Raw genomic sequence first — 144,179 nt, forward strand, 5'->3', positions numbered from 1 at the left:
TAACAAGATGTAGCAAACTAAGGCAGGGGAGCTACCACAAGCCCCAGGCATACTTCTTCAAAAAGAGGTCAGGTCAGGGATGCCTTGAAGCATCTTAGTGGTCCAAAGGGAGCATATTACTCACTAAAGGGATGCAGATGCTTAAAGAGGAAAACAACTCTTTTAATTGTGTCAGCACGGAATTGCATATGCACAAAGCCTTTCTTCTTTATAACCTGTAAAGATCCCAGAAGATTACTGGTTGGGTGTCACCTGAGAAGGGATTAGAGGAAGATTACAGTTACACAAAAGATCTTCACTGAGTAAAGAAATGGAAATTATTCAGCACCTCAGGCAAAAAACCTGTATATGATCAGATCTTTATAAATGCTAGAATTAGGATCGGAAAGAGAATAGCTGTTGGGAGGGGGAAAACGAAATAAAAAGTATTTCATTTTCGTTCTATATGAAATATGTGTACCTAAGACAATTCAGAGAGGTACGTCTCATATTCTCCTGTGGCAGCAACAGAAAAAGCAATTGTATTATATTCCAGCAATGACCACCAGAAAACACACAAAAAAGAATTTTGCTCTCTGCAAAACTTCAGTTCATAGTGCAATGCTTTCCTGGCACCTGTAAAAGCGACCCCCCCCCTTCTGAGATGGCATTGCCCCAATGAATCCCTGATCTTATGTAAGAAGCTGACATAAGATTATGTCAGCTTGCTTATGTGGTAGGATTAGAAATTTATCGCAGAGCTCCTCTGCATTGTCTCTAAAGTAGGTTACCCATTCCTGCTCTAAAGGTTTTGGCTAGCAAGAGGAAGACAAAACTCTGGTTACTCCAGAGGCAGTCTTAGAATTGTAGAGTTGGAAGGGACCCCAAGTCATGAAGAGAAGACAAATTTAGGGGGTGAATGTCTGTTATGTATAATGGAGAAGTTAGCCTTGCATTAGAACAATACTGGCAGTAAATCATCAATGGGTACTCTGCTCTGGGTGCCCCACCTTCAGAGATTAATTGTGGCACTTTGACTAAGGATTGCCTTCCCAGACATATTTACAGCTCATTCCTTGTTACTTACTGTCTTTTACACAACCTCAAGTTGCTGTTGGACTACAATTCCTTAGGCCATTTCAGCCCATTTAAGTGAAACTTATTACGTTGCTGTTTTGAATTCTGATTTTTATTAATTCTCAGCTGCAGTCCTATACTCACTTACCTAGAGTAGATATGTATAGGATTGCACTGTTAATTGTTTTTATTCTGATTTCATATGGCTAAATTTTGTAAGCTGCCTAAGGGGTCTTCTGTGGAAAGGCAGGATAGAATTCTTATAAACAAACCAATAAGGTTGCAATAGGGCTACATTTATTTATGAGTCTCCTCTCTCTCTATGTGCCATTTTAAGTTTAATTCCTTCAATGGAGATTTGATTAGAGTCTCTATAGGTCACTGTAATATGATGTATGTGTCAACATGCACAGCTTAAATAGCAGCTGTTGTGTTACCACCTGCAGGAATGATGAAAACCCGCAGCAATTCTGAATGAAAAATAAAGCGTGATCTTAAAACAATACTTGTCTCTTCCTCTGACAAACTCTTTCTCCCCTCAAGACGGGAGCATTCCTCTTCACTGGAGATTCAGACTTTCAATTAATAACAGACAAAGCCTGCTAACAATAGACAGGCATCCTCTATTCCTGCAGGTGTTTGAATGTTCTGCTGCACACATTTTTGAGGTCAGGAGGATGTGACTTCTTGTTGAAATCTGCAAACACAAAGGGATAAAGACAGAGCACTACTTCAGGTAAGAATAATAGTTCCCTTGGCTGAAGGCCATGCTACATTTTTGCTAACACAATGCATCTGTTTTCTGTAAGTGAAGTATTACATAATTATTTTAGGCAGGAAGAATTAACAAAACCTACTATGGCTGTATGTAATTCAATGCCAATTTGACTCTTCCTGTATTTTTTGTTGAACATCAGGAGGTGGAAGGGATTCAGAAATTAAACAATAACTGCCTAAATTCTGCTTTACACTATGAATGAATTCTTAATGCCCACCTGAAGGAGCATTTACTGATTTATTGTCTATTTTACTGGAGACTGTCTCAGCCCTGGAGATGCTAGTTACAACTATCTTAAATACATTAATGTGAAGATTGCATCCCAGCTCTAGACCCAGAAGCATGCATCCATGGACTTTATATGGACTTCATGCTGCTCTGGGAACTAGATGCAGCTGCAGTGTATGTTAAGTGATAGCTGTCAAGGGTACAGTATGAATTAACTTGTATGTACATTGGAAGCTGCCATAGGGAGTCAGAACATTGGCCCAACACAAGTGGTTTGATGGATGAGACAGAGCCACTACGCTAGTTTCCTGGCAGGTGGGTTGCTGTTGCTTATTGAGAGGGAGAGGGACAAGGTGGCAGAGAAGCTGTCATAATGCAGACACACAATAAGGGAGCCAATAAGGGTGTATGTGTGGCATAGGCCCAAGAGTGTTGGATAAATGCATGGAATTCAACAAAAAAATTAACAAGAATCAAAGGTGGAGATAAAAGGAAAGGACTCATCCTTTCAACAATTGAAAGAACATATTTGTACGGATGCATTTGTAGCACAGCACAGGGCCTGTAAGGTTTTAGAAATCAAATGCCATCATGGAAATAACCCGTTTTAGACTGTGTAATTCATTCCTGTAGGCAAACTATCAGTAGCCTCTGATGGCAGTTGAGTCTGGAAAATCCTAGTACACAAAGAGGGGGAACAGTTTTTTACAGGAGCTCCACATGCACATTGAAAACTAACTCAAATTATTTTGCTGTTTAGGGCAAAAAGAACTCTCCCCTGGCCCTTTCTGGCAATGGTGGTGGATGATTATGTTTCTTTCCAGAGTGTTACACTCGCTTGTGTTGCTCTTGCTTGTTGCATACAACTGCATGGAGCAAATATCTCAGCAGAGATGGATGCGTACCTCCTTGAAGATTTTTTCGACCCACTGGAATTCTGAGTCATCTCTACTGCCTATTGGGTCAATCTGACATTGTGTGCACTAGAACATACACAAAGCTTTGTAATGGAGAGCTATAGCTTGCAACTCACACCAACTTGGAAATAAATAGGCTCGATTACCAGTTAGGATTATCTATGAAGTGGTCCCCCACTCTAGATAGCAGCTCTGACTTAGACAAGCAGGGGCCATCAGAAGAACTTGCAGCAAAAGCTGTGGAAGAGATAGATTCAAGTACAGTGGTATCTCAGGTTATAGACGCTGACTCTGCTAAGCCAGAAATAGTACCTCGGGTTAAGAACTTTGCTTCAGGATGAGAACAGAAATTGTGCTCCGGCAGCGCGGTGGCAGCAGGAGGCCCCATTAGCTAAAGTGGTGCTTCAGGTTAAGAACAGACCCCCAGAACAAATTAAATTCTTAACCTGAGGTACCACTCTACTAGGCCTGAGAGACCTTTGCATAGGACTTTTCCAAGATTGCTTCTCAAAGTTGAGTCCACTGCCAGACAACCAGCATAAGCCATGAGCTAGGAGAGAACTAATAGGGAGATGATGGAGTGCTTGGCTCTAGCCCCGGAGACTACCCTTTTTAAGCCTAATACCAGTTGCTGGAAACCACAGAAGGGCAGTGTGCTCTTGTGCTCAGGTTCTGCTTGTGGAGAACAAGATGCTGGACTAGCTGGACCATTCGCTTGGTTCAGCAGACTCTTACATTCTTATGTTAAATTGATCACTCCCAGGAAAAGAGGTGGGGTAAGCTGGCCTGAGCAACAAGATAAGACCTCATTTGGATGTCAGAACAATGTACTACTTTGAGCTCTTCTGAGGCTTTGTAATTCTTCCTAGCAATCTAGGCTTCCGCTCAAAGTCAATACATTAAAGCAGCCACGGGGTAAGCTGTGAGATGTTGTCTTTTGGCATCAGTGCTGGGGTAGGGAGTGTTAATCCTGCTTCCTGAACCATGCTTGGAGGGAAAAGGCAGGCGTAATATGAGATTTGATGGAGAGAAATGTTGGAGAAGCATATTATTTGCAAGCACCATTGTTTCAACTGACCCTTGTACCTAGAAGGCGCTTTTATGTGTCCAAAAAGATGTTTGAAGATTGTGTCCTGGGTTCCCCACATTCTGTGTAATTTGGCCGAACTCATTTGACTTAGTAACAGAGTGGGCTGAAGGGGGCACACTATTTTATCGTGTTAATATGCTATTTTATAGGGTGTTTTTTTAAGTGTCTGGATATTTGTTTCTCCTTTTAGCTTTGGTGACTGAACTAGCTATTGTAGGCTAGATGTACATACTTTATTTTTTCAGCAAGGGACTTAAATGTAAAGATTTTATTTACAATGCTTTTTACAAGCCAGCAGCTAAACTTGATTATCTTCTATAGGGAAAATGCCTGTCAAATTTTGTGGGAGTGTCGTCAGTGTGAGAGATAAGGATCAAATATTTTAAGTTACACATCTAATGTTGTGAGTGTGGATCTGCTTTTTTTATATACAGGGCAGCGAAGCCAGCATACAGACACAGAAATAGCTATGGGGAGGATGAGAATGTTTGACCTAGGAGGCTGGGGAAAAGAGTGTCATGCCGAGATGACAAGTTCATCATTTCTAAGGCGTCATCAGAGAGATTTGCACTCCTTGAACTCCTGAGTTATCCAATTTATCTGCTATTGAAAGATAAAAGGCAGAGCCAACCCTGTGAAGGTTCAGCCTTGCATCTCATGAAACCTATGTCACATCTGATTCCCCAGGCATCACCTTTTGTCTGAACTTGTCTCATTTTCTGAAGCATTCTTCCACTTGACATGGAAGGAGTCATAACTTAAATGGCTCGGCCAAAGAATTTTAAAACAAGCAATCATACAAATCAGCCGCTTTTTCCTGAAATGTATGCTTTCCTTCCTTAGTCTGAAGCACTATTTGAAGTATTCTGAATCAATAGTATTATTGCATTGTGTCATTTAGCTATTGCATTCCTGGTCTGCAGAAATGAATCACTCTCATCTTCCTTTGCTGCGATTTTCCTTGCAAAGAAGGCTCAGAACAGCTTACGTGTTCAAGCGAACATTCATATTTCACTAGGCCATTTTGTAAGTCACGTTGATTGCAATGACGAAACACAGGATGGGACTAAAGAAAGAAAGAAAATGGGTAATGATAATCAGGGATGCCTATATTAATTAGGGGCAAGTTCCATGAGGGTCATTTCCGCAGCTGATAATGCTTGGCATGGGAGAGGAAGGCTCCTATTTCCTGGATAAATTCAACCACCAAATTAAAAGGAAAGCAAATGCAAATGGTGTGAGTTTAGCAAAGCCTACAGCCAAGTCACTGCTGTTGCATCTGCCAAGGCAAATTTGAAGGAGCTCAGGTTTCTCCGCAAAACAAGTCTTGCAATGAAATCCGAAGCCTTCGCTTAAAAGCTTTATTATATTAACAAGGAATTGTATTTGTTTGCTATTTTATACATTTATTTCCCTATAAAAAGCAAATGTCATGTAACAAGCCTGTAGTTATGAGGAAAAGCATAAATATCTGCAACATACTCATATAGTCTGTGCTGAATGTGCACATCTGGTGTGTTAGGGCAAGTCAGTGGATCAGGGCCTGCTGAAATTGTGGGGTAGCGCCGTTGACTCTTCATGGGGTAAAACAGGAGTGGGGAATCTGTGGCCTTCCAGATGTTGTTAGTCTACAAATCCCATCACCCCTGACCATTGGCTATGCTGGCTGAGGCTGGTAGTAGCTGAGATCCAACAACATCTAGAGGAGCACAGGGTCTCTCTGGGTTAAAGAGAGAAAAGGGAATACTTTTAAAAATTTATCTGTCCTCAGTTTACCTTCACTGCATAAAAAAACAACAACTATCCCACTGGGACACCATGTAGTGTCTACGAACAAAAGATTAGTGGCCACATTGAAGGAGAAACTAAGTGCTTATCTCAGAGGTGATAGTCCCTCCTTTGCTGAACTTTACTCTCCTTCTTATACTCCCTTTAACCCACAAAGAAACTTTATGGTAGGGATCCCTTACCAACCTAGCGTCACGTTTGGAAATAAAGAATCTGCCATGGGCACCAGAAAATACCAATTTCACAGAAAACTGACAATGCATAGAGTCTTCTGCTGAACAACAGACAAAAAACCTTTGCACATTACAAAAGGTTTGGTCGGTCGGTTGTAAGCCACTTTGGGTAGCCACTTCCCCTACATTTGGAGGAAATAGGTAATCGGGCCTATTGTTCTCCCTCAGTCCATCTGCGAAGCTCAGCATATGAAGAGGTTTGAGCTGGTAGCTGCAACTCGACTGCATGGCTCTTATCAGCTGGATGGGATTTTGGAACATACATACAGACCTTCCAATCTTTGGTATTCCCTTGGGTGCTGCTGATGCATCAGAGAGGGTGGCACAAGGAGAGGAACAGTGCTCTCTTGAGTCCTGCAAAGATCCCTCTATGACTGGCAAAGTACTGTATTCTTAGTATTTTTTTTTTTTAAAATCCTTTCAAAATCTCAATAGGATTTTTTTCATAGAGTGATTATCACTTTCCAGAAAGAAGGAAAGATGTGCAGATATTTTGACCATGCAGGTATTATTGTTCATTGATGCAAATTAAGAAGCAGAACAACAACAACAACCCACTCTTATTGTTTAGAATTTAATGGCTGAGCTAAAGTGACCCTGTTTAGGCCATGCTAACATTCGGTGTAAGTAACAGCTGAGTAGCTGTCACCAACTTGGACTGCTTTAAAGGTGAATAAGACAATAGTCATGGAGGTTCAGGCTATTGACTGGTACTACTCATGATGGCTGTATTTTACCTCCAGTAACAGGGCCAGTCATTTCCTGCTTTGTAGTATATTGGGAAACCTGAGTAGGAGAGTTGGCAAACTCCATGCTGTTTGTCCTGAACAATGTACATTTTAAGTGTGAACATTTAAATTATGTTATGGAGATATATATATATATATATATATATATATATATATATATATGAAAGTCTTCCATACATCAGCTGCATTCTTCTTAGTTTGCCAGAGTCCTTTTCCAAAATGGTATCTTTCTAATCACTGGCATCCTTCTTCCATGGCAATCTCAAGAGAGACTTGCTCCCTTGTCTCTCAAGTGCTTCCCACTTGAGGGTGATGCTATGCTCTACACATTTCAGTCCTTGTTGGACCATGGGAAGGTTCCGCTCCCATCTTTTATATTCTCAAGGCTATTTTCACTTATGATAAGCTCTATCCATCAACACTTTAAAGCTCTGCTGCGATGGGAAATCCACTTAAGAAGGCTCCATTGCTTTCTTTGTCTATGGACAGAAGTACTTTCTGATGTTATACTTCTTGTTCTGAAATATTCCCATGGACTTCAGTGAGGCTATTCCAGGAAGTAGGTTAAGGCTGACAGCTTAGGCTGAGCAGAGCTATGATGGCGTTTAAGATGTATGTCTTCATCTGCTTTGTGACATATTTAACCTTTTACATAACAGGTGAAAACTGGTTTTAAGGTTATCTATTGCTTGTAGACTTTTCTATAGCCACTGATAAATAATACCAAGAATCTCAAATTATAGTAGTGGAGCACTGCAGCTAGAGGAATCTGTCTTGCTCTGTGCTGTAAACAATTCTTCTAGAGGATGAAATAGGTATCAAAAAACTATTTAACAGAGCCTTCAGAGAACCATAGTCAGGGCACCACTATGACTTGGTCTAGATATATTCTTGGTCTGCCTAAGAGGTATGGCGTGGTCTGCTTAGATATTTTTTTAAATATGAAATGGTATATAAATGCATCTAAATAAATAATTATAAATAATAAAAGAAACGTAGAAATATATATAAAAATAAAAAATTGTCCGGTAGCACCTTAGAGACCAACTAAGTTTGTTTTTGGTATGAGCTTGGTATGCACATGAAAGCTCATACCAAGAACAAACTTAGTTGGTCTCTAAGGTGCTACTGGACATATATATATATATTTCTACTGCATCAGACCAACACAGCCACCTACCTGAAAATAAACGTAATAGTCCTGAAGTAATAAACGAGGCTGAGAATGAGTGAATGCTCTCTTTCCTCATGTGTTGGGATAAAATATTTCTGGGGTTTATCAAACTGTATGAAAGGCCAGGAATTAAGTAAGTACCGGTAAATAAACATTTTCCCTAACATCTGAACTGGGAAACTATGCTTTAAATTTGGACTACAAACCAGGATATGGAACTGGTTTGTAGCATCAAGACTGAACCACAGTTTCCATTTTGGATATGCACAGACAAATATGATGCAATAAACCCCATAATTCCTTTATTCCAACACATGATTAAAGAGAGGAGAGCATAGGTGGGCAGAACACTTGTTCTCTGTCTAATCGGCTATGATTTATTAGACCAATATAGAGTTACGTCTGATAACTCGTAACTCCCCTATAATTCTTGATAATTGCATATTAAGTGGCATTACGGTGCAGTTAAGTGGGAGACAGATCTATTTAGTGCATTTCAGAGCATTTCAGACATGAATAGATCCTTGAAATTAGCCACCCCATAGATACACGCAACCTCATATCTACGAAGCCTGCTTCATTTCTGTAGTCTGAATGCTGCTAACTAAAGAGGCCTCATTCTGCTTTGACTGTAAACACTCCATCGGTTGACCACCCAAAGTTTAGATCTGCAATTATTTGCTGAATTTATGCTGCAGGCTACAAAGAACTATCTTGTCTCAACGTCGGAAATGAGTGGAAAAAGAACTGAGCTCTTTGTGACATGTGTTAGCTGTTATATAGATTATGGCTCTCATCCAACAAATGTTGTCATGCGTGAGCCCCATTCCAATCAATGGGACAAGTTTGTTGTGACTAATGTAAGCTCTGCTGGTTTCAATAGAACTTAAACTCTGGTAACTTCAGTTGGGTTGGATTTTAGCAGCTGTCATTTTCTCCAGATCCCTTTCTTCTATCAAATGTGTGTTTATTTACTCAGATCATCCAGCCAACGAGTAAGAAGAGGGTTTGTGTAAACTGTGGTGGGGTTAAGGGATCATATATCTATAGATCATTTTTATTGCAATTTCCTGCTGCCTTCTAGGATGATGCTATTCAAACCTGCAGAGCACTGGCGCAGCGAGAGCGTCTGTAAAAAGAAAAAGAGACTCACATTTAAGATGAAAAAGATGATCCACTAAGGAGCAATTTACTCTGTTATATGTTTATAATGAATCTCTTGTTAGAGGCTATTTACAGTAGCTTGTTGACAAGACACACATGCTTTACTGGGGGCAAAAATGATAGCAAGCAGCACAGCAGTATCTCTATAGCTTATTGCTGCAGACACTTCAGGGAATCAGTAGAGGGCATCGCCTGCCTTTGTTTCTAATTGATACTGTGAAGCTGGGAGGTTTACTAGCACGTTTTACAAAGCATGGAAGGAGATTGTGATAGCTGGAGCTTTCAGCCAGGGCTTGGAGTCACCAAGGCTGTATACACACTGCCCATTTAAAGCACATGACCTCTCCCAAAGAATCCTGAGAACTGTAGTTTGTTAAGGGTGCTGGGAATAAAAGCTCTGTGAGGGTAAACTGCAGTTCCTGAAATTCTTCAGGAGAAGTCGTGTGCTTTGAATGTATGGCATGTACAGTGGTACCTCAGGTTACATACGCTTCAGGTTACAGACTCCGCTAACCCAGAAATATTGCTTCAGGTTAAGAACTTTGCTTCAGGATGAGAACAGAAATCGTGCTCCGGCGGCACGGCAGCAGCGGGAGGCCCCATTAGCTAAAGTGGTGCTTCAGGTTAAGAGCAGTTTCAGGTTAAGAACAGACCTCCGGAACGAATTAAGTACTTAACCTGAGGTACCACTGTAACATAATACCATAATACCATCATAATATATAATAACATAAAATGTATCATAATATCATAGACTCATAATGGTGACAACTCTGAAGTAACTTGGATTTACACCCCACAACACGGACACTTAAGCAACTCCCCCCTGCTCACAAGTGACACGGACTCACAGGAGCGTATTTGTTGTGACAGGTATGCTCAACCACACTGTGACATGTAATCATACATCTGGGATGAAATAAAGTTTCACACAAATGTTGGCAAGCACTCTCACACGGAAGTGTTGTGATACAGAATCGGAGCTCATGACGTTGGGGTGAAGTGCCCGCCTCAGCTTTCACCATGGAGAGGGAGGCATTCCAGGGTGCAGTCGGCAACGCTTTGAGGAGCACTGCGGTTCCCACTGAGTTCAGCGAGAGCTGGGTGTGGCAGTGGCAGAAGTGGGCCATGGTGTGAGGAAGTCAGGAAGTGACAATTCCTGTTTTGCCTCAGGTGGCGAAATAGGATGGGCTGCCCCTGTACAGAATAGCACACATGTATCATGACATAGATTCATACAGCATACTGTGACATGGTTGCACACTGGCAGACAGGCACATAGTGTAATAAACTCGCTTTTTCACACACACCCATGCCTCAGTATGAGCTCTCCAACACAGAAACATGCATGTCAAAAAACACAGTGCACATGTACACACTATCACACCCACCTCTCTCTCTCTCTCTCTCTCTCTCTCTCTCTCTCTCTCTCTCTCCCCTTCCTTGCCCCCTCCACCCCCAGTCCAGCGGTGCCCAGTCTGGCTTCTGAGTACATTGCTTGGTCTACTGTGACACAGCCAGGGCTCAGGGGGGATTTGAACCCTGGTCTCCCAGGCTCTAGTCCAGAACTGTAACCACTCTACAAATCCTTGTGTTCACGTATACAAAGATGCACAGCTGCACTGGACAAATACACAAGCAATATTTTTTCTGATGCTGGCTCATATCCTGTATCAACGACAAAAGAATACCATTGTCTTTTTTTATTTAATCCCAAGAATTTGGAATATATTAACTGGGGCCTTGGAGGAAAACATTAAGGTGGTTCCTTGAATAACACAGTTCAATATATTTTCTTTTGGAGTTGCCTTTTATGTTAAAATAATGAATAAATGTTTTTGAAGTGGGAGGATGGCTATCTTTTCTTAAGAGGAGTGCAAGTTTGCTGCTGAGGTAAACCGAAGTGACATAAGAAAAGCAAGTGCCTGCCAACAACATGATGATATTGGCTGGTTGTCCTCTTCCCTCAGCTATTGCTGTGCTGAAAAGAGAACTCTTGTTTTGAAAGTCTCCTCCTATTCTTTATACTAAAATGGGTTGTAATTGGAAGCGATGGTCTGAATTAGAGATAGGGATTATTTAGACTGAGCAGCAAGATAAATTTACAGACAAGAACATGAGAGCAATGATCTTCCAAATAGGAATGTGCAAACCTCTTCATTTGGCATACTTGAAAATGGGATTGGCATGACACTAGTCATTCCGATGGACTACTTGCTCATGAGAAAAAGTGAGAGAGAAAATAATGGAGCCTGCCAAGAACCAGGCCCAGGCCCCATCCAACTGGGAAAAAGATAATACCAGCTCACATGTGAGAAAACCTCAGGTCTGATTCACATACTCTGAGAGAACAGAGGACTGTGCATTGAAGGAAAGTTGTACAGGGTCAATCTTATTATTAGGTAAAGTGAGGTGGCCACCTAAGTTGGTAGATGATAGAAGGTGAGGAACAGCATTAAGATTGTGGAAAACAGAGCTGTATGTGCCACACAGCCTGCCCTGTGGCCTCTGAGGTAGCCATCTGCCCTCAGGTGTGGGGTAGGATGCTGTCCCACCACCAGTGCTGAAGTAAGTTTCAGTCTGGTCAGCTTTGGTACATAGAACAGGAGGGCTGCCATCATGTCTTTTGCCTCAGGCAGCAAAATATCTAGCTCAGAAGGTGGTTATGATCTATTCATGTGTCTAACTTAATTTTTTTGTTTTTAGTGTACAGACATTTTCACAGAGCGTTTTACTGAGCTATTTCACTCCTATAGAGGAAAAACATCTCCTCACTCTACACTCTGATAGTGCCCAGTAGCTCTGCAGCTACATATAGGACTGCGTGTCTATTTTGTCCAGGTGAGAACATCAGACCAGGTTCAGATTCAGCTTCTGCTGGATACCTTCAAAGCAGATTTCCTTAGGCTTTATTTCATGGGAAAGGATGGGATATGGGCCTATGGTGCCTCTACAGTGAGTTCACCACTAAAATGTTGTAGATCTGTATCCACTCTACAGGATGAATGAAAAAAAAGGTTACTCTAAAAAGCGCCCCGATAATACAAACAAGAAGAGCCCTGATGGATCAGACCAAATGCCTATCTAGTCCAGCATCCTGTTCTCACAGTGGCCATGAGATGCTTGTGGGAAACTTGCAAGTAGAAAATGAATGCAAGAGCATTCTCCTGAGTTGTGATTTCCAGCCACTACTATTCAGATACATACTGCTTCTGTCACTAGAGGTAGTACGTAGACAATCATGGTTAGAAGCTGCTAATTTTCAATTTTTTAAAGAAGAAGAAGGGAAGGTCCAGCATCAATATCTGAAAGCAATGTTGTGCATTGACATGTCCTCATTGCAGTTACCAGATTGCACTCTGATTTAAGGTACAGTGGTACCTCGGGTTACATACACTTCAGGTTACAGATACTTCAGGTTACAGATACTTCAGGTTACAGACTCTGCTAACCCAGAAATAGTGCTTCAGGTTAAGAACTTTGCTTCAGGATGAGAACAGAAATTGCGGCGCGGCGGCAGCGGGAGGCCCCCATTAGCTAAAGTGGTGCTTCAGGTTAAGAACAGTTTCAGGTAAAGTACGGACCTCCGGAACGAATTAAGTACTTAACCCGCGGTACCACTGTATTATGGTGAGATGACAAAAAATGTGGCGACAGTCATGAGGGGGAGGCTTTAGGACCCTACTGGAAAGCAGCTTGTCACACACAAAAGGCACAAGCAAAAATAAGAATTTAATGGATTCTTTTAACATGCTGAGAGACTAAACACACAACTGAGAGAGGCACCCAGGTCTAACCACTGTCCATACAAAAAACCCACAGCTCTTCTTCTGATGTGGGAAGAGCGCATCTGAATCTGCCTTAAGTGTTGTGTGAATCAGATGAGGTTCAAGCTTAACTTTTGTTTCTTCTTCAAGAAGAGGGTTTGAGGAATGGATAATCATAGAGCATCAAAGGGGAATGCAGTGATCTGTAATTCATACAGGATTCAAACAGCTGACAAATTTTAGATCTAGTCTTACAGTATGGAAGCCTCTCCTTCTTGCTGTATCAACTGTGTGCAGTTTTGTGTGTCAGAAACTAGAGCTGCTTTCAAGGCTATTCTTGGATTCAGGGCGTATTATGCTAGGCAGAGACTGGACTTAAAACATTTCACAAAGTTAAATATTGTGGAAATTTGTTGAAATCAGAAATGTGGTGTCAGAGGGAAGAGAGGGGGAAGAATCACACAAGTTTCGTTCCAAGTTCCTTTCCAGATAATTTTCTGCTCCAGATTCCATGGGAAAATTCTATTGGAATGGCTTTTTCTCTATTTTGAGGTTGGAGCAAAGCATTTCTTTTCTGTATGCTGTTTTTGTAGCTGCAGATTGTTAGAATCATAAAGATGGCAAATGGGGAGGCAGCAAAGTATAACCACGAACGATCCATACCTTGTGTTCTCATTAGGCTTCTGCTGTGATGTACAAAAATGGTATAGCTTATATGAAAAGAGGGCTAGGAATCAAGCCTCTTTAGAAAGGTCTTTGTATGCATGTCTGCTCAGAAGTCCTGAGAGCAACAGTGCTTTCCCTACTTGTGATTACAAAAGAGCATGAACTGTGGCATAGTGCCTATACAAATAAGCCTATTAGTGAAAACAACATAAAAATGCATGGTATTAGGAGATATTGTCTGGTAAAAATGTGTATATTAAGGCAAAACTACATACAAAAATATTAGCAGTAACACACTGCTTAAAAAAAATTGCAACCTGATTTAGAAATGTGTAGATCAGATCTTAAGATTGGAAAGATGAGAAATTGTGAGAAATGAAAATGGAGAGATTCACCCAATGGAACATGCTTCTGAGTAGAGAATTGGACTGCCCATGAAGATGACAGGGCTCACTCTGCCTCTTGTTAGACTATTCTTCTATGGAAAAAACCCATCTGATTGTTAATGGGCTCTGAGTTCTAATCTTTACAGGAAAAAGCAGCTGATCACACCACACCTTGTAGAAATAGGTCTACTAAGGAGAACCAACTAGGACTTCCTTCTTCTTTAAAAAAGTATTTTATAGGCTTCATTCCTTACACCCTCAACAGTAGCCTTTTCAGTCAAAAGTGCCATTAGTAAGACATTTGTCCTCACATAAAATAGGTCAAAGGCATCTGGGATGACAGCTGTAGAAACCAGCACTGGTTTCTGGAGTGTAGATGCAGCTGAAAACCTAAAGCAAAATGTTTGCCATAAAAATGTTTGCGACTTTTATAGTCTGCTCCTCAAATCATTCGGCACAATTTCCACTTCCCCGAAATTTGTGAGTTGGGTGCTGATGAAATAAACATGAAGAATTACTGGGAACAGAACAGCTTTGAAATGCAGTGTTCTCAGAGAAATTACCATATTATCTGAAGGTATGCAGACCAATAAAACAGAAAGGATGCTCTCTGCTCGCATTCTACTCATAATTACACATATTTCCTCCATACATAAAATGGCACAGCCAGGTTTGGAGGCAGACAAAGTTATCATATCGGAACAGCTGCAGGCCTCAAACATTTGAGTGACAAGCTTTATGTATATTCATCGGAACACCCTAAAATGACACAGCGCCTATATCTAGATGTGGGGTTTTTGTTGTTGTTGGCAGCTGACTGGGCTGTCAAAGAACCTATAACTGGAGAAAAGGAATGAGGCTTGCATCTTAATGTGGGTGAAGCTTAATCTGGCTATTTTATAGGAGGGCAGATCTATTAACTCTTATCAAACCATGATAGCTAGATGGAGCCTCCATGTTCAGGGAATTGATACATCTTTACACCAGATGCTGTTGCCTCCAGGCTGTGCTTGTTGGCTTTCCAGTTGAAAATGGGATGCTAGACTGGTTGGCGCTTCATTTAACCCAGCTGGACTCTTCTTCTGTTCTTGGCTATATAAACTAGAAGGTGTTTGTAGGAGAGCAAAAACAAAAACAAAACCACAACCAGCCACTCTTGTTACTGTGACACCACTTACATTGTTTCATTGCTTACCAATGTGTATCAGTTGCTTTTTCACTAGAAATACACAGTGCAACAGACAGTCCACAAAAAACTGATAAAAGTCAATTTTGAAAAAAGAGAGAGGAAACAATGCAGACACAATACAAAAAACCAGCAGTCACAAGAGATCTCCTTTAAAATTCAAAGCTCTTTCTGCATTGCAATGCTTCAAAACGCAAGACTGTCAGCGTTTATGCCAGAATAAATGAGTACATTATCATTTCATTCTAGTGATTTTATTTCTTCATGGAGCTTCACACACACAAATATATAGGCTTTTTTATTTATCTCCTGGTATGCCCCACGGAAGACCTTAAGGTCCACAAATGACAACACTTTGGAGGCCCCAAGTCGCAAGGTGGTTAGATTGGTCTCAACTAGGGCCAGGGCCTTTTCAGTACTGGCCCCGACTTGGTGAAACGTTCTGTCACAAGAGACTAGGGCCCTGCGGGACTTGACATCTTTCTGCAGGGCCTGCAATACAGAGTTGTTCTGCCTGGCCTTTGGTTTGGACTCAGTCTGACCCTTATATTTCCCTCCCCTTATGGTTTTGATCTATGGCCTATTTTTAAAATGAGGCTGCATTTTAAATTGTATTTTAACCTGTATTTTAAATTGGTTCCCCCCCCCCCATTATGTTTTTATGGTAATTTTACTGGTGTTAGCTGCCCTGAGCCTGGCTCTGGCCAGGGAGGGCGGGGTATGAATTTATTTATTATTATTATTAATAATAATAATAATAATAATAATAATAATAATATATTGTGTAAAACCTACCTAAACGGTAAACTACTGGGGCTGAAATCTTGTCTAACTGAATTGTGTATGGTGGATTAATGCTGTCAGTGCTCGCTTCATGTTGAATGGATTTCAAAGAGGAGGACCTCACAATATGTTCATTACTTTCAGAGTATTGTTGTATTCTATCAACTTTGTTGGGAAGTTTCCAGATAAACTGTACAATCCTAGATGTGTCCACTCAGAAGTAAGTGCCACTGAGTTCAGTGACACTCCCATGTAAGTACCATATGTATAGAATTTCCACTTTCCAGGTCACTTTCCAATGAAAAGGAGATCATTGGGCTCTTCTAATATGTAGCTACCATGTGATATGTGGTTTGGTCCTGAGTGCCATAGAAATGAATGGAACAAGCTAGCCATTGTGATCAATAAAAATAAAACCTCATTATTTTTGATGGGATGGAGCAAATATGAACAGACTTCTTGAGGGACATGGGAAGGCCTTATTGGTCAGTGGCAGAGGATTCGCTTCACAGGTCCGAGATTCCCCAGTATCTCCTGTTCAAAGAGTCCTGGGCAGCTGGAAAAGTCCTGTGCTTCAGATCATGGAGAGTCTCTGGCAGTTTGAATAGACAATATCTGGCTAGATCGGGGTGGCGAAACTCCTGCCCACAAGGCCGTTATCCTCTAGTCATATGTGACATCAGATGTGGGGCAGACAGAGATGTGGCAGGATCCTGTGGGCAATTTGGTTGCACAGCTGATCCCTGCAGAATGCAGCCCTGTGTTCAGTGCTTTGCTGAGCGCAGGGCTGGCAACGTCCCTTGCGCTGCAGTTCCCAAGGGCCTGACAACCAGTTGGCTGTTGGGTGCTTGGGAAGGGCTTTGACAGATGGGAGGGACAATCCACTTGTCAATCTGCCATCATAATGATGTCAGGTGTTTGTCAAGCAGGTTGTCTGTCTATTTGTCACAGTTGGCCATGGGGGGTGGGGGACAGATAGCCAAAAAGGTTTGCCGCCCCTGGACTAGATGAACAAACAGCTTGACCTGATGCACCTCAGCAACCTATTAGGGATGGTGATGGGTTCCATTGCAATCAAGTTCTAAAGCAAACTTATCCTATCCGCACAGGCCAGACAATCCTCAAATCAAAAAATGAGCCTGGTATGAAATTCACAGTCTGGACGACTCCATTATGAAGCTTTTTCGGGTGCTCTTCAGAGCCTGTGTTGGATTTCACAACCCTCCATTACTTGATTTCAAACTGGCTCTGCAAACTGGATTCGATGATTCCACCACCTCCAGCTGTGTTCAGCATTGGCAGTCTTTATAAGGCATTTGCTCTGAGGGTTAATTACACAAAGTAGTTTCCATGCTTTGTGATTTTAATGTAAAGGTATTTCTCAAGATCTTTTCAACAACTTGAAATCCATTTGCTGAAATCCCCCTTGCTGAGTACATCCATCATTACCTCTTTCCTTCCCTCAAGGATGAAATCTACATTTGATGAGGAAAAGGTAGTCTTGGAAGAATTCCAGGTATGTGCATCTGGGTAATTACACCTCTTTTAATCCAAGTAATGTCTGCTCTGCCCCAGCTGTGAATGCCCTCCCCCTCCTGTGTGAGTGGCATGTTGTTGACAGAGGTAGTGACTGGTAACTGGACAGATGCTCACCTGTGCATTATAGAACAGTTCATTTGGCCTTGGCATGAGAAATTACATGAACTCCTTGTCTGGGCATCTCGCATTAATTGAGGTTTCAGTCAATCCTTTTATGACAAGCTTTTTCTTTTATTAGTGGCCCTCGGATATTAAGCTTGATTCATTTCTGCAGTGTTCCTCATTTTAAACATTTGTGCCCAATCCCATTTTTTTAAAAAATCAAAAAGTATTACTGTCATCATGTGCTCAGCCCCCTTAACAGCATGCACTGATTCGATAGTTACTTGATAAGGCTGATATGTTCTTACAACAATAGGGGTCCATAAACGGTGATGAAGGATATTCCAATATCCATTTGGTTCTCTGAACAACACCCTTTCTCCAAATATAACTTTAGCTCGCACCCCAGAAGCCAGGCAATTAAAAATGTTCCAAATCAATTAATCTAGCTGATTAATTTTTTTAAAGGCTGCTGCCCAAGTTATAGCTGCAATTGTTGGCCTAGTAAATACTGGGTCAGTAGAGGTGACAATTTATCAAGTGATAACTTACTATGGAGTGCATGGAATCACTTGGAAAGTTTGTATTTTGTCATGTCCTGTGAAGTGGTAAGGAGGTTTTTAACATTCTTCTCTTTCCCCAGATTTCTTATTGGATGCAGCTGGGTGCTTAAATGTTCCTTACCACTTGGCAAAATTTTAACCAACTGGCTTACCAAGTGGTTATATTCAGGCACTGCTGTAAGTTACCACTCACTAGAGGATTGTCTGTGTCCATCCATTGCTGTGGGAATCTCCTTTTCATTTGCATATTTTTATAATTATCTGTCTAGACCATCCTCTGGATCCCAGCTCTAGAATCCCTGTTAACTTGCCTGTCACTTTGCTACTTGGCTGTAAATTAGCTGAGCTACCTGCATTTCTTCTGCCAAGCACCTGACTGCATCATGAGAGACATTTTACGCTTTCTAATCTTCACATAGGTGTGAAGCATATGTGTTGTAGGTATGTATGTATTGGCTGCTATTTACTTGGCTGCTGAGAGTGTTGGCTTGCTTCTTAGCTAGTCTAGGTCCTGCATCCAGCAAAAACATATGTCTTCAATTTAACTCTATAGGAGTCTTACTGACCTCGAGAAGGATTACTTACAGTTGGAAGCACTGGTTCTTACTAAGTATTGGAGTGGATTCTTACAGCAGCATTCATCTTTGTTTGTTCTCGTTACACATGGACAGGCTTTGTGCTGTTCTTTATCACCTAAAGAGGCTCATTATATGTGGGAAATGTGGGAAGTCCCCTTCTGTGAATGGAAGTGGCATTCTGCTGGTACAAGGGGTTCCCTGTTTTTACCCACAGAGACCCTCTTCAGGTCAGGAAAAATGGCACAAAGCCTGCTCAGATGTAACCAGGAAAAACAAAGATGAATACCTTGGCAGATGGTTTCCACCTTTTGGCTGAGCAATAGGGAGATTTGACGTGAAAAGGAAGTAGTCTGCCTGCATAGGCTAATGTTATCTTCTACAGGCCCCTGGTGACCAACTTCAAGGAAAGTATACCAAGTCATCTCAGCTAGTGGAAATGAACAAAGCCAAGACAGATGGAGAAGCATACCATGGTGAGTAGATTAGCGTGTTGCCTCCTGATTTAGGTCAGATGTGGGTTGCATCCTAACAACCCATATTGAGCATTCATCCTGATATGTTTGAATACAGCTTGCAGGGAAGTTAGAAGGTTATTGGCTACTTACTGGGCATCCATTCTGATTTGTTTGTACAGGTGTTGCCCCACATTTCTACTGTATGTCTCCATCACTTTCCTTTCTGGAAAAAGTCAGATTTTGCAGGGAGGCGAGATTGTTACACAAAAGTGCCAAATCAATATTTATTGCGCAACCTGAATTTGAATAATTATTCTAGCAATAACCTGCCCCCTCCTGAGTTTGTTTGCCTCACACTTGGATTGCTCTGGATCAATTTTGAAAGAAGCCAGTGACTTGGTTTTACTACATAACCATTGTATCTATTCCAGTTGCTAGTCCCAGATATTTCTTCTCTCCTGGAGAAGGGAGTGGCTGTTTTTGGGGCTGCCTAGACATGACTTTGTTAGCGTTTGTCTGTTCACATGGGTGACTCACTCCAGGAATATTAATAGATGGGATAGAAGCCAAATCAAAGACAGTCCCATTAAAGTCTTTGAGTTTTCAGGGTGCTTACAAAATCAACATGCTGTGCAATGTTAATATTTGACCAGTGAAACTGCAGCGTCCCTTATCCCGACTCTGGCTCTGAGCCATCTAAAACACAGGACAGATGTTATGCTTTAGTAGGGTCAGGGTTATCAAGAGGGTGTGATTAATAGCCCATTGCTTTACTTTTTGACACTTCATGTTTTGTTTATTGCCAAGGAAACGCAGAAATCATTGATAATTTTGTCTCTGTGTAAAATACAACTGAATAGACAGTACAGAGAAGAACCTTGATCCTGCACTCTTTCTTGCAGTACCCCAGATTATTGGGCTGAAACTTTTTGGATCTGAGTGCTACTGATACAGACATGTCAAAGGTCAGAGGTTAATGCCTCTTCACAAAAATAACAACTGTGAATGGAAACAAGGTGTTCTCTACTGTATAATGATTTCCTATCATACGATCAAGGCAAAAATGTTAGAGTTCAGAAAACCACTGACTTTTAGGAAGGCATCAAAGTAATTTGTTAGTCTTTGATGTAGGAAGTTATTTATAACATTACAGTGCTTGCTGATTGTATGATATGGCTCCTAGCAGACATGGATTGTCAGAGTTAAAATAACAATGTATAGTGGGAAATCTGAAGCTTGGAAATGGATGATGTAATTAGTTATATTAAGGGATTTTTACTTGTTTGTTAAAAATACCTAAGTATTTTGGAAAGGTACTCTTTTTCTGTGAGGGCTATTTCCTCAATTATCATTTCCTTAATAGAAACCAATTATTTGCAAAGAAAGGGTATATGTGGTAATATTTGACGTGCCCTGCAAATGCAGTTTTAAAAAAATAGAAATGCCCCATTTTGGCAGATGCTAAACCATACATCTTGTTTGCAATATATTTTTGTTGGGTCCTCCAACAAAATGACTCTACTTACTTCTCCCCTCCCATTTTATATTCTTAACAACCCTGTGTCAGAAGTGGGAGACAGGAGCAGGTCGGCAATAAATCACACGGCGTCAGTGAAGTTAACTCTCTATTCAAGGAAACACAGTCAACTCAGAAGACCGGGCCTACTGAGCACAGCAGCTCATCCCAGTAGATCTTGCCCTTATGAAGCAGTTGTGGGGACTGGAGGTCCCCACCTTCCCGCCGTTGTCTTAAGTCTCTTCATCCTCTTGGTCCTTCCCAAGCAATATGAGACTGTGTTACCATATCTATCTCTGCTCCTCCCTCTTTATACCTCTTCTGGTTTGGGTAGACCAGGGGGAACTGGATGCAGTCAGGCTTCTTCACCAGCCTGACTCATCTCTGCCTCTTGGTCCCCCTCCTGTCCAGCCTTTACTTTTGCCTCTGATTCTGGATTGTTCTCTTTCTGCACTAAACCCTGTTACCCCTTCAGCTTCTGACACCTCCTCTTCCCAGTCTTCTCCCTCTTCTCCCTTTGATGGCTCATTGTCATCCCACCACCAATCCCTGGGCTCTGAGCCTTCTTCCCTTGGGGGTTCCCCAGCACGTGTCTCCCATCACTCTTCGGCATCCAACCAGTCCATGATATCCTTTCAGCTAGGCTAGACTGAGAGATAGTGACACTCAAGGTCACCCAGTGGGCTCCATGACTAACTGGGGATCTGAACCTGGCTGTCCCCTGTTCTAGTCTGACACTCTGAACACGTTGCCACCCTAACAAAGCCCATTAAAGCAAAACAACAAAGAAAAATCACTAGAAAATGGAAAAAAGGCTTTTCTTAATACAAAACATTTCTACCTGTTGCATAAAAGTATCCAGTGAACTGCCTAAGCAGTGGTAGCCCTACTATTAGGCAGAGTGAGGTGGGAACCTTAGGCGGCAGGTGCTGAGAGACAGAGAGCATCAACAAGGTGTTAGAGGACAGAGTTCTGTGACCCACCTACCCTGCCTTGCACTGCCTAAGGATGCCTGGTGCCCTTGGGTGTGGTAGAGGGCACTGTTTCAACACCAGCATTGAAGTAAAATTAAATTGCCTGTCTGTCCGGTTGCTGATTGTATGTGACACAGAGAAGGGGCATCATCATCTGGTCCTTCGCCTCAGGCAGCAAAATATATTGGGACGGCAAATAGATCTCTCTTGATAGGGAGTTCCACAGGGAGGACACTGCTGTTCCTTGTCTCCATCGGCCTTGCCTTGGACAACAGCAGCACCCAGAGAAGATGAAATGAGTGGGAATGGAACTGGGTTGTTCTTACATCAGTTTCAAAGAGTGCACATGCAGTTTTAACTGTAGCAGTTTAATCGGAGATGGGAAACCTGTGACCTTCCAGATGTTGTCCAGCCAACAACGTCCATTGTCTACATTGCTGAGAGTTGTAGTCCAACAACATTCATAATTGGTGCATGGATAGCTCAGTTGGTTAGAGCATTGTGCTGATAATGCCAAGGTTGAAGGTTTGATCCTTGTATGTGACAGCTGCATATTCCTGCATTGCAAGGGTTAGACTAGATGACCCTCAAGGTCCCTTCCAACTCTACAATTCTATGATTATAACCCATGAATTACGCATTGCAAATTCTCTGATAATTTCTATTGATTTTATTGTTCTTAGTAATCATTTCAAACCAAAGCAAAACGTCATATGTTACTTATTGACATGAATTATGTTCTTTGCTCCCGGATCAGCAGTTGTTCAGTCTATATATCTAAAATAAGAATCACAGCATCAAGGCTGCCGTCCACCTCATGAAAGATTCTTCCTCCATAATTAAGCACTGTCCTCCCCATGCTCTTTCTGTGGCTCAAGTAAGATAAAACGTCCAGCTCTTTATTGCAAGGGAAGTTGAGTAACAGGTTCACTGGGATGTCAGGAGGAGGTATTTTAAAAGGCTCATTGGCTCTAACCTTTGCCTAATCTAATCTGTTGATCTTCCTGCCTTTACCACTGTCATTCAAGAAAAATTAAACCCAGTAGGTGAGACTGGTGGAGTTAGACTGCTAGACTGGAAGAGCATCTAGACGATTAAAAAGTGAGAGAAAGTGAATGAATTGTTATTTTAAAAAAAGACTCATGAAATAATCTGATGAAAGAGACAAAGGAAATAAGATGGGGTTGAAAATAAATAGCAATGAAAGTTGAAAAGGAAGGAAAAAATCGTTGAACAGAAGAGAAAAAATGTTAAGTAAGTGCATATAAAAAGTAATGCTTAACAACAATAGTGTGTTGATGAAAAAAGATGGGTAAAAGGTTGAAAACCATGAAAGAAGTTCAAAATAGAGCCTGGCATCCCAAGATCTCATGCCAGGGTCTTGTTTTTTCTCTCCCCCCCCCGAAAACAGATCCATACAACATATAAAGGTCCAAAAGTAATACTGAAGAAGGACTTACTTTTTAGCAAAACAAAAAAAACTTTAGCTACTGTAAATGAAATCCCCCAAATTTCTTTTGTGGCAGAATGTTGAAATTAAACTAATTTTATTTGTTAATCTTCAAGCTGTGAGATGAGTAGATGTATGAGATTGCATGTTGGTCAAGAAAGGAAAAAGCTAGCAGCCCTGAATATATGCATTTGCTTTTCATTTCTGCAGGGGTTATTTGTTTGTAGGGCTGGTAGAACTCTGTTAAATCGCCAAAGTGCGCTAGTATAAAAATCTCCATTCACCATGATCCTGCTTAATAAACCTATGTTTCCATGCACAATCAAGCACTGGATCAGGAACAGCAGACACACATCTGGTAAATCCAGCTTGCTCCTGTGTGGGGATGTTGTCTAGTAGTGCTACATTGCTTTTAATGGAATACTTAACACATGCTCATCCACATTTTGGCACTACTACTAAGAACATTTCCAAAAAGTGTGACTAGACTGGAGTCGAGATGCCTGTCTTTGGGGTAGCTTTTTATTTGGGCTGCTAAGGGATCAAAGAATCACAAACCATGCCTATTATGGGATAGCAACCATTGCAATGTGAGACCATGCCTGTGTGAAGTGGCTTGCGCAGATACTGCCTTCTTATCAAGTAATTGTGAGGCCTGTCACTGGAGGCAGGTCTATCAAGTGATAACCTTAAGTACCACTTCAACTGCTGCTACTGCTTTGGAAGGAAGTTTAGATACTAGCAGCAACAACCCAGGCTTTGGAGAGAACATAGAATTTGTGCAGTCCCTGCTCAAAAAGCTTAACAAGTCAGAGACAGAAATGGAGGAGGGCAATGGGAATAGAGGAAAGTCATGGCGGTGAATGATGGTGGGAACCGCAGGTAAAAGAAGCAGAGGGAGGATTGGGAAGCAGGTCTGAACAGGAGAGGAAGGAAGAATCTTGGAGAAGAAAGAGAGAGGAAAGGAAAGGAAAGGCAGCAGTTCTACAATGGAGCACAGATGTTGCTTGCAGAAGGTCCAAGAGCCATAGCTGAGTGGTAGAGCATCTGCCTTGCATGAAGAAGGTCTCAGGTCTGAGGTTCAATCCTTGGCATCTTCAGGTAGGGCTGGGAGAGAGCTGCTGCCAATTAGTGTAGTACTGAGCTAGATGGCTCAGTGGTCTGATTCAACATCCTACTGTAAGTTCCAGATAGGGCTCTCAAAAGCCCTGGCCTGAAATTCCAAGGCTGAATTGCACAGACCTGAGTTTCCCCACTCCTACTTTAGAGAAAACCTAAGTAAAAATTCTTCATTTAAAAAGGAAAGCAGTACAGATTTCTCCTTTCTCACTTCAAAGCCTACTTTGTGTTGCTGAATTTTCAGTAGTGAAAATTAATTATGCTTGTTATTGTATGCACCAATTCATTTCCTCAACAGACAATAACATTTATCATAGCTTTCTTTTATCTGGAGTTTGTAATGGCAGCTCCCCCAGTGCTATCTGATTTGGTAAGGAGCCGTTCCTCTGATCCACATTCCATTGTCAAAACGATGGCTGATTAAGCCTCTTTCTTTTACCAGAATGGAACGTTGTTCGCCATGTTTTTTATTCCCATGAATCTCTCATCTTGTATAGTTCTAGGTTTACCATTCTTTCTTTCCATCTGGTTTTTCTCTGCTTTAAACACTTGTCTGCTACATAATTTCCCAGGTAAATTACGTTATTATATCTACCACAATCTTTCCCTGTTTTCTTGCTTAACTTTAAAATATCATGGTGTGAGTTACAGGATTCAGACTGTGATGCTGAAATCAAACAGGATTGTGACATCTTCTCTGCTGTGCAGTTCTTGCTGGATGAGTATTCAGCTGATAAAAATGTGTATTGGTTATCCACAAACTCAAGAGCTTACACTTTCCCCATCTAATAATAATAATAATAATAATAATAATAATAATAATAATTTATTTATACCCCACCCTCCCCGGCCAAAGCCGGGCTCAGGGCGGCTACCACCAGTAAAATTACAGTAAAAACATAATAGAAAAATAAAAAAGCAATTTAAAATACAGGTTAAAATGCAATTTAAATTCAGCCTCATTTTAAAAGTACCTATAAAATCCTGTTACTTTGATTAAACATGAGGCCATCCAGTTCATCTTCTGGAACAGGGATGAGGAACCTGTGGCTCACCAGATGTTGCTACAATCCAGCTCCCATCTCCTCTGATTATTGGCTATGCTGGCTGGGCTGGTGGGAGTTGAAGTTCAGCAACAACTGAAGGGCCAAAGAGTTTTCTATCCCTTCTCTATAACTTCTTCTCTGTGTTTACAGTGACTAACTTCAGAATAATTTTGTGATGGGTTAGCTTTCCTTGTAATTCTTCCCCCAAATTTTCCCTGAGAATTCTTGGGGGGAGAATCAGTTACTTAGAGCTATTCCTGAGAGATATTAAAAGACCCAAATCCTGCCCCCTCTAGCATTCTTCATCATGGCCCCCCTTCTCAATCCAAGTAACCTTTACAAGGTGATGGTTAAAAAAGGGCACAGTAGTAGTAGTAGTGGATAAGACTTGTTGGTGACAGGAGATGCCTCTAGATTCAATGCATTGGACTGAGAGATGTGGGGAACTACCCTGGTACCCAAGAAGGAAATGATGCTTGGAAGCATCCAGGCCATAGGGATGGGGCTTAGATCTCTACTGCCATCAGCAAGCCATCCAATTGTTAGTTCCCTCAGCCTCACATGGCTTGGCTAGTGGCAAACATAATACGTTCTGGCCTGAACTTCAGAGATAGTTTTGTGTGGGATTTCAGAACTGGGGCTATTTAGTTTTCCACGCCCTACTCCCCTAAGTCTATTCACTTCAATCACTGGTGCTCCCCAGAGAGAGCATGACAGATTCTGCCTTCTTATTTAAGTTTTTGTAAGATCCTGGTTGACCAATAAGACTACAACCCTTGCACTGAATATTGTCCTAAAGGACACTGGCCCTAGTTCACTCTAACTTCATGCAGCCAGTTGCTCCAGATGGAACTGCACAATGCCACTCATGTTAAAAGTTTAATTGAGTGAGTTCAGTGGTGTTGGTGTTGGGTGCAGTAATCAGGATACTTTAGTACACAAATTCCCTTTCTGGTGCAGGGTAGCTTTATTTAGAAGCTTTGCTTTTGTCTAATCCAGTGAACTCTTTGAACTCAGCTCCTGTTCTAAATTTACCCAGCCCTGCACTGAACCAACTGCTTGTTTGTTGCATCAATGGGTGGAGATTCACTTGTGCAGCTGCATGCATCCATTTCCTGCACTCTGTAATTTGTACAGCTGGGCAATAGATAGAAAGGGTGATATTATGCAGCATTAGTCATACTCTGAGTAGACCCATTGAAATCAATGGAGTTTAGTCCATGGCTTCCCATAGCTCTGCTCTGAGTACAACTAACCCTGGCTATCACCCAAAGATTTTAGCATGAATGCAACTATCCCCTTCCCTTCAACCCTTCTTCCTCTACTATCTCGCTTGGCAGCAGGACGCTCCCACTCTTGTCTGGCTGACAGGAACTGAGCAGATCCTCCTTCCAGCTGCTGATTACAGAGTCCCGCTCAAGGTCTCATTTATATGTGCATGTTTGTGGGAAGTGGAGATGACCTTCATCTGTTGAGTGTCCTTCTGCAGTGCTGGATCACCTCCAGAGTCCCATCTCTGACTCTTCTGCAGGTGTACCGTGGCTTCCCACAGGGTCGAGAACCTACAATTCATTTTATTAAAAGTCATTTTTAAAATAAATCATCTTTTTTGTTGTCAGAAATTTGTACCACTCAAAACAATTACTTTCCCTATAATGAGGGAGATATTTAAGAGCAACCTTCATCTTAATAATTATATTTATACATCTTTTCAGTATTTTGTTGTACATTAATAATATGCATTGGCTCTACTGAAAGGCTCCTTGTTCTTTTCCTTGGTTGAAATCCAATTTGCGCTAAGTCACTTGCTCACTGCCAAGGATAACAATCTGTAGGCTAGAGACAGGAAGCTAACGGGGTCTTACTCTTCAAATTGCCTTTCTTTTCTAACAAAGCTTTCTCTCATCCGTTTTGAATAAGATTGCCATTTCTCCCTCCTATTTCTGTTTCCCTATATTCCTGTCACAATGCCGGTTAGTTATACCCATTTTCAAATGTAATAATGGTTAAAGCTTTTCTTTTATATGCTTTTGGAACATCAGGGAGGGGTGGAGCAGTTAAGCAAAAAATGGCATACTTTGGGTTAAAAGTATGAAACTTGGCATACTTATACATGGATCCTATTAAACTTTTTGAAATAAATTGATCTCAGTAGGCACTGTCCTTTGGGTGGCTGGGACAGTGGCAAATATGTACTTCTGCCTTGTACAGCTAAGTCTGAGATAATGCACCTTGGGCTAGAAGTATGAAACCTGGGAATGAGGACAATGTCTACTCTCATCTTTTAAGTTTTATTCTACTCTACTTTTTTAAATACCTGCTGTATGGTTCAAGGAGTCTGCAGTGACACTCCCAGCCTGTAGGTGTCACTGCTATCTCTACACTGCAGCCTTCATACTCGTAAGGACCATCCACTCCCAACACTCCTCAACCACACGCCCTATTCTCCTCAGCAGCCCTGGCAAACCCCACTTATTCCCATCTATGTGGGCATAGAATTACAGTCTAAGTGGCATTTAATCGCTGTTGGTGTACCCTGACTGCTGAAATACAGAGATAGCACTGATGTCTTCCAGCCATTGATTAATTGCTGGGGGAAATCATCTTTCTAGCGTTGAAATGTGAAACTTTACAGTGCTATGAAAGTTTGTAGCATGCAATTCCTCTTGACATTGAGACAGGTCATGAAGCAGAGTCATATAGAGTCATGTACTTAGCATTCGTATTTGCACTCTCAAATCATTTTCAAAGCACTATCTTGTTGCGACTCTACAAGAAGCCCTGTCCTAACTGAGAGCGAGAGCCTGGAGGTAAGGTGGATTCTTGAGGGTGGCTTAGTCAATGTCAGGCTGGAGATGCAGGACCATGGATAGCTCCAAGTTGGTTTGGCAAGGTATGAGGCTTTTTAGCCCACTTTTGCCAGATTATCCCTTCATAGCCCCACCCCATTCCTGAAGAAGGGAATGTCTTAACAGAGTAGTTTCTTGGCCTAGCATTCTGTTGCCTCAGTCATCTCCTACCTTGTGCATTGCCTGTGCTGGCAAACAAACCCTGGAGAGGATAGGAAGCGAGTCCATAGCTAATTCCAGAGTTTAACTATGAACTTCATTTCTAGTATTATGAAAGAGGGGGAAATTATTGCCTACTTTCTCCACGTCATGCACAATTGTATTGAGATTTCTGGCTCAGGAAGTGCCGTTTCTGAGGGTTCCAGTTCAGGTATCTCCAGCTTAAAAGTATCTGAGTGAATAGGCTCTGATTTAGGCTTGGTGTTTGGGCCTAAATATGGATTCAGCACTTTTTTGGCTTATCCTGCTGATCTTCCCGATTGTGATAGTCATTGAGTACTGTTTTCAACCACTGGATGACCTGTTTCCATCTGCACCCCCCTTGTCTTACTTTGTGGTAAGTTTTTGGAGACTAGGATGTGTTAGCAGGTGGGGTGTGAGTGAGTGAGTGAGGGCAGATTTGGGGACTCTCTTCTGCACCTGATTTGGAGTGCAGAAGTCAAGCAGGGTTACTCATCTTTGGTTTACTCCAAGGTAGGCGTCACCCCTTGGGGACTTAGATGAGCTAGCAGATGTACCAAGGTGGAGTCTTTATGTTGCAGATACTTGAACTGTAGCCTTGCTCCTGAATGGGGTTTGGAACAGGTGTAATTTCAAGCAGTCTTAAATGAAGCTGGTGTACATTACACTGGCTTCCCATAGTTAGGATTGCGCCTTACTACAGTATATTGTTCTTGGAATCCTTTGTAAACTTCTGGTCACCACACAACAAAAATGATAGCAAAGAAAAGTGCAAACAAAATCAAGGGGCTGCAGCAACACTGCAGGAACTCTGAGGAAACAGAGTTTAATTTACACCACCCTTTTTGCTGGTTTAAATTCTGCCAGGTTCCCAGGTCACGTGACCAAGCTGAACAGAGTTAGGATTCAGTGTCAGTCTCCCTGCCTACTCCTGCTATACCCTTGGAATCCCCCTTTTTGGGGACTTGCACTGGCTGATCCTGAGATCAACCACATCCTCACTCACTCATTCTGGTGAATCTGGGTTGAGGTTGAGGATTTCACTCTGTTTAAGAAAATAAAGTGTAGAAAGGTATATGATATCGTGCAACAATTGGAATACTGGGTACAGATTGCCACACCTCAAAATGATATTACAGAATTATTGCTTTAATTTTTGTTGTTGACCACTTTAGACTCACTGAGGAAAGGCAGGGTGTAAACATTTTAAATAAATAGCTCATAGGACCGTGACACCAGGTTGTCTACAACATGGCATTATTAAAGTTCAAGTTGCCTTTGCAGAATAAGTTGCTTTTTATTTTATTCATTTATTTCCTCACATGCACTGCATAGCTCAATACAAAGTATCCTGCGGTATCAGTCCGACGAGGCAGCTGGGCTCACAACCAACATACCCAGCGGCTGGAGATTAAAATAACTACAGCAACCAGACGTCCCTCCATTTTTAGCTGTGTGATGTCGACAGGAAAAGGGTTCCTTGAAGCAGAGATTCCACATTAAAACAAACCAGGTTTTCTGCAGCCAAGGTTCAAAAACTAACTGAAAAAGCCTTTTTACAGCCAAGGCCTCCCCTGCCCTCAGGAAGGATTTTCTTCTTCTTCTTCTCTTTGCAGAGGGCACTGACAGATAATGCAGAGCACACTCTCATAATCTGCATGGGATCCTTTAATTTGCTCCATCTGTGCTTCTCAGGGTTTCTAGATAATTCCTATACTCAAGGAAGATAGCTGTGGTGTTTCTTTTTTTAATTTACATTTTGAGAAGGATCGCATCACATTTTCACTTGTATCAAACGGTAAGATTTGGAAGAAAAGGAATTATTTTCAATCGCCAACTCCTCCAGATTCTGAATGTCGAACACAGGGGAACACTTTGAGGACCAAAGTCCATATAGCCTTATTGGTTTCCCTCTGAGGGCTGCGTACCAGTGGTGGGTGAGATGAGAAACAAACGTGAGTGAGGCATTGGATGTGACTCTTACCTTCATACAACAGACTATATTAAGGTTACCAGATGTCCCCATTTCCCGTTGACAGTCCCCAGATTTACAAATCAGTCCCCATACAAAATCCATTGAAGTTGAAAAGTGCCCCCAGATTCATTGAAAAAAATCTGGTAACCTTAGACTATATTCCAGCCATGCAACAGTCAGGGTTTCTTCCCCAGCATTTCTCCATCTTCCATGCAGGTAATCAAGAGGCATTATCACAGTGAAGGACACATTCCAGCTAGCAGAAAGCATTCAAGGTGTTTGTGGCCTGAGGAGAGTATTCAGGATGAAACAGAGAAGCTTGGATCCTGGTTCTGAGGTTCCTTACCCATGGTCAAAAAAACCTGTTTTGAAGCTCTGTCCAACTGTGCATTGAGTACTCATTGAACTCTACAGTCCAGACCCTATTTTGTTCTCAAAATCAAATTTTAAAGGAAAGTAGGCAGGAGAGATCTATGGTTTATTTAAACTTGTGTCACAAAACTACACATCAAATGCCACTCCATCCTTGGGTCCTCATATATTGTTGGATTACAACCCCCATAATCCGGTGTGTGTGTGTGTGTGTGTGTGTGTGTGTGTGTCCGTCCAACAATATCCGAGAACCAAGGATGGGAAATGATGCTCTACCCAAGGCATAGACAAAGTCCGGCCCTCCAGATGTTTTGAGACTACATTTCCCATCATCCCTGACCACTGGTCCTGTTAGCTAGGGATGATGGGAGTTGTAGTTCCAAAATATCTGGCAGGCTGGAGTTTGCCTATACCTGCTCTCCCCTTTCTCACAGGATTTCAAAATAATGTCTCACGGCTGTGTCTGCCTGGCTTATCATTGTTTCAAAATTACGGTTAGCTCTTGGCCTTGTCTTTTGCTCTAGAGAGTCTAAATAATAAAGACATGTCCATAGATGCTGAATTTAAATTTTGGGCTATAAATGAATGTAGAGTCAAATTCACTTTTGCAGATCCAAATAATCACTTGCTGTCCCAAATGGGTAAGCTGTTGCCAATTGCTCTCAATGTCAGCAATGTTTTATCATACTTTAAAATTTTGTAGTGAGGCAAATGGAGCATATGGGAAGCTGGGGTATAAATGTTTTAACAAACCATCTTCCTGTTGGCTCAGTAAGTGCTGCAGATCAAGCGCTCTTGAGAAATTGGTTTACAGTTCTGGACCTTGCAAACCATGAAAATGACAAGAGTGGGCTGTCACTGTAAAACAGGGTAAACTTCTTGGGTTCAAAGGAGGTCACACTTTTATATGGTGACCTCTCTACAGTTCTGAAAATAAAGTTAATTGTACGATTTTTAGGGGAAAGTCACAGCCGATGTCTTGTATCTAGACTAAGTTGGTGACACTAAGTTTGAAACCAATGGGAATTAAGTAATGACTAAATTGATTTCAGCAGAACTTAAGTGCAACTAACTTGCATATAAACTATACATTTAAAGTACATAACTATTGGGAAATATAGTTTGCTAAGGGTGCTGGGAATTGTAGTTCTGCGAGGGGTAAACTACAGTTACAAGAATTCTTTGGGAGAAGCCATGCACTTTAAATGTAGAGAGGGATATACAGGCATCTGGAAGCAACCCCCATTGATCTAGGGTTGCCTTATTTCAAAAAGTGAAATAAAAGTTGAGCTTTTTTTTTTAGTTTTGGAAATTCCGAATGTATGGCAACCCTACATTGATCTTAGTGGAACTTCTCAATAAATGCTTATAGGAATGCCCAGTTTGTCTGGATCTCACCCAGTAGCTTGGATCCTAAGTTGATCATCCATGTAAAATGAGGGAGTGATTGCTGTAACTCATCACTTCTCATAATATTCCAAAGAGTTTCCCAAACACAGCAGTAGGTTTTCAGTGGAGGATGGGACTGCAAAGGTAAGAAGCAGATAGGAAAGCACAATTCCAGCCCATTAAATCTGTTCCAACTCGTGGAAGGGAAGCTGAGATCCAAGTCATTGGCAAGAAGATTCTATCAATAAATAGAAAAGTTTCACACAAAGTCCGCCCATCCATCCACCCATCTATCCATCCATCCATCCCAGAGCCGGCCCACCAATGAGGTAGGGTAAAAACCTGCCTCAGGCAGCAGAAGCACAAGAGGTGGTGTCCACTGGCAGAACACCACTCCTCTTTCTGGTGCATGACACTGCTGTTCATCTTCCCAGCCTTGGGGTGGAGAAGAGAATGGCATCACCTTGTGGAACACTCCAGCTCTCACCGGGTTCTGCAAGAATTGGATGTTTCTGTGTGCGGCATTGTTGCTTGTCTTCCCCATCTCAGTGCAGAGAAGTCAAGTGGTAGTGCCTTGTGGAATGCCCTGGCTCGTGCCAAGTTCCGTAAGAGGGGGGCATTCTGGTGGCAGCGGAAGTGATGGGGGAGGGGCTTGGCAGCAAGGGAGGCAGGGAGTAGCACCTTCCCATTTTGCCTCAGGTGGTGAAACAGGATGGGCCACCCCATATCCATAAATCCATTCCTAGATAAATAGATAGCTGTTAATGTTTTATATAGTTTTTAAAAATTGTATAATGTATTTATGTTTAAGTTTTTTATGCAAGTTGCTTCAATACCTTTTAGATGATGATGATGATGATGATGATGATGATAATAATAATAATAATAATAATTCTTCATTATTTATACCCTGCCCATCTGGCTGGGTTTCCCCAGCCACTCTGGGCGGCTTCCAACTGAATATTAAAAATAATACAGCATCAGACATTAAAAACTTCCCTAAACAGGGCCGCCTTCAGTTGTCTTTTAAAAGTAAAATAGTTGTTTATTGCCTTGACATCTGCTGGGAGGGCATTCCATAGGCAGGCGCCAAGTGACCAATAATTCTAAATAATAATAGTAATAATGATAATAGTAATAGTAATAATAATAATAATAATAGATAATATATATTTTACTTACTTATTAGATGATACATTTCAATGATGTGACAATGAAATAGTGCTATAACATGCCCCACTTGATATGCCCATGGGTGTTTACAATGGAAAACATACTAGTACTTTAGGTAGTATACAGTTCCTTGGAAATGCCACTGCTTTGGAATTCACAGATTTCAGTTTGCCAGTCAAGGCGTGGGAATAATAGAGTTTCCCTGACATTTTAAATTAGCAACAGATGACCCAGATCTGACTCCTTACAATGTCCTTCCAGAGTCCAATTCTGTATGATGACGAGCGCTGACCTTTGCATGAACAATCTCCATTTTCTCACTACTCATGTCTGTTCCTCCAGGCAAAAAAAACAATATCTCAATGTACGACTGTAATTTTGCTGTAGAGGAGACAGCTGAACCGTCATCTTGTTTTCTGCTCTGAGAATTTCTTCCCTGCACATGCTATTAATTTGTGGATTTAATATACAATATTCTTATTGCATGGTGGTCTTTGAGCCACGCAACTCCCAAATCCATGACTTTTTTTTTAAACAACTCACTGCTTTGCAGACATTTATTTGAAGGTAATTTTACTTGCAACTGGTGGAATAGGTAACACTTCTGCTCACATTCAGAATTGTGTTGTACTTAGTGCTGCCTCAGAACATGGAACCAATGGAAGCCTATGGAAGATTAAATTATTGTAAGTGTCTTGGTGGAGAAAAATCAACAGGTCAGTCACGTTTATGTTCATGAACTTATTATCAGTGCTTATTGTTTAGGTTTAGGAAATAACTTCTCAGAGAACTTGATCAGAAAGAACCATAAAAGGTATTGTGGAAGAGACAACAAGAACTGAAAAGAAAGATATGAAGACGAAGAATAAAAATTAAAATGAGCACTACAAAAGGGGCTACAAATGGATTAAAATAGAATAAAATTAATTAGGGTCCATAATCATAATGAGGGCATTATGATCACTCTTTTAAAAAAGTGATTTTAATAAACGCTTCTAAAAAAGTAACAGGTGCCTTTCTGTCACAGCTGCCTCCCTCTAGTCCTTGGGCATGAAGACATCTTCTTCTCTAAAAATGGAACAACTGTAGTTGGTACAAAACTTAGTCCTTTCAGTTCAAAATATAATGTGAAACTGGCCTGATCCAATTTCAGGCACTGCTACACATTTTGTATGCCTATTGAGTGATATCCAGTGTTAATCTTACTCAGAGTAGGCTCAGTGAAATTGATTTTAATGGGTCTACTCTGAGTAAGACTTAGATGTCACCATTTGCTTTTAAAAACATCACACACACACACACACACACACACACACACACACACGGATATGGCAAAATAGAAACAGAAAATTAAAAATAATAATGGTAAAGAAATGCAACAATGTTTTGTTGTAAACTCTCTTCTGCAGCGGTTAACAGTGTGAGGTGAAAAACTGGCAGCCAAAAAGGAGGTGCAATATATTCATTTGGCAGTTTGCCAAGAAACAACTAGGTTGTTACGATTTCAAAAGAGGTACTTTCCCCCATTATGACAGGTAACAGCAGAATCTGGCTTTATGTGGGACAGGAAAACAGTCAGATCGGTTTCCCCTAGTGAACGTTCTATTTGAAATGTTTGGTTCTCATTGATAGCTCCCTTCTGAACACTATGAGAACTGGGCCTTTTAGTGTCATGGCACATAGCCTTTGGAATTCCCTCCCCTTCAGTATTGTTTCTGTTGTATATTTGACAGATACCAAAGACCTTCCTCTTCCAAGAAGACTTTTAAGTACTAGATATCTCCCCCAGTCTGCATCTGCATTGGAATTGTTTTTAGGTATTGTAACTCTTTAATCATTTGTGTGCCTTGGGATCCTTTGGGAGGAAAGGCGACATATAAATTTCATAAATAATCAAATATGTTAATTCCTATTCTTTTGATTTTTATACTGCCCCTCCTCTAAGGAGCTGAGAATAGTATACATAGTCCTGCCAATTTATTCTCACATCAATCCTGGGAGGTAGGTTAGACTGAGAGATAGTTACTGCCCACAAACACCCAGTCAGCTTCATAGTTGAGTGGCGATTTGAACCCAGGTTTCCTAGCTTCCTTCTTCATAGTACTGGACCAAACCCCTCCTTTCCCCCTGTTCTTTGTAATTAAAAGCTGTTGTTTCAGGCACAATCTGTATCATATTTTGCTAACCTATATGATGTTTGTCTCTTCACGGACTTGATTGTTCTAAAGAAATAAGACATATTTCTACATAGCTGAGGCCATTATTTGAAATGCAGACCAAAAATGAATATAAAAAGGAACATAAATAAAAACTCTATTTTATGTATGTATCATATAAACAGTAAAAATATTTACATTACTTAATTTTATGTGAATCTGTTCCCAGATGAGAGTGGAAAACTAGATTCCCATCTTAGTTGTAAACCATCTTCACGATTTTGAATGAATGTATCCCCCGGGGTGTGATAAATAAAATCCAGTAGACTAAAGCCAAGATAAACTTCTCAAAATTGAAACCTTTCACATTGTTGGAAGCATCATTTCAAGGATTTTCCAAAAAGTGTTAGGGAGTAGCACTGGAGATGTCTGATTAACCCTTTTGTTACAACTGTGAATTGTCTTATCTGCGGCATTTTGCTGCCTGAGGTTAAGGGCAAGAAGGTGCCCACATCTGCAGGTATGGAAACTGGTTGGACGAAACAAGTGACTCTAACTTCAACATAGGCAACGGGACAGTTTCTTCTACAGCACCTTACAGCAGTGAATTCACAAAGCTGATGGTCAATATGGAATGGGAGGGAGTTGCAAAGGGAAGGTAAAGGTAAAGGGACCCCTGACCATTAGGTCCAGTCGCCGACGACTCTGGGGTTGTGGCGCTCATGCCACACTAAAGGACCAATTCATTTATCATATATCCTGATAAGATGGTGTCTGCAGGATGCCCTCTCTGGCAAAGTGCAGTGATTAGCTGGGTATGTAAGGGTTCAGTTGAAAAACCACTTTTGTCTATAAAAAGGAAAGATGTCTCCGTTTCTAGGATTGCTAATTCATATTATACCAAAGCATATGGAGGTTGGTGAGGATTATTTCTTTTAGTGTGGCCATTGAAATTGTAACCTGAATTGTGGCCAAAGACATCCCAGATAGCTTCAAAAGAAGGTGCATTAAACTCAGCCCTTAATCTGGGACATCTTACAAAAACCCTCTTAGTGCTGGGGTGGTCTCTAAATTTTCTTGGCAGTATTGGCTTCATAAGACAAATTCCAATAAAGGAAAAAAGTTCTCAAAACTGATAAATGGAAGCCAATGAAAACAACAGAAAAAGCTTAAAGTACTGTATCTAGTCTAAGAACTTTGTTCTCTTTTGGAGCTTGTTATACCTTGAGTTTCTTTTTCACTGGATCCAAAAGAGTGGGACTGCAAGTGAGCATAGCATGTTCCCTTCTCTATGTAGCCCCAGAGCCAGGCCACCTGGCCTCACAATGCTGACTTTGGTCTTCTCACAATCTCTTAACTCAGTATGTGGCCTAGTTTTCTCTCAGTTAATTCAAAGTTGTGGCCGAATGTTCAAAGCAACTTTATTAAGCACATAGAGGGCTAAAAATATTGCTTCAGTTGCAAGAATGTATTTGAATGGGGGCATGATTCTTATTTTTTCTGTTTATCATTTTCTTCTCATAAATTCTCTGATGTGATTTAATGGAAAAAATCACAATAAAAACTATATATGTGTGTGTGTGTGTGTGTGTGTGTGTGTCTGTCTATCTGTCTATCTATCTATCTATCTATTTATCTATCTATCATCTATGTATCTATCATCTAATTGGAAATAATTATACACACACACACACACACACACACAATTTCAAATTTAGTGTAGATACAAACTGGGGTATGGATCCCCAAGTAAAAGGCTTGTTGAAAAAGGAAGTTCTTCAGTAGGCTCCAAAATTACTAAATAGAATTGAAGTCTGTCTGATATGTAAAGGGAAGACATTCCAAAGGGCATGTGCTACCACGCTAAAGAGCCTGTTCCTATATTGTATGGAATGGACCTCCTGATAAGGTGGTATTTGAGGAGGTCCTCTCCTGCAGAGTGCAGTGATGGAGTGAGTATGCAAAGGGTGAGATGATACTTTAGGTATCCTGGTCCCAAGCTGTATAGGGTTCCGTATGCTAAAATAAATATTTAACTATCTAGTAATTATTTGAGTAGTGTCATAACATGGTGGTGGTGGTGTGTCCCAGTTCAGCTGTTGCATTTGACACTAGCTGCAGCTTCAGGGTCAACCTCACACACAGGTCCAACCTCACACAGAGATTCTTCAGCTCCTCCTCGTGCTGCTGGTATCTTTTCCACTTCACTGGAAGAATGAAGACTTATGTGTAAAAACATATATAACAACAAGGATGATAAAGCCCCATTAAGTTCCTAATCTTCAAAATACTTCTACCAGGGATGATTTACTGAAATGAATGGCACTCATCTCTAATAGCATGGATTAAAGATGGAAGATGGAAGTGTCACATTCCTCCCCCTCATCACAACTGGGCTGCTGTACCTTTAATAAATTTATGTCTGGCAGACATTTCACAGATGAAACTTCTACACGATCACTGTGCCTTTTTTCTCGAAAAGCTGCTCCTGTTTAGTTTCTGTCTGCCAGGCAAAGAACCTTATCAGGGAAAAGTTGACAACTGTGACTACCAGGTCAATATTAGTGGTGGTTTTTAATAAAAAGTTGTGGAGTTGAACTGCCACCCGAACAAAGAGTGATGAAGTATTTTATGGTGCAAACACCACGTCTTTCCAGATTATCAGTAGCACAGATTATGGCAGGTAACCGCAAAATAATCCCACAGTGACTGTGAATCAAATTACAGTAAGGCAAGGGGAAAAAGCTGATTCATATTTTCATTTGGATGGACTTTAGTGAAAGAATTTACTTCTGGTGGGACTGTTTCAGTGGTAAAATACCACTTCCTGTAAATGTCTATACTTCCATCTGGGTTGTGTTAGGATGGAAAAAGGGTTTTCCTCTGTATCCTGCTAGCAACTCTTTCAACAGTAGACCTTAAAATATAATAAGTATTCTTTCTCCACATGTTCCAGTAAAATATTATTATGGCTGTTCTTTAGTCTAGTTATATTTAAGGCTGTTACCAACTTTCCCCATTAAAACAGGGGGGAAAGGTTTATGTACTGTTATGAATAGAGAGCTATTCTAAGGGCTCAGCGAGACTTTCAGTGGCAGACAAGGGGCCTACTGCTTTCCCCCTGTGAACTCCTCCTCACAACAAACTGCTTTTCCCTATGATGCAACAAACATGAGTGATAGGAAAGAGGTAGGCTGGGGTTCAGCACCACTTGCAGCTTCACAGTGGCAAATGTTCCCTTCCTCCAAACCCTTCTTGCCTCTTATCTCTGTGGCCGCTGCTGAATGTCTAGCTTGCTCTTGAGTATGACTTTTTTTTGGTATTGGATCAGATTGTTTTAGGTGTGATCTTTGCTGTCTCCTATGTTGTTTCTTCAGCTTGGAAACTGCCTTGTGTATAGTAATATAGAAAGGTGGTATACAAATTAAAAGTGAAGCAAAATGAAAAATAAGTGGCAATACATTTTCAAAAAAACCTCCTGTATTCTACCCACAATTAAGTATACCTAATTGGACTGTGTCCAAACTGCAGAGGGCTTCAGATATTCAGATAGTATGGTAACATAAAGTTTCTTTGGCCCTTTTGTAGAATATCAGCAGAGTAGATAGGTCCAAGATTTTTTGCTTCTGGTTCTTAATTGTCTCCTTAGCTTTGAGAACTGGCACTTGGGATTTGGGAAACCCTAAGTCAGAATCAGGTTTAGGAGGACTCTCTGAAGCTCTGCTCCACACAGTCTACCCTCTCGCCATTGGTGTTTACACAGTTTTTATTGGCAATGCTTTAACAGCACATATTTTCTTTGAACTTTACATCAGATAACAGGGTAGGTTATACTCAGAGCAAACCGAACCATTAGAGCCTGTAATAAATAATTATGAAACCGCTGGGGCTGAGAGATTTATCACAAAAGGAGGTAATATTTGTCAAGAAACTTTAAATTATGACCTGGCATGTTAGCATGGGTATAGAAATAAAGTCTGAAGTTTAAGAAAAAATCATTACAAACACAGGATACGTTGAAGCAGATTGAAACTGGCTAAAGTATTATTTTATTATTTATATCAATTTATTCTGGGGTTCTTGTCTTTATTTAGCTATCTTGCCAGACTAGCTTGCAATAAAAGCTTGTGAAAGTCTGCAAATGTAGATAATTAACAAAGAAACACCGAAAAACAGGCAGGCAGATAAAAACAATTCAATGCAGCACAACTTAGAAATCTGAAACAGACAACAGTACCAATTATCTCAGAGTCCCCTGTCTTCAACAGGTAATGGGGGAATGCATGAGCTGACTCTTCTTGCATTTTATTTTCTAGCTTTTCTTGAGTCAGTGCATTAGCTTGCTTGTGTTGATGGTCATAGCCTCTCTGTGACATTTATTCCACCTTGTGACTTGTGACTATTTCTGATAATTTATATTAAATTGGGTTGTACAGTCCTGCTGGACTAGAATAAAGATCTAACTCAGCCTGCACCAACCTTACGTGCTCCAGATGTTTCGGACAGCAATTCCCATTGTCCCAGGGGTCTGTTTTGTTCAATGTTCAAGGAATTGGTGTTGAGTCTTCTTCTGGATGGATCTGCACTCTCCTCTATCATTTGAGGCTCAAGTGGCTTCAGAGAGCAAGGAGTGCTTACTTCCAGCTCCTCCTTGCCATGATGCTCTTCCTGGGAAGCAGGGGAGATAGCACCTAGGTGACTGATGCCATAGTTAGTAGTAGAGGCCAGAGTAACTAACAGATTGAGGTTGAAACATGACAAGACAGAAGTACTGTTTTGGGGAGACAGGGGGCGGCAGGTGTGGAGGACTCCCTGGTCCTGAATGGGGTAACTGTGCCCCAGAAGGACCAGGTACGCAGCCTGGGAGTCATTTTGGACTCACAGCTGTCCATGGAGGCACAGGTCAATTCTGTGTCCAGGGCAGCTGTCTCCCAGCTCCATCTGGTACGCAGGCTGAGACCCTACCTGCCCACAGACTGTCTCACCAAAGTGCTGCATGCTCTAGTTCAGGGATGTCCAACACACTGATCATGATCTACTGTTTGGAAGTAAATAACTATCTGACTTTTAGAAGACGTCTGAAGGCAGCTCTGTTTAGGGAAGTTTTTAGTGTCTGATGTTTTATTGTGCTTTTAATTTGTTGGGAGCCACCCAGAGTGGCTGGGGAAACCCAGCCAGATGGGTGGGGTATAATAATAATAATAATAATAATAATAACAACAACAACAACTATGCCGTGTATGTTATTTTTCAATATGTCCATGTGTCTTGCAGAAAGCAGTTGCACTACCCTTTTTCCTTTTCTCTCCTTCAAAATGTCTCCTGTAAAGAAGACAGCATGATGTGATGTCATGGCATTGCATTGCATCATGAGTTATCATGCTTCTGCAACAAGTGTCAGCCAACCAGAAACCCACAAATGATGGTGTAACCTCAAATGTTTTTGATTTATTTGACGTTCATAGGGGATAGAGAAATAAGCAATACTCAAATGTTGATTTCGGCAGCAGCTACACAGCCTTTGTTAACACTGAGTTTCAGCCCAGTTAGGAAAGTTTGCACATATGTTCTCCTGCTCTCCCACTGCTACTGTATAACAGACATCTTCTGGGAAAGCCAGTACAAATCTCTTCTGCATTGACTCATGGTTTTGTAGATCCATGTGTTACCTTCTAAATACCTTGTGTTTTTATTAAACTGCTTCTTAAAACACAGTGCTTTCAGACTCCTGTCCAAGTTAATTTCATCTGTACTTCATGTAATTGTTAATGTAGCTAATAATGCCCTGCCAGATACCAGATTGAGATTTGCCAGATATTGAAGGCATATGGCTGAAATCTGTCTTCCATTGTGCCTATAACAACCAGTTAAATGGTGATTTTTTACATCTGCCTATAGTTTAAGCAGTTAAACACTTGAGGACTTTTAATTAAGAATAAAGAGCAGTTAAATTCAACTTGCTTTATTTCAAGTCCACCTGATAATAATGACTTTGAAAGTTCATCTGGGCAGTATCAAACCCTTGAGTTTATTGGAAGGGTGACTATTATAGGCAGAATCAAAGGAAGTTGTAGTGGATTACTAAGAGTCCATTTTCGGAAATATATACTGAACAGACAGCTAAATTGATAGTAAATAATGTCCTGACTGAGAATTGCAAAATAACTAAAGGAATGAGACAAGGCTGCCCGTTGTCACTCTTTTTATTTTTGTTTCAATCAGTTCTGGTGATTGGCAAGTCAGATTGTTTCAATGACATTTCTAAACATATCTGGCAAAGGAAAAACCCAAGAATAAAATGTAAAATATTGATAGATGCAAAAGAGAGATGAGGTTTCTCCCTGCTAGATATGAGATTATATTATGAAGCATCTTGTCTTTGTTGGTTGAAGGAATGGATGACATTGGAAAATCCACATATCTTAGATTTAGAAGGTCATGATAATATTTTTGGTTGGCACACCTATTTGTGGTATGAAAAGCACACAAAGGATTTACAAATCACATAATTAGGAAAAAGTTGTATAGAGTATGGGATAAATACTGTTTCCAAAACCTTGCAATGGTAAATCTAGCTGCTAACAGCAGATAACTAATTAAATATTTGTTTTTGTATCCAATATTTTAGCTGTCCTAAGCATTCATAGTCTCTAAGGATGGAATTGGGGAAATAATTTCAGGGAAGCAGAGTCTGACTGACCATTAAGAGAAACTTCCCAGTGTTTTACAGTGTTTCTGTGAAATGTGTTTCACAGTGAAACACACGACTTCAGGAGGTGGTGTGTATTCAGTGTACTTTCACTGGAGACATTTAAGAGGAGAATGGGTGGTCATTTGACAAGGATGCTGCAGTTTTAAGATGCCAACACAGAGGTGGGGGCTGGACAAAATGGCCTTAAAGTTCCTTTTGAACTCTACATCATATAATAACATGAACTCCTTGGAGACAAAAGCTAGTCCTACTGCCTTCACACAAAGTTTGGTTCCTGAGGAGGAGCCAAAGTCTCTTTTAACTAAATACTTTCAAGGTCAAGGCAGTCCCCAAACAGTGAAAGTGGGCTTAGGTATAAAGGACTATAAAGGATGTGCTGTTATGATATAGAAGAGCAAAGTAATTTAAATTTGAGGGCTGATATAAAGTTCCTGTAACATACCTACCTTTATTCATGAAATAGAGCAGGGGTAGGCAACCTAAGGCAACCAAATGCGGCCCAATTGCCTTCTCAATCAGGCCCACGGATGGTCCAGGAATCAGCATGTTTTTACATGAGTAGAATGTGTCCTTTTATTTAAAATGCATCTCTGGGTTATTTGTGAGGCATAGGATTTCGTTCATTTCCCCCCTCCCCAAAATATAGTCCGGCCCACCACATGGTCTAAGGGATGGTGGACTGGCCCATGGCTGGAAAAGGTTGCTAACCTCTGAAATAGAGGATAGGAAAAGTGGTGAATCCATTTGTAAACTGGTTTCATTAAAAGGCCCTTAAATGGAGGGGGAGCAGGGAAGTGACAGCTTGACCTGAGCTCCATAGGTTACCAGCAGTCCGCATGGTAAGAGGTCTCTGAGTTAACAAGGAGCAGCTGTTGCTGTGACTTGCACAGAGCTTCCCCTCCTTTGGTGAAAGCAAACAGAATTATCTTCTATGTTCATGTGAAACTTTTAGAGTTCACAAACTATGCCAGAACTTTGATACAGCAGTCCATTTGACTAGGTTACAGTGAGCTAACTGACATTGGGAAATTAAAGGACTGTGGAAATGTTTGGCAAAAGAAGGCATACAGAAATTGGCATGGACAGCAAAGAAGATACAGACCTTATTTATTTTTTTAAAACCAGTCTCTGTCAGCTGCTCTAGTTTCTTGTTGATTACATCAGTGCTGAAACTTAAGGTAAGCAGAGGGACTTATAACTAACCATCACAATCTGCAAAAAGAACACAAATTCAAGCGCAGATACAGATCCCATCAAATTTCCCATCCCTTCTACCACATAACTGATATGTACACTCCTGTGGATATTTACTGTGTGGAGTGCTTTCGAATTTGGAATTGTTTAAAATATTTTGTCTGAATTCTCATTATTTCTCTACTTTGAGTAGCGATGCCTTAATATGTAAGCTCTTCATTTTGAGCATCTACTAGCATGCATACCTAATGGAATTAATTGACCTGTCCAGGTTGAGAAAAATAAACATCTCAATGAACCACCCTGTTCTAGTTACCATGGCCCCAAGTTAGAGACAAATGAGAACTTGATGAAGGATATGTGACAGGAGTCCATTCTGCACTCTTCATCTTGACTGCAACTGGCCTATATCATGGCAGAGGCAACTGGAGATTGACAGTATCATCAATAAATCAACAGACCTAAAGTTATGAATGTCAACTAAAACACGACTCTAACTTTTGATATGCGAATAGATGCATATTTCAGCTTTACACATGGTTCAGTCTCACTAGAGTTTATGTTGCGTGAGATCAAAAAGAAACATGCACCCTTTCGAGAGGAAAGAATAGGGACAAGTTTATTGTTTTAATTTCTTTTCAGGCAAAAAATCCTCCTTTGTACTGCTTTTTGTAATAAGCTAAGTGCTCGCTATCATGAAAAGTGCACGACAGATGTCTTTCATTTATCAAAACAGAAGGGGTGCTGAAAAGAGTGATATTTCTGGTTTCCCTGAAGCAGCAAAGTTTTGTAAATAAACAGTAGTGGGTATTCTGCACTCTGCCCAAGAGACCTGAGGATGGGAACCTGCTATTGATCCTGCAGACATGGGGCTCAAGCTTTGGTCTCTCAGGATATCTCTAATTCTGGCTCCTTTGTATACACCACTATGAGAAAGGGCTCATTTTCTTTCCCACTTGTTATGGGCAGGCAACAAAGTTTGGATTTTCGTTACTTCTAGATGACTTGCACAAGTAGCTGCAGAAAGGGACCAGAAGGATCTGGATATTAAATTTAATAATAATAATAATAATAATAATAATAATAATAATGTAATTTAAGATCCAGATCCTTCTGATTCAAATCTCCATGTGATTTGAGCACAATTCATAGTGTTGGTTGCCCTTTAAAGCCCTAAATGGCCTCGGCCCAGTACACCTGAAGGACCGTCTCCACCCGCATCGTTCTACCCAGACACTGAGATCCAGCACCAAGGGCCTTCTGATGGTTCTCTCACTACGAGAAGCCAAGTTACAGGGAACCAGGCAGAGGGCCTTCTCGGTAGTGGCGTCCGCCCTGTGGGACGCCCTCCCTTCAGATGTCAAAGAGATAAACAACTACCTGACGTTTAGAAGACATCTGAAGGCAGCCCTGTTTAGGAGAGCTTTCAATGACTGATGTTTTAATGCATGGGTAGGCAAACTAAGGCCTGGGGGCCGGATGTGGCCCAATTGCCTTCTAAATCTGGCCCGTGGACGGTCCGGAAATCAGCGTGTTTTTACATGAGTAGAATGTGTGCTTTTATTTAAAATGCATCTCTGGGTAATTTGTGGGGCATAGGAATTAATTCATATCCCCCCCCCCCAAATATAGTCTGGCCCCCCACAAGGTCTGAGGGACAGTGGACCGGCCGCCTGCTGAAAAGCTTGCTGACCCCTGTTTTAATGTCTTTTTAATCTTTGTTTGAAGCCGGCCAGAGTGGCAATGATGATGATGAATTGGATTGTTCAGTCACACTCCAGTCCATTTTAAAATCACATACCGGTAAAATGTTCTCAAGAAGCTGCTCAAATGATATGGCAATCATGATGAATATTTTAAATTCTCCCAACTTATCTACTGTTCCCTTTTTAAAACAGATAGAGGTTGAAGGATCAGGCAGTTTCTGCATTTAAAAATTCTTGCACTACAAAGACGCAAATCTTCAACCATTTTCTGGAAACTTTCCTCTGCACATTTCAAAATGAGAGTAGAAGAATTTAACATTGGAAGTAGGCTTTAATAATCTGAGCCAGGATTTCCAAATGCATAACCCAAGTGCAGGGGATGCAGAACCAGTGATCTGTTGCTGCTGGACTACATCCCCCATCATCCTCGAACATTTGCCATGTTGGCTGGGATGATGAGAGTTGAAGTCCAGTAATATTTGGAGGTCCACAGGTTCCCCATCCCTGCCTTTGCATTTCGATACATGGACAAGAGCTTTCCTGATTTGTTTCTCTAACTGCAGCTTTTCTGATGGTTGGCCCAGAGATGCAAAGGGATTGTGGGCCTTAAAAGCTCTATTGCATGCATGGAAATATAATGTTCAGATCTTCAGAACCTGCCCTTATTCAGAAGTTATTGCCCTTGAATGGACCCTCATAACTACATTTGGATAGATTTTTAAAATATATATATATATATATATATATATATATATATATATATATTCTATTCTGTTTGTGAATTCTTTCCCTGGTCAAATATCTTACTTCATTTCTTTCCCTTGCTGCATGCTATCTGAAAGCAGAGATCTGGATCTGCCAACAAGTTGTATTTGTAGAAAGTTGACCATGTAGATTCTATCATGCTACCTTTAAAAATATTACTTCTTGGTGAATTTGTCCTTGGAGCCCAAGCTTGTCTCGGTAAATTTTTGCTGACTCTGTTATTGACCTGTTTTACCCTGTTTTGCACAGTTAGTTTTAAAAGAATGCATTATTGCACACATTTTTGTATGCATTTCCCCACAATACATATTTTTCAGTGCACCTTCTTGATAAAATACACATTTTATATGCATTTTTACTTCAATATATGTTTTCTTGCACATGCTTTTTATGCACCAGAACTGTACTGCAAAACCTGGAGAAAGGCACAATCCATTTGGCAGCTGTGTTCCAATCCACAAGCAAGTTCTGGACTGCTGAGTTAGGTCAGTCTACTGTGAAAAGCATTCTGCTGTGGTGAATTCTTCTTTGCTACAGGAGAGATTTTAGGCTATAGGTGCCCATAGAACCGAATGCTGATAGGGGGTGAAGCTTCATGTCACAGGAAATAGGACAAGGAAAGGTGGTGTGTGTGTGTGTGTGTGTGTATATATATATATATATATAGAAAGCTGCACAGTATTAGCTCCCTGAGATAATTTACACAAATCCACTGACTATAATCCTACCAGTTAAACTGCATTACCCAACTGGATGAAGTAGCATCTGCAGCTGGAGCCACCATCTGGATTTATGGGCAAAATTCCAGTTTATTGTCCTTGCACTGCAACAAATTGTCTATGAGAGATTAATCAATTCTAGTGATTTGCTGGTGCATACAGAACCAGAACATTTTCAAAATAGAAAAAAAAAGACTTTTAAATACAGTGGTACCTCGGGTTACAAACACCTTGGGTTACAAACACTTCGGGTTACAGACTTCGCTAACCCAGGAGTAGTACCTCAGGTTAAGAACTTTGCCCCAGAATGAGAACAAAAATCACGTGGCGGCGGCACGGGAGGCCCCATTAGCTAAAGTGGTACCTCTGGTTAAGAACAGTTTCAGGTTAAGAACGGACCTCCAGAATGAATTAAGTTCATAACCAGAGGTACCACTGTATCCACATTATTCATGTTTTAATAGAATAGAGTTTCTAGATCCTAAGTACATGGCAGATGCAGGATTTGTACTTCCCAGCTTCCAGTCCATTCCTGCAGGCAGTGCACCACACCACACTAGCTCTTATGTTTCATAGCAAATATTGTCCTGGGTCCTGGGACTCCAAGTCCAGAGTCTGGCCCAGTGTTATTATCAGAGGCATACCTAGACAGCCCTGCGCTCTTGGCAAGGAGCTGTATTGGTGCCCCCTCCATCACTTGTGCCCTAGGCAAATGTCTCCAAAGCCGGGAGAGACCAGAAATTCATAAAGATTGCTTTTCAGTGCCTTTTGTGCACCACTAGTGATTTCCTCTGCAGTCATTGGGGTCAGGTCTGCTGTGCTCCACCTCTCCTCCTCCTCCTCCTCCATTGGTCCTTCCGTCTGCCTGTTGTCCTGCCTGCCACCCTTCTCTTGCAGCTCTCCTTCCTTCCTTCCTTCCTTCCTTCCTTCCTTCCTTCCTTCCTTCCCCCTCCTCTTGCAACTCTTGTCTGCTCTCTCTGTCTCCCCCCCCTCTGAGCACAACTGGGCACTCTGCTGCTGGCCAACTGAGGAGGGGGCGCTGTAGGGTTACTGCGACGGCCCATACCAGTGACTGGATTCCTCTGCTGAGGCACCCAGAGGAACCGGAACACACTCGGCCATCAGGAGCAGCTGCTGAGGGAGCACAGGAACCTGCTATGCAAATGCTCAGAGTGTGAGTGGAACTCACTTCACAGCTTCCAAACAATCTACAATCACCCTACACAAGCATGGCAATAGAAAATCCTGATGAATTTATTTATTAAGATGTAGGAATATCTATTTTTTAAAAAATATGCTTTTTATTAGTTTTCTTACTTAACACACACACACACACACACACACACACACACACTAAGTTAACCAAAATAATAAGATAATAACTTTTTTTCAATTCCTCATATATAATATCCCAAAAATTCTTACTTTTTTTGCAACCCCACCACATATGAAACAGTGTCCCTTCTGCCTGTTTACACCACCAGCAAGTATTAGATCTCATTTTATACATTTTGGATAATTTATTGGGAGTTATATACAACTTGTAGAACATCTTCAAAAGGTTTTCCTTTAGTGTATAACAGGCCGTAAATTTCCATTGTTTCTTCCATAATCTTTCCCATGCCTATAGTTGGATATTTTTACCAAAATCTTTCACCCACTTAATCATTACTTCTGTCACCTCTATGTCTATTTTTTAATTATATTGTGCTCTTTCAGTTGCATAAGATGTAATTTACATAAGAAGCTGACATTTTGGATGTTCATTTGATGTAGAAAGGGGAGCTTGCAGCAGCAATCCCTGTCCTTGTGACATATGTGTGTTCCTTTTCAACCTCAGCCCTACACATACACATACCTGCATGGAACAGTTATGGAATGATCCAAAATGGTCTTACATGTCCATAGAATTATAGGGGTTCACTCTTTATCCTAATCAATGTTGGAAGTGGTGTGGCAATAGAGGAACATATTATTTACATATTTGCTGGTCATGCCTGTAGGCAATCCAACAAAGGGCAAGGATCCTGAACTATATCAAATTCACTATTGGAAGGCAACCCATTTACAGTATTCTGTAAAATTAAGTTTAAAAGGATGTCAGCTGTCTGAATTTGCATACGACTCACACTTGTAAAATCTTCTTAGTGTCACTCACATAATACTCTCAGCAAACTAAGGCCTTGGTAAAAGAAATTTATTCTCTAAGCAGCTTTACCACATTTACATAAACATGGGAATTAGCTGAGCTTTCGTGTGAGTTCCAGCTACCATATCTACCCAGCACGGTTGCCTGTGAGCCCAGTCCCTATAAATATAAAGTTTGGCTTAAAATAGTGAGGCTAAAGAATAAAAATAAGTTAAAATAAAATGAAACAAACAAGTATTTCTATTGTGATGGTTAATTTGGATGTTGACTTGCATATATAAACTTTTTATTTACATTTCCTTTTCATGAGATTATTACAAGAGCTGAAGGTAGTCTAGCATCTGATTGCTGTAGACTTCCTTTGATTTTTTTTAAAGGACCAGACAGAGAAAAGATCTATGAAAGACTGTTAGTCATTAATATAACCTTTATATTGGGTGGTAGAGTCAGACTATATCAGTAAAGCAGACTGTACCATGTTGCATCACCATCTCTAATATCTCCCCACATTAAATCTCATAAAACAAGAACAACACATAGGCCAGTTTGTTCTTTGCTGTGCTAAATATCTGCTATCGGAGACTTTTTGGTTTTTTTTAAAGCAGTAATAAAATTTAACATGTGATTTCTCTAAGTACATCCTATCACCTCATGTGTAAACCAGATAGTCAATTATACATATCAACTGATGAATGCAGACAACAATAACAACAACAGAGATGGCTCAGTTATCTTGCCTGCTTGTGAACTACAGTACTTAGGTGGAAACTATTGTTAACAGCCGAGTATTGAATGAAAGCAAAGAGGAGTAAAAAGTAGCTAAAGTTTAAACCACCACATCTAAATATTAGGAGGACACCCCCCACACCATTACAGAAACAATTTGAAATAGCTCTGTATTTAAATGCCTGGAAGTGGTTTTCTTCTAAAACCAGCAGAGCATCAAACAATGAATTCATTTAGCAGGCTCTACCCAAAACTGTATTCCCTTGTGGAATAAAGGATGTATGTATTACAGTTGAGCAGTTTGCTTCTAGCTGGTAGGTAAGAAATGAAGTCTGTTTCTCACATTTGGCCTGGTAACCCCTGCCAAAAAGAAACCACAACTGCTACATGCTGAAATTTATAATGTAGCTTTCCTAGACTGAATTCTAGGATTTAAACCTCAGGATATCTGTAGTAGCAGCTTCTGAAAACCCAAACAATTTAGGCTCCTCCCCTAATCTTTAGTCACCATCCACTATGCCCTCTAGAAATAATAATAATATAATAATATTTTGATATTTTAAAATTGAATTGATTGCATTGCTGAATATCTGTATCAGGTTGCTGAAGACTGTATTGTATCACACAGTAACAGGGGGAAATCTACAGCCAGTGGGAATAATTAGGTCTTCTAAACTTCTCAGTTGGACCCATGAGGCAGTTTTAGCCAAGGTACACACACTTGTGAGACAGGTAAAGACACAGATCCCTGCCAAGCCCTCTGCCTTTGTCCCCATGGCTTGATTTCAGACTGCCTGGGCAAAGGAAAATGCATACCCTCCAGCATTTCTCCGATGAAAACAGGGTGTCCTACTCAACAACAACAACAACAACAACAACAACATTATTATTTATACCTGCCCATCTGACTAGGTTGCCCCAGCCACTCTGGGCATCTTCCAACAGATATGAAAACATAATAAAACATCAATCATTAAAAAAACTTCCCTATATACGACTGCCTTCAGGTGTCTTCTAAAGGTTGTACAGTGGTACCTCGGGTTACATACACTTCAGGTTACATACACTTCAGGTTACAGACTTCGCCAACCCAGAAATAGTACCTTGGGTTAAGAACTTTGCTTCAGGAGGAGAACAGAAATCATGCTCTGGCAGCACGGCAGCAGCAGGAGGCCCCATTAGCTAAAGTGGTTCTTCAGGTTAAGAACAGTTTCAGGTTAAGAATGGACCTCCAGAACAAATTAAGTACTTAACTCGAGGTACCACTGTATAGTTATTTATCTCCTTGGTTTGGTTGTCACATAGCTCTATACCCTCCAACATTTATCCGATGAAAATAGGGACATCCTAAGGAAAAGTGGGACATTCCAGGATCAAATCAGAAACTGGGACAGCTTCTGTAAATCTGGGACTGTCCCTGGAAAATAGGGACACTAGGAGGGTCTAAAAATGGGTTGCATGACATCATTATATATGATGTCATGCATATCATAAGTCAGCTGATTGACCTGCCCATCTATCAAAGTCAGCCCACTGACAGCTTTGGGAGGTAAGATTCTGGGAGACGTACAAACCAGCTCCTATTTTCCTACTCTGCCATGCTGGTTCTAAATGTGAAAAGGTACTCTCATACTAGGGTTGCAAGGTCCTTGCCTGGAAATAATGCTTCTGTCGTTAACAGTGCAATTCTACGCATGGTCAGCCAGAGGTAATTCCTTGAGTTCAGTGGGACTTGCAGTCCAGTCCTAACCATGTCTACTCAGAAGCAAGGCCTGATGAATTCATTGGCTTTACTTGTGGGTAGGTGGGGTTAGAATTGCAGCCTTACTCCCAGATACAACTGCAGCCTAAATGTTTGAAAGCGCCAAGAAAGGTGCAGCGGCTCCTTCTTTCCCCCATATTTCTCTCTTCCTCCTTGGCCTGCTGAGGCCTGCAGGGATTAAATTTTGCCCGGTAACAAGCAAAGGGAAGCATGGACCATCTGCTTACGTTGACATCTGCTTGCATTTGGCGACTTGGGGCATTTAAAAGAATAGGCACTGCCTCTAGGCAGGGTTCCATCGGGCACCATCTGGAACAAAGAACCCATGACTCTTATAGCACATTATTAACTTTCAACTAAACTTTCCTGAAGAAGCCTTCTCCTGGATTACAAAGATAAACAAAGCCTAATCAAAGATTCCATAACTGCTGTTATAGCCAAGCACAAATCTGATGAGACAAGCAAAATATGAACTACCTCATGTTAGGAGTAGGCTAAGGAACTGGATGACAGCTGAACACTTCTGGCGTTTTGGGTGGGAGTCTAGAATTCTCACCATATGGAATGGACCACAATCCTATGTAGTAAAATGGAATAACTAGATAGAAATATAAACTAATGTAAGACCCAAAGCCGCTTCAAATCCAATCAGATCTTCTTAAAATAAAAAAAAACCCTATGCAAAACCACATATTTTCCTTCGCATAATCTTTATTTGCTTTTGGGTCTTTAGATACTACAGTTTTCCACGAACCAGTCTATTAATGACTTTGAGATTATTTCAGGCTATCTTTTCTCCATATTTGATTTCCATAATATTGAAGATTGTCCCCATGCTATCACCCTAACTTAAGGTATGTTTTAGTAGTGGGTAGTGATATTAGTGCCTCTTTCATTCTGCAGTAACTTTAGTCTTGTTCTCATGAAATATATTGGATGAAGGCACCTAGAAGGAAGAATGGGATTATGGCAGCAGGGCCAGCCTCTGAGCAACACAAGCTCTCCATTTACACATGGAGTCTTCTCTCTTGGCACAATTATAACAGGGTTTTCAATAGCAAGATGAAGGCACTATGCATGCACAGTTGTGCATACACAGAACCCATGCAGACATTCAACAGAATAGGCATATATCAGCCAGTGGCGGCGCTTCAAGCTCTGGCACTGGGGGGCGGAGAGCAGGCAGGGGAGGGGCTGGCGCACATCCTGGGGGTGTGGCAGGGGTGTGACGCATGTCCTGGAGGTGTGGCACGATGCCTGTGGGGGTGTGATGCCCAGCGCGGGTGGGGGAGCAGCCGCGATGGCACCCCACCGGGATCACACTGCCGGTGGTGATGCTCTTCCCCCCCGCACTCCTCTTCCTTCGCCAGTGATATCAGCCCTTTAATTGAATTCACTCACGATGCATATACTCTGAAAATAGGGTTTTTGATCCTTTGTACATGAGCATGTTGTCTTTCCCCGCAGGGCACATGAATGGCTGGACCCTAAGCAAACAACTTTGCAATATTTTCTAGGATGTAAAACTGCCAAAATTTGGGTCTAATTAAGTAGCTCATTTTGATACATGAAACTGAGAAATTACTTGGAAAACTGCAGTTAGGGAGTGTGGAAATCCCAGGAGAATTCTTACAGGGAGGGGAGAGCTACAGGAAAAATGAGAATATTCTTTTGTATTTGAACAGGGCCTCTTTGCATTTCCAAGTGCTAATCTTCAGTTTTACTCTGTCTAGCCTAGAAAGGAAACAGGGCTACTGTCTGTGCAGAAGATATATTTGCACCTTTGCTCACTTTTTCTGATTTACATATTACATGTTTCTTAGGAAGAAAGCATAAAACATCCTCCCACCATGCAAAGAATCCCCCAGCGATTAAAGATAAATGCAGGCGCTCTGAAAGATTTGCTGTGGAATAAGTATGACTGATACACCAAGGAACCCACAGATCAGATCTGATAGAGCCCATAACGTGCAGCTCTGAAAGGATAATAACCATAAACTCCCCCACCCAGTTATATAAATATGCACATTGACAGAGAGACATGCAAAAGCTTTTGAGCTACACCACTTGTTCTACTGACTAGGATAATGTACCGAAAAGAGACAGCTGGGTAAGCAGCTGCTTTAGCATACTGTTTGCAATAGACTCAGTATGCCAGGAATTAGTAGACAGTGGTTTAGCTGACAAAACTCTTGCTCAGGATTGAAATATTGACATCCTCATATATGTGCAAGTATGCTGAACATCAGCATACCTTTTTGATGTGATCGCTCAGTGGGAAACATTAATTGAAACTTTGGGCATGCGAAGGATCCTGTACTGCAAAGTCCAGATTTAACTCATGTGGCTCCTAGAGAATAACAGGGTGGGTATTTCAGCCAGTATAGGAAGTAGTATCTGTAAAGGGAAGTTGCATATTGCAGGGAGTTTTCTACAACAGTCCTCAATGCAGACTTTGCCACTGTTTCCCCCAGTTGTATGATGGGCAATCATTGTGGGATGAGAACCTTTGCTGTATTTTGCTGGTTTTGTTACTGTGTCGAAGCATGAGTCAAATCATGACCCTGCTCATCTCCCACGGGCTCCTCTGTTGTGTGTTCACAATGGCTGCAACTATAAAATGCTAAGCAGTATAACCTAGGCTGGGTCTATATTGACCCGTTTAACGTTATTAGAAGAAGAAGAAGAGTTTGGATTTGGTATCCCTCTTTATCACTACCCAAAGGAGTCTCAAAGCGGCTAACATTCTCCTTTCCCTTCCTACCCCACAAGAAACACTCTGTGAGGTGAGTGGGGCTGAGAGACTTCAAAGAAGTGTGACTGGCCCAAGGTCACCCAGCAGCTGCATGTGGAGGAGCGGAGACGCGAACCCAGTTCACCAGATTACTAGTCTACCGCTCTTAACCACTACACCACACTGGCTAATATTAGAATGATATTAGATATATCGTTCTAAAACATTGCAGGGCATACTTGTAATTCAAGGTGTTTCTTACCTTTGTTATTCTCCCCATCAAAACACTGTCACCCTACTGCTGGCTGCTGGCTGCTCTGCAGTGCCTTCTGCTTTCCTTAATGTTAAAAACCATGAGTGCAGATCCGCCCCAAATGGAAATTGATGTTTGGTTCTGAAAGGCCACACATGGGCAACACACAAAAAGGCTACAGCCATCCCTGAAGCTGTGAAGGTACCATATTTTCACTCTATAAGACACACTTTCCCCCCTCAAAAAATTAAGGGGAAATGTGTGTGCATCTTATGGAGCGAATACACGCTCCATGGCTTCAGCAATAGCAACGCGAAGCCTCCGAAGTGCAGTGGGAGTGCTCCCGCTGCGCTCCGGAGGCTTCATGTTGGTTTTGCTGAAGCCAGGAGAGCAAGAGTGATTGGTGCGCACCGATCCCTCTTTCTCTTCTGGCTTTGCTTTGCTGGAGAGGCGCTGTGCAGCTTTCCCTTTCTGTGCAGTGCCCCTTCAGCGAAGTGGGAGGAGAAATGGAAGGGGCTCTGTTTCTCCTGCCACTTCGCTGAAAGGGCGCTGCGCAGAGAGGGAGAGAATTTTTTTTTCTTATTCCCCCCCTCTAAAACAAGGTGCGTCCTATGGTCGGGTGCGTCCTATAGAGCGAAAAATACGGTGAATACTTTACTACTGATGATACTTCCCTTTGACTTGAGGAGGAATGGCTGTGGGAGACCTCCCACCAAAGTGAAGAAGCAGGGGACCAAGCTCTTAGTATGTCCAATATTGATATTTACAGTGGGAGTACTTCTGCTGCCCCTGTGGATCCTGCCACCCAAGGCAGGCACCTCACCTTGCCTCATGGGTTGTCCAGCCCTGCCAGGAATTGAATCTGGGATTCCCCCCCCCCCATGTAAATCAACTCCTGGTGGGAAACACCCCTGTCCCCCAAGGTAAGCGAAGCGAAAACAGATTTGTGTTAAAGGTACTTTTGGGTAAGGGTTTCAGGGGAACATTTCATGTCCCACAAGCCTTCAAATCCATTTAGCACTAACAATAACACCAGTTTTTCTAACCCTACATTGATCTTATTTACTTTTATCCATCTCCTATAAACTCAAAACCTTTCAAATGAAAAGAGAACCAGTTAAGAATTGCCAGCTTTAATTCAGTTTCCCCTAACTTGCCAGCTAGAGCTACTACAATAACTTAAGTTCGGGGCCCTGCTTTACCCAAATTCTCCCCAAGTAGCAATTTGTTCAGGAACAAACTGAAATGACTTTGAGAATTTTAAAAAATGTATTCTGTCTGTAAAACTGTGATCCATCTTCCTAATTAAAGCAAGCTGAATGGTTTCCCTAAATAATGGAGGTGACAAATTCTCCAGCGCTGCCTAAATACAGTAAATTGGTGTGCAAATGAATTAGCCACCCGCCTGTGAACTTAATGTGAATCCACCTATTTTTAAAAATAGAGTGTTTTGACATTAACTTCTACACTCTCCTTGAAATGCCAGATGAATTCAAATGAAGCTAGGTCCCAACTACTCAGCAGTTTACCTATTTGCAAAACTAAATAAGGCCTGTAGATTTGTGTTTGCTGACTCCCACCCTTCAGCTATTGACATTGAAACGTCTATACTTCACAGCAGATTTATTTTTCTCAAAACACGCCCTACCTCCAAAGGATGGCTGTCCTGGCCGCTCTTACTGTTCTTTAGCAAAAACTGGAAACGGCTCAGGATTGATGACTCAGTCAATTTTGCTTCTCTAATTTTCACATTTTTTTTTCAATCTTAAATTAATTTCTCCACAATTCTTCAACCATCTGTGACGTGCTTTTGTTTTTGATTTTAAATCCTCATCGGAATTCATCGGAATCGAATTTCTTCTAATAAACACAGGGCTGTATTCAGCTAAAGTGACCCAGTAATGGGACTTTCTCCCCCGCTCCTTCCCTCGCTCTCACCAAATTCAGTCCAGAAGGCTGAGGGAACCCACAGAACAGGAAGGAGGGAGAGGAGGGAGAATATTATGTTGCCCAAGGAGAAATCCTTGCACTGACAAAAAGATTTAGCACTACGTTGGACTCCACCCATATTTTTTCTATGCAGTTTTCACTAATGTACACAATTTTTGCAATGTTCCCTAATATAATGCATTTTTGTATGTTATTTTCACTGACATGCATTTTTACACACATTTTCCTTGAATATATATACATTTTTATACATATTATTTGGTTAGAGAACTTGATTAGCGTACAGTATTGGTTTGAGAAGTGTTACTGTTAGCTAGCATGGTCAAAGGTCAAGGATTATGATAGCTGTAGTCCAAAACAGCTGTAGGGCACCAGGTTGGGGAAGACTAGTCTAGGTCAAATGCAACCACTATGAGATTTTTAATTCTTTCACTCTTGGGCATGACCCCATTTAATATTAAAGCTCTATAATATGAAAGAAATTCGGAAGTCAAAATGTAATCCCATCAGTAGCTAAACATATTAGGAAATCAAATTAGAGGACACAGCATCCCCAGTAAGGCTAATTAAATGAAATAGTTTGTTCAAATAAACACTCAGTTTAATTTGTGACAGAATGTATATCGTTTTACCTCCTGTTTACATGAAATGGTACTCTATTGATTGGTGTTTTCCTAATGTAGTGCTCAATGAGTTGCTGCCTCACTGCTCTGAAGATCTGTTCTGCAGAACAAAATAGAACCATGCTGTTCTGCTTACTCTCAAATGTGAAATTTAATCCTCTCGTTGATAAATTATGACATGGCAAGAAAAAAATATATTCCAGAACAGAGGATTATAAAAGTATAATCTATGGCACCATATAAAAATAGCATGCTGCATCAAACATTCAATATAAAATTTAATACAGTAATAGCAGTGCCGTAATTTTCTAAAGATCTAGATTTGTTTAGAACATTACAACAAGAATACTAAACAAAGACTGGAGCGCAATGTGGTAGACAATTACTTTTATAACAACATAATCACCCATAATCCCTCCTTATTCACTATAAACTATAGTTAACACATTTTTCAACGGGCGTATTCTGGAACAGGTAATTTGTTGGCAAAACATATGAAACTGTATTGTACATTTAGCCCTGTTGCCTACCCAGCCAGCATTGACTAGATTAAGATGCCGTAGCTATGCAAGTCTCAGTGAGAGGTGTTTCTTAGTCCCAGGGCTTTTTTAAAGCCGGAACTCGCTGGAACTCAGTTCCAGCACCCTTTTTTCTAGAAAAACAGCACTATTATCTAAGAAGCTTTAACTCATGAGGTGGCCAATCTGTGGCTCTCAGATGTTGTTGGACTCCAACTTCCATCAATCCTAGCCAGCATGGCTTGTGGTCAAGGATGATAGGAATTGCAGTCCGACCTCTAGAAGGCCAGACACTTCCCACCTTGCTCTGTCTAGAGGTTCCAGAGGCTAAATCTGTGAATGAAGCCTTAGGTGTGCAAAATGTGTACTCTGCTACTGAGCTACAGCTTTTGGTCTCCAATATACAGAGCGAAAGTTGTCAGAATGGTGTACTTCCTTGCTTAGATTTCGAGCAATGAGCTAATGCTGAATAAACACTGAATGAGTCAGAGAGAGAGAAAGAGAGAGAGAGAGAGAGAGAGAGAGAGAGAGAATCGCTTAGAGCATAGTGTGATGTTGGTGGCAATGTGCTTCATAGTGTGCCCCATATTGAAATTTCACTCTTAAAGGCAGTGTGAAGTTTCTCATGCTCTAAATCTTATTTGTCCATTCAGGACCCAAGAATGCACTGTCTGTTTCCATGAAGCACTAGAGGGCAGGCTAGCCTATACTTGTTCTTTACTAGGGAGTAAAATAAACTATGCATTGGCTAGGTCATTAGCTGTGCAATGGGAAAGGGGGAAACGGCACAGTAAGTGATAAGAATGAGGCCAACAATTGCAAAACACTTTATAATATTTTCCTTTGGGGCTACTAACATTTAAGACAAAGTGTAGCTAGCTACTAGACTAATTCAGCACTGACAAGAATCAATCCTTTTGTCTGTGTGTGTTGGGCAGAATTTGTTCAATATGAACAGCTGATGATTTAGGAATAGGCTGCATGACAATGAGGAGGTGACTTTCTTTGTCATTGGCTGATACAGCTGACTTCGCACAGCCCAGTTATCTGCACTGCATGTAAGCTGGAGATGCCACTGAGGGAAGAGAAAGCTTTGCCCTCTCCTCAGACTACATGTGATTCAGGGGCAGCTTTTATTTGGAACAAATAACTGGTTTTCCACTTTACAGTGGTACCTCGGGTTAAGAACTTAATTTGTTCTGGAGGTCCGTTCTTAACCTGAAACTGTTCTTAACCTGAGGTACCACATTAGCTAATGGGGCCTCCCACTGCCGCCGTGCGATTTCTATTCTCATCCTGAAGCAAAGTTCTTAACCCGAGGTACTATTTCTGGGTTAGCGGAGTCTGTAACCTGAAGCGTCTGTAACCTGAGGTACCACTGTAATGTTAGTAACAATTTGATGGGTTCATGAACTAGGTTTACATGCCAAAACACACTAATCCCTAAAAAGCTTGGACCTTTGCCTGGCAATCACAATTCTGTCAAAGCCAGCTTCAGATGTCACATGGAATAGTGTGTAAAATTAAGGGACATCCCTGATATGACATACTTGCTCCTCAGCAAATGCTGGAGGCAGTTGGTGGTGTCCTGATTTGGGTGTGGGAATGAAACAGGTGTAATATAACTATGGAGAAGGAGAATAGCTTATTGTTAAAGCCTTTTCATGCAGAAGGTTGCAGGTTCAATCCTTGACACTTCAAGGTAGTGTTAGGAATGCACTTTTTAATGCAACACGTCATTAACCTAAGGCACTAACTATGGCATGAAGATTGCTTTAAAAAGGATTAGAGAAATTCATGGAAGTTGAATTTCAGTAACTGATCTTGGTTGCTACAATGCAATCTCATGTATGCGTCTACTCAATAGTAAGTGTAATGGAATTCAGGGAAACTAGAACTGTGTACACACAATGCATTTGAAATATATTCTCCCAGAGGAATCCTGGAAAATTTAGTTTGCCCCTCACAGAGCTACAATTCCCAGCATGCTAATACTACAGTTCCCAAGATTCTTTGTGTGTAGGTGGTGTGTGCACAGACTTACACTCAAGATTGCAACCTAAATGACCAAGGGTAGCAGAATTCCCTCTGTTGTCAATGTTCAGGAGCTGTGATGGTGTCATTGCTTATGCAGGCAAAATATAGCTCCATCCAAGGGTGCTATTAACAGGCTTGGAGGAACCCAAAGGAATTGCAGAAGTACAACCAATCTTTAGGAATATAACTAAGTGGGCCGAGAAAAAACTGCCCAGTGAACATGGAGTGAACCCAGTGGCCATGAAATGATGGCTGGGAAATGGAAAAGTGCTGAGAGGTGAAGGAGAGGGGAGGAATGCAGCTGCAGTGCTGGAATCCTAAGCAGAGCATCTGGCTACACTGCACGGTACATTTCCCTCCACATAAGAGCGCAAGAGCCTGCTGAAGTAGGCATCCTGTTCTCAGTGGCTAAGCAGATGCCTGTGAGAAGCAAGAACCCCCGAATACCAGATGCACAAGAAAAACAACGGGATGAGCACCCCCTGGCTTTGAGTTTCTAGTGGTGATCAGCTGCCACCATTGTAGACAGAATGCTAAACTACTGGATCCAGGTTTGACTCAGCAAGGCAATTCTTGCATTCTTATTTCAGGTGATCTAGACATATGGTTATTGATTACCATTTGTGCATTGGGAGGGGGGTTGCTGCTTTGTGGGTGGAACACACACTTTGCCTGTGGAACATCCTTGGTTCAGTCCCAGGCAACCCCAGGAAGGGCTACGAAGGACTCCTGTCTAAAACCCCAGAGAGCTGCTGCCCACCTGTGTAGACAGTACTGAGCTATATGGATCAACAGTCTGCTTCCAGTAAGGTAGCTTCCTATGTTCATATTTCTTAAAAACCTCTAGGTCTGTAGAAAACTAGATGTTTAAGCCCACAGGCTCAAAACATAATTGCATTGGGCAGGAAAGAGAGGGGAGGTAAACAAATAAATTATGTTCATGCACAGAGTGGCAAATATACATCTTCCATCAGTTAAGTGTATGAAGCAGCCTCGCTAATTGATTATACAGAAAGCAAACTGGACTAGCAGGTCATTTTATCTTAATTGAATGACTTGGTCCTATTTCCCCCTGTTAACATCTAGTTCATTTTGTGTTTATATATATATATATGAAGAGGTTCTGCATTTTCCAGGCTGAAATAGGAAGGAATCATGGCACAGAGCCATTTAATGGGGCTTAAAAAGTGGCCTGAATAAACTAGCTGTGTAATTGGAGCTTACGTATCAGTCGTGATTTCAGCTTATAAGAGCCATTTTCTAGTTCCCATTCCTCTCCTGCCTGCTTGAGTTTTTTCCCCCCTCGGGTGTCAACAAATCAAACATGTAACACTCTTCCCCCTGTCTCGAGTAATCTTCAGAATACTGTGCTTGCAAATGAATTCATTTTATGTGCATGAGAAGGAAACCACAGCCATAAAAGTGGAGGGGTGAGGAGAGAGATTTCTTAAGCTGTTCTGTCTAGCCCTCATTCAATGTAGGAGATTTTCCTGTGCTTGGAACATGGTGAGAATTCCTTCCATCACCTCTCAGCCAGGAAAGGAGGCTGCTCCTCTGTTTGTCAGAGGAATGGGAAATACTGGTGGTCCATGGGAAAAAGAGGTTTGGGAGCCACAGGTCTAATCCCTACACCAGGTGTGGGGAACCTTTGACCCTTCAGATGATGCTGAACTATGACTCCCATTAGCCCCAGCAAGCCAGGGGTGATGGGCATTGTAGTTCAGCAACATTTGGAGGACCAATAATTCCCCACCCTTGCCCTACACCACACTGGATCTATATTCCCTGGTATATACCAGAGCCATATCTTCTCATTTCTCTGCCTGGAATCCAGTTGGGCTCCCAAGGTTATGTCTCTTCCCCTGGAACTGGAACCATGGTAAAGTTGGTGGTAGAGTTTCAAGTTCTTGAAATGCTCACTGATCAGATAGACTGCTGCTGCTGCTCCGAAGATGTTGACTGAAGAACTAAAGCCTATTGCTAAGCCCTTGAGCAAATTGATAACTGGTTTTTCATCTACCATCTTGAAAGTGTGCTGTGATGCTACAAATCTAATATAGTACATTGAATGCTGGATCAGGACCTGGAAGACCAGGGTTGAAAATCCCCACATAGTCATGATGGGGACCTTGGACCAGCCACCATCTCTCAACCCAACCTACTTTACAGGATTGTTGTGAGGGGGAACTGAGGAGGTGGAAAAACATTTTTGATACCTTGAATTCTATGTTCTCCATAAGTGAGATATAAGTACAGTGGTATCTCGGGTTAAATACTTAATTCATTCTGGTGGTCTGTTCTTAACCTGAAACTGTTCTTAACCTGAGGTACCACTTTAGCTAATGGGGCCTCCCGCTGCCGCCGCGCCACTGCTGCACAATTTCTGTTCTCATCCTGAAGCAAAGTTCTTAACCCGAGGTACTATTTCTGGGTTAGTGGAGTCTGTAACCTGAAGTGTATGTAACCTGAAGCGTATGTAACCCGAGGTACCACTGTAGAGCAATTAATTAATATAATAAACAAATAACATTATTTTAGTAACTGCCAATAATGTGCTCACATGATCTTTGATTCCCATTTTATCCCATATAAAGTTATATTTATACACTCTTAATTCTTGGTAATCATGCAAAGATACCCTATTATGCATAATGTTTGAAGGTGGCTGTCAGGGGTTCAGGAGCAGAGGCAAGGGCAAGGGAGGAAACAGAGAGCGAGGGAGAGGAGGCAGAAGAAAAGATGAGTGATGACGACGACCCGAGATCTCCGAGTCTTTCCAGTGAATCAGAAGATTCACAGAAAGGAGCACCAGTGGCCAGGGCAAGGGGGGAGCCTAGGGGGACACCCCAGGAAGATAGAGCCAGAGGGGACTCAGAGGGGAGCAGTTGGAAATCAGGACCAGCGTCACCGCCAGAGAGCAGGGAAGAGGAAGGGCGCCAGGGATCAAGCGCTGGCAGCTCACAACAGGGGGGAGGGCACGAGTCAGGAGTGGCCACACCTCCATCGGGGAGCGAAGAAACGGTCAGACGGAAGGTGGAAGGTTGGGCGCGCGTGCCAAGTTCAAATGCACAGGAAGGTGGCGCAGTAGGCAGCCCGGAAAGGGAGCCAGGTCCTAAAGCCCGCCGAAAGGAGGGAGAAGAGTCAGGGGGGTCAGCGTCAGCGTCAGAGGAATCCCGGAAGGAAGAGACCCCGGGGGGCAGAGGGACCCAGAGAAGAACAGTCAGGCGGAAAAGGTGGAGCAAGGCTAGGATATTAAGTTGGTGTACAAGGGGCGGAGACTCAGATGGGGCTTCGCCGATCTAACCATGAGACGTAGAGTTGCACGCAGCAGCTTGAGAATGGAAACTGTAACTCAATAAAGACTTTTATTTAATGATCGCTGGCTAGCGTGATCCTCTGTGAGCTAGGATCTGGAAGCAACTCTGACAGTAAGCCCCATCTCAAAAATTGTGGGCATCTACGTCCTCGCGGAGAGGAGAGAAAGCGGGTGCCTACTAGCGAGCTCACGAACGGCAGACAACATGACGGCCGAACAGCAGATAGTGGAACTCAGAGAAGCAGTGACACGACTGAATGCCGAGGCTCTTGCATCCAGGAAGAGAGAGGAGGACGCAGCTGCCGCCTACAGGGATCTCCAGGTCAGGTTGGAAGTGCTTACGAAGCAAGGGCAACTGACACCCAAACCGGAGGGGATTGGGTTGGGGAGACGAACAGGCGGTCTGGTCTCTCACTTCGATGGGAATTTGCAACAGTACCCCAACTTTAGAGCAGATGTAATGTGTGCACTGCAACTGCTGAACAAAGACTTTAGAGATGAGCAAGAGAAGGTGGGATTCATCATGTCCCATTTGCATGGAGATGCTAAAGCATGGCTGCGCAATTTGTGGAGAGATAATGATCCAGCGCTCCAAAATGCGGATGCCTTTATTAAAGCGATGGATGGGTGCTTTTTATCAAGCATTGACGTGGATCTTGCTCGGCAGGAGATACATGGACTGAAGCAAGGGAGGGCCAGCGTAAGGCAGTACCATGCCCGCTTTTTCGCTTTGGTCAGTGCCCTGGAATGGGACAGAGATTCGGCTCCTGTAAGAGACCTGTTTTGGGAGGGATTGCACGGCTCGGTTAAAGATGAAATTGCGAGGGGGGAGAGACCCCGGACCACGCAGGAGATCGTTCAGAGGGCGCTGGCGGTGGGGGTGCGGCTGGAAGGACGTCCGTGGAGCAGGGACGAAGGGCGTGGAGGGCGCGAACCAGCCAGGGGCTCCTCCTTCCTTCCCAGAGAAGCAGCGCGTGCGCAATCCACGCCTCCGCCAGGAGGAGGAGCGGAACCTATGGAGGTTGGAGGTGCAAGGGCTCAGTCAGCAGCCAGAGCCCTAGCACCGGCAGCAGTGAAAGCGAAGCCTCCTAGAGGGAACAGGAAGTGTTACATCTGCGATGATCCACAGCATATGGCGAAAGAGTGTCCCCAGAGGCTCCACAAGCACACTGCAGCCTCAGCAATGGTAACTGCAGCAACGCAGCAAGGACAACCACAGCAGGGAAACGAAGGAGTCTGGTTGGAAGAAGAGGCACTGGGGCCCAACCAGACGTGTCAGTGAAGCAGTCCCCAGAGATTTTACAGCCCATGGACCCCCTCCCGCCCAAACCGGTAGTGAAGCTCACCGCGTCGCTCCAGCTGCCCAATGGAATCACCATGGACGTGCCAATCACCATTGACTCCGGAAGCAATGCGGACTTTATAGGGCAGGACTTTGTCGACCGGCACGCTATACAGTTGCTGCCTGCCACGCTGCCCCTGCAGGTTGTCACGGTGGATGGCAGGGAGCTGCTAGGGGGGCAAGTGGTGAAGCAGACGCCACCAATGGTGATGCGACTTGGGAATCACAGGGAAATCATCAGCTTCAATGTCACTCAACTATCGGACACGCCCATTGTATTGGGCATGAGTTGGCTGGACAAGCACAGCCCGACGATGGCTTGGTACCAGAGGCGGCTGACCTTCGGCTCTTCCTTTTGCGCTGAACACTGCATCGTGCCCAGGCAGGAAGGAGGGGAAGAGGAGTCACAGCTGCAGCTAGGCACGCTGCAAGCGGTCCCCCACAAGTACGCAGAATTTTTGGAGGTTTTCTGCGAGAAAGAGGCAGACAGGCTACCCCCCCACAGACCATATGACTGCAAAATTGACCTGCTGCCGGGGGCGGCGCTACCCAAAGGGAAGCTGTATTCCATGTCTGAGGACGAACTGCAGGAACTCAAAGAGTTCATAGATCATAATTTGGAGCGCGGTTTCATCCGAGAGTCCAAGGCAGCGGGGGGCAGTCCGGTATTCTTTGTTAAGAAGCGGGACACGCCCCAAAAAAGACTTGTAGTGGACTTTCGCATCTTGAACAGTGTGACCAAGCCATCGGACTTCCCCATGCCCCGAATCGACGACCTCCTCGCAAAGGTACGGAAGGGCAGAGTGTTCACCAAGTTGGACCTGCGAGGGGCATACAACCTCATTCGCATGCGGGAGGGAGATGAGTGGAAGACAGCCATGTTCACGCCCCTGGGCACCTACGAATATAGAGTTATGCCTTTTGGATTGCAAAATGGCTCCCACGTTTTTCAAGCTTTCATGCATCACGTGTTGGCGGGGCTCCTCTACAAGACGTGCGTCTGTTTCTTGGATGACATCCTGATCTTTTCGGAATCGCAGCAGGAGCATGACAGACACGTCAAGGAAGTGCTGAGCAGGCTACAGCAACATAGGCTTTACGCCAAGCTGGAGAAGTGCCAATTCGACGTGACCGAGGTGGATTTCCTGGGCTACAAGTTGTCTGATAAAGGGCTCGCCATGGACAGCGCCAAGGTCCGAGCAGTGTTGGATTGGAAAAGCCCACGCAACCGGAAGGAGGTCCAACGGTTTGTCGGCTTCGCGAACTTCTATCGCAAGTTTATCAAAGGCTTTGCCATGCAGACAGCGGCCATCACGGACACGCTCAGCTCCAAGAAAAAGAAGTTCATCTGGACAGAGCAGGCGGAGCAGTCCTTTCAGGCACTCAAGCGTCTCTTCACGTCGGAAGAGCAGCTGCTTCATGTCAACCCCAGCAGGCCGATGAGGGTGGAGACAGACGCTTCGGACAGAGCCGTGGGAGCAGTCCTGCTGCAGAAAGACCCGCAGGGGGTTTGGAGGCCGGGAGCGTTTTACTCAAGGAAGCTCAGCAAGTCCGAACAGAACTACACCATCTGGGACAGGGAGTTGCTGGCCATTCATGCAGCGTTCAAAGCGTGGAGGCACTTCCTGATCGGCGCCAAGCACACGGTGCAGGTCTGCACGGACCACAAGAATCTAGAGCACTGGCGCACGGCACAGTTCCTGAACCAGAGGCAGATACGTTGGGCTGAGTTCTTTGCGAATTTCGACTTCCGAATAGAGTATGTCCCGGGGGACACCAACATCATGGCGGATGCTCTCTCCCGTAAGCCACAGTATCTGGAGGAGGCAACGCCAGCGGCCGCCATGCACATCTTCGCACCGACAGTGTGGGCGTGCGCGGCGGCAACAGTTGACCTGGATGCGGTGCGACGAGCGTTGCAGGATGACTCCTTCGCGCAAGCAAAGATGGCAGAGGTGCACAGGGGCACGGCAGCGACCGACGAGTTCCAGCTGCGAGATGGTTTGCTCATCCGTAAAGGGGCCATCTACGTGCCGGGAGACGAACTTCGCGCCAAGGTACTGCAGCAGCTGCACGACGCGCCCACTGCCGGGCACTTTGGCAAGGAGAAGACGGTGGAATTAGTAGCCAGAGACTTCTGGTGGCCCGGAATGAGAGGGGAAGTCGCGGACTAAGTGGCGAGGTGTGACACCTGCCAGAGGTCCAAACCAGTGCACAGACCGCCGGCCGGACTGCTGGAACCGCTGCAAACTCCGTTCGAGCCATGGGAGAGAGTGGCCCTGGACTTTGTCACGGATCTGCCCAGCTCGAGGGGCAAGACGGCTGTGCTGGTGGTGGTGGATTTGTTCTCCAAGATGGCACATTTCATTCCGTGTGCGAAGGTGGCCACGGCGGAACAAACCGCCAAACTGTTCATAGACCACGTGTTCAAGGTTCACGGTCTGCCGCGGTCTATTCTGTCCGACCGAGGGCGACAGTTCATCTCAAACTTCTGGCAGAGGCTGATGGGCTTCCTGAACGTCAAGATCAACCTGGCGTCGGCTAGACACCCGCAGACCAACGGGCAAGCGGAGCGGGTCAATGCCATCATGCAGCAGTACCTGAGATGTTATGCGAATCAACAGCCTGCGACGTGGGTGGATTACCTGCCTCTCGCCGAGTTCGCCTACAACAACACGAAGCACGTGTCCACGGGGGTCACGCCGTTCTTCGCCAACAACGGGAGGCACCCTAGAACCTTCCCGGGACTGGAAAGAATGGGGGAGGGGGAGCCGCAGACAGCAGATGCGTTCGCGTCGGAGTTGCAGGAGGTCCACGATCAGCTGCGGCGGCACCTGGAGCTGGCTAAACACGCATACAAGGTACAAGCGGACAAACACAGAAGGGTTGGCGAAGAGATCCATGTGGGAGACTGGGTCTGGTTAGCAGCCCACGCAGTGCCGGCCAGGTCGTTGGCGAAGAAGAAACTAGGGCATAAACGACTGGGGCCCTACCAAGTCGACGAACAGGTCAACCCGGTGGCTTTCAGGCTGGCTCTTCCGGAGGGTTCCAGAATGCATCCGGTGTTCCACAGATCGGTGCTCACTCCCTACAAGGCACCTCACAGGTTTCAGGAACCAGGAACGGCACCGGGTCCGCTCCGAGAGAGAACCGGGCAAGGGGGAGTGGCACAGGAGGAGCGCATCAACGAAGTCACGGAGATTTTGGACTCCAGATGGGGGGAAGAGGGGGTAGAATACCTTCTCGCCAAGGAGGGCACCCCGGCCAGTGCCAACAGCTGGGTGCCGGGCTACGCTTTAGACGAACCTCTGCTCAAAGAAGAGTTTCATGCCCTCTTCCCACATAGGCCAATGCCAGCAGACTTTTTCGACGACTGGCTTTTCACGCCCACGCTTTCAGCCAGCACGTTCCGGGGGTTCGACTCGGACGAGGAACCGACACGAGACGCCCGTTCCCCAGAGGGGTCACCCTCGGGATCTGCTTCAGAACCCTCGTATTGGTGGGATGATCGACCAGAGGAGCAGTTCCGCAGAAGGTGGCTGGAGGGTCCAGGACGAGCAACGTCTCCTGAAGGCAACGAAGGAGAGACGGACATGGACGTTTTCGGGGACGACCCGGGTTTCGAGCACGGCGGCACAGAGATGGAAGCGGAGGTGACCGTCGTCAACGAGAGCAGGGAGGAAGAACCGGAAGACTTCGGATGGCGGCCCGCCACGGGAAGCGAACTGTATCCGACATTCGTCCCCCTGACACGGCAGCACCCAGATCCCGCACCGGAAGGAGGGGAGGGGGGAAGAGGGGGCTTCGAGGGGGGGATGGATGTCAGGGGTTCAGGAGCAGAGGCAAGGGCAAGGGAGGAAACAGAGAGCGAGGGAGAGGAGGCAGAAGAAAAGATGAGTGATGACGACGACCCGAGATCTCCGAGTCTTTCCAGTGAATCAGAAGATTCACAGAAAGGAGCACCAGTGGCCAGGGCAAGGGGGGAGCCTAGGGGGACACCCCAGGAAGATAGAGCCAGAGGGGACTCAGAGGGGAGCAGTTGGAAATCAGGACCAGCGTCACCGCCAGAGAGCAGGGAAGAGGAAGGGCGCCAGGGATCAAGCGCTGGCAGCTCACAACAGGGGGGAGGGCACGAGTCAGGAGTGGCCACACCTCCATCGGGGAGCGAAGAAACGGTCAGACGGAAGGTGGAAGGTTGGGCGCGCGTGCCAAGTTCAAATGCACAGGAAGGTGGCGCAGTAGGCAGCCCGGAAAGGGAGCCAGGTCCTAAAGCCCGCCGAAAGGAGGGAGAAGAGTCAGGGGGGTCAGCGTCAGAGGAATCCCGGAAGGAAGAGACCCCGGGGGGCAGAGGGACCCAGAGAAGAACAGTCAGGCGGAAAAGGTGGAGCAAGGCTAGGATATTAAGTTGGTGTACAAGGGGCGGAGACTCAGATGGGGCTTCGCCGATCTAACCATGAGACGTAGAGTTGCACGCAGCAGCTTGAGAATGGAAACTGTAACTCAATAAAGACTTTTATTTAATGATCGCTGGCTAGCGTGATCCTCTGTGAGCTAGGATCTGGAAGCAACTCTGACAGTGGCAATGGAAAGTTGCTAGTCATGTTTGTGATAACATTCCGAGAGATAATTTGGTCTCATTGGCCTGGCTAACACTAAGGCTTTATCAGGTGCGTTGGTGGAATGACTACAATGTTTATGATGTCTCAAGGCAAACATCAGCAAGCACTGAATTAAACATTAGACTTGGTGTTAGTCTGCAGACATGGGAGGAAAGTTACACTGTACCAGGGTCATATTGCTCATAACCTTTTTCATACGAGCCCTGTGTGTTCAACTACATTTAAGACAGGTCAGTGTCAGTTAAAGTATAAAATCGTTACAACACTAAAATATGGTATTGATATCCAGTCCCACTCATCATTAAGATTTTAAGCACATGTTGAATTTTCTTGGCATGGTATACTTACACAGATTACTAAACAAATTATTACCAAAGCTTAAGTACTGCAGAAAATGGGTTTGAAGTCCAGTATTTTAACAAAAGGATGCTAAAGAAGTTACAGAGCATTAGAATTTACAACAACCAAAAGGACTATCAAAATGGCCACATTGTAGTCAAATAGATAGATAGCTAGATGATAGATGATGATAGATAGATAGATAGATAGATAGATGATAGATAGATAGATAGATAGATATAGATAGACAGACAGACAGAAAGATTCCTGCATGGTAGGGGGTTGGACTACACTGACCCTTGTGGAACCTTCCAACTGTACAATTCTATGTTTCTATGAAAAATCTGAAATGTTACCATGTCAGAGAAAATGCATGAGATATAGGCTTAAATGACAAAACACACCCACACACCTGGGCCTCTGCTGACTCACAGAAGCCAAGAATTAATCTCTTACTAGCTATAATCTTCAATGTTCATTCATTCCCTTCTAGTGAGACATGGATTGGACCCTTCATGTCAACAGCACAGCAGACAGCTCCTAAGCCTCTTAAATTAAAAATATATTTGTCGAATAATATCTCGACTGGATAATTTATTTTTACTAAAATGAGATGTAATCCATGAACTCTCTTCAGGGCAAAGCCAGATAGCCTTGTTTTGGATTCTGGGTTTTGAATGTTGGAATGTATCCTGATCTCTAGATCCTGTGCAAGCATTTTGTTTTGGACTTCCCTTTAAAAATGAAATGAAAAACCGGTGCAAAGGACATTCATAGGGCTTACTTAATGGAAGTTTCCTTAGCTGTCTTTCACGAAAGGTAGTAAAATTGTCCCCGTAAAAATTGCTGGAGTGCTGGTGTCTTACAGCACAACTGTATACATTTCAAATCAGACAAAAGCTCAGCTGAGTTCAGTAGGATTTATTTTCAGGCACATGTGTGTAGGAGGGGTGGGGAAACTTAGCTCTGGGGCTGAACTTGGTCCTTGGAATCCTCTCCAGGCCACACACCTCATGGACCTTGCTTCACAACCTGTTTTTCCCTGACTGGAATGTGTCCTGGAACTCTGATAGTGCCCCTGGACCGGTGTTTCCCAAAGTTTTTAGACTACAACTCCCTTCATTGCTAGCTAGCAAGACCAGGGGCCAGGAATGACGGAAATTGTAATCCAAAAACAGCTAGAGACTCAAGTGTGCGAAACATTGATCTGGATGGAGGATAGAGGGTGATCTGTGTGAAGAAACCCATCTACTGTACAAAGGAAACACTCACACTTGCTGTTCTGCCCATTTTTGCCTCGGGCTCTGCCCACCACCGGCAAGTGACCCTCAGAAGGTTGCCCAGATTGTGGCCCTCAGTCTGGAAAAGGTTCCTCACCCCTAGTGTACAGGAGAGTCACCTAGGATTCCATTCACATTCTAAAGCAGGCTTCCTCAACTTCAGCCCTCCATATGTTTTTGGCCTACAACTCCCATGATCCCTAGCTAGCAGGACCAGTGGTCAGGGATGATGGGAATTGTAGTCCCAAAACATCTGGAGGGCTGAGGTTGAGGAAGCCTGTTCTAAAGCCAAGGACCAGGCAGAGAATCTACCCATTTGCAATTTCTTTACAACTGAGAAACAAAAGGGTGTTTGTTTGTTTTATTCCCTTTCCCCACTCTCTTGGGTCTTATCTGGACTAACATGTGGATAAATACAATGTGAAGCTATGGCCTTGTGGGAATCCTGCATGAAGGTTAGCGACGGGTCAATCTGTCGGATTCTGGTTTCTCTGAGTTTTTCATTTCTCCAGCTAGTCCTCCCTATTTCCCAATCAGTTTGCATTTTTTAAAAATAAAAAAGTTCTCATGAAAATATAACAGTGTAAATTTATCCTAATATACACATTTTTGCAAAATAGTTTTTCATAATACAATTTTTAGATGTTATATTCACCCATATGCGTGCCTTCATGCTCACGTTACTCTCACATCTGCCTTTTTATACACATTACTTGGCTGTAGGATTCAGAGAAGTGTGAACGTCGGAGGATGGCTGCATTTTGGTTCACGTATTGTTTTGGAAAGTGTGAATTACATAGGTTCACCTTTAAAGGTGAACTGAATCAAATTTCTCCCCTACCCCGAAGGTTAAAGCAGTGAACTGTCAGAATGCATTTACTAATTCATATCCTGAAAAAAACATTCAATTTTCAAGTAGGAAATATACATGAATTGACATTTTACATAAAACCTAGCCAAAGTAAAACGATATTGCTATACTATCTTGCTGCAGGCTCTCCTGCAGGGAAAAGAGCTTATGTCTGTATGTCGTTTGATGATTTCAGTAACATGAGGAGTTGTATTTCATTTACTAAATAGCCTATCTTCCCCCCTCCCCTTCTTCGAGAACTGAAATCTGGCAGAACTTGAAAGGATATTAGAGTACAGAAAATACCATATGAAGGCATGACTTAAAATTTCCTCAGCTGTGGTATGATTTGATTGTAGCCCCCATTATCCTTAACCTTTGACCCTGCTGGCTGGGGCTGATGGGAGCTCGTACTCAAGAACATCTAGGTTCCTCATCCCTGACATAAAAGCTTGGATTGCCTCTTGAGAAAACTGTTGAGTGGTAGACCTCACAAGCGACATGCATGCAACAGCTGGGTGAAATTTTTAGTTCCTCTTCTAAAGTAATCAAAGGATGAAGAAACTCTATTATAGCTCTTTATTTTCATACTCATAGCTTTTTTAAAAAAACAGATGAAGACCTGAGATTTATTATATGCTCCTGTTATTTATCATTTCAGGCAGATACAAATCCTCTTAATTCTAGCAAACTACATAGCAATGCACAGCTGTATGCATATCACTGTATGTATATCACTGACTTCACCTAATGCTAAAGAACAGCTCCTAAAGGGAGCTTAGAATGCATTTGAAGTAGCAGAGCTTCCCTCTTCTACCTACTGTTTCGAAAGTTCTTTCATTTTAAGCACCATCTTTGAGCTTATAGGCTGAATAGAATCCTCTGTTTATGACCCTCTGAATGTTTTTCTGTATAAATCCGCTAAGTGACTAAAAGCCTGTGGTGGACGCCTCATGCTTCACCTTCTTGCATTTTCCCTCTTTCCATTCTGAAGGCTCTTAGACGAGACATGTGGTATACAAGGTTCAAGATCTGCAAAATGAAAAGGGAGGCCTGTTTAGATTATTTATTCCTTGCTTCCTTACCACCAGCTACCTCCCCACTCCTGCTTTCCCCTCCAGAGCAAATTCATTGCAGAGGAAGCCGACTGAATCTCCTACCTTCTTGGAAATAGGATTGTCGTGGAGTTAATTGTAGCTTTCATCAGAATGAAGCTGCCAGATGTGAGGTGCAAGCAGGGCTCACCACTGCCTCAGAGAATATGGCAAATCAGAGAAAGAGAGAGAGAGTGTGTGCTGTTTTGCTCAGATATAAATTAAAACACCTGTACTTCCCAGCTCAAGCACTCTCTGTACTTGCTTTCATTTATGTAAGCTGGCACAGAGGAATAACTGGTGCAACTAAATACCTTTCTTCCATCAATTCTTAGCACAGTGTTATGCAAGTGTCAGAGTTTTGAGGATGCTGCAATGGCTGTGGTCTCCCATGAGCTGAGTCTGTGCTGGCCAGCCAAGACATTTTGCTGCCTGAGGCAGAGCTGAAAATCCTTCCCACCCCAAAGTCAAAGTAAGTGCATACCACCTAAGGCTAGCCAAGTTATTTTGGCACCTGGGTTAGAAAATCCCAGAAATACTTTTCCCTTGCAGTCAAAGCTAATAAGAATAAAAATAAATAAATAGCTACTTGTGTTAATTATGGTTACTTTCCGCCATTTCATGACACTCAATATCACCTTCCTGAAGTGGTTACCTCACTCTGCTTAATAGCAGGGCCACTCCAGAGCCAGACAGAAGGCAGAGGTTGAGAAAGTGGAGCTACAGTGGTAGAGGCTGAAGACTGCTCTTGGTGCTGGCTTCTTCTGGCTTGATGGGGAAGCTAATAACAGGAATGATTCTTGCCCATTTTTCTTTGAGACACCTCTTTCCCTTTCTTTCAGCTGCTTACTACTACTAGTGCCTCTTCAACATGGATGGAAAGGAGATAGAAAAAGAGAGAAAGAAAATTGTGTGTATGTGTGTGTGTGTGTGTGTGTGTGTGTGTGTGTATATATATATATATAACATATTTTTAAAAAAAAATATTATATTGGGAGCTGCCCAGAGTGTCTAGGGAAACCCAGCCAGATAGGCAGTGTATAATTTTTATTTATTTATTATTATTATTATGATTATTATTAGGTGACTTGCAATTCTAAGCACACATTTTGTGGATAGAATTCCTACTGAATAAAGTGGGATTTCTGAGCAGACATACCAACAGTTGCACTCTTAAGGCTGCAATTTAGTTTACAGTCACCTAGGAGTAATCCCTACTGTACACTGGTTTATGTGCCTCTGAATAAATGTGTGCAGGAAAATGCATATTGAGGGTGTGGTAAAAAGTAAATTCCCAATCTTGAAAGATTGGAAACTATGTCTGTAAAGAAGTAAAAAAACAAAACATTTTATTTAAAAAATGGACAGGAACAGTGTTGTTATCCTGTTTTGGATAAAGGCAGATTGCAAGTTCTGTTGCACAAGTGGAAGTTGCTCTGCTTGTGCAATAACTTTGTTTAATACAACCAACACTTTAACATAAAAAGGTCATTGACAGGATGGAAAGGCAACAAAGATGGAATGAAGTTCATGGTCGTTAATGGGTATCTATAAATTACTTTTCTGAACAGAATGCTTTTCTGTCCTGAAACAACTTCCAGATGGAAGCTGTCTTTCCCAAACCCTCTGTGCCATTTCATTAACGCTGAAAAAGCTGTGTAGGAACTTGCTCATAAGTTGCTTTAGATCTTGGGTAATCCAGGTGTGAAAGCCACCGAAGGAATTGTGACCTGATGCTGATGTGCTATTGAAAACTGTGGAAGCTGACCAAACCTAGAAGACATTTCAAGCCTAGGGAGCAAGTTGATGGAGCGACCTTCCTAAAACCTAGCCTTTGATAAATAAAGCATAGTAGCTCAGGGCCAAATAACACTGTTGTTACATTGTGGACAGGTGTAACAATCTCACAATTTGTGTGTGTGTGTGTGGTCCTAATGAAAAGAAGGTGTGAGAGACTGTGAACTGGAGCTGATGAGCAGGGGCAGAGCTTGCATGCCCCCCTGGCTGATTTTCTGCTAAAAATCAGTCTTCCCCAAGCTGCTTTTGCACTCATGGTGGTGAAAAGGCCAAAGATAAAAACGTATGCAAATGTGAAACCTGACAACTTTTCCCTTAAAAGGAAGGGCAACTATAACATTCTGCTGCTGTGTAATATCTTGGTTTCTTCCTTCAGGTGAGTCATTAACAATGGAATCCTATACTGTACATGCCTACTCAGAATTAAGTGTCATTCAATTCAATGGGACTTGCGTCTAGGTAAGAGAGCATATAGGATTGCAGTCTAAATAAATAAGTGGGTGGAAGCACCTGCTCTCCCAGAATGGGGTACAACTGTAAGAGGTGTAAACCTTATAGATGAGCTGATAAATGTTTAGTTGGGAGCAAGAATGGGGAAAATAAAAGGTGTTGGCTGGCTTGCTGTGCTTTTTTCTGTGCCTGGTACTGTTTTGTAAAACTACAAATGATGCTGTTATAATGCTTCTCAGCTTAGCTATCTTGCACTGGGGCAGCAGGGAATTCACACATTCAGCAAGATCTGGGCAAGCCTCGAGTGTGAAAAATCTGATACATTCAAGCTCTGTGAGCAATGCTATCACTGGCAACATAAATAATGCAGCATTCATTGCTGGGTTGCTTGTCATTTGGTGTGTTTGCCGTGTGTATATTATAGGCCATGTTAAAAAAAATGTACATCTGAGGGTGCAGAGAAATATAATCTTAATTGGTCTGTTGGTAAAAACTGATTTAAACATGGCCAGAATTCTGTGCTATATAAACAGAGTTGGGTTTTTAAAAGTTCTCACAGTTAAATGGCCAAGTTAAACAAGATCCTACTGTATGTTGGCTTCTCAGCAGAAACATGAAGAAATAAATGAAGCGAAAAAGGGAAAATGCCTTAGTTTTCTGCTTATTGGGATTGTGCTCTACAATAATAATCTGCACATACAGACATTCTTTTTCATCATTTGTTGTCAACATGGGTGTGAATAAAACCATAAAAGCATAACATTTCCAATCCCTGGTGCCTGCATAACATCAGCCAGCAATGGTGGTGTGCCAGTTTTCCTTTCCAACTCATGTATGACTACGGTGATCTGTGCAGTGGGGCTTTTTGAAATATAGGGATAGAGTGATTTGTGCGTAAGAGTATAATAAGAGCCATATCAGACCCATCAAGTTCAGCATCCTGCTCTCATGGTAGCCAATGAGATGCCTATGGGAAGCCTGTGCTTTCCAGCAACTGTTATTCAGATGAATGCTGCCTCCAACAGTGTACGGGGAACATAGCCATTGTGGCTAGTAGCCACTCGTACATCTTGCACAAGTGAATTCCACAGTTTAGCTAGGCCAGGGTGTACCCCCTTTCTGCCTGTTCTGGATCAACCTTCAGCTTCACTGGCTGGTCCAGGCTGCTAGTATAATGAGAGAGGGATGCAATTACGCAGGATGCTAACACACAACACTTGGATGTTGGATGGCCACACAAGACTTGAGGATTATGCGCTAACTCATGGTTCTCAAGTCTACAGTGTAACTGTGCTGGTCCCGTGGGCTAACCGAGAGGCGAGGTCCGAGTCAAGTCCGAGGTCGAAGGTGCAGTATGGAGGCAGTCCGTAAAAGTTGAAGCTGGATGCAGGGCAGGTAGTCGGGTGAGGTCAGGAGCTCCGGCAGGATAGCAGAACAGGGTTCAGGCAGGAACTGACAACCAACGAAGTTGCTCCCGCAACTTGGGACTGAGGCTGGCTGGCTTTTATCTGCCCCGAGGCACAGGGTGGCCCCGATCCTCAGGTGACTCACCTCTCCTGGCCTGGAGGAGAGCACTCCTTCTGTGGGAACTTAGTTCCCTCCACCTCTCTGCCCTGAGCCTCTGCAGCTCAGGAGAAACTGGAGGGTTACCGGACCCAGAGGTAACCTCAGCTTCCCCTGACGGGGCTGAGAGTGGAGCACCTGCAGGCAATGGGTCCTCCACCCCCTCAAGAGCCAGAGCAGACTCAGCTGGTGCCTGCACCTGAGGATCCAGCACAGGTGAGGACCCTTCAGGCTCATGCCCCAGCCCTGGCTCAGCTGGTTCTGGAGGCGGGGAATCCTGTGCAGGCTGGGATTCCTCAGGTTCAGCATCCGAATCCGAATCCCAGGCCATCACAGTAACAGACCTTGGGCTACATGACTCCCAGCCAAAGCATGCGAAGGTGGGGTGTGTGGAATGGCAGCAACGTCCTCTTGGTGGTATAGTAGCACTCACCATGATGCAAATGGCGGTTGGGCAAGGTGACAATGAAGTTGCAGGGGCTCCAGGCTGGTGGAAGTGGCCCACAATTGTGTGAGTATCTGCTAGATTGCTGCTGGAGCTCCAGCAGCTTTGCCTCATCCCTATCTTGACAAGGGGCAAGACCACCCCCAGCAGGAGGATGCTCCCTCTCCTTTCACTGCTAATGGATCAAATAACTGCAATCTATTGAGAACATTGCTTCATGGGCATCTCTAAAACTATGGCTGACCAAAGCCACTGGTTTAGCATACTTGTGCAGCTGGGCTTGCCCAAATTGGGCAATCCATATGACAGGGTTTCAGTTTGGTGCGGGAAAACAAGAGACAAACAATTTCCTTCCCAATTATGTGGAAATAATGTTGTATCTTGTTGAAGATGTTTTCCCACATCTTGGTTGTGTGAAATGTCAGGCTGAAGTGAACAGCTGTTTCTCTAGTGCTTTGGGTTGGTACTTTGCCCTTTACTTATTATTGCATGCTTATCTTCCTTGAACTAAATTTTGGTTTGGGACATGGTTAATAACTAGGTTTCATGCCAGAAATTGTGTGCAATTGAAGAATCATATGAAACGTGAACCAGTCCAAAACTACATTTTTTTGCCAAATTCCTGCATAAAGCCTGACAACATATTAACAATTAGTGTTTGAAGTCCACTGACTACAATTCTCTCTCTATTTTTTAATGTGCCCATCTGTATCCACCTGCTGGGTTTCTTCTGTCATCATTTCAATTATTGTTGAAATGTAATCTTGCAGAGCTGGGTTGGCTATCTCAGGGCTTTCCAGATGTCGTTGGACTCAGCTCTCATCAGCCCCAGCTAGCATGGCCAGTGGTCAGAGATGATGGTGGAAGTTATAGCCTAGATCATCTAGGTAAAGGTAAAGGGACCCCTGACAGTTAAGTCCTGTCTTGAATGACTCTGGGGTTGTGGCGCTCTTCTTGCTTTACTGGCCGAGGGAGCCGGCGTTTGTCTGCAGACAGCTTCTGGGTTATGTGGCCAGCATGACTAAGCCGCTTCTGGCGAACCAGAGCAGCACACGGAAACGCCATTTACCTTCCCGTTGGAGTGGTACCTATTTATCTACTTGCACTTTGACATGCTAGAGGGCCACAAATTCATCACTCTTGTGCTAGATCACTCAATATAAGGCTTTAGCCATCCTCTTAAGCAGTGGTGTCCAAACTTTTTTCAAAGAGGGCCAGATTTGATGAAGTGAGGACCGGCCAAAGTTGTTGAGCTTACTTGTTGGGTTTAACTTACATTTACACTTAGGTGTTGAGACAGAAGGGAACAATGACTGTGGTCAAACTTCAAAGAAACAAGCTCTCCATTATTATTGGCATCTCCTTTCCTGGGCTGCTTCAACTCCTGAGACTCTACAGCAGCCTTTGTCAACCTGTTGCCCTAGATGATGGAGACTACAACATGCAGCAGCAGCAGCAGCAGCAGCAGCAGCAGCAACAACAACAGATAGCATGAGAACTGAGGCATGATTCGATGAAGTGAATGTGGCAGCACTAATGTGAAGGGTGAAACAGATCTTCTGGACTGCAGCTGAGGGATCCCTGTCCCCTCCCGCTTGCACGCAAGTAAGAGTTGGGATTGGGGCTGCTCCAATGGGAAGGGAGTCATCACGCTACCTAACTGAGACATCCCTGTCCCCTCCTGCTTGCACGCAAGTAGGATTGGGATCGGGGTTGCACTGATGGGGAGGTTCCGTGCTGCCTAACTGAGAGATCCCTGCTATGACTCTTTTAGCAAACTCTTCAGCATACCTTTTGGGTGGTTTACACTTTGTGGCCCTTTCAGACCTGCGTACTATACACAAGTCTTCCATGCGAGGGGAGGCCTGGGTAGGCCGGAGGCTTGGGCTTCGTCTTATATACCTGCTGGGATTGACAAGGCATCTGACCCTCACCTGAATCTCATAGCTCTCCCGTAGCTGCCTCTGATTAGTTTTCATTTAACTCTTGGGGAAAATAATTAGCATCACATGTCATGTGCATGGAAGTTGCTGAACTAATTAACCAACTAGAAGGATTACTGTTAATAGCACCAGTTTTCCTATAACTTGATATTGCTGGATAGTTTTGATGAACTGCAAAAGCATTTTTAGTTTGCTTTCTGTTGCCACCCTGGAACTTTTCTCTATTAGTGCCACTTTGTTTTGTATGATTTCTTGCAAATGAAGGAAAAGAACTTTTCTGCTTGTATATGTTGATAGTATAATTTTGGTTACCGAGGACAAACAAGATTGTACAAAAACAAGATTGGGTGCAGGCCTGGCCAGGACATAGGTACCCTGACTGTGACAAAGGTGACCTGTGTGCTTGCTTGCTTGATTAACAGCTGTTGGGAACTTCAGGGTCCCTGCTCTCCCTTCTTATGGTCTTTGTACTTGACCTGGAGACTCCAACAGAGAGCATTTCATGTCAAGAAGGAGGGCAAGTGGGCACCCTATCAAATGACAGGGCAGGAGCTACACAGAGCAGGGCCTTTTCACTGGTGGTGCCCATTGTATGCCTTGCTCTTCCCAGACCTGCTCTCTTTTGGCCTGTATTTTGGAGCTTTATAATTTAGGAAGACTTTGGAAGAACTGGTTGACAAGTCTTATCAGTCGCTGACGTATGAGCGGATTTTATTTGCTGCTATTCTGGGCTTCTGGTGCAACAGGGTTTACACCAGCGTAATCGTTGGCCATGATGCCAGAAGGGATACAATTTACGAGCTTTCTCCATTATCTGCACAGCAGGGGGTGTTTAGTCAACAGTGCAAAGGCTGAGATGAAGCATTCCCTGCTGGTTACCTGCTTTCAGCAATAGGGGTTACTGTACCCAATTGGTTAGCTGTCAGATTCTAGAGCTCCCCATTGGTGGCTCTTAGGTAATTCACAAAACACAGAGTCCATTCATAAAACACAGTGTTCATTCATAAAGCAGTAACATAAATCTCCATTGCTACATATTGGGTTTGCAATTTTGGGAGAGGGGAGACTGCCTGCTAGGGAGTGGGCGGGCTGGTGAGGCCCCCTAGATTTAGAGGCCCTAGGCTTCAGCCTACTTAGCCTATACATAAATCTGGCACTGAGTCAAGGCGGCGAAGGCCCCTCTGCCACTGCCATTGCTGTAGCATCAACGTCCCGAACGTGTACTGTAGTATTTATTTATTTGTTTAGCCACACCCCCCTGGCTGACCAGATTGGTCGACCCAAGGAGTGACACAGCTGGGGACTCCCTAATGGCGCGGCGGCTAGTCACGTCCCCCGCACAGAGGGGAGAGCTCATGACGAGCCCGCAAAAAGGAAATGGCTTTGGTGGGCAGGCCCTCGGGGGCCGTAGGAGATTGCTTTTTCAAAATTGCCTGGGGGGCCATTTGAAACCAGCCTGGGGCTGGACTTTGGTCACACCTGCTTAAGCATACCTCACCCCACCCCACTTTTGTTTTGGTAAGCTAAGTGATCTCCTTTTGAAGAATTCAGCAGTAGAGATTTCCTGCTTAAACCTCATAACCATACACACCACAGGACTTCCATGGAAACCAAAAGTCTGAAGACTACCAGAGGGAAATAAATATCTGTATGTATTTATTATTCAGTTGGTTCGCTGTTGTACCTTAAAAACAATTAGAAAAGATGTAGAAAGAACAGAAGTAAGAATGAGGGGAGAGATGCAACTGCTATCAAAAAAAGCATCTATGCATCTAGTTCTTATAATATCTAATGCAGGGATAGGAGAACCTGTGGTCCTCCAAATGTTTCTGGACTACAACTCCCATCATCCTTGTCCATTGGCCATGCTGGTTGGGGGTGATGGGAATTGCTTTTCCTTAAACAGCTTCTCTACAGAAGCATAAGTAATAAATGGCATAAAGAAGTAAATAAGTAAGCCAGGTGCAGGGATGCTCTGCTCAGCTCAATGCATATGACGTGCAATTCTGCCCTCAGAGCATGCTGGGAGTTGCAAACATTCCTGCATACTGTTTGCTAGATGTTCATGTGATCAGCCAAAAACAGGACAAAGGAAGAAAATTGGATAGGCACACTGGGCATCTCCAAAGCATGTGAAGTGTGTTGCTATCAGTGGGAAAGATTTGTGCATATGCTAAAATGTGTCAGTTAAATGGCCATATTGTGTCCTCTTTCAATGAATATTCTGGAGAGAACCTTCAGTACAATTAATTACACTTGCCCTTTCTCTCTTTCATTCTTGAAGATTTGAGTTGACTTTAATTAGTCTCCCTCTGTTTGCTTGTGAGCACTTAAAAATAATAATAATTAAGGGGTTTTTTATAGTCAGCTTTTCCCAAGTTCTCACAGTTCTCCTTACTAACAAAACAGATCAAGTTGCATATCTACCAGGCGAGACAGAGAGTTATTTAGCTGTAGCAGGAAGAGAAGGTAAAGGGACAGAGTTGATATTTGTTTCACTTCTGACACTTTCCCATTGCTTTTGCAATGTAAATAGCCTGTCCTGTTTGCATTACCATTTTAATTATGCCTCTTCAATTTCTTCTTCTCTCCAGCTTAGTTTTTTCCTGATACTGTTCAAAAGACAAAAGTTCTCCAGTCCATCGTCTTAGTTCATTGTTTTGATCCAGTTCAGCAGCGATATTCCTCAGTAATCATTACATTTTGTTTTATTTCCTTTCTTATGAAAAGGGAAAATTAATGTCACACCCCAAAGTTTCAGTACTTTGTTCTCTTGTTAGAAGTCCATGAGGAAGTCCTCCTGCACAAATTTTCCTGAAATGTATTTGAGCTGTGTCAGAGTGTTATGTGATTTTGGACAGATCCCATTCATAGGAGTGTCCCAGTAGATCATACTCCATTGCATTAGTGCAGTGAAAATCGTTGTCTGATGAACCATCGAAGAGTCTTATGGTATTTTAAAGGCTAACAAATGTTATGACAGCATAGGCTTTCATAGACTAGTGTCCTCTATGCATATTTTGAATACATTTCAACTCTGATTGAATTGTTACTATCTGCACCTCTTGCATTTCATTGCTCTGACTCCAAAATTTACAACCCTTTACAATAATCTGTATATACCTGCAAATGAGAGTTATAATTCATGTATCTGATGAAGGGAATTGAAACTTGTGAAAGCTTATGCCATAGGAAAATTTGTTAGTCTTTTGAGATGCTAGAATACTTTTGTTGAGCAGGCATTTTCCAAATTTTTTTTTTATGAACTGCCCTAGTAGGGCAGTAATTGTTCCTTGATAATTTGTCATCCCCCTCCATGATGGCACCCAGGGCGACCCGCCCCCGCCCCCCTTCCTACGCCCCTGACAGCACAGGTTTCATAGGATGATGTCATCTATATGTATTCATCGATTGAATATCAGCAGCTCTTTCATAAGTAGGCTACAGTTCTAAGAACCTCACTATGGAACATTTAGAAATAACATTTACTCTTCTACTTTCCTCTCCTTCAGAATAAATGGTATATCCTCCCCAAGGAGGGGATGTATCCAAAATTGCATCCAGAATTGCAGTGAGCTTTGACAAAAAGATGTAACGTGGGAATACTAGCCACAGCTACAGTATGAAAAGAAGTAATGAAAAAATACTTCACTTAGCAAAAGCCAGTGGTATTGAAACCCCAGATTTTTTACGCTTTACTGTGTGACAATCCCACTCCCATTTTAAAAGCACAGTGTAGTCCTAAACCTTATGCAAATGTTAGATTGCTGTATTTAAAGAATGAACTAGTCTTTTATAACCAGGTGTTTTAAACTTTAAGCCATCCCCCTTTTCTAAAGAGTGAGAGAACATTGTTATGATAACAGCATATTTATCTTTCATCTGTCAGCAATTAGTTTACAAAGCTAATTCTCTGACTGTGAGCCAGGTTGCGAGGGAAAGCCTTTGTTGCAGTGTGTTTTCAGATTGCTGTTAATCCACTCCCACCGATTGATCATTGCCCATATGGACTCTTACCAAAGTGGGATTATCTACAAGGCTGATAGAGGAAGCCAGAGAGATATCTGGTTTATTTCTGGCTTTCTTCAAAGGAAGTACAGAATGAATTAATAGGGTCAGAATCCCCCCCCCCATATATATTTCTGGGTGTCTCATTGTCTGCTTACCGCTTGAAAAAGAACCATTCATTTTCTAAGTAATTAGCACATACGGACATCAGTCATTTCTGTTTAAACTTTGGTAAAGAAGGCCATACAAGAGGTGACATCATTTTCCTCCATATGTTTCTCAAATGGTCCTCATTAGATTGGGTAGAGAATAGATGGGCTAGAAAGGGATGAGTGGAGTGCCAAATAATGTAGATTGAGAAGCCTGATTTTGAAAACAAAAGTGACACATTTCTACCTTTCTGGATCAACAAAAACCTTTATTGATTATTATTTTTTTAATGTCAAAGTTCTCATAGTTGGGGATAGTGTCTCTCAACTTGTACAGTTGTAGTGTCTTATTCATCCTTTAGCGTTAATGACGTTGCATATATTTCAGCCACCATTTTAGTTGATTGTATTATTATGGACCACACTGGTGATATCAGCCATAGTAGGAGTGATATAACTTTGGCAGCAGGAGTAGACATGAAGATGTACACATAGAATCATAGACTTGTAGAGTTGAAAGGGACCATGAGGGTCATCTGGGCCAATCCCCTGCAATGCAGGAATCTTTTGTCCACCGTGGGTCTTGAACCCACAACCCTGAGATTAACAGACTCATGCTCTACCAACTGAGCTATGCCAGCAATCCATGTGAGTTGGAATGGTTTAGGACCAAACACTGAGGCAATGGCAATCGTGCTACTGAATGAAACATATAAAAGTTGTCTAAGTCTCCATTGATTCTATGGAAATTACTGCTGAATGGTTCTGTGAAAACTCATGCCACTTTTGTTTGAACTGTGTGAAGAATCATAGGTAATACCATTCAACAGAAATGCTGATGCCCTTGGCATCAAGAATGCCGAGAATGGATGACTTTAAAGCTACTATTTCAAATGCAGTGGTATTTTGGCAAACTATTACAGCTTCAGAAAGCAGAAGAAATGTGGAGGGAAGGGGGCAGATTATAAACGCACCAAAAGCAAGGGACAGATAAACAAACAGTTCACTATACAAATGTCAAAGCTCACTAGCTGCTAATCTAGAAAACATCTGTTTATAGCCATGGGTATTCTGATTTCCATAAAGCTGTTTTTACATCTCTGACTTCAATCACCCTTGCCTCACTAAATTAACAGAATAAATAAATAAATGCAGATTCATCAGTGCCGCTCTTATGCTAGTAGGAGGGTCCTATTTAGTGATCTAGGATGGGCCTCTCAATATAGGACAGTATTCTCTAACTCCATAGTTGGCTCTATTGTATTGAATTCTTCCTTTGTATTTACAGCAATCTAACTTACATGACCAGCTAGGAATCCCAGAACAAAAATATTCTCATGCTTCTTCATACAATCATTGAATTGTAAAGTTGGAAGGGACACCAAGGGTCATCTAGTCCAACCCCGACTCTGATACCAGAAGAGGGTGAGGCTGCGGTAGAGGGGGGAATGACTTGAAACAATGGGAGACAGAGCAAAAAGGAAATGGGATCGGCGACGAATAGAAAGCAACAGATAGTTTCACAAAACTGTATGTGTATGTCTATACATGTGTGCACACATGCACAGATATACAGATATATCTCAAATACACCGGAAGTGGTGATTTAATGACATAAATCCTCAGGTGAGCTTAGAAGAGAGTACTCATATTACCACTTACTCTTTGCACAATCAAGCAAAAGAATAGTTTCTATAAAATTTCTTAGAAAAGTAAAACCATTTTGTGAAGTGCGGGTAAGAAATGTTACAAATCAAATCAAATCTGGATAAACTCGGGAATTTTGACTAGGGCAATTTAAAAATAAGATAAGCACAGCAGAAACACTTTTAGGGATGCACTGGAAGGTTGAATAGAGTGTGCTGTTTCATATACTGCAACGCCTGAAAATCATAGAATGGTAGAGTTGAATCTCTCCTAATTTCATGATAAACTTTTTTTTTTAAAGCAAACCCATTGTTTGAATCTATTACAATGGGTCGACTGAGAATTAGAATGAATGCTAGGAGAAATATGAGCCAAATGGGCTTCGTGGTTTGAACTAAAATGGATAAAATGAAATATATATTGGTAAGCATTTCATGTTTATGGAAGCTGCATGTATTATATATGTCCTGCATACTACATCTGTTTCAAGAAAGCCTTTAATCAAAACCATGTGATACAGGAGAAATGATCAGCGAATCGAATTCCCATCCCTGCCTCTGGAGTTCGCAAGTGCATCCCTTGTTCCACCACATTAATATTTATTATGCTTATGGGGAAGCTAAGACACTGGGATCTGTTTGCAATTACCAAATTAAAATGCAATTAACCAGTCACAGAGAACAAACAGTGTTTCCTTTAAAATATTTTAAAGAGGTAGAACTGAGGATGAGTATAAAATTTCCTGGCCTAGGATGTTTTTACTTATGGAAGCTTCCTATGAAATATTGTGAAGGCCGACTTTCCCCCCTTTTTCCTTTTAAAATATCCCTAAGCCAGAAACCCATTTAAACCAAACAATGCTTTTTTAAAAAAATAAATAAATGCTGGTACAACAAAAAGATTTGTTTAGAACATTATATACCTGGTGGAAACTTCTCTGTAGTTATGTCTGCAAACCTTCTTCTCTGTCAAACAACAGTTACAAGTGTGTATAAATCAGATGCATTCTCCCTTCTCTGAATGGGCTGCTTTTGACAGCATCTGCTTGACAGCTTCCTCCTGGAGGAATAAACACTGAAGGCTTTGTAAGCATCTATTTTCAAGTAGGACCGGCAACATGGAGTGCTCCTGTTCAGGATATGAGCCAGCCAGCCCAGCCATCTTTCAGCATATTTTATTCCACACACCACTGCTGCATTATGGCACTGAGCATACCCTCCAACATTTCTCCTATGAAAATAGGGACGTCCAATTCAATAACAACAAACAACAACAACATTATACCTGACTGGGCGGCTTCCACTATATATAAAAATATAATGAAACATTAAAAATGAAAAAAAAATCCCTATACAGGGCTGCCTCTAGGGGTCTTTTAAAGGTTTGCTGCCATATGTCTGCAATTTCCTGGACATAGCTGTCAATTTTTTGGGGGGGAGATTTTGCAAAAAAGTTGAACAACTCTTGTGTCTGGATTTTCACTTTTTGAAACATGGCAACCCTAAACTTATCTCCTTGGCTTGGGGGTCGCATAACTCCATACCCTTCAACATTTCTCCAAGGAAAATAGGGACATTCTAAGGAAAAGCAGGACATTCTGGGATCAAATAAAAAACCAGGATGGCTTATTAAATCTGGGATGTCCCTGGAAAATAAGGACACTTGAAGGGTCTGAGTGTTTAGTACAGGACTAATATATTTCCCCTTTCCACTCATAGTTCTTTGGGTCCAAACATTTATAAACTGAACTTTTATGAATTTATTTTTTTTGTGGTGGAATGAAAGTTCTTCCCAACTGAGTGCCCTTGGTTCACCAAAAGAGTTATCTTTGTTATCTGCCTGACACAAAAGAGAGGGAATTCTGCGCAAGTCTGAATGATTTCCTTATATTCCCAGCTTTGGAATGGAAACTTCCTGCTATGCGGAAAGACTTGGAACAGTTCTGCTTGCATGTCCAGTCCCGAAACAACATCTCTGGTGATCTTTCATCAATTTATCTTTCTGATGGAATTCACAGCTTTTGGAGTCAATTTAGTCACAGTGGTTGGTATGGTTAGCAGCCAGTTTTACTCCGGAACAGAAGGTTAAGGCTACAAGCCTAAACACTAGGGAGCAAGCCCCATTGAGCACACAGTGGGGCTTACTTCTGTTGCAGTGTAGGTTCTTTGTCTTATTCCAAGCAAGACAGGCATCGCTATAAGTTTTAAACGGGTTCCTTTACTTAAGATAATCATCCATTACATGCTGCAAACAGAAGCAAGCAAGGGAAGGGGAAACTGAAACTCAGCTCACAACCCAGGAAAGCCACCCAGCCCCCTCTCCCAGATACATTAACCCCTTAGCGACATTTTCTTCTCAATGCAGTGAGTGTTAATTCAAGGCTGCTGCCTATTCCAGCAACTTCTGAGTAAACATGTATAGCTTGTGCTGTAACTCTGCTTTCAGTTTTGAAGCAAACTATGTATGATTTAGCACCATGCATTCCTTTACTCACAGTTTTTTAAAAATTAACCACAACAATTTAATTGACGTCAGTGGGCTCTAAAATTGCTTAATATTTATATATTGTCATGTTGGACATAGTAGGGATGGGAACTCTTCAGAAGTTGTTGAACTCCAACTCCTATCATCTCCAACCAAGCATGGCCACTGTTCAGAAATGACACTAGTCATAGTCAGGCCAGCTGCCATGATCTACACAGTGGAATGGTTGTGGACTCTCCTTCCTTGGAGGTCTTCAAAAAGAGGTTGGAGGGTCATCTGTAATCTATGCTTTCATTTAGGGTTGCCATATCTTGAAGAGCAAAAAAGAGGACAGCCTGAGCCAGGGAAAAGAGGCACGCGGGCGCTGGCATGTAGGGCCACTGCTGCGCCCGTGCACCTCTTTTCCTAGCTTGGGCTGGCAGTGGCTGCAGTGTACAGAGCAGCCTATGCCCAAGCTGCCTGCGCCTGCACTTAATGCACTGAGAATGCAAGTAGACTGCAGGCGGAGGCGAGGCTACCACTGATTGTTGGGATCAGGTGTATTATTAGCCCAAATTGTGATTCTGCAATAATTTAGTAGAACGAAATACTCCCTGCTGGCAATGCCTTGGAAACACCTTGTTTGTTTAACACACTGTGCTTTAAATCTTGATTTCCCACTGTCTACTCCCTTTTTGGTCATATTATGTCTGAGACAACAGGAGGGGAAGCCTAGTTCAGCGCCTGTTGGACATGGTCCAATTACTGAACTTGGGGATCTGATTAATGGTTTCCTGAAGGAAAAGCAAAACTCCAGCCCACCAAAAGCTAAGTATTATAGAAGTAGCACTTTAGGATTACACACTGTCTGTTCTTGAGTGTTGCTGAGAATTTTGTTTTCTCTGTCTCTTGGTGTGAAGAAAGCACAAGGGAGAAGTTTGACAGTGGTAGTCTTAATGCTGCAATTTGCTTTGTCCAGGAGCTTTAAAAGACTGCATTGAATATTAGATGCTGCAAGCCCTCTTTGGTGAGGCATTGGAAACATGTGGCTTTATATGAACTATAATACTTTCATACTGCAAGGTTAGCCAACATAGTACCCTCCAAATGTTGTTGGACTCCAACTCCCATCATCCCTAATCATTGGCCATGCTAGCTCAGGCTGATAGAAGTTGTTGTCCAACAGCATAAGGTGGACCACAGGTTCCCCATGACTGTCTTAAGCCATTTACTTCATCCAGGAAGCTGCCTTACACTGTATCAGACCATTAGTCTACTTAACTTGCTAGGAATTGTCTAAACCAATAATGAGGATACCTTGGCCCTCCAGTAGCTGTGGTACTCTTCATCCCATCAGCCCTAGCTAGCATGGCTAATGGTCAAAGATGATGGAAGTTGGAGTCCAACAACATCTGGATGGAGACAGGTTCCGCATCCCATCTACACGGACCGTCACCAGCTTTCTAGAGGTCCTTCCCAGTCCTTCCTTGAGATACTAGGTTTGAGCATGGGACCTTCTGCGTGTGCTTTGGCACGGAGCTAGGTCACCCAGACCTATATAACTTGCCCTGTTCAACTGAATATCAAGTTATATTGACCTCATATACACTAAAACATATCACATAAAGGAGAACATTTAACATTCTTTTGATAAACATGCACTCACATTGCTATGGGGAATTGATATAGAAATGCTGTGATTGAATACATTTGTGCTTGCCAAACCTGATTGCTCCATAATTAATAACAATGTGCTAAATCTCAGCTTGAGACTATGGTATATTTTCTTCCAGACACAATTGATTGAGCTACCAATGAACACTCAAGTCTTCTCTCCCACCCCGGTCTTCCTATTATGTTGCACTAATCTTGTGTCTTCCGCTGAATTTTCTTACGCTTTGCTGTTACTAGCAAGCTTAAGGATTAGTGAGGCTTAATGGTTAGTGATGCCTGCTGGTGCAGCGGGGAACTGACCCAGGCGACGTGGCCCTTGGCAGGCATATACCCCATCACTGGCCGGACAGCCATTCGGCAAGGGGGCTGGGGGCACAGTGGCAAGGCCCAGAGACACCGGGTAGCAGGCAGGTCAGTACGGGGATCTCTGTGTGAGGGCCCCTGACTCAGCCCCCTTAAACTCATGCACACAGGACTACAGGCCCCCGATCTCCCCATGCTATGCCCCTGATGCAGGGGCCAGGGTGGTTTATGTGGGAAGAGGCAATTCTTGAGATACTGGGGTCCTGAGCTGCATAAGGTTTTATAGGTCAAAACCGGCACTTGCGGTGGGTGGGGAAGGCTGTCATATTAGAAAATTGGTTAGGGAACAAAAGAAGTAAAACACAGAAAATCATGGCCAGCGCAAAGAATTGTGGATGAGCTCTAATTCTTTTCGGCATTTTGCCTCAGTATGTGTGTGTGTGCGTATTGCCCTAAAACTGAAACATTTTCTTTAATGAAAAGGTTTGTTCTTTCTTGTGCACTCCACTGCCTTATATTGGACCCTTGACATTCTGGGTCTCTTTGACCTAAGGTTGAAACAGCACACAGCTAGATAATGGAGTTGGCTTAAAACAGTAGGGGGGAAACAGCCAAGAAAGAGAAGAGAATATTAGTATTGCTTTAATAGCTTCTCTATTCATATATTCAAACTGCAGAAACATAGGTGAACATTAATGTTACTCTTGGGCCATGAATGAACATTTTTTTCAGGTGATTTTCATTCTCAGCGTACTGGAATGTAATCAGCTTTTTAGCAAGGCATTTCCTTAGCCATTTATTTCTGCTAGACCTGGGAACGAAGCATTGCTTAAATGGGTTATTGGCTGGCATCCTTAGGTAATGGAAAAGGACTGTGCGTACATTTTCTCTTGAGAGGATGGCCACAACAATTACATCCTCTGTAGCGAGGCATCTTCAGTATAAGCCAACTGCATTCTGCCTCTCTTGCTTGCTGATTGAATTATCAGCCTCCCAGATGAGATAGCCTTCAGCGTGTCCAGAGAGAAAGCATTACATTGTCTTATAAACCAGTAAAATCAGCACTTTCCAAACAGAGAGTGATAAATTGTCAGACCTGTAAGTGATTTGACCTTGATCTCTTAGCCAAAAGTTGTGGGAACGGCACCAACGCGGCATCTTCAAGCACCCATGTTACAAAGTGCCATTCCTAAAACAATTAACTGCCTACTGCAATGACATGTTTCCCATTTCTCCCCTCCTGTTCCATTATGTGTCCTCCCAGTGAAAGAAAACACGGCTGTTCCTCCTCCTCCTCCTCCTCCTGTCAAGGCAAATGACTACAAGAAACATATTTCACTTCAGATGAAACAAAGGCCTCTCCCTCCTGGCCAAAGTGTAAGATGTCATTGAAATAAACTTTCATAGAATCGCTAAACTGTTCTGCTATAAATGAGTGGTTCTTGATGCAGCTAGCGATCAACAAACTCACTTCCTAATTAAGTGCAGGAGCATAATGAGGAACAGGGCTTCCTTTGTTTAGCTAGCTTGTGTGAACTATGGCCACAATTCCCCAGACTCTCCTAACTCCTTCATTCAAAACTTGTAATTGGAACATAAGGAACCAGGTACTACAACAGCAAATGGTTTGACAGTGGCTCCATTCACTGCCAGCCAGATGTGAGACACTTTCAAAGGGGCTGAATGACTCATATATTGCCTGGTGTTGTATGACACCATAATCTCTGGTTTTCAGACCTACCATCAATAGGCACTGTCATCTTTAATGCAATCTAATGAGGCATTAAGATTTACAGAAAGGACAGACAATTCAAACTGAATCACCAGGAGAACAGGCCAGTGAGCAAGCAGGTTGGCAATTCATTGCTTCAGTTTGCACAAACAATATGCTTTGAGCAAGGGATGGAGGTTTTCTTCTCCTGAACGAGGGATGGCAGGAAAGGACAGCTATGCCTTTGGTTTTTGACTGGTGAGTTGGGTCTCACTACTGAGTTGTGGCCTGATCTAAGAGGGGTTATAGCAACAGTGCTGTCACCATACAAAAATAGGGTACAAAATTATGAAATGTATTCCCAAAATGCATGTTTGGTTTAAAAGTGGGACCCAGATACTGATGGGGAAGAAATTCAGTTCAGTTCATATGGTGAACCTAACTAATTCACACTTTCCAGAACAATATGTGTACTGAAACACAGTCATCCTTTGAAATTTGCAGTTCTCTGAATTTTGTAACACAGTTCTCTAGCAAAGCAATGCACACTGGGGTAAAGTGCCTATAAAAATACACATATTAGTGAAAAAAACATGCACAAGTGCATTATATAAGGCAAAATTGCTTTGCAAAAATGTATGTATTAGACAAAATTGCATACAAGGTATGTATTGGTGGAGAAATTCACACTGAAATGCGGCTGAATTTTCATGGAGACTTGTTAATTTTTTTAAATATGCAAACTAATGTGCAGAGCTCATCTTAAGAGTGGAAAAATGAGAAGCTAAGGAAAACTTAAACTGAAAGATTTGAGCATCCTTAGTGCCAGGTCTGAAAACATGGTAGGCTATTGAGCTAAAAGATACCTTAAAAATATGATACAGTTCAAGCAATACATTTTCAGCCACAGTTGTAAGCAGAGCTTTTGAGTACAAAGCAAAGCCTGGCAAGGTCCAGAGACATCTCTCAGATTGTGCTGGGCATTACCTGGTGTTCTTCAAAGTCTCCAGCACACCAAAGCAGTGGTGACATTGCTGCCCTTTTGGAGCACATGAGGCCACTTGAGGCAGGATGTGAAACACACCTGCTCTGCTATTTCTAGAATGAACCCAGAACTGTATGAAAGTCAGCAAGTTCTGGGTTTCTTATGGAATTGCTTCCACCCTTACCCTACATGCTGATTGGCGATAGGAAGCGAAGGAGGTAAACTTATAGTTCTTACTGGTGTTCAGTTGCATCTAGTCTCTGAGAACACACAGCCCTATTCCCCACTTGCAAACAAAACTTTTCCGCTCTCATTGCAATGGCAGAAGCTCACCTTTGTCTGTAGAGAAGTCATTCTGTGTGCCAGATCAGCTGAGTCTGAATCATCTAGTGCCCCTATAAGGTAGGTGCTGACAGGCAGTAGCAGAGTGAAAAATGTGGTTATTGCCATGTTAACAAGTCTCTCCATAAATCTATCCTAAAAAGGGAGCTCTTAGATGAGGTGTGGAAATTAGCAAGTGTGGAAAAGGAGAGCTGTAAAAACGAAACTGTAAAATAAAACACATACACAACAATATTAAACACACACTCTTTTTGTTAACATCAAAATCCATAAAAGCATTAGATTTGCAGATTCATCTAAGGAAGCTTCTGAAATTCCCTCCCCTTGCATATGACATCTTCACTAGTAGGGTTTTGTTGTTGTCCTAAGACCTATCTTTTCACCCAGGCCATTGGGACATTGAGATGAATTGCTTGAAGAGACCGACATGAATTAGAAGTGTCCCATTTGCTGCAGTGAAATAGTTGTGGTAACTGATGTTGTAACTGTTTGATTGCATCAATAGTTTTGATTTTCATTTTATAATTGTTTTCTTTGTTTAAATATGAATACGGCATGCCACCTTGTGATTCTAATGGAATCTGATGAAGGTGATCTAGAAATATAGCAAATGAATGAATGAAATGAATACATGTTAGAAATATAACCAGAGTGGAAAACATTGTGGATGTGCTGTGAGTGGCACAGGAGAGGGACAAACCTATGCTGATTCCTAATTATCCCTTACTTGACATACATGTCCACTACCCTAGTAGGAAACTTGACCACAATAAGATGGGGTGTAATTCTCTCCCCCCCCCCCGTTGACTCCAGTGGGAAGGAACAGGATAAAAGCTGAATCACTCCTCTGTGGAGTAACTGTTTGCAGGCCATGGACAGCTCATCCTGGGGGTATTCCTGACTTTGGGGTTGCTTGATTTTCTTATTGTCTTCACAACTAAACTGCTTTTTTCAGAATGTCTTCGTTAAACAGGACATTTGGGGGTTGTCTGTAATGCACCTTGTCTGAAGTCTTATGAGACAGCCTCCAGGCCAAATCTCTAATCTCATGAGGCTGCTATGCTTCAGTATCATTATGTGAGGGGAACCAACCTCCTTCCTATAGGCATTGTGGTTCAATTGCAAAGAGGTGGGTGCTGTGTTCGTGTTTCCATACAAACAAGGTAAATACTGCCTTTTGTGGTAATACGAGCACTAGAATCACAGGGTTGTGCCATTTAGAAACATTTCATGTTTTTTTTCAGATTGATGGCCTGAAGAATTCTGGTGACGTGATCCTCTCCCTGAACAGACATTAATCATATCAAATAATGTTTTTGTTTTGTTCTATTTTTCATGCGGTCTTCAGTTTCACCTCAATAAACCACTTTGGAAGATGATAGAGAAATGCACATTTGATGTTATACAAGTTAAACAATGTTCACATAATGCCCATGGGCCTTTGAGAAAGAAAAAGGAAAATGTCACATAATGCAAGGGATGTGATTCATTTGAGCACAGCCAAGAGGAATAAAATCTGATTATTTTTTCTGTTAAATATTAGCATAATCTGATTAATTCCACAGATCAAATAAATTGAAAGCAGAGCCACATTCAGAAATGTATGTTTTATATATGCCTTCTAAACCACAATAAAAAGATTGTAGTTAGTGCAGCCAGGTAAAAAATATGGCAAGAATAAAGTCATCTTCTATCATTCTATAGGATTATACTGACGGATCTTTTCTGGCATGATTTTTATCTCTGCTGACATGGCTTTGTTAGGTTAAACAGAAATAATCTTGAAATGTCTGCTGTTGGTAGGAATGAAATTCAGATTTAAAATATTTATTACAAGTCATCATCTGATTTGGGAAACTAATGCGTACCTCCTGTATTTCAAAATGAAATTTAGCTCTGCTTACATTGGAATAAGATTGCTACTTTTGAGACAAATCAAGAACCAGAGTGGATTGATAGGTAGAATTTTAAATCTGCCCCTGAGAGAAATATGAGATGTGAATTTCTGTATTGGCTTTATGAAAGCTAAACATCCTGATCCAGCAAAAGACACCCTCACAGACAAGCAGCCTTAACCAAGTGTTCCTGCTGCTGCTGCTGCTGCTGCTGCATATCTGAGTGTGTCTGAAGATGGGGACCCATTGTGCAGCAGCTCTGGAAAAGGCAAATTCCATGCTAGGGGTCATTAGGAAAGGAACTAAGAAGAAAACTGCTGGTTTTATAATGTCATTATATGACTCTACGGTGCAACCACAATTGTAACACTGTCTACAGTTCTGGATGCCTGGCCCCAAAGAGGAGGTTGCAGAGGTGGAAAAGATTTGGAAAAGGGCAACCAGAATGAAAGGGGGTGCAGCAGTTCCCCTTGAAGGAAAAGTTGGAGCATTTGGGGCAGTGGCGTAGTGTGGGTTGCACAGCCCCGGGCTGTGTGGAGGGGAGGGAGGGAAATGGATGGAGTGGATGGAGACCAGGGGCGGTGCCTAATGGCGTCCATATAACTCAGAGGACTGCAGCTGCAGAGATAAGGAAAGAAGAGTTGTTTCGTTGTCTGGAGAGGTCATTTCCTGGTTTGCATGGAGAAGCCGTTTTCAACAGAGCCCAGCAAGGGAAGCATGCAGCTGTACTGAGGCAACACCTAACTCCTAACAATTTTGCTCCTGGAGCAACCACTCCATGACACCCCCCCCATGCTACACCACTGATTTGGGGGGTGGCACTGTGGGTTAAACCACAGAGCCTAGGACTTGCTGATCAGAAGTTCGGCGGTTCAAATCCCTGTGATGGGGTGAGCTCCCGTTGCTTGGTCCCTGCTCCTGCCAACCTAGCAGTTCAAAAGCACGTCAAAGTGCAAGTAGATAAATACTTCACGGCAGGAAGGTAAACAGCATTTCCGTGTGCTGCTCTGGTTCACCAGAAGCGGATTAGTCATGCTGGCCACATGACCCGGAAGTTGTACGCTGACTCCCTTGACTAATAAAGCGAGATGAGCGCCGCAACCCCAGAGTCGGTCACGACTGGACCTAATGGTCAGGGGTCCTTTACCTGTTTAGAGAAAAGGTAAGTAAGAGGTGACACAATAGAAGCCTACACAACTATGTTTGCTTCAGGTTGCGTGTTTTCAGGTTGCGTCCCATGGTGACCCGGAAGTACCGGAAAGGGTTACTTCTGGGTTTCGCCACTCGCGCATGCACAGACGTGCAAAATGACGTCACACGTATGCACAGAAGTAGCAAATCGCGACCCACGCATGCGCAGACATGGGTTGCATTCCTTTCAGGTTGCGAATGGGGCCCCGGAATGGATCCTGTTCGCAACCAGAGGTACCACTGTATGGTGTGGAGAAAGTGGAAAGAGACAAGTTTTTCTCCCTCTCTTATAACACTAGAACTCATGGACATACAATGAAGCTGAATGCTGGAAGATTCAGGACAGATCAAGGTTAAGTGCTTATTTACAGAGTGAATAGTTAAAACCTAGGAACTTGTTCCCACAGGAGCCAGTGATGGCCACCTACTTGGATGGCTTTAAAAGAGGATTAGACCAATTCATGGAAGATAAGGCTCTCAATGGCTACTAGTTGGCTATGCTCTGCCTCCAAGATCAGAGGGCAGTATGGCTCTGAATACCAGTTGCTGGAAACTGCAGGAGGGAAGAGCACTGTTATGATCAGGTGCTGCTTGCATGCTCACCACAAGCATCAGGTTGGCCACTGTGAGAACAGTATGCCGAACTAGATGGGCCATTGGCCAGCAAGGGTCTTCTTATGTTCTTCCATATTTTCAGTCCCTGCATATCGCTCTCACTCTCTATTACAGTGTCACTCAAATAAATTTTAGTTGATTAATGGTGTGAATTTTAATTGTCCAGTCAATGAAATCTGCAAACATTTGCATATGAATAAACAGTAACATTTGCATATGAATAAGCAACAAAAAGTTGTTTTTAGAAGCAGAAAGCGTTCTTTCTTTGTTTCTAGGTGACACATGCTATGTGCTTCCTCTAGGCACACATGGAATTATTCCATCTGAGAGAAGATATATACACATGTATACACACTTCTCTCACATGGGAGAGAAAGTTGTTTATAGTGTCAGCGTTTACTTAGGGATGAGTTTCACATATGCAGCGTATTTTATCTTTCTCACTTTCAATACAAAGCTAACCTTGCCTACTCAGAAGAAAGTCCTATTGAATTCAGTGAATATTACTTTCAGGTAAGCGGGGTTAAAACTTCAGGCTTTTCTGTTTAAGACACACACCAGAATGGCTGGATAGGCCACTGCTTCCCACCATGTGCACATGAGGATGCAAGCATGTGTTTGTTACCACACATAAAGTGTGAAATTCCCATTAATGCAGGCAGAAAGATATTAAATATTGTGCTTTATCCAATCACTTGTGAAGGCACAGCTGGTTTCAGTCACATTTATGAGCAAATGTCTAAATCATGTTTTACATCTATTAGACTAAATAGGAAAGAAATTTTTGGAATCAAATCAATGATGCGAAATATAAATGATATGTGTAGGAATGTAAATTATAAGCAGCAGTGCAGGGGTGGTAAGAATAAGTAACAACAGCTGTGAAAGAATGAGAGGAAGAGAAGTGAACTCATTTGGGAGCACTGTAGTTGGGACTTGAGGTGCCAGCACATTAACAGTGTAAGACTACTTATAGAAAGCTCTGAATGGCTTTATTGACTGCCATATTCTCACCCTTAGTACTGCACCCTCGCTGCTGCGGTCAAGGGTGTAGTTGTGGTGTCAGGGTGCAATGAGAGGCAGAGAGGAGGCCTACAGATCCTCCAAGTGTCCCTATTTTCCAGGGATGTCCCTGATTTAGAAAAGCCGTCCTGGTTTCTGATTTGATCTCAGAATGTCCTGCTTTCCTTAGGAAATCCCTGTTTTCATTGGGGAAATGTTGGAGGGTATGGATTTATCCAACCCCTGAGCCGTCTGAAGGCAATCCTGTATAGGGAAGGGTTTTTTCATGTTTAATGTTCTATCATGTTTTTATATATGTTGGAAGCTGCCCTGCCCAGAATGTTGGGCGCAACCCAGTAAGATGTGTGGGGTATAAATAATAAAATTATCATTATGGAATGGGATGTCCCTATTTCCATTGGAGAAATGTTGAAGGGTATGGGCCTAGATGTAGGGGTGGGGCAGCAGGGCATGTTGTCTACAGTAGCAAATCATCCCAGGCTCCCATTGCATTTATTAATGAAACATCTGCCATGGCCAGTTGGCTGCTGTTTTATTTTTCATTGCATTTTTTTAAAAAAATACTGTACTAGTAGGTAAAAAAAAGGTAAAAGGCCCCTGGTAGTTAACTCCAGTCAAAGGCGACTATGGGGTGCGGTGTTCGTCTCACTTCAGGCCGAGGGATCCAACGTTTGTCCACAGACAGCTTTCCGGGTCATGTGGCCAGCATGACTAAACTGCTTCTGGTGCAATGGAACACCGTGACGGAAGCCAGAGCGCACGGAAACGCCATTTGCTTACTAGTACCTTGGGATTTTAAATGAAAGGCATGATATATGAAGTGAATGTGTGGTTCTGTCCTTGTAGGTTAAAAATACGGCTCCTGCCATGAAGACTCAGCAGTTTGTTATCAAAACTGATGCAATGACTTGAAGAAGTCTGAGATGAACGGCTGCATTTGGATATACATTGTATATAAAATAATGGCAGCCAGGGGTAAGGACTGGGAGCCTAAATGAACACACTTCTTTCCAGAATTAGAGGCTGAATTTAATCATAGGCTAAAGTGAAGTGGTACAGAAGAAAAAGGCTGAATTAATTTTATGATAAGTAACTCTGGACTACATAAGACTTCTGCAGACATAACATGTAAAATTTTATTTCAGATATTGCAGTTTTCTTTTATTTCCAGCTATAACCCTATTGCTTTTTTTTAAAGGTGTGGCCGTATTCATGGCTTTTAATTTCTATTGGTTAGAATGGAGATTTCAGTTGCTGTACCAATATGTTGATACTTAATCATACTAACAATTTCTAGTGCTAAGCCAATGTGTTGGTACTTAAATCATAGGAAGGAAAACAACAATAATCCATCCATCACTAGTAGGTCTCAGGTCAGGTTACAGCAATATAAAATACAGCATTAAAATCAGCATTAAAAATCCTATTCATAATATTACTTGATTAAATTAAGTTTAAAATGCAAGATTGTACAACACTTCCTTCAATTAAAAAACCGATTTCTATTATTTTTATTGTGCATTACATGAAGAAATAATTTGAAGGTGATCGCCCCCTCTTTTTTTTAGTTTTCTGAATCGTGCTGAATTCTGCAGATCTCATGCATTGCTTCACTCTGTCAGTAACCACTATTACCAAGGTCATTCTATCTTTGCAAAATAATCTTTTGATCTGTATTGAGACTAAACAGGTATTTTCTCTGTTTACTTTTGGAAGCACTGAACATTAAAAAGCTAACCCTAGGGAATAAAATATTAAAGAAGCTTGCTTTGTGCACTGAAGTCTAGCCTTTGGAAGACATTGGCAACAAATCTTGTAGAAATATTGCTCTATTACCTTAGGTCCCTGGTGGCAAAATGCAATCTTGAACACTGATCAGAATTTAACAGTATTTATGAAAGAGAGTAAGGCAAGAGCTACAAGCACCCTGAATGCATCTGGAATCATTTTGCTTCTGTCTGAGAACCCCAACAAGAACAGTTGAGATCTGAATTTGCACTGCCTGGTTATTTCATGTCTTGTAAAAAGCTTTATTACTGGGTCCAAACAAGCCAAGTTTAGATTATTTTTTCATGACTCACAATTTCCATGACAAATGAAAATTTACTACTGAGTTGAAAAGTTAATCCTGATATACACATATCCAGCATTGAAGCTCAGGGCAGGGGGAACCTCTCTAGCCACCGGTTTAAGTAAGTCAATGGAAATGGAGTGGGTAGGGCAGGGGGAGAGCATCCTAATACCTCTGAAATAGGCCAAATGCAGTTCAAATTAAATGAAAGTAAACAAGATGCTTGCTCAACCTGCTGAGAGCCAACATATCCATGAAGTTATTCATGAAGCATGTCACACATCAAAAGCTGGGGCAGCCATGTGCCATTATTTACAGAGGAAGAGCCTCTTTCTGAAGTAGTAAAGGTAAAGGGACCCCTGACCATTAGGTCCAGTCGTGGCCGACTCTGGGGTTGCGGTGCTCATCTCGCTTTGTTGGCTGAGGGAGCCGGCGTACAGCTTCCGGGTCATGTGGCCAGCATGACTAAGCCGCTTCTGGCGAACCAGAGCAGTGCACGGAAACACCGTTTACCTTCCCGCTGGAGCGGTACCTATTTATCTACTTGCACTTGACGTGCTTTCAAACTGCTAGGTTGGCAGAAGCAGGGACTGAGCAACGGGAGCTCACCCCGTCGCGGGGATTCGAACCGCCAACCTTCTGATCGACAAGTCCTAGGCTCTGTGGTTTAACCCACAGTGCCACCCGCATCCATCTGCTTTCTGAAGTACTCCTAGTTTAAAGGGCTGTCTGGTCCAAGCCTGGTTTAAAGATAGAGAACTATAAGATGGGAGAGCAGGAGACACCTTGAAGTTGCCTATCAACAGCATTTTTACAGCACTCGGAACAGACACACAGGTCATATCCACTATGGTGAGATGTATTGCATTTCTATTTCAATTTTAGTTCTAAATTTGCCTCTTAAGCATACAATGAGTACATGCAAATTCTATGCTAAGCTGTGCCATCTTTTGGCCATTATTCTGCTGATACATTTGCTCTTTTTGGCAATGCATAAGTGCCCATCCTACACCAAGGGGTGGAGACAGAGGGAGCAAGATCCCCAGAGTGGCTTAACAATCAATCCTTCAACTGTCGCTATTTTCCAGGGACCGTCCCGGATTTACAGAAGCCATCCCGGAATGTCTCACTTTCCCTTAGGATGTCCCTATTTTTATCAAAGAAATGTTGGAGGGTATGGTAGGATGTCCCTATTTTCATTGGTTATGGAGTTCTGCGACCCCTGAGCCAAGGAGATAAGTAACTATACAACCTTTAGAAGACATCTGAAGGCCAGGGAAGTTTTTTCAGGTTCAATGTTTCATTATGTTTTTATATACGTTAGAAGCCACCTAGAGTGGCTGGGGCAACCCAGTCAGATGGCTGAGGAATAATAGTAATAATAATAATAATAATAATAATAATAATAATAATAATAGAATAAGATATTCCTATTTTCATTGGATAAATGTTGGAGGGTATGTATTTCCAGGAAAACCTTGGGACTGAACTCTGGGAGAGGCATGGGAGTGTCCTCATAACTGTCAGCACCCTTAATAAACTACAGCTCCCACAAATCATTGGGGGAAGCCATGACTGTTTAAAGTGGTGCTGTGGTGCTTTAAATGCATGGTGTGAATGTGGTCACAGTTAGATGCATTCATTTTGCAGGTAAACCATATGCTATGGACAATATAAATCAATGTGTCACAGGATCACGGCATTTTGCATCAGGAGAAGATACTTGGGGGTGGGCCATAGCTCAGTGCAGAATGTCCCAGGTATGCTCCCTGGCCTGTTGTCTTTGTCAATGGAGTTTTCTTGGCAGGGATACTGGAGTGGCTTGCCGGTTCCTGCTCCAGGTGGATCACGTTTAGTCAAAACTCTCCACTATGACCTGTCCGTCTTGGGTGGCCCTGCACGGCATAGCTCATAGCTTCTCTGAGTTATTTAAACCCCTTCACCACAACAAGGCAGTGATCCATGAAGGAGACAAGGCAGTGATCCATGAAGGAGATTTTACTTTCTTGGGTTCCATGATCACTGCAGATGGTGACAGCAGTCATGAAATTAAAAGACGCCTGCTTCTTGGGAGAAAATCAATGACAAACCTAGACAGCATCTTAAAAAGCAGAAACATCACCTTGCCAACAAAGGTCCGTATAGTTAAAGCTATGGTTTTCCCAGTAGTGATGTATGGAAGTGAGAGCTGGACCATAAAGAAGGCTGATCACCGAAGAATTGATGCTTTTGAATTATGGTGTTGGAGGAGACTCTTGAGAGTCCTATGGACTGCAAGAAGATCAAACCTCTCCATTGTTAAGGAAATCAGCCCTGAGTGCTCACTGGAAGGACACATCCTGAAGCTGAGGCTCCAATATTTTGGCCACCTCATGAGAAGAGAAGACTCTCTGGGAAAGACCCTGATGTTGGGAAAGACTGAGGGCACAAGGAGAAAGGACAGAGGATGAGATAGTTGGACAGTGTTCTCAAAGCTACCAGCATGAGTTTGACCAAAGTGCGGGGGGCAGTGGAACACAAGGAGTGCCTGGCGTGCTCTGGTCCATGGGGTCATGAAGAGTCGGACACGACTAAATAACTAAACAACAACAACATGCTCCCTGGCATCTCCAGGTATGGCTGGGAATATCCCCTGTCAGAAACTTTGGGGAGCTGCTGCCAGGCCGTGTGGACAATATGGAGCTAGACAGCCTAACATTGCCTAAGGCAGCTTCCTATGTGACTAATTATCATTTTTTCCCCTTTGAAAAAAACACTGATCACTCTACCTAGCTGACCTTTTTATCCCACATATCACAGTCCTGTTTGTATTGATGTATAGAGGGCCAAGGATCAGCAAAGACTTGAAAGTGGGTAAGCAGTGGGCTTATTTATTCTTCCCTCTTTTCTCTGGAGATGGATTTCAAAAGTGGGAAATAAAACCACGGCATTCACATCTAGCCCAGTGAACAGACAGATGTTCCTCCTGCAGTAAAAATAAGCAGCAACGGCCTGGTGAATGTTAGTCTGAGATACATTTATAGATCAGATGTGCTTCAATGCACAAGAATAAAGAATAGGGGCTTAAACGCTTGTATTTTGTGAAACAGTTGTGACTGTGAACAAGCATGAATCTAGTGCAGCCTTCAGAATTAAACTCTGGATATCTTCCAGCAAGCATAATTTCTTTGGCGTTTCTCATGATTAGCCACCTCACACTTTCTCTTCCTTAAAGATTTCCCTTAGCAGTGTTGCCTGCAAAATAAAAATAAAATTCTGTAGTTGTATATAGACTGGCAAACAGGCACAGAAAATGCACAAAGTCTTGAGAATATATGCTGATGAATCAGTCTAATTCATTCTCCAAATATACAGTATAGGGAAGATTTAATTTGCAATAGAAAAAGGTCAACAAACCCGGACAACATCCACTGAACTCTTAAAGGCTTTTAGTATAAACTGAGTCTGTCCAGCAATTTTGAATCCACTTGAGGACTCTTATTCCCCCCACCAACCAGATGCACTCAATGGGCCCCTCAAAAACAGTTCTCCCAAATCTGATAAACAAATTCAGCTATTTCAAAGATGTCCAGCAACACTATCAAAATCTTCTTGTCCCTCAGCTTCAAACTGTGTAACATGAAAGTGTAGCTTTCTCAAACAAAATCCATATTTATATGAATCTTGGATACCTCTACAAGGAAATAAGGACATTTTTGAGTGTTTTATTTTCTTCTATGTATGTCTGGCACCTGACAGACATATGTCAGTTCAAATAAGCAACCAACCCTACCAAGTCTGCAATTATGTTTTCCTGCTCACTTTGAATGTGTGAGGTCAAAAAAGCACCATTATTCGATGGAGTATATTTGTAAGCAGTTAAGCTAAGACACACACACACACACACACACACAAACACACACAACCTGCAGCAGTATCAACCTTTTATAGAAAATAATTGCCACTGGGGTAAGTAGAATATCCAGTCCTAAGAAAAAGACAGTGTACGTTTTTGTTTTTATATCAGCTTCTGGTATGGGAAGCTGCACGAATGGCAGTAAGATCACACTCTGTTTTGTCTTGTTGCTGCAGACAGCTCTTGTGTGGTAGAATTGCCACCTGGACAGTGGGAATTACTGTTGGGAAATGTATATTTATTTGCATTCTGCCTCAAGTTTCCTTCTTGTCAGGAACAGTGCATAATATGTTTGTAAAACTGGGAATTGCTACAGACTCAGCCTGGAACACAAAAGACTTCACATGAAGCAAAGTCTTACTCTCCAGCAGCCCTGATTTCCTCAAGGAGGGCTCTGATTTTCACAGCACTGCTCCAGGCTCTGAGAATTTTAAAGAAGCAACTGAGTGGCAGAACCTTGGGATGAAATGCCTTCATTTAAAGAGCCTGTTTGTTTTTTTAAAGCAATAGGTTTTGTGGCAGCACACCTACCCCATAAATTGGGCTAAAACTGAAGGATTGAGAACAGACACATGAAAAGCTGTCTGCCAAAAGTTGTATGTCAACCTCTGAGGTTTTTTTTTACCTCACGAAATTGCAAACGACGAAGAAGAGCTGGGTGTCTGGGCCTGCCATGGCCTGTTTTAAATGCCCTGGGAGCGAAACTGAGGGAAGCCTGATTGTTCCCTCAAGCCCGACCCCGGAGAGCCCAGCCCAGCCATGGCAGCCTGCCATTGACCAATTGTGTGACAGGCTGACACAGAACAGGATTTTCCGTGAGCTGTAGCTTGCCCTCTGGCAGGGATCAGACCCTGATGCCCAGCCTTGCATCGTTGGTGGGAGGGGAGGCACTGGCCATTCCGCAAAGCTGCTGCACCCCTAAAGGGGGGTAAGCGGACATCTATAACTTGCAGTCACATAACCAGCTGCTCTGCATAAGCCAGTATGCTGAACTATGGCTCAGTGAGACTTCACGCTTCCGGATAAGAGTTTCTTTGCACCTCCCTGATCCTTCCCATGACAGTGCTAAACTAAGTCAAAGCTTGGCTTATCGTGTCATCTGAACTAGGAATTTTGCTTAGTGAGGAGAGGCTTAATCACAAGTCTGGGTTTGGGTAAGATACTAAGCCAAGCCTTAGCTTAGCTCCATGCAGCTGGTTAGTAAAAAGTGTTCAGAAATAACATTCTAAAGGGGGACAGTGACACCAAGCAGCCCAATGAAGACTGAGCATGCTCAGTTGCTTCAGAATGCTGACTGGAAAATGGTGGGCAGAAAACTGTAGGGGAGAGCAATGGAATGGAGTATTCTGCAAATGGAGTTTGAACGTTATATAGATGAACTCCACACTGCAATAGCTTGTTGCAGGTTTCACTTGTGTGGTATAATACCCACCAGTAAGGATGTTGGATAAATTATCCAAATTCACATTTATGCAAAAATTCAGGGTATTTTGGAACAAACCCCACTTCCAGTCTTATAACCTCTACATAAAAAGGTCCCTGTGGTGCAATGGGTCAGTGCGTCTGGCTCTTAACCAGAAGGTTGGTGGTTCAAGCCCATTCAGGGACAGCTGTGGGCAGGATTCCTGCATTGCAGGGTGTTGGACTAGATGACTCTCGGTGTCTCTTCCAACTCTACAATTCTATGATTCTCTGAAATTTACAAGTGGTTCTTTAAATATTTTTTTTAAAAAGCTAGGCAGCCCGCCTGAAATGTGTGGAGAGTTGGGAAGTAGTTGACCAAATTACATTACAAAGCAGAGATAAGTACACCTGGAGACTTTGGGGTACATCTCTCTCTATTCCCAGGCCTAACATTCTTCACTGCAAATGGCATTTTGCTCAACAGAATCTTAGGAAACGATGGAAATATCATAAAGGTTTAGTTCCTCTGCTGGTTTCTTGCCTTTTGTACAATACTGGCTTTGCAGATGGAAAATAGCATCAGAAATTTATTTTGACTTGAAACTGCTTCTGCTTTTTAATAACTTGAATTGTTGTAGTAGTTTTTTTATTAAAAAAATCAGCATAATTATTTTCTTTGATCATTCTAATTGCAACTGTCTGCTTCTGAAATTTTGTTTTTCCACAATCATCTGTAATGAATGAAGGACACTGGCAAGTAGCTGCTAGGAGCAGAGGAGGAGTTGGAACGTTTGGCCCTTCTCAGAATTGTAGCATAGCTTGAATTTTAAATATTTGCCGACCCATATATAGCAGAGGGAATCCAATATTGCTGAATCCCAGGAGCTGTGCTACCTGGCACAACATGTACCCCCAATAATATAATTAACTATAATGGTTAATTAACTGCTGGAGATAATGTTTTCTATTACCCTACAACTTTCACTTTGTTTTTCATGCTCCATGTTGCCTGCTCGTCTTGGGATTCTTGTATCCTCTACACCAGCCTTTCTCAAACTGTGGGTCTCCAGATGTTGCTGGACTACAACTCCCATCACCCCTAGCTAGCAAGGCTAGAGCTCAGGGATGATGGGAGTTGTAGTCCAACAACATCTGGGGACCCACAGGTTGAGAACCGCTGCTCTACACAATAGCCCAGTCCAGACATTTATTAGTCCAGCAAGAGTCTTTCATTGTATAGAAAACATCTCATAGGACTTGACTTGGATGTTCCATATGAATACTTGATTCATAAAGACTTCCCACATTTTTTTGAGGGAAACATATTTTGCAAAGTAGACATCTATGTGATTGGTCATCGATGGCTCACCTTGACAGTTGTAAATAGTGACTGATGTTTGAGCCATTGAAGGAGCCACAACTAGCACAGGTCCCTCTAACATATGGCATGTGGGCTGACAAGTGTATGCAGGGGCGCCAGCTCCTGGGGGCTGAGCCCTTTTGGGCCTCCCAATATTTTGGGGGTGGGGGTTGCCCCCCATGTTAAAAAAACATGGAGGTGAAGCATGGAGCTGAGAACAGCTCAACTTTAGTGGCTGGCTCCTCCTCCTGCTGGGGAGGGGAAGGAGCAGCCTCCCACCAGTGGTGGCGCCAGGAATGTTTAGTTGGTGATCAATCACAATGCTGAAAACCAAACATTGCTTAGCCCTAAATGAACTGCCTTGCATATTTTTATTAATTTATAGTTAATAACACATGAGAACATTCTCCATTGCCTAATTAAATGCAAAAGTAGTTTCTCAACCTCTCCCTTTGGGTATAACATATTAATCACCTTTACAAATTGGCTTGTGTACTTGATTAGTTTTTAGTCAATAGCATTTATTAGGAAATATTGGTTCAAAGCAAATGTATATTTTTTTTGCAACAACCTATTAGGGTTGCCCTTGCTTGTAATGTAATCCTTCTGAGTAACCTTTATGAAGGCAAATGCAATTAAGTCCTGCATTTTTAATTTTACAAAGCTGTGGGCTAGTTTGTACTTAGCATAAGGTAGGTCCCTGTGTTCCTGTGCTCCTATGGCTTTAGAGGAGAATAAGGGGTTAACAATTAATGTTTCGTGTGCCTATGCAAGCAGTAGCTTTGGAAATCTGCTCTGCTGAACGTTCCCCAGCCCTGCCTGCACTGCAGCCTGATAACAATTCCATGCTGTTGGAGGGCTCCTGGGTGAAATCGTACCTGATTCATAAATTGTCCACGCATTGCGGGTGACACAAATGTATATTCCAAACCAGGTACATTTGAGATTGAATACCATCATTTATTAACGTGTGTGCAGTATTGTGAAATACAGCAAAGTGGCTCATTTCTGCTACTGGCATTGCATGCCTTGTGGATTGGTTCTGACGACACACTGAAGGCTAAGAAGCAGAGAAACTGCACACCGAGGTCTATTTTCACAATGAGTGTATCATGGGAGCAACAATTTTTATCTTTTTGTGGGAAAGGAGCATATTTTTCCCACATCACAGTTCTCATTCTGGTAGACCAATTTTAGGAACGGTTTTTTCCATTTACGTATGTTGCCTGCTGCAGTAGTATCCAAAGAACCAACCCTAAGGCACATTTATTTAATATATTACATTTTTATCCAGCCTTCCTTGCACCATGTTACGCAAGGTACTCACTTTATTTACTATTTATTTATTTTTTAAAATTCTATTTCATTAAAAAAAATCAGAGAAGTTTACAATTGTTATACATAAAATATAAACCATGTGAAACTTTTAAAACCAGCTGTTATGGAAATATGTATTATTAATTGCCTGCATAAGCTGGATGAAACAGAAAAGTTGACATCATGTAGAAGCTGCTGAATCTCTACTGGCTGAGTATGTCACAAGACTGGGCCAATGACACGAAAAGCTTGGTTTCTTGTTGCTATCAAATGAGCTTTGCCATCTTGGGAAATGACCAATAATGCTCATGCAGAGGGATCGCCTGTCACCAACAGCAGCTGGTTGGACACAACATAAAACACCAGATGTAGCTTAGGGACCTATTTCTGGGTTCTCTGCCATGTAAGTCTTGACAGGCAGAATTTTGTTGGTATCTGACACTGGAACTTCCACCTAAGCAATGTTTGTCAAGACTCCTTGTTATTACTACATCTTAAGTGCCTGGCAAAAGTCATCCTGGTCTCACAAGCTTGTGATTTTATTTATTTTATTTGCATATAGATAGAGAGAAAAATAGATAGGCACCCCCCCATTTGTGCGCAACCAAATCAACCTTGACCTCATATATGCGCAGTGCCGGGAAATCATTAAATATTTCAATACTAACCAGAAATGGTGGGGGAGAGTGGGAAGGTCCTCATGGCTCGTGAGGAGATCCTCTACGGAGTCTGAAGTCCATAAAAAAAGACTTCAAGGGCTCCAAAATGGTGCATAGGAGCTCTCAGTGCTGCCATGCTACCCCACTCAACAGCTGTTGGGCAGGAAGCTGTAATTTTCACAGGTTCACCACTTACTGCAGGCTCCCCACTTACATGCATTTCACTTATGCACATGGGAGCCCAGAAAGTAATCCCCTCGTAAGTGAGGAATCGTCTGTGTATATCTATCTATCATCTATCTATCTATCATTATCTATCTATTATCTATCTATGACAGTGAGAGCTGTCTATTATCTATGACAGTGAGAGCTGCTCGACAGTGGAATTTGCTGCCAAGGAGTGTGGTGGAGTCTCCTTCTTTGGAGGTCTTTAAGCAGAGGCTTGACAACCATATGTCAGGCGTGCTCTGATGGTGTTTCCTGCTTGGCAGGGGGTTGGACTCGATGGCCCTTGTGGTCTCTTCCAACTCTATGATTCTATGATTCTATGATTATCTATCTATCATCTATCTATCATCTATCATCTATCATCTATCATCTATCTATATCTATATCTATCTATCTATCTATCTATCTATCTATCATCTGCTGGCAACATTAAGGGAAAATATCATAGGGAGCTTCTGGCTCAATATTGTCTACACAGACTGGCAGCAGCTCTCCGAGGTTTTCGGCAGGGTTATCTCTTGGCCCTTCTGCATGCAAAGCACGTGCTCTACCGCTGAGTTTTGGCCCTTCCGCAACTAATCCCTCTCCCTAATCTGGAAACCATTATATTATGGTGCTACTATATCGTCGTGGTGAGCAGCGTAAAATCAATACTAAAACTACATCCATAAAACAAGGACAAATTAATGGAACAGATCAATATATCAGCATAGCTTTCCTGAGGAAAGCCTTGGTTTTAATGTCATTTAGATTGGTTTCGTTCTCTCCTCCTGCCCACTCCCACCCACAAAATAAGTACTGATTCTCCAAGACAAAATGGGAGCAGGAGTCTGAGTTTTTAGGCTTGGCAACTGCCCCCTCCATCTATAAAAATCAAAAGCTGAATGTGTGTTATTTCTGAGAAAAGATGAAGGCATTGCTCATCTCTGTTGTGAAGGAAAATATTGAAATTTCTGCAAGGCTGAAGGAAACTTTGGTAAAGGCTGAAGTTAAAAAAAGAAACCCCCTGCAGACAATTTTCCAAATAGCTCTTTGCCTCATACTTGTCCTAATTCTGAGCTGGGAATGAGCACCAGAGGAATACTCCTTGTGTAAAGGTCAAGAGGACCCAATGTTGCAAATTAGATTCTCAAACTCAGAGAAGGAAAAATGCCTAGAGGTGACTCAGGCATTTTGCTACAGCCATAACCTCCACAATGACCCAGACATGCTAGAGGTGCTGCTGGCAGCATTGGTACTTTCCTCTCCCCCCCCCCCCTTTAAAAAACAGCTAGCAACTCTGTCCTTCACATTCTTTCTCTCAGTAATGAGTAGCTCTGAACTGGACTGCATCAACTATCATGGGATAATGAAATGACGCTCAGATTCTGAAGTTCCTTTTCTGCAATGCTGATAGACATGCGGTCAAACTAGAGGTGAAGTGGGAGACCTATGAGTAGCAGGTGGTGAAGTGACAGAGACACCATCCTGGCATTGGTGGCGCTGCTACTTCCTCCAATAGAATGGGGTGAGGTCAGAACACAGAGCATTCTCACTTGGAAGATGGAGAGATGTCTGTCTATCTGCGTGTGTGTAAAAGTAAAATGGACATTTGTTTCTGTACCCAACTTTTCCTCTGGCCCAGCATGTGACCCTCAGAAGTTGCCCAGAAGAAAATGCAGCCCTCGGGCTGACTATGATTCCCCACTCCTTAAATACTGTAAAGGGATAAGAGTACTGAACAATCAAAACATCACTATGAATAGATAGCTATAGATTTAATTTCTATTTAATTTATCCATAAATATAAACAATTTGTTCTGTTCTATCTTGTTGTGTTTTTGACTGGTTTAAAATGACTGTCAGAGCTTATTATTATCATCATCATCATCATCATCATCATCATTATTACAAAGTTCACAAAACCATTGAAAGGTTTGAAAACTAGGATCTAGCTGATGTTTGGTTTATCTCTGCAGCATCCAGCATTTCTATCTTGCTTCTGAAGGGATCTGCCTGCCTGCCTGCCTGCCTGCCTGCGGGTGCCCTAGCCTCCTTCTGCTTCTTTCTCTGGTGTATCCCCAGGGTGCTCTTCACTAGAAAGAGAATCCACAACAAAGTAGTTCAGAAGCTGACGGGTGGGTTGCCTCTGCCCCAGTGACCCCGTTTCTGATTTCCATCTCCTCTCCTCTCCTCTCTTCCCTGTTGTTCTTGTTGCTTCAGCTGCTGCTGACTTTCATCTCGCAGAATCCACCGTCTTCAACCAGGGCCTGAATACCATTTCCCTCCGGGGCTGATGTCAGCATTCCTGCAGTCGGCATGCAGAGTCTTGCTAAGTAGTACTTAAAGTGTGTGTTTAGATACTGTATCTTCCTTTGGCTGTTTTTGGTCCTAAGGACAGGCCTCTTTTTTTGTCAGAAGAAGGATTCACTTTAATGTCGTCCCTGCAAGTGCATTGATTGATGTTTCCTTAAACACATATATACCATTTGTAGTTGCTGCCGCCTAAGTAGCAGCAGCCGTGCTAGCCTGATTTTTTTGCGAGCATGATTTTCAATGCACATTTTTCTGCGTTCATTTTCTTTCACCCTAGTTTCAAAATCCTCCCTTTTGAAGATTTATTCTGTTGGTGAAATGAGTGGGGTGCTTTCCGCTGACTCCAGAACTATTAGTTCACACTGCTGAATTTCTCCTTATGATTTACATGGGTGCAAAGACACATGGAAAAAGGGTAGTGTGAACTGATTGGTACACAGTGAGCTACCGTACATGTTTGTGGTCAGGCAGCATTTTCCGCTAGCAGCCACAATCTCCAAGACAGCTGTAGGGTGTATATTGGCAACCAATTTTCAACAGGCAGTTGTGTGCCTGCAAACATAGCTGCATGTAGAAATTTAATGGTGCCAGCTAGGAATGGTTGGATGTGTTGCATCTCCCCTTCTCCTCAGATTTACCTTGAAATTTAGCTGGGGGCAGGCAGGGGCGGAGAGAAATAGACTCATTTCTTGAATCAGTCCCAGGAAGCTCCCCTCCCTTGTCTTTCCTGCCTGAAGTAATCCATATTCACAAACAAAAGCACTCTAGAAACGACTAAAGCCTCCTTAGGAAGCTTCTCCTACACTTTGACGGTCTTTCGTTTAGCAGTCGTAATTATCCGATAACTGGATAGGAAATGACACCTGAAGCAACAGTTCATTTCAACCTGTGATTTATTGTCACAAACCTCAGATGCCTACAGTGTGTTTTTATAGGAAAAGTCAATGCTATAAAATGCCGTTTTAGAATTTGCTGAGCAGAGGCAAGTTATATTTGAATGTATGTGTGCTTGTGTGTGCTAGATTGTTGCATTCTGTACAATAAGTAATTTCTGGTTGCAGATTTGATTGGGTAGCATTCTTAAATCACAATTTATTTTCTAGATAAGCACTGTTTACATTAATCAGAGCACACTATTTACCTAGAAGGCTGTAACTCTGGTTTGTGATGTGAGGGTGCTTTTTGCCCTAGGGAATAAGAGTTCTCAAATAGCAATGCAACGTGAGCTGGCCTAATAGAGAGTTCCTGTGCTATAGAAATCAACGGCTATTATTCAATCAAGTTAATAAACCTCATTCGCTGATTGGAGAGCTGTCATCTGGAGATACTGATATTGAATGAATGGGATAATTTATACTTCCTTCAGGAAGACAGAAAAAGGAAATAACATCCTTTCAAAACTGAATCACAAATTTCACTTCCCCCTGAGAAAACCCAGTGCAATCATTATAATTTTTTCATTTCATTGTCTAAAGAGTTTCCCATCAATCTAGGGGAGAGACATGGATAGTCCAGATCGTCATATCAAGGTCTTCTGGGGCAAAAGTTAATCCAAGAGAGTACTGGCAGAGGCATACTGTCAGGGAGGTGTGTAGGAGAAAGTACAGTATGGCTTACAAAATAAGACCATACAATATATGACTCAGTTCCATTTGCTTCAAGAAGAACACCATGTCGCAGCATCCTTCTAATCCTCTGCAGTGCTTTTCTTCTGGTGGTACTCAATAAATGATACACAGTGCCAGAACCCTTTCCCCCTCTCAAATCTTGCAGTAACGTAAATTGAGGTTGGGGAGAGCAACCGTGACTTAAAGGGGGATTGCGAAAAGCAGGAGGCTGAGGCAGAGACAGTGAGGAAATGGAGGTCCTTGTTTGCGGCTGTAATTGCTCTCAGTCAAGAGGTTGCACTGTTCCGCTTTGGCTGCCCTGCAATGCATGCTCTCGCCCCGGTGTGCTGCTGCCATGTCACCAGCTCACTGCGCCATGAGGTGTGGGGCGAGAGTGAGCACCGCTTCCCTTTCATCTGTGCTTCTCTTTCCATGTCTGTGGGGCAGAGGTGGGGAAAGGGAGGGAGGGAGAGAAGGAGAGAAGGGGTAGGAGGCAGCAGCTTCTGCTGCTAGGGCCACCATCCTCCACTATGGGGATGGGGCCAGCCATAGAGGCGAGTGCAGATGTTGTGGCTGGTGGCAGGAAGGAGAAGGAGAAGAGAGCGTGAAGAGCAATGAATGGGGGAGAGGCGCATCTTGAAATCAGCACCTGCATATTTCATGCAAATACATTTCTTTTTCTTTTTTCTGGTGGTGCCTTCCCTCTCTATTGGTGCTGTGTAACTGGCTGTCCTCACTGCAACAAGGAGAGCAGGAAACGTAAAGGCAGGATGAATCCACAACGTCCTTCTCCATCTCTCCATTGTCTCAATTTTAATGAGAGCCGTACAAAACAAATGTGATTGTTCATGGAACCTTAGGAGCCATGCTTGTAAAGATGTCCAATAGCTCCTGCAAATACTGTCAGGATGGCTCAAAGTTCATTCACAAGGATAACACAGCCTCACAAAAGAACCGTTCGCTCAGCTGCTCCTTGAGTTGACCTTGCAGGCAGGCTTCTTTCTCGTGTGTGTGTGTGGCTTGCGGCTTCTGCTAGAACACTTTAAAGTCTGACTCTTTACCTTGACATCCAATTCCCACTGGAAACAAGATCTGGATTTCTCTTACTGATCTAAGCTGGAGAGATCGTTGTAGTGGCAGGGCAATGTGCTGAGAGAAGGTCAACCCTGCAAGGAGAAAAAGGAATAGATCCACTGACTGAGAAAGCAAATAAAAGACTTTTTATGCACCGTTTGCTGTATAGTTGTGTGTGTGTGTGTGTGTTTAAAACTATATGTAGTAGGGATTATGGCAGGCAATCACATGAGCACTTTAGTCAAAGCATTTTTTCCCCTGGCCACCAAAGTATGTCTTTCATTATTAAAGGAGAGGAATGTTCAGTGCACTTAGAAGGACATTGGGGTAGTTCAGTGCATGTCAGCACTTGCAGCTTACTATAATGAAATACTTTCTTATAGGCTGCGGTGTAATCTCTGAAAGGATGTTTTGATTGTTCCTTTCATAATGTTATTGAAGGCATTTCAGTTTGGGTAATTAAAATGATAGATGGAAAGTGCACAAACACATTCACCATTTTTTTTATTTTCTTTTTGCACGAACGAGGTCAGTTTGCTAAGTGCTGTCTGTCCTTTCACCGGTTTACTATGTTACTTTCTCCCCTATTGTGTATTACAAAATAAATCCTGTCTCAGCTGCATCTTTTTTCCATCAGCAAAATGCAACATTGGCTATTGTGAAACCCAATCAACCCAGTGGCTGCTATCTCAGCCCTGTGTGCACCTGTGAACATCTTGTATCTCTTGCATTCCAGCATGTGGAGCACCTTGTGTCTAAGGAACCATGCTGGGATCAATATTTATGATACTATTTTGCTACCATTTATCTTATAGTCTGGGGCTGTAGTCATATGACCCTAAGGGGGTTCCATTTATTATAATGGGCTGGAGCACAATTTTATTTCTAGTTCTCTCAGTGTATGTCCCATGTTATTCCTGCAATAAACATTGTTTGGTTAGCTGGCTTCTAAAGTGAGTATGCGTTTTATTTATATATAAAAATATGTTCCTAGATAAAAGGATCATTATGGTGAACATAATATGGTAATGTCAAAGCCTTAAAATACTACGGTTGCAGTAAGTAAGCAAGCTTGCAAAAGCAATTTCATACAGATCAGAGCCAGTATAAAATTTTAGTACTGGGGGTCTATGAGCCTATAGAGCAGGAATCTCTAGATGTTATTGGACTGCAACTCCCATCACTCCTGGCCATTGACAAGGCTGGCTGATGAGAGCTGGAATCCAGAAACATCTGGAGGGTACCACATTGATTATTTTCATAATTGATCATTGATTGTTTCCACAATTCATAATTCACAATTTGTTTATTTCATATTCATGAAATAATAGCTTACTTTGATTATTCATTCTAGTTTTTGTGGAAGAATGGGAAAACCTATTTTTTTTCAGTATGTTAACATTGAGCTATCTTATGAGAAGTACGGATGCTTGGATCTTAATTCCCAAATTCTCAATTGTGAGATTTGATAATTAAAACAGACTAAATAGAATCTCTCTACTGAAGAGATAGCTTTGACCATGGCTATTTTAAGGAGGGGGGGGTCACACTTCTATAGTACAGATAATAATCCCCTTTCATGGATGTGATAGCTTTTGTGTTATCATGAAAGAAATGCTTGAATGTTACATTTGTTCACATTTAGACATGGGATCAGAATCCAATGTCATTTGTCACACTCTGTGCTGTGGCCTGAATGGCACCCTAAGATGGCAGTGAAAAGTGATTTCTTGGCTTTAAAAAAAAGCCATTGTCAACACGACAGAGCAATTGCTAGGCAAGGCAAGACATCTAGTGTACTGTATTAGGGATATTGGCGATAATTGGTCATGCCAACATGAAAATATTGTGCTGGACTGAATATTTTAAATTCTTTCCTGAGAAGATTTGAAGATGTGACTTGTTCCCTTAAGAAATTAAAAATGATAGCTGTTATAATCTTGGATAAATAAGTTTTGTTCTTCAGCATTAATGCATTAAGGCATTTGTGAGGAAGTCCATAAAGAATGGGCAAGTTGAACCCCTCTCATAACTTCATAACTTGGGGAAAATGACTGAGAAGGCACTCTACATGGTTCCAAACAGATGGGGAACAGAAACGGGTGGAAAGAGGGTATCTGCCAATGACCTTCCTAAGTAAGAGGGTTCATGCAGGAGAAGGCAGTCCTTCAGATAATGCCAGAAGAGACCTTCAGTGCTGTGCATGATGAAGTCCCATTAGTAGGCTTCTCTTCAAAAAATATTGTGGGCAGAACCTGATGATCTTGTTGTACCATTAACAACAAAAGTCTGGCCTCCCTTGCAATATAAGGCATGCTCCACATGAAGGCCGTTACCAATTATAAGGGCAATTCAGCTGAGGGTCCTAAAGGAGATTCAAAACCTTCATGTGAGAAAAACAACAGCTCAGAAATGCTGTGCCTGCTGCTGTTGTTTTAGAGCAGAAATAACAAACAGCAAGGGGTTTGCAAGATCAAAGACTTCAGAGGGGTAATTAGAAAAATTTGAAAATTGCTTCTTATTAAAAGAAATGCACCAAAAAGGAGCAAAAATTAAAATTGTTTCCATTTCATCGGGAAAAGATTATTCTTATTATATTGTCGACCAAAAAAGGGACTTGACTGCATTTGTCTGTGGCATAATGGAGTTACTCTGATAACAAGCGGCAAGAGGGAAGAACACAGACTAGACAGAAAGTGTCTGCCTGCTTTTTCATTAGAAAGTCACTTGTGGGAGCATTCTGTTCACTACAGGCAAAGAATTATGGGATTAGGTTGATTTGCTGCACTTTTCCTTTAGTCTCCATGTGGTATCCATATGGAATAGCAAAAAGAGATGCGCTTCAGAGCACACGGACACCAGCTAGTTCCCATTAGGGGTGTATTTTGTTTTCACCGACGTGGTTCATGGGCCTGAGAAATCACAAAGGATCTGAGGGAGCCTAAATACAGCCCCTGTTGTGAATAAGGATGCACAACCTTATCTTTTGGGGGCCTTTACACAGAAAATTTGCTTCTCACTTAATTTTCCCCTCTCTTAGATGTCATGCTTTTTCTTTCATACTTAACTCGCATTCATATTGTAATAAGAAGCATCTGTCAGCAGATCAGGTCTTTCATGACATGCTCGTCTTTGTTATCACATGAGTAGACTACCATAATATTCATTTTTGGTGGTGCTAATTATGGGGAGAGCACCCCAGCACTGGCCAGCATGCTAGGAAGAATGGGCAATTTTGTAAGGTTGCTGTAGCATCTGTTCAAATGGAGTTCCCCGAGGCTAATGAACAGTGTTTGAAACCACAACCACCCCTCAATAAAACAAAATTCAAGTCATTATTATTAAAAATTTGCTAGATATTTTGGAAAGCTGTTCATCTTAAAATATCAAAGTTTTGCACAATGGTTCCTGAGATCAAGGAGCAGATTTTCACAGTGTTTGGGTACAATTGGATGCCATTTTGCATCAAGACAGTATAATGTATCTTTCAACTTTGCACTGATTTTAACCACCGATTTCAAAACTGTACTGATTTTTTTTTTTGTTTCTTTAATTTCTTGAGCAGCCTTGAGGACGAGGCTGTTAGTTTGACTTTTTTACACATTTAAATCAAGTTTTGGATTTGCATACTCCATAAACAAAAGGGCTTCATGCTTCCCACATTTCAGATTTTGATAGTGCAACTCAGATGCAATAGTGTCAAAACCAGAAGTTTTATAATATGGAAAATATGATTGGCTTAATTTTTATGAATTTCACATGTCACTTCTAATTAAAATTTTGAATTTTGTTATTATTATCATCATAGATGTATATTTACCTGCCTTTCACCATGAGGACCCAGAGCAGCTTTCAACCATCTAAAAATACAATATTAACACTGTTAAAATAGATTACCATCAAGAGAACAGATTGGGTCTAAAATAAATTTCTCATGCATCAGAGGCCAGAACAAAGAGGTGAATTTTCAGCAAATGACAAAAACTACATAATGAAGGCCCCACAGGAATACCTATGGGAAGGAAATTCCATAGCTTAGGGGCTGCCCCAGATAAAACTGTCTGCTGGGGCTGGTGGCAGGAGAGGGTCCCTCTGCTGATCTTAGGACCTGAGAGCATCTGTAGAGAAAGAAGTTGTAGTTCAGCTTTCTGGGACCTATATTATTTAAAGCATTAAATACTAATTTGAGCACGTTTAATTGGATCCATAAACAAACTGGCAACCCCTGCAGCTGTTTTAAAACAAGAGTTATGGAAGTTCTAAATGGAAACCCAGTCAGTAATCTGGCTGCTGCAAATGCAGATCCAAATGGTTCCTTAATCAACAGCTGAGTGAAAGATGTTTTGAATGAAGAAAGGATTCAACTATTTCGTCTGACAGTACGCTTTCAAAGTTTCCCCATTTTCTCAAAGAAATGTGATCTCTGGTAGTAATTGACTCAGAGAACAACTGACAATGTCGATTAATATCTGTCTGATATATCCAAATGGTTCTTACTTCTCAGTGAGTGTAATGTGGGGTAGCATTTTGGTTCTCATTGATCGGAGGTCAATGGCAGTGTGTGTCAAAGTGACAATTTCCAGTGTTATGTAGCCGATGGACATTGGCACTGCTCAGATGAGCTGCAGCAGTTTCTGAATATAATCATTGTAGTGTTGCAGATAGTTTCCTTTTGTGGAAGTATAAACAATGCAACTGGTACAGAGCTACTGAATCTACAATCTTGGACATTCTCTTGAAAATTCTGTATCTTTATCAAGAGGTTATTTTTAGTTTATATTCATGGATTCCTTGTATATGGTTAAGGGAGAAATGACTGTTGTGCATAGATAACTCTCTCTCTCTTTTAAAAAAGGTCCTATGAATAGCGCTTGAGCATATCAAAGTGCTTCATTATTTGTCCTTCCTTGATGATGGCAGGGACAGAATTCCAGCTTTCTTTGCAGCTGTGTGTATGTAGAACAAGCCAATAGACATGTCTGCCCCTTCCTGCAAAGTTCAAACATGAATACCCATCATATCATGTCACTAAGTTCTTCCGCCAAAAGCAATGGCTAATTCTATTCCACCTGCTAGTTTAAAAATGTCATTATTTGTATTTCACACCACAGCTGATATTTTAATCCTCAGTTTGAGCAGATGTGCTGTATTCATATAGAAAAGGCAGTGAACTCATTTAATTAACACCAGATTTGCACAATGCTGCATGTACTTCACCGTGGAGTCAGCTAGAATGCAATTACGAAGATGGGATTCTGATGTAGATACACCCACCCCCACAATGTAAAGCACATGCACAGCTCAATCTGAGGCAACCTTCCTTGGGAATAAGGCTCTCTGAGTTCAGTGGGACTTACATCCAGGTATATGTGCATGCAATTTCAGCCGTAGCGCTATATCCAGTGCTATTTTTCTAGAATAAGAGGTGCCGGAACTCACCATAAACGGGTTCTGGCTGAAAAGATCCCTGGCTATATCAAATGACCCTCTGAGCCCATGTCAACAGTGCATTTCAGTCTGGCTTTCAGCTGATTTTGTGTATGATCCATCTTCTTCTTTTGATGTTTCATTTTGATGTTTCATGCTCTGAAACAACAAATATGTGATGAGCATATGCTTCATTGCCCTACTGTACCACCCTCAGATTATTTGACATATTCACAGACTTCTCTGCTCACTAAGAAGCTGATCAGAGGAAATGTGTGTTGATAAAGGTAAAGGGACCCCTGACCATTAGGTCCTGTCGTGGCTGACTCTGGGGTTGAGGCCCTCATCTCGCTTTATTGGAAGAGGAAGCCGGCGTACAGCTTCTGGGTCATGTGGCCATGACTAAGCTGCTTCTGGCGAACCAGAGCAGCGCACGGAAACGCCATTTACCTTCCCGCCGGAGCGGTACCTATTTATCTACTTGCACTTTGACGTGCTTTCAAACTGCTAGGTTGGCAGGAGCAGGGACTGAGCAACGGGAGCTCACCCCGTCGCGGGGATTCGAACCGCCGACCTCCTGATCGGCAAGTCGTAGGCTCTGTGGTTTAACCCACAGCGCCACCATGTGTGTTGGTATTCCCTCTCTTATTCAACATGGAACAATTCCCCCAGCCTTTAAACGGCTCTAATTTTTACCCTTGTGTAGGGATGGGGGAGAAATCAAAATGAGTTTGATTTTAAAGGCAAATCTGCCTAATCTGTACTTTTCAAAACAACCTGAGGACCAAAACACAGAATTTCTGACACCTCCAAATTTTGAAATGCTCTTCTCTAGCCAAGTAATGTGTACAAAATTGCCAAGAGTAAAGTGTGCATGAAAATGCATATAGTGGTAAAAAATGTACTATATTAGAGGACACTGAACTTCAGTGTTTCGCTTCCAGGGGGCACTCAAGGGTATGCAGTACTGGCACTTTTGTTTTGTTAAAAAGTGTGGCACTTACTGTAACAATTTCATGGTGAGTACCGACACCCATTTTTCTAGAAAAAAGCACTGCTGAAAAAAGGAGGAACTGAAAGAAACCAAAATTGACAGATTCACCCATGTGTCACCCATTTGTGACATGGTTATATAATATGGTCTATAGGGCCTCTTACTGAGCTCATTCATTTCAGGTAAATCCAGTGGCTAGCCTAGCTGCACCATAGATAGGTAGATAGATATAATCTAGCTGTTCGCTTTCTGGATAGCTTCCATGTTAGTGACCCTCTTTGCATTTGTCTGCACAGAGGAGAAATGATTCCCACCCCCTGTCTTGGCATAAAGCCACTTTGGATGACTGCCCGTTACTAAGTAAAGAGACTAAAGTGGATCTTTCAAACTTACATTTAAATACTATTTTAGTTGCATGTGGATGAGATCACTTCCTAAGTTAATAACTAACAGGAATGACGGTTTAGACTGCTTGCTGAAAAAAGAAAACAAAGGGAGATTAAAGACACTTCAGGATCTGGATGGTTGCACTGAACTTCACAGAATTTCACATTTTAATCTGGTGCAGTGAAAAAGTCAGGCAGCATGACGGCATGATATATTATTGTGCTTGAATATGGAATCCCTTTAAAATGGATAAGGAAATGAAGGTACAAAACGAATGACATTTTGTTTATCATATAGCTCCAGGCTCCGCAATGTGTTCTATGGGTGTTCTATGTGTTCTATGGGTGATGCTGTCCCAGGAGACAGGAACTAAATAATAATGATAATAATAATAATTTTTTATTTATACCCTGCCCTCCCCAGCCAAGACGGGGCTCAGGGTGGCTAACAACCAATAATAAAAACAAGTTGATTAAAATACAATTAAATACAATTAAAATACAGTCATACCTCGGGTTACAGATGCTTCAGGTTGCACGTTTTCGGGATACGGATGCGCCAAAACCTGGAAGTACCGGGTTACTTCCGGGTTTCGGCGCTCGCACATGCGCAGAAACACTAAGTCACCCTTTGCACATGTGCAGGCGCGCCGAATCACAACCCACACGTGCGCAGACACAGCGCTGCAGGTTGCGGACGCTGTGGGTTGCAAACATGCCTCCTGCATGGATCACGTTCACAACCCAAGTGTCCACTGTAATGCTCTATATCTGACCAAGGCTCACCTTGAAGATCAGCAGACCAAAATAATTATTATCGAGGCCATAGTCATTACAAAATAATGACCATTCATTTGGGGCGACTTATTTCAAACTGGGCTTTGGTCAGCCGACTTGAGCTAAACGAAAACCACTCCTCTGATGTTGCAGCCTTATTCAGAAGCTGTGAAAAGAAGGGCAGGGCTTATTCAGCTATGTCTGGAGGTGGGGAGAGGATGTCAAGGCCAGGAGTACAGACTTGTGGGTGCTCCCCAAGTGTCAGGGACTCAATGGATGAGGAAGAGTGGTGGGCACCGCCTGCTTAAGAGCCCCCCAGGGATGACACAGAAGATGACTTAGACCCCAAATGGTGGTGGTGGGACACTGGGGAACAGTCTGGGGAAGGGACAAGATGGGAGGTGCTTGAAGCAAGAGGCTTGTACGATCAAGGGGGGTCCAGAAGAAGGAGGCCCTTCTAGGACAGGGCTGGAGGCTGAGAGTCTTGGTGTCTTAGTGTCAGTGCAGACCCAGACAGAGACAAATCAGAGATTGTCTCAATGAAAGCAGCTTCCTAAGCGCCTATGTTCCCATTTATTTTTAGGAACAAGCCCTAAGTCAGCTATGTTAAACAACAAAAGTGAGGATTTTTTTCTTTCACATAAAAAATTGCGGCTACTTCTCCCAGAACAATTACAAATGAAGCTAATCCAGTTCAGGCTGCATCACAAGATACTCATAATTCACTCTACAGAGATTGTTTTGCCAACCAGTTAAATCTTGTGAGAAAATATTCTATGTTCTTCTTTTCAAGTCCCCAGAGAAAGATTTGCCTAGAATTTAGTCGGGGTAGCTTTAATGTCTCAATATTGCACATGCATGCCATTTGTGGTTTTTCAAGAAAACAACTGGTTCCGAAAACTCAATAAACTGGCCTTGAACGCTGATGAATTTGTGGTTGCTCTTGCCATTTATAGGGTTAGGCTATGCTCAAATATGCAAGCCCAACACATTTTTCTGCCTGAGACAAAAGACAAGATGGCACCCTCTATTCCACCTATATAACCCAACTAGACTGAAAGTAAGAACACAAAATTAACCTGCTGTATCACAGACCAGTGTCTCATCTAGTACAGCATCCTGTGCTCAACCAGATGTTGATGGCAAGCCCACAAGCAGTATTTGGTACAACAGCACTCTCTCTGCCTGTGGTTTTCAGCAGCTGGCATTCAGAAGCCTACTGCCTTTGACAGTGGAGGTAGAACATCGCCGTCTGAATTAGCAGCCACTGACAGAGCCTTATCTGAATCCATGAATTTATCTAATCCTCTTTTAAAATTAGTGGTCACCACTAACTCTTAACCAATAACACAGGATGGCCATATGCTGTGTGAAGAAATACTTTTTTGGGTCTGTCTTGAAATTTTCAATGTTCAGCTTTGCTGGATGTCCAGAAGTTCTAGTATTATGAGCAAGGGATAAAAGCTTTTCTCTGTTCACTTTCTCAATGGCATTCTTTTTGAAATATACTCAGAGTGCCCCTTCAGCCGTTCCATTATTGTTTTGTAAGGAACAGTAGCGACGTCTTTAGGCGCAAGGAGAGCCCGGGCAATTTCGAACGTCTCCTCTCCGCAGATGCTGAAGAATATCTTGGCGTCGTTGGTGACCCCTTTGGCTTCTAGGAGGAAGGTGAAACAGGAGGCGTACGCTTCCCAGTCTCTTGATGCTGGGTTGAACAGCGAGAAGCTGCTGTCAGTTGCCATTCTGAGTTCCTTGGGTACCGGAGCTGAAGCCTGGATACACGGTGTGAGGCAGCGGTGCGGCAGGTGGCAGTGCTGCGGTGCTGTGTGTGGCGGTCAGCTCAGTGGGATCCCATCATCGTCACCAGTGAAATATACTCGGAGTCAAGTGTGGATTTTATGCTCTTTATTCAGCTCATAGTAGCGAGGAATGGAAGTTTCCCCAAAACGTCTGCTTTATATACATTATTTACACAACGGGCCCCACGTGACTGGCTAATTCCGGGATTCTCCTGTAGGCCAATCAGGTTGTGGATTCACTTCCACCTGGAGCTGGATTGGGTGGCTCCTGAGGACCAATCAGACTGCTGCATTCTAAATCCTATTGTTCTAGGACCAATTAGACTGCTGCAATTTGGATCCTATTCAACTCAGTACATAACACTTCTAGATACTTTTATGGTGTCACCTCTTATTTGCCTTTTCTATAAACTTCTCTAATGTAGTACAGGCACAGGTTGAAGTCAGTAAGCCATGGTACACCTCTTATTATGGGACAGCACCAGCTTCAGCTCAGTCCTGAAGAAATGATGCTGACCCATGAGAAGAGCTTTCGATCAGACAGTTTGGTTTCTAATTAGCTGTCTTAGAAAGGCTCATTTTAGAAATTAAGCATTGCACATTTTAAAGATGGGCTCGAATTAATGCCTGATTTCTCATCAGCATCTCCCCAGTGAGAATGAAAGGAATTTTACTCACTACAGATTCCCGTTGCATTGGTGGCTAAGTTTTGCTTGGAGAACATGAGTACCAAACACCCTCACCCCAAGATACCTGTTCTTTTCCCCCCTTTAATCCTTTTTTCCCTTGCAATTAATTAATTGTTTTATTTAAAAATGGTTTTATGGAAGAACCCTGTTAGGGAATTTAAAGGATGGGAAGAAGGCTTGGCAGAAAGAGTATGAGTAAGGCTGTAGGTATAGTACAGTGGGAAAGTGGATCAAAAGAAAGTGAAAGCAGAGGAATGTTGAATGAAATGTCATAGGTACATAGGAAGTTGGTTTATGCCAAGTTAGACCACCAGTCCACCTAGCTTAGTACTGTCTACTCTCCAGGGTTTGGGGCAGGAATATGTCCAAGCTCTACCTGGAAATGCTGGGAATTGAACTTGGGAGATAGTGTACCATCAGGTGGAACACCCTCTCATCAGATGTCAAAGAAATAAACAACTACCTGACATTTAGAAGACATCTGAAGGCAGCCCTCTTCAGGGAAGTTTTTAATGTATGACATTTTAATGTATTTTTAATCTTTGTTGGAAGCCGCCCAGAGTGGGCATACAAATAAATGATGATGATGATAATAATAATAATAATAATAATAATAATAATAATAATAATAATATACCACTGAGCCACAGCCTTTCTCCTTAAAGGAGACATTTTTCTGGAATATTATCAGTGCTTTAGGAGCTGTCCACATAGTACTCTTGGGTCATCAGAAGGTGGTTGCTAGTGTAAATGCACAGACCAGTGTCTGCAACAAGGCATATTGTTATAGTTAAAGCCAAATGGCCTTTGGGCTGATAGTTACCATATGTTGCAAGTTTGCCTTTCTGACCAAGAACATCTTCCAAGACCAATAGTTACTTTGTGGTGCAACAGCTTGTGGAAAAGGGAAGATTATTGTTTTTTGGTTTCGTTATGGAGGCCAATAGCTTTTGCCCTGAGCTCAAAAGGGATTTTTTAACAATGTGCAGTTTTACTTTCCCCTTACTTCAAGCCACAGGCTGGAATCATAGAATCAGTGCTCCCCCCCCTCGGGGGTACTCAAGGATACGCGGTACTGGCACCTCTCTCTTTTGTTTTAAAAAGTGACACTTACTGTAACAACTTCATGAGGAGTACCGGCACCTATTTTTCTAGAAGAAGAACCCCCCCCCCACTGCATAGAATCATAGAATTGTCAAATTGGAAGAGACTGTTTGTGATGTTCCTGAGTTTCATCATTTGGGTGGTGCTGAAAACAGCCCTGTCCCATAACTTGGAAACTACAAGCTTTCTATGGTCTCAGCCAAAGACTGCCATATCACAATTTTTTCTTCTTAGGAAGGAAACCTCATTTATTTCAAGGGAGTTACTTTTGAGTAAAATATACCAAAGCCAGCCATTTGTGCTTTGTTCTGTAAAGGTAGCACACAATTGGGGACTGACATCGGGCATGAGGAAAGTGCTTAAACAAACATATCCAGTATAACTCACAGTCAACATTTCCACCAGTCCAAAGGGAGAATTGACAGATATAATCTGGGGCCTCCATCCTATAGATCCAAGCTAATGGACTTGCATCAACAGCTCCCAAGAAGCTGCCCATTCACATAACTGTCTCTGTGCAATTATTTCTGGCCCGGGAGTCTGCCAGTACTCTACATGTTCCTAAGATGTGGATCACATGGCGCATGTATGAACTAGGGCAAACTCCACTGAAAGCAATGGGACATGCTTGTTGCAACAACTTTCTTCCAGTGCTTTTAGGGGGACAAAGTCAACTAACTTTAGCAGGAATGAGGCCATAATATGTTTATGGGTAATAAGCCTGGGTGTATATCATTCTGAGAATAATGGACAATAGTTTTAGAATGGCTTGCTCCTAAATAGAAAGTACCCCAGGGAAGCTGGCACTGACAGCAAGCATTCATAGGAATAATTTGCCATGCCAACAGATTCGTTGAGCACTTGATTTTAACATGCAAAATGTGACTAAGTAGGAAAGGCTGCCTTGGACTCTTCTTCATTCCCAGCTGCTTGTCACTTTTCATTTCTTGTTCCTTCAAAACGGAGGAGGCCCTCAGAACCACAACACAAGATAGTCCAGCCAATTCCTGTAAAAGTTTCAAGAAAACCAGTATAAATTGCTTATTGTGTTACTGGGTTTATACAATATGTGTTTATTTAAAACTTGTAACAGCTTCCAGCTTTTGACATGCAAATTCCAGGGAGATAATAAGAAACTGATCTTCACATCTAAATGTCACCTTTTACTGTGCACATCGTTATATATAAACACAGGGTGGGAAAGAATATTACGTTCTGCCATTAAGGGGAGAGCATGGCTGTAATGCTTAAAACTGGATGCTTTCCTGCAAAATTCATTTCCTTCCCCTGCATGATCCTTTGACCCTGCTGAGTGAAGTAATGTGTTCCTTAGGCTAGGATCTAGTTCGCGGAAGGAGGAGGTACCACTTTTTAAGGTCAACTGCTAATTAAAAATTGCAGCCTGATTTTCTACTCCTAAACAGGCTTAGAAATATTCTACCACAGTAAGAGCACTTAGAAATTCTTGTCCGATTCTGAGAAGCTTCAGAAACATTGAAAGACTTAACCATGGATTTCATTCATTCATATTTTATAGTTACTAGTAAACATTTGTCATAGGCATGACTCTGGAGGTGTCTTCAAGGAAACAGAAATTCACAAGATGGAGAAAGTGTAACTCCGCTTCTTCTGAGCTGCATTAAAGTGCATTTTGTGCTACAATTAACTCTGGAGAGCCACTGTGGTGCAGTGGTTAAGAGCGGTAGTCTCGTAATGTGGTGAACCGGGTTCGCGTCTCCGCTAATCTATATGCAGCTGCTGGGTGACCTTGGGCTAGTCACACTTCTTTGAAGTCTCTCAGCCCCACTCACCTCACAGAGTGTTTGTTGTGGGGGAGGAAGGGAAAGGAGAATGTTAGCCGCTTTGAGACTCCTTCGGGTAGTGATAAAGCGTGATATCAAATCCAAACTCCTCCTCCTCCTCTTCTTCTTCTTTTCTTGATGGGGGAACGGGGATGGCACACTTGCCATTCAAGCACTGATCCCAGCTCTGTGACAGCTGCTCTTCTGTGATGTACTCCCTGTACATCTGTTGCCTAAGGCACAGGACAATATGGCACTCCACCCCATTCCACATACAGAATCTGATCATACTGGTAGCTGGGACAGTCATGCCCTCACAGTGCACACCTTAGGCATCAGGCTAACTGGGAGGGATGGGAGGGACTGCAGCCATCTCCAGCATTTGCCACCTGAGGCGGCCACCTCTCTCTGTTTAATGGTAGGCTTGGGTTCTCACCTGTTCTGTGGAATAACATTCCTTTCAAGCTAGGACAGGTGTCCACTACATGCACTTTCCAGAAAGGCATTTTTGTTCTGACAAGTTCACCCTGATGCATAAATGATTCTTTGCAATATCTATTCTGTATGGGTTTGTTTTGTTTTAAATGTATATGGGGTGTGTGTGGGTGTGACATTTTTAAAACTGTTTTTGCCATTTTTAATGGTACATTGCCATGAAACAATTGTACAGAAGGAAATTGACAACAATACTACTATTACTAACAATATGTTTTGCACAGGCTGATGGAAGGTGTTTTTATCACAAAACACTGGCTTAAAAAAATTGATCACTACTTATTTATTTGCAAAAGCTGTTCCATTTGAATTTTGCCTTTATATATTGGTATAGAGTAGACAGAGTTCCTCAAGCACCATTTTCATCTTCCCCTCCTGCAGTCCTCTGAACACCCTCAAAATCTGGAGGGCTGGGGGACCCACTGGAGAAGGGTTTTTTGGGGGGGGTGTCTGTATTGGGCTGCAGGGGGAGAAGAGGCTGTCACAACTGCATTACTTGAGCAGAAGTCTTCATGCACCCACCGTGTTTGAGACTATCTCTTATAAATCCACAAATCAGTTGTTGATTTCCTATCACTATGGGCAATGCACTGGAAGATTTAAGTAGAGGAAAAAACTTCTTAAGGCTTATTTAAGAGGCACGGAACCTCGGGGTAAAAAAATAATCAATAAAGGCATAAATAAACCTTGGAAGTCAAGCTGCAGAAGGGACTTTTCATTCACAGCACATCAGGAACTGTTCAGGTATCCGCTAGCACCACCACACACAGTGCTTTGCGGCTTTGCTTCCTTGCAATGTCGTATCAATGGCAGCTCTCCAATCTCCCCTGAGCCTGTTATTATCCCCGCTGTATTCCTCCATAACACAGTGTGAGGTTCTTTCCCTTGCAACATGATTTCCCATGCCATTCATAGACCTTGGGTAGGTTCCAAGGGTTTCCTAATCAATCTGCCATTGAAAGCTGTCAGATCTCATTTTCATTCCTAGCAGCTCAGATGACTATGCATTTAATATCTGCCGCATGCAAAACTTTCTCTCCCTTGTTCTTGTTTACTGCTTCCTTTGTCTTGCGGCATTTCTCCTCCACTTCTTTTCTAGCCCCTTCCCATATAATCCCTTCTAGAACTGTGTTAGAATAACTGAGAATATTTTCAAATAAACAAAAAGACCCACCACGCCATTAGTACGATATTTATTTAGTGCCAACAGGGTTTTAAAATGCGAAATGTTTTGTCTCCTTGAGGTTTAGTGCAATGGTTTCTGAAAGCCTTTAATAGGAGTATCTGCCCAAGGAACCAATTATTCAGCGATGAATAGTATTGTGCCATTTTTGACCGGCAAATTCATTTCCACAATTAATTTAAAACGTGTTTACTCTTTACACTAAATTCTTAAGAAAGCACACCTTGGCACATTAAAAAAACAACACCTGAAATACAACTAGTACAAGTAAACAATTAAATCTTGATGGGTCTTCTCATTCACATCATGGTAGCAGCTTTGCTAGTATTCTTTAGAACAGGGGCAATGAAATTTTGCAGGCCAAGAACCACGTTAACTTGTTTGAAAGCAGCTGGGAGCCACATTCCAGCAGTGGGTGGGAGCAGACCTGCACTCTTAACTCACATACAATTGCATGCACAAAGAGAAAAGCTATTTCCTACAGAAACAGAGCATGTATTTAATTCTTAGTAATTACACTCAAGTGCCATCTTTCATTTTCCTAACACATTTTAATAGGTTAAAAAAAGCTGTCTGATACCTTTTATCTGTCCTGATTGTGCAAAAGGAAAAAATAATCCCAGCAGATGAATGCCAACAAGGCTAATGCGCATCTGAACTGCTTGCACTGCCTTACAGCTTTTAAAGCCTCAAACTACAAAATGCAATTGCACCCCCCCAAAAACTGCATGCATGCAATTGCAAAAAGCATGGAGACAATTTTTTGCACTTTCCTCTCTGTTTTGACCTTCTTGCAGCAGGTCTTGAAGAAGAAGGAGCTGCAACTTGACACTTTGCACATCAAAACCCTTTCCTCTCTCTGCTGAACAGCTGGTGGCCAGGAGGGGACCCAGAGGGCTGGGTAAAATTCATCTGTGGTCTGCATCCAGCCTGCAGGCTAGGGATTTCCCTGCCGGAAGGTTAAATTGTCAGCATCCACTGCTAGTCCTGGGATCCATTCCACAATCTTTTTTCCAGTAACATGTGTACCACTAGTTCAAACTGTGTAGAAAATAAATTCCTTCAGAAGGGAAACCAAAGCAGCTAACAATGTAAAATTAAGAGGAGACTGACAGTGATAAATACATATAACAATTTAACCAGAGAGGCAGTAACAATAAACATCAGCTAGCTAAAAAAACAAAAACACAGTCCAGGAGAAACGCAGCAATAACACAATACCTCTGGACAGCAGAGAAATCACTTCAACATGTCAGGAACTTGCTGGACTAAGAAAAAGGAGGCCTCCCTGGACAGAGAGTCCCAAGCCCTGTACACAACTACTGAGAAGGCTTTCTCCTGTATTCTCACCAAATATGTCTCCGATTCTGATAGGGCACAGTGGAGGTTCCATCCTGGAGATCTTCATCCATGATCAGGTTTATGTTACTGAAGGTTGCCCTTCAGGTAAACAAGTTCTTAGCCATTTAGGACTTTGAACTGGGCTTGGAAATTAAATTGGCAGCCCATATTTTAGTAGGTATTGTTTTTGTTTTAAATTTGGTTGGTTGCATTTTTGTGTGTGTGGTTTACACCTCCCCCACACAACATACCTGGTATCTGTATTGTTAATGGGTGGGTTATACATATTTTTAAACAAATTAAACTGAGATGTAACGAGAGCACATGTGACTATGGTTCTACACCATGGGAGAGCTTATGAACAGGATCTCGTCTTCAGATCCTGCGTAGAACATGTGGACAGCAGAGGACGGCAGGCAACATGGACACGATAGCAGAGGGGGGAGTGAGCTTGGCTCCCCCCTTCTCACAGTGTTGTTTGAAGGAATAACACTCAAACAGGGCTAATGCGTCACTACAAACCAAGCCAAAGTCAAGATGCTTTAAATGCCATGTTCAGTTGTAAGCCTAGGCATTTGGTAAAACATATATGATACTGAACCACAGTTCAGCATGAATCCAAATTCCCAGTTGTGGTATGATACACCCTTGCTTCTTGACCTGCATTTTGCAATGTTCAACCACTTAACAAAAAGGCAACAGTTGCAGAGACATCTCCTTTTATGTACTTGATTGTAGGACGTGTTTCTCAGCCTTAAAGCCTAATAGTCATTGTTGTAGGATCATCTCCAGTTCCCCAATGAGACTCAAATAAAGAGTGGTTCACTAAATCAAAGGGGCTGATTAAATGTATTGACTGGGACTATCCAGCGTGAGCTTGGTACAATATGTCCTGGCTCTAGTCCTTTTGTGTTTCTTCCCTGGTTGACTGATACTGGCAAAAACAAATGCTTTTCAGAATTACGTTTGTTTATCCCCTTTTTTCATATGCTCAAAAAACTATCTGCAAGCTGTCAACATGTACTCCAAAATGTTATAGTATAACCCAGTACATACACACACAACTCATTCTAAAACGAGTCTGCTTTTTGATGGAACAAACTTTTAGTTATAATATCAGTTAGCAGGAGAGCTGAATAACAGCATGGTCAGCACATAGTGCAGAATCATGTACATAATGCAGATTCTGCACATAATGCAGAATTGCCTATCATGGCAAATATTGCGTTTTACTTGATGCAGGGCCAACCAATATTTAGATTTGGGTGGGCAGAGGATGAATCCAAGCAGCAGGGTTACACAGATTCATGGTCTTTATCCTTGCCTTGCATAGTTGCATCAAAAACTACTCTTCCACTCAGGAAGCATGCAGGTTTCAACTGGGTGATAGACAAATCTCCCAATTTCAGTTTTTCTCCATTTCCCATTTTTCCAGTCTTATAATCAGTACACCACATTTCCACATCAGCTTGTGATTTGTTTGTTTTTTAAGTCCTCAGGAGAATTTGTCAGCATTTTAGTGAAAATTTCTCCTAATACCCACATTTTTCTATGGAATTGTGACTGATATATACATTTCTCCCCCAAAATGATTCCCCCAATATAATGCATTTTTATTTGTGATTTCCTAATATCTGCTTTTTAATAAACACTTTCTCTTCATGTACAAAAAAAACCTAACAAATTTTTTGTTGGTTAGCCTCATTGCAGAATTCTGAAGGAATTTTGAAGGATGTCTGTGCTGTGGTCTGCGTATTGTTTCAGGATGTGCAAATTAGGTAAGTCCACATTATAATTCATGCCAAACTGAATTTATCCCCAGTTCATCAAATGAAACATAATTCAGTGTATAGCTTAGAGAAACATACATTAAGGAAAGACACGTTAAAAGCCCCGAATCTTAAGAAGACCTAGGCAGAAGACAGAAACCATTGTTCACTATATCCATAGAGGACCAGGAATGGGGCAATGTGTTTTAAGCCACCTGACAAAAGATTTAATATAAGTAGGGGCATATCTTTAGGAGGGGGCAATATTGAGCGGCAACATGGCATGTGCTACATCAGTGCATCGTGTGACGTGGTGCACACTGTGTCAGTGCATTGCGCAACGTGGTGTATGGCATGAGATGCTGCCCCCTCAATAGCAGGGGCAAGCAGCTACTCCTGAAGATATGTATTACCAAAAACAAAGAAAGACATGCCTTTCACATATGATTGTTTTTATCCTGCAGAATAAAGGTGGAAGGAATTTGGAGAAGGGTCATAGCTCAGTGGTAGGTCATCTGCTTTGCATGCAGAAGGTTCTAGGTTCAATGTGTGGCATCTCCAGGGAGGACTGAGGGAGACCTTTTTCTGAAATTCTGGAGAGCAGCTGCCAGTACACAATACTGAGCGGGATGGGCCAATGGTCTGACTCAGTAAAAGGCAGCTTTCTCTGTTCCTAATTTGGAACTATACAGTTGTTTTGTTCCAGTTTATGTTTTGAAATGGCCCACCAGTTGATCATTTCCATGTGTTTTCAGTCTTACTAGAGGGCAGCTCTAGAGGCCTTTGCTAAGGTTATCAGCACAAACTAGATAATTTGAATCACCTTTGTTTGAAATTCCTTTTGCTGACAACTAAATGTGTGTGATGAAATGTAAGGTGGCAGTATCTGGGTATGCAGATTGTGATATCGGCTGGGGCTTGGAGAAGAAAACTGGAAAGCAAAACATGCACCATCTATTGATTAGATGAATGTCCGCTCACCCATTGCCACAAAATATTTTTGCCTAGCAATTCTTTCTTGCCTGCTTTTCTGATTGAATCTCAGTGTTGGTGGTATTCGACTAAGTTTCACTCCATGCAGACCCACTAAAATTAATGAACATGACTAAGTTAGGCCCATTAATTTCAATAGGTCTGAGTAAAACTCAGTTGAACACCATCCCATATGATTTCCATTAAGATAACAGTCTCTCTAGCGCTACTGAGAGGAAGGAGTTGTGTAACTAGAAATGCCTTAATTTATTTGATTTAGAACAGTGCTGGGGAAGCTTTGGCTCTCCAGATGTCGTTGGACAACGCCCATCATCCCTGACCATTGGCCATGCTGGCTGGGGCTGATGGAAGCCAGACTCCAGCAACATCTGGAAGGCCACAAGCTCCCCATCCCTTACTTAGAAAATACCAAAAAAACATTTCTATGACCTGGAACCCTATTTCTGGAACATGGACTCTGGAGGAACTGCCAGCTCCAAAGGAATGGTGAATCATCAGCTAAGCCAGGTGTCACTGTGATGATGGATGCCAAGTGTCCCAAAGAAACTAATTTTAAGTACAGGTGATTATTACAGGTGACCAGTCAGAGATGGTTGCTTCCCTTTTTTTAGGGCTATCAGTTCTAATCACATTGCTATAGCATGACAGCTAATTAATTTTAGGAAGAGAGGGCAAGTGGGTTTTTCTTCAGGGAGTCTAGCAGAGCTGAATCCTCTCCAATGGATCATGCAGATGCCCCCTGACAGAAAAATAATAATCAAATAATCAGTTATGGTAGTGTGTGTGAAAGCGAGGGGGGAATGCTGTTCCCAGGGAGCGTTCTGAATCTGCTATTGGTAAGCTGCCGATGACAGTTCTTTCCCACTCCTAGACTCTGGCTTTCTTTTTCACACATTGTTTCATTTTATTTTATATGCCATTTCCCCCTGCCCCTGGCTATTTGGAAATGGCAAGCGCCAGAAGGGGTGTGGGAAAAACAACTGCTGTATCGTATGAAGTCAAGGCGAAAGCCGCAGTGCATTCTACCAAAAGTCCTTCTTTCCACTCTAGCACAGTTTAGCCCTGCCGAAGATCCTACAATATTGCCTTACAGAAATTTCTTGGAAAGATCAGGCCAGACCTCTCCAAGGTAATCAAAGAGAAAACACAATTTTGGCATGTGCTTAAGATGCAGAATGAAGAACTTAAGGAAAGCATAGGGAATGCTCCGTTTTTAAAAAAACAAAATTTACACAATGTGCACAAACGTCTACACAATATTAAAAGAATTCTGTAAAGTTATAAAGGAACATCTCTGGGGTATCCCAAGCCTTAAAGCAGAAGAAAACTTCAGCAGTGAGAGAAGGGTCAATGCTTATTAAAGATAAAACTATAGACATGACAAATGTCAAAGGTGCTTGTCTTTACAAGCCAAAGCCCTGTCATTATGATGGGTGGGTTGTGTGTCAAGGGAGAGCTTGTGTATAGGAGGGACCTATTGGTACAAAATTGTATGCATTTTGTATTTTCTACCTGTATTCATGTAAGTAGTCTTGCTGTATGGTGACAAATCAATTAATAACAATGGGAATGACAGACCACTGTGAAAGATCTAGGGTGGGGAAACTTTCCCTACTGACAAAGCCCCTATTTGTATAAAAGAATTACAATAGGCTGCTAACACTGGCTAAACCTACCTTTAAAAGTTCAGTAAATGGTCTAGCTTTTGACCAAACTGCGGGAGGCAGTGGAAGACAGGAGTGCCTGGCGTGCTCTGGTCCATGGGGTCACGAAGAGTCAGACATGTCTAAATGACTAAACAACAACAACAACAAATGGTCTAGCTGCTTATGGGCTTCAATCTAAGCCCTACTGCCAAGAACTCCTCCCTCCAGCCCAGCTTGGGGGTAGGGGAAGGAAGGTGCTTTGGATGTACTCCCCCAAAGCCCCAAATGCCAGATCTTACAGAACTTTGTTACCTATCCTTGGAACACAACCATGAAGTTTTAGCACATGGATGATGTTGACGAGAAATTCTTTTTTAAACCCATGAAACAAAATGTCCAAGTATTTTTTTTAAGATATTAGTTTGAGAAGAGGAGGGTGGAGGAAGGCAAAAATCACCCAGAGGTACTTGTGGTACTCATTGGCATGCTGGGGTGCTGGCGCTTACCTGACCTCCCAACACCTGAGTCGCTGCTGCTTACTGGGAGATGAAGGGACAAAGCTTTGGGGAGACCAGTGTGGGGCAAATGCATAGTGGAGTCCATCTGGCACTCCTGCCATGTGTTAGCACTGCCCTGACCTTCCTGCCACTTCTCCCCTCTCCCTCTGAGTAAGTCGCTGTGACTTAGCTGTTGGGAGGTTAGGTAACTGCCACACAATGCTGTCCACTACTGGAGGCTTGCAAATGAAATCAAAAAGAAAAAACTAACGTAGCTAGGTTCAAATTATCTCTTGAGAAGTGTCCTGAGTATCCTTGGAGAAGTGAGGTTCTGAGAGAAAGCATCTTGGGTCATCACCTGACTGGATGTTCCAAGGGACTGAGAGTGAATCTTCACATTTCTATGGGAATCCAAGAGCAGTAAGAGCAGGACCCTTTTTGGAGATGGGGAGTTTTGTCCATAGTGAGATATGCGCCATCTCTCATTGCAGTGGTCCCTGTGGCCAATTGGAAACATATTTTAGAGCATGGGCAGGCAAACTAAGGCCCGGGGGCCGGATACAGCCAATCGCCTTCTAAATCCGGCCCACGGATGGTCCGGGAATCACGTGTTTTTACATTAGTAGAATGTGTCCTTTTATTTAAAATACATCTCTGGGTTATTTGTGGGGCATAGGAATTTGTTCATTTCCCCCCCAAAAATATAGTCTGGCCCCCCACAAGGTCTGAGGGACCTTTCAGCCTCCTGCTGAAAAAGTTTGCTGACCCCTGTTTTAGAGGGTAGATCTGCCTTCATAATGACTCTTCGTTAACATTATAAAATTCTGACTCATTTTTTTGGGGGGGGGGAGATTAAGCTAGGAGTTCATCACAACCACATCCTCTTCTTCCTTCTTATTGTTCAGAATCGAATAACTTTGAATTTTGCTTTTTCTCAATATGCTTTAGGGCTACTTTTCTTTCTAGCTGTGACAAAACTGGGTGATTTTTAGAAGTAACAAGGGATTCTCCAATAGTCCAATGGGCTGGTATAGCTTTAGGTTTTTAAAAGCATATAGCAATTGATCCGTGAACATTTTTAATCAGTCAGCATTTAATAATTCACATCCAAAAAAAGCATTCCATTTCAAATAGTGTGTGTGTATAAATTTACATTTTACAAAAAAAAAATAGCCAAAGTAAAATGATATTGCTGCAGGCTTTCCTACTGGGAAAAGGGCTTATATCTATATATCGTTTGTTGATTTCAGTAACCTGAGTTGTATTTCATGTACTAAATATAAACCAACTTTTCCTGATATACAATATAAAAATTATATAAAAATCTCATTTTCACAGGTACTGAACTCCAGCAGAACTTGGAAGGAAAATGGAGTCACTGGCTTACGTTTGTAGAGCCAAGAGTAGAGAAAATACCATACACATAATGATTGAATTTGTTCCCAGGGGGGCATTTATTGCAGAGTATCATTGACAAACACAGATGGTTTATGAAGGCACTGAGAGTGTTCATAAAGAAATATAGGTCTTTAAGTTACTAGTCTTCCCCTAAAAAATAACCAAGCAAAGAGAAGATAGTTTCAAATAAACATGTGCTTCTAACACTGTATTCATGTACAGTGCAAACTTATACCTGTCCACTCAGAAGTAAGTCCCATTGAGTTCAGTATGTATAGGATTGCAGCCTCAAATACCTGCTTGTTTTTGACATATATGAAATAAAACAGCATCAAGAAAAAACAAACCCACAGCCTGGGAGGAGGAGGCACTTACTAATAGTGAATTCAGAGGGCTCTCGCAGAACAACATTACTACATCACTTTAAGAGATCGTTGGGTTTTCCCTTCAGTGGGTATCTGCATGGAACATGTCAGGTGATTCAGCTGCACTAAATTTCCTGAAGCAACAACTACTACTCAACCCATCCATAAAACTGATTACTTGATAGCTTGTCTAAATAAATAAAAAAATTAAATAATTGTCCAGTAGCACCTTAGAGACCAACTAAGTTTGTTGTGGGTATAAGCTTTCGTGTGCATGCACACTTCTTCGGATATGAAGAATGCACATGAAAGCTTATACCCAGAACAAACTTAGTTGGTCTCTAATGTGTTACTGGACAATTTTTTTTATTTATTTTTATTTTGACTGCGTCAGACCAACATGGCTACCTACCTGAATCCTGATAGCTTTTCAGTTACAGACTTACCATGGAATGTGTTCAGAATTTCATTATTGGGCTAGGGATTTGTAACTTTTTTCTTTCTTATTATGGCAACAAAAACTTAGGAAAAAAAACAATTCCATACCCTCTGTCAGAATACTACCACTCGCCACTACTACATGCATGTCTTCTGTAATATTTGAAGGAGTGATTGCACAATATGTTCAAGGCAGGGTGGAGGGAAGCTCTGAATTTGAAGTGACTTGGAAGAAAGACGCTGACTGAGGCAGAGGAGTTTGACACAAACTTTTTAAAGTGGCATCACAGTGCTTTAAATGTGTGGCGTGAATGTGTCCTTCATCTTCAAACTGAACTTATGAACTTGGAATGGAGGAGTCCTTTAAACAGAGGACTGCCCTCTAGCCCTTCAACTACAGGGCTGTGCTCTGTTGGACACATGGCCATTATAAGACAGTAAAAGAGTCAGGCCCTATCTGCCTACCCTCCTTGAAATTATTTCAGCACTTATCTTACTGCTAGACTGTCACCCTTAACTGTTCCCTCATCCTGTGATTCCCTGAGTTGGGAGAGTTCTCCCATTGCAGAATACTTATTTGTTGTTTTTTTAAAAGAAACATTGTATTTGTGCTCATTTTAGGTGTTTTGGATCCATTTCCAGACAAAATGAAATCTGCTGTCATAAAACTTTCTAGAATTTTCCTCTCAAAAGCTTCTAAAAGATTTAACAATAAAGGAGGCAGCCAAAGAGACAGACCACTTGGAAGAGGGTCTTGTGTAACATAGGCTTAAGTTTCAGTCAACCGAAACCCTTTGCTTTATACTGCAAATGACTTTTATTTTGTATAAATGTACAGGAGAATAAAGAAGAGAAGGTTTTAAAGCAGACACTGGAACAATGTCTGACTTAAAGAAAGTGCACTTAAAAATGCCCTAATAATGAATGATCTAATATCATACCACACACACTGTGAGAAAGGCAAAAACTTCCAGCAAAGTCCATTATATTCTTTCCGTACATGTTTCCAATTTCTAGACATTGTAGGAAATGACGATCAGTTGATAAAAAATATAGCTGTACACCAACCGAATGTAAATATGATTTACTTCCTAATGCATACTAAAGAGACTCAGCAGTTTTGCTAGAAAGCCTGTTGGACATATGAAGCCGAACAAATGCAAGATGTTGACAACCATCTGATTCATGCGAAGGTTCGCCCTGGATAGAAAATTATGATGCAGACATTGTTAAAGAGCGATACCTTTATTAGATGAACCCGTAGGGCCTTTTTGCTTCAACAGTTTACCCCAAGTATTGCTTGCTTCTGCTGAGCTGTAGATCTCTCCTTCCTTCTCTCTAATCAAGATGCAGCATCCAACATGCCCTGAGAGAAAGACTGAGGAAACTCCGTAGGGAGAAATAAGAAACGAGGAAAAAGGTCCAGAGGCAGAGAGGAGGTCATTTGTCAGCACAGCTTGCCTGTTACCTTTTGACCACTAATGAGAACATCACAGAAACTCCCAGCACAACACAGTGGTTTCCCAGCTGCTGTAGACAACTGCTCTGTGTTTTGTTCATCGCACATTACATTAACTGGCAAACCTTCTTTGCCTCATCTCTCTACAAAAGCCATACATTGCAATTTCCTGCGTTGCTGCTCACAAAAGTTAACATGGGGTTTTGCAGGACAAAGGGATTCTCCGCAGCAAAGGCTGTGGGTTAGGGAGGGAGATTGTTGGAAAGAGATCCAGATTAGGAGGACATGGTGAGGCTTTGAACCTTTGCCAGGGCAGACAGGGCTGGCAAAAGGGAAGGCAATTAGAATTGTTGTCCTGGCGAGATGGTTTTGTTATTAAGCAGCTGCTTACTGCCTTTGGAAAGCCTTTGGAAAGCCTTTGGAAAGATTAATTTTTTTTTTATATGAATATTTATTCCAATTTTAAAAATTACAGAAAAAGAAAAAAATAGAAAAAGAAAAACAAATCACATACATCTTATACAAAAAAGAAACAATACAAAAGAAAAATACAAAAGACAGAAAATCACCATAAAAAGGTAACAAAAAATGAAATTAAACCTTAAAACCGTTTTCCCATTTACTTATTTCCGTGACTTCCTCTCACCTCTCTGCTTTGTATTCTAGTTTAAATCGTATCTCCAGCAAATCCTTCTAACCTTCTTTTCATTTACTTATTTTAACATTCGAAAGTATTTAATTCTCCTCTATCTTTATTTTACACTTCATATTTACTTATTCCATTATACTCTGTCTGCCAATACGGTCTAATATTCTTCTCCAACCTTTTCTAACATTCTTTTATATTACAGTATTTCTGAAGATATATTTTAATTTTTTTCCAATCTTCTTCCATCGACCCTTCTTCCTGATCTCGAATTCTGCCGGTCATCTCAGCCAGTTCCATATAGTCTATCACTTTTCTCTGCCATTCTTCTCGGGTAGGCAATTCTTGTGTCTTCCAGTATTTCCCAATAAGTATTCTTGCCGCTGCTGTCGCATACATAAAGAAATTCCTATCTTCCCTTCGCACCAATTGGCCGACCATGCCCAAGAGGAAGGCCTCTGGTTTCTTCAAGAAAGTATATTTCAATACCTTTTTTAGTTCATTATATATCATTTCCCAGAAGGCCTTGATCTTTGGGCACGTCCACCAAAGGTGGAAAAAAGTACCTTCATTTTCTTTACATTTCCAACATTTATTATCAGGCGAATGATAAATTTTTGCTAGCTTGACTGGGGTTAAGTACCACCTGTAAATCATTTTCATTATATTTTCTCTTAAGGCGTTACAGGCCGTAAATTTTATACCTGTGGTCCATAACCATTCCCAGTCAGCAAACATGATATTATGCCCAACATCTTGCGCCCATTTAATCATAGCAGATTTAACCATTTCATCCTGTGTATTCCATTTCAACAGCAGGTTATACATTCTTGACAGGTTTTTAGTTTTAGGTTCTAGCAATTCCGTTTCCAGTTTAGATTTTTCCTCCTGGAAGCCAATCTTTTTATCTAAATTAAAAACCTCCCTTATTTGATAATAGTGCAGCCAATCTCGAACTTTAGTTTTTAATTTGTCAAAGCTCTGCAATTTTAATTTATCTCCAACTTGTTCTAAAATTTCACAATATTTTGGCCAGTTTGTCTCCATATTTGTTTTTTTCAGAGCCTTAGCCTCCATTGGTGATAGCCACCTTGGTGTTTTACTTTCCAACAAATCCTTATATCTCACCCAAACATTGAATAATGCTTTCCTGACAATATGATTCTTAAAGGCCTTATGCGCTTTGACTTTGTCATACCATAAATATGCATGCCACCCAAACACATTATCAAAACCTTCTAGATCTAAAATGTCTGCATTTTCAAGAAGTAGCCAGTCTTTCAGCCAGCAAAAAGCGGCTGATTCATAGTATAGTTTAAGATCTGGCAGGGCAAATCCCCCTCTTTCCTTTGCATCTGTTAATATCTTAAATTTTATTCTAGGCTTTTTGCCCTGCCAGATAAATTTGGAAATGTCTCTTTGCCACCTCTTGAAACAGTCCATTTTATCCACAATCTGTAATGTTTGGAACAAAAACAACATTCTAGGCAATACATTCATCTTTATCGCTGCAATTCGGCCCAACAATGATAACTTCAATTTTGACCATATTTCTAAATCCTTCTTCACCTCTGACCAACATTTTTCGTAGTTATCTTTAAACAGATTCACATTTTTGGCAGTCATATTCACCCCTAGATATTTCACTTTATTAACAATTGTTAATCCTGTCTCTTTCTGAAACCTCTCCTTCTCTGTCTCTGTAAGATTTTTCTCTAATACCTTAGTTTTCATCTTGTTTAATTTAAAACCTGCTACTTGGCCAAATTCTTGGATTAATTGTAACACTCTTTTTGTACTAGCTTCTGGCTCCTGTAATGTCAAAACTATGTCATCGGCGAAAGCTTTCAGTTTGTACTGTTTAGCTCCGAGTTGTATACCTTTAACCAATTGGTCTTTCCTAATCATATTGAGCATGACCTCCAGGACCGATATAAAAAGCAATGGGGAGATTGGGCAACCGCCTTTGGAAAGATTAATGGATCCAAGGAAGGTCGCACCATGTAAGGAACAGGGCTGTGGACATCAAGGCCTTTGTGGTAAGGCTTGGCAAAGAAGAAAGGAAGCCAAGCTCAGGTGGGCCCCTCTTCTGACAAAAGGACCAATATGGACATGTATTTATCCCCAATAGGGTATTAATAGGAAGGTGTCCGGGACCTCCATCTTGAAGGACATGGAAAATAGCAAGACACTCACAAGTCTGGAGTGTCTCAAATGTGAGAATGCTATCTAAAGCAGCCTTTCTCAACAGTGAGTTCCCAGAAGTTGTTTGACTATGACTCCCATCATCCTTGAATACTACTCCCACTAGCTTTGGATGATGGGACTTGCAGTCCAACAACATCTGAGGACCCAAGGTTGAGAAAGAGTAATGAGACAACCAGCAAAGTTTTAGGAGGAACACACACTCATCTAGTCCTCTACACAAGAACATGCTTCGTGCCCCCACAGCCTTCCCTTAGCCTATCTTGTTACAGACTAGCTTTCATTTCTTATCACTGACCTTGCACTGGTCAATTATTGTGGTGCCTTGGTGTTCCCTGGGCCAATCAGAGAAGGCCCAGTATATTTTGCTGCCTGAGGCGAAGGGCAAGATGGCACCCTTTCATTGTGCGTAACAGAAGCCAACTGGGCTGGTAAGCAGGGATGAGATAAAAATGTGATTCTGTTTGCATTTAAAAGTGATCCTTTCTGGGTGACCTTGAACCAGTCACTTTCTCTTTGTCTACCCTACTGCACAGCATGGCTGTGAACAAAAAATGGAAAGGGGAAACTATGCAAACGTTCTTTACAAGACAAGTAAGGTGTTAGTGTAGTAGTAGTGTGGTGGTAGTAAATATAAAGGAGAGGTCTATTGCCACTATCCCCTGCTTGTGAGCTTCCTATACACATCTGGATGACCACTATGGAAACCAGATGCTAGATTAGATGGAACTTTTAAGTAGGGGTCTTCGGGGGGGGGGAGGGACTGCAACTCAATAGCAGAGTATTTTGCATGCAAAAGGTCCCAACTTCAATCCTTGGTGCCTCCAGGTAACAAAAGATTGCCTAGCAGGTGATATGAAAGGGAATCAGAGTAAACTGGGCTACGTGGATCAGTAGTTTGACCTGGTATAAGTCCACTTCTTGTGCTCTTAAGCACAAGTCTCAGAAGGAGGCATGCCATCTTTGCCCTCTGCTCCATCAAGCAACACTTTCCTACCTTTAGTAAAATATTTCCACGCTGGGGAACAGCTTCCTCTGCTGAACTTTTGAATTTTAAAAGCTCACAAGACTCAAGAGGGTGGCAGATTGAGAACCCTAGTACTTTAGAGCCCTACTACTTTAAGCATTTTAGGAGATCTGAGTGATGTATCTCATTGCAAACAAGATGAGATATGGAAAGTGAACTTCAGACAATACAGGGCAGTGCACAGAATAGGAAGCAAGGAACTTCCGTTACTGCCCCTCAGTCCACTTTATGGTCAGTCCTTTTAGACCTGACATAGTCACAAACATTGCACATTGCAGGCATCCCATGTGCATGCTAATCTGACATCTGACCACTGTACCCATAAATGAAATTGTTTCCACAACTATGATACTTTTTTGAACTAAATATTTGATTGGACCTACTCTAAATTTAGGACACCATCACTCAATCCATAATTCTCCAGTTCGCAAGTTTAGGGCTATAATCCTAAATATGCTTACCTTATAGCAAGCCCCATTAACCACCATAGGACTGACTTACTTAATAAATGCGCATAGGATTGCCTTGTTAGAGGAGCATCTTATTCCTGGCCCTTTCTGCTCCATTTGGTGTCTCATGTTTTTTGAAATGGCTTTCTGGCTGGCTTCCCCTGCATTTTCATCAATGAAGGTCATGTTTCCATGACCTCATCTCTTTCTACCTTGAGCTTATATATATATATGAAGCACTCCACACCTGCACCCAGCAGGAGCAAGGCCCTTGATTCTCTATTCTCCAAGCCCCTAATGGCTGTTGTAGCAGCCAACTGTGATGTTACAAACACAGAATTACAAGAAGTCACCTGGTGAGGGAATAAGCAGCTGGAGCAGATGAAATCTTCACTACAGAGTATCTCGTGGAGCCAGAAAAAACTGGAAAAAGAAACAGGGAATAGTTGTAATCAATGCATTTGACAAGCTGCTCACTAGGATAACTTCCTGAAATGCAGCCAAACATTTTAATGTTTGTGTTATATCATGGGGAAAGCAATTATACAGTCATTGAGTCAGACTATTAAGCTTCCAGGTAAAACAGCTGCTCTGTCTTTCCTTAAATGGTTCTTTCTTCAGCTGTACTCCATTAATGTGGAGGAATATGGAGCAGATGCCTTCATACAATTGTTCTTTCCTTGATTCTGTGGGGTTCCTTGAAGAGTATTGTTATGGTGGTGGTTGGGTGAAGGAAGCCTGAGAGCTGCTCTAGGCATGTATTCCATCACTCGTTTGACATTGACTTGGAACCAAGTTTGCATGAGGAGATGATAAATGCAGATACTTTTGCATAAGGGATGTTTTTGCTTCCTCTGTTGGAAGCAGCCTTCCGGAAGACTGGCAGATATATCTTGCATGTAGACAACCCACTTCCCTGAGACATGGCCCGTAAACACCCCAGGGGGAGGTTGGGGTGGGTGGAGAAAGAACTGCATGTGGGCTGAAACCAAATGTGAATAATAGTTTGTCTTGAACCATGTTTGGTCAGTACCCAGTATACTGGATGTATATATACAGAACATTTTATGTGTCAACTAAGTAGCCTGAGTTACAGCTGTATAACTGTATACTGTACAGAAGAGTTACAGCTCCCATCTTCAGGTTATCAAACCTTGTTCAACTTATTGATGATCATCTCCAAAGGTCTACATTTTGAGAGAGTGGTTCTTTTGTATCACAACTGGGTCACTGGCAATAGGTTTTTCTAACACTGGATTTCCCCCCAAAAGGGAAAATCTGAATGAAATGGGAGGTACTACCCATGTAACTTTGATGTCAATGGCATTGTGTGGATGTTATGACAAATGTGCATGCATGAGGAGGACTGATGCCACAATAAACACCTCCTTGGAAACACACATCAACTGATGCATTAGTAGTATTTAACAACTACTAGTATTATTTATTCACCACTTTTGCCAAGGTAGCTTCTAAACAGTTTGCAAGTATAAAACCTTATTACAAAGAATAGGAACACACATAATTAAAATACACAAGAGTTTCCACCCTCAAAACATTAAAATAGGTAAAGGTAAAGGTACCCCTGCCTGTACGGGCCAGTCTTGACAGACTCTAGGGTTGTGCGCTCATCTCACTCTAGAGGCCGGGGGCCAGCGCTGTCCGCAGACACTTCCGGGTCACGTGGCCAGCGTGACGACGCTGCTCCAGCGAACCGGCACCAGAGCAGCACATGGAAACGCCGTTTACCTTCCGGCTAAAAAGCGGTACCTATTTATCTACTTGCAATTAAGGGTGCTTTCGAACTGCTGGGTGGGCAGGAGCTGGGACCGAACGATGGGAGCCCACCCCGCCGCGGGGATTCGAACTGGCGACCATGCGATCGGCAAGTCCTAGGCGCTGAGGTTTTACCCACAGCGCCACCCGCGTCCCGATCAAAACATTAAAATAAATACCCACAATTAAAATGTATAATAAAACAAGCACATTAAAACAGTACAAAAAATAAAGCAGAAGGTTCAAATAAAGAGACTAGAGGAATTAAACAGGTGTGTCTTTAAAGGCCAGTGCATAGGCTTGAACAGAATCTTAGAGAGTTACTCCAGAACTACAAAGAGGTTGCAAGTGGTTGGCAGCCAAAGGCTAAAGGTAGATTGCAGAGTAGCAACTAGGGTCAAGAGTCAGTGGTTGATAGGACTACATGTCACCTTTTTTTGCCAGCCAGTCCTGTGGCTCTCTAGCTTGACTAAGGAAGCAGTTCAGATGTGTGTTGTTTTTTTTCAAAAGAAGGCAATGATAGCTCTTTCATATTTGTACCAATATATATATATATATATATATATATATATATATATATATTTGTATCCTTTAAAGTACATCTATATATGAGTGATTGCATATTTTTTGGGGGGTAAAGTTATTCTGTGTTATGGACTGATAAAACCTGCAAACAGAAACATTCCCCAGAAAGCACAGTTTCTTCATTGTGAGGAAATATTAAAAATACGTAGCATTTGCAAATGTAGAGATTTTTGTTTGTTTGTTTCTTGATACAGCATATGCGAGCTACTGTGGGAAGTGACAATATACCAGTCAGTTAGTGTGATCATTAAAAGGAGACAAATCACATGCTAATGTCATTTTCATTTGGGCTGGAACAACACAGAGTCATTATGGCCATGGGTTTCTAACAGCTGGTAGCATTACAAATTGAATTTGTTAGCGCAGTTGGTGGTGACTGTCTATTTTTATATCATAAGTTTTCTTGGGGGGATGCCTAAAAGGTGTTAACATGTTGTTCTGATCCATCAGCACCTCATGAAGGTGAGGTGTTGATGGATCATAAGCCAGCTGTACGTCTTGTAATGGGAGTCATATGGATGGAAACTTTAAGGCAGCGGCTGCTGCTATGGAAAGTAGATAGTGATTTGATGAGCATGGAACATTTGGGATAACAAATAGGATCATTAAAGGAAACATTTATGGTTGCTAATTGCAGGCAGTTTTGCAAAAACCATCCAACTGAGAATAAATGCAGAGGACTTCAAAGCATGCAACTGAGGTACTCAACCCAATTCTAATAGGTTC

General features: G+C 42.3%; 1 long non-coding RNA gene across 1 annotated transcript; it reads left to right on the top strand.

Annotated features, from left to right (window-relative positions):
- Positions 1-28,064: 28,064 nt before the first annotated feature.
- On the top strand, positions 28,065-92,911 carry LOC308458517. Its single transcript, XR_013977511.1, has 3 exons — positions 28,065-28,117; positions 89,796-89,908; positions 92,814-92,911. It is a non-coding gene; the product is annotated as an uncharacterized lncRNA (long non-coding RNA).
- Positions 92,912-144,179: the final 51,268 nt, after the last annotated feature.

Source organism: Podarcis pityusensis, assembly GCF_964106645.2.
Source record: "Podarcis pityusensis genome assembly, chromosome: 11".
Classification (NCBI taxonomy): Eukaryota; Metazoa; Chordata; class Lepidosauria; order Squamata; family Lacertidae; genus Podarcis; species Podarcis pityusensis.